This window comes from Lepus europaeus, chromosome 15 (genome assembly GCF_033115175.1).
Source record: "Lepus europaeus isolate LE1 chromosome 15, mLepTim1.pri, whole genome shotgun sequence".
NCBI classification, from domain to species: domain Eukaryota; kingdom Metazoa; phylum Chordata; class Mammalia; order Lagomorpha; family Leporidae; genus Lepus; species Lepus europaeus.
Window position 1 is genome coordinate 43,201,379 of NC_084841.1, and position 144,179 is coordinate 43,345,557.

Below are 144,179 nucleotides of genomic sequence, written 5' to 3' on the forward strand. Positions count from 1 at the left end.
GAGCTGCAGAGCAGGGGGCATCGGGCTGGTCTGCGGAGCGTGCCCTGGGTGGGGGACGTCGGCCTGGCTGAAAGCTCTCCGGAGAGTGCTCCAGACCCCGCATTTCCACATCGCGCACTAGGTCTTCGGCCGTAAACATTTAGGAAGGATTGTACGTTTTGTCTTTGAAATTATTTGGCTGTAGGTAACTTGTTTTGTGCTTTATCAACAAGCACCGTGCCATCTTTAAGGATTCTTGTGCATTGCAAAAAAAAAAAAAATCAATTCTAATCTGGTTTGCAAATTGTTTACAACTGCAATCACATTTTAGTAAATTCTAAAACAACGAAGCTGACCTTATGTTTTCTAACCCACTTAATTCAACATTCTGCAGTTTCGAGGTTGCAATTTTCTTTTCTCTGGCCGTTGCCAGTGACTGTTGTCTCCGGGTCAGCTGTATTTTGTAAGGCCCTGAAACACTCCCGGGCCTCGGCGCCTGCCTCCCAGGTGCCAGGTGCGTAGGCAGTCTCCGCCCCGCGGGCGTCTCCTAGGAAACCACTGTGGAGACCAACATCACGTAAAACAGTTCCCGGAGCAAAAGGAGGGGCGATGCTTCGCTGCGGTTTTCTTGGAGGCAGGCTGGGTCCAGTTCAGGGCGCGGGGCTCAGCTGTGTTTGGCTGGAGACGCAGGGAGGCACCTGCGGTGTGGACTGACCCAGCTGTTCCGTATTGCCAAGGGCAGCAGCCAGGAAACTGGACGTGAGATGCGATGCAGGATCAGGGGATCCCAAGAGGCCCTTTCGCAGGGTCTGGTGAGTCTGGCACTTTATTTCTGCCTTTGCCCGCTGCCTGGGACCCTCGTATGTGTACCTTGCCAGTCACCAGAGAGAAAACCCCACCGTATGGGCACAATTCTGAAGACTGTATTTATACAGGGGTGGGGTTGGGGAGGATGTCTTAGGCGAAGCTACCCAGAAGCAAAGCCCAAAGAGAAGTTCAGGTGGAGCTCATTTATTAAGGGCGCATGCCCGGGAGAAACTGATACGGGAGAAGCTTCATGGGAAGGAAGGAAGCCAGCCGAGGAAGGGTAGGCTTTCCCGGTGCGGCAGGCAAACCTGGGCGGCTCGGCGGCGCTGAGGACGCTGGAGGTGAGACCGAAGGTGTTCCCATTATCCTCGCGGGCCAGCTCTGCAGTCGATATTTAAAGTACAGCATTGGCGTTTGGAACAGGAGTGTGGGATTGGGCCTCGGCCTGAGCTCCGGCTTTGCTCCCTCCTCCTCTGTGGTCCGGCCTGAGTTCCTTCACCTCTCTCTACCTGTAGAATGTGGGTGGGGGGAGCAGTGTCACTGTTGATGACGAGAGGAGATTAAATGAAGCCATGTTAAGAAATGCTGCTGAAATAATACGTGATGCCTAGTAACCGCCCAGGGCATGACAGCCAGGCTTAATCATCATCACAGAGGTCCTTGGGCCTCCAAATCCCATCCTTCCGCCTGGGTGACTTTGCCTTGTCTGTCTCTGGAGGGGTCTCTGCAATGGGGACGGACCTGGGGGGTGTCCGGGCCTGAGGCCCTTGCTGTCCTGCCCCCTCCCCCCTGCCGCCCGCCTTGGTACCGGCCACAGGGGAGGAGGGATCTGTCCAGAACCTCATTTGAGGCGTGCAGTCGAGCGCAGGGTCCTGGGGAGGCCTGGCAGGTGGTGCTGGCCAAACGGAGAGAGGAGCAAGGGAGATCACTGGGCGGGGGGATTGTCCACAGTGAACCTAAAAGAGGAATTGGGCTGCTTCTCGGCGCTCTGCCCTCATTGCTTGCCCAGGGGGTGGCCTTGCTGGCTTCCCCTGGCCAGCGCAAGCCTGGGGCCCACAGCCCAAGGCGGTGCTCACTCTCCAGTCTTCGCTGCGGATTCTAGGTACCTCACTTGTCCCACCCTCGCCCCAGCTCTGCTCTGAACCCCTGTCTGTCTCACCCACTCTGCTTCTTCCTACCAACTGTCCCTAGCTTGTGGTGGTTTGGCTTACGTGATTTTCCAACGTTACGATGGTGTGGGAGGAAAATGCATGCAGAAGAATCCATGCTTCGAATCTGAGCTTGCCCTGCACTTGTGGTATTGGGAGGTGACCCCCTCTTGAGAGGCTGGGCAGTGGCAGCCGCTGTGGCTCCCAGCTGGCTCTGCCGTCACCAAGGGGAACAGGGTGCTCTGCAGGGCTGTGTTGCTAAGTTAGGATGTTGGGTAGATGAGCTGTGATGAATGCATTTCAAAGTTAGGATATGCCGGGATGGGGTCGTTGGTGACTTCAGGTTCATCTGCACCCCCTGTGTGCTGAGGGAGGGCCCAAGAAGATCCCTGACGTCACCAGATCTTGACCTTTGTTTATCAGAGAATCAGCAGAAGATCTGACACCTGTGTGTTGTTTGCACAAAGCCTCCTTGCTTGGGAACAGGGCTGGTTTGCTCTCCATGGTTTTATAGGAGAGAGAAACCTGCTCTTCAGGTTTCTTCAAATGTAGTACAAAGAAGTGGTTGATGACTCTTGAACTGCTTCAATTGAGACCAGAGGTCTATGATTGGGTATTCTTTTTGAAAGGGGAGGGAGAGAGGGGGAGAAGGGGAGAGGGAGGGAGGGAGGGGGAGGGGGAGGGGCATCTGCTGCCTCCCGGGGTGTGTATTGGCAGGAAGCTGGACACAGAAACAGAGCTGGGACTTGAACCTAGGCACTCTGGTATGGGATGTGGCATCCTAACCGAGATCTGTGATGATGTATCACCCTGGGCATCCTGTTTCTGCCCTGAAAGTAGAAAAAGTCTAGGGTTAACTGCCCAGTGACTGCAGACTGCAGGTAAATCCACCTTGTTTAGGCTGAGACTAGTAGACACGGGACCGTGGGCACATCCTGCATTACCTAAGGATATCACACCTTTGGCAAAGGCCTGGAAAACAAGTGGAATGGACTAGACCAGTTGTTTATAATCTTTAAGCACAGTACTTTTTTTTTTTTTTACAAATTTTTTCTATCATTTTTTTCTACTCATTCTTTGAAGTATTTTTATTAATAAGCCTATCTATAGTTAACATGCTCTTGTTTTTCTAATAAAAATTAACTATCAAATAGAAAAGGAAATAAATAAATAGGGATGGGCATTGTGTGTAATGGGTTAAAGCACCACTTGTGACTCTCATACTCTGTATCAGAATTCTGGTAGGAGTCCCAGGTACTTTGCCTCCAGCCCAGCTCCCTGCTAACTTGCCTGGGAAGGCAGCAGATGATGGCCCAAATACTTGGGCCTCCACTACTCTCTAGGGAGACTCATGTGGAGTTCCAGGCTCCTGGCTTTGAACTGGGGAAGCCTCAGCTGTTACAGGCTTTTAGGGAGTAAACCAGTGGGCCACAGTGCGCTCACTTCTTTTCCAAAAGAGGAGACTGAGGCTCAGAGATTTTGCTTGGCTCATCCAGTGTCCCACAGTGTGGTGGAATGAGAAGGCCATGCCAAGATGGCCGCTGGCAAGCGAGCATCAGTTACTCAGGAATGGCTTTGAATCCCACCTGGCAACGAAGCCTGCCTGGAAACAGGCTGTGATTGGATGGCTTTGGAAACCACATGGCAAACGGAGTATGCCTGGAAACAGGCTGTGATTCGTTAGGGCATAGACCGCCCCTTGACCGGATTGGCTGCCTTGGCTATTTAAGCCGCTGTACCAACTGAAATGAATGAGTCTGCGGGCTGCTCGCCTCTGGCCCGCTTTCACCCGACTCCCGGGGTCTGTGTGGTGACTCCGCGCCTCTTGCCCCCACCATGCTCCTCCTCTCAGCATGAATCTACCTCAACATAAAAGAAAAATATCAAAGATAACCACAGGGACTTTCTATAATAGGTTATATTTTAAAGAACTAATCATGCCATGTGACTTTGACTCCTTTCTGTGAGCCTGTATTGGGCCTTCTTTGTTGCCCATCTTGTATCTACTGCCTCCTTTCTCTTTGCCATGTAAAGTAGATTTTCATCTAAACATCTGCTCATTCTACAGAGTTCTTGTACATTCTTGAACGTGGAGTTGTCCCCATCTGCTGAGCTGGTTCTTTTTTTTTTTTTTTTTTTCCTTTTTCTTTTCAGGTAGGCATTTTATAAAATGCATTATACAATGGTTAGTTTTGAGGTAGGTTGTAGTCTAGGTAGTATATTTTTCCCCCCAAGAAACCTTTTTTTTTTTTTTTTTTTTTTTTTTTTTAAGGAATACAAACTTCATGCATTTCCTAAGTACAACTTTAGGGATATAGTGATTCTTCCCACCATACCCGCCCTCCCACCCACATTCTCACCTCTCCTCCTCCTCCCTCTCCCATTCCCAGTCCCATTCTCCACAAGGATACATTTTTTTTTTTTTTTGACAGGCAGAGTGGATAGTGAGAGAGAGAGAGAGAAAGGTCTTCCTTTGCCGTTGGTTCACCCTCCAGTGGCCGCTGCGGCCGGCTCATCACGCTGATCCAAAGCCAGGAGCCAGGTGCCTCTCCTGGTCTCCCATGTGGGCGCAGGGCCCAAGGACTTGGGCCATCCTCCACTGCCTTTCCAGGCCATAGCAGAGAGCTGGCCTGGAAGAGGGGCAACCAGGATAGAATCCAGCGCCCCAACCGGGACTAGAACCCGGTGTGCCAGTGCCGCAAGGCGGAGGATTAGCCTGTTAAGCCATGGCACCGGCCACAAGGATACATTTTTTTAATAATTTTATACACAGAAGACCAACTCTATACTAAATAAAGAGTTCAACAATTTGCATGGAAAAAAAAAATTGTGCCTCAATAGTTGAGACAAGGTCTGTTCAAAGTCATTGGATCTTGAAGTTAATTTCACTTTTTTTTTTTTTTAAGAAATTTAACTTTAAAGATGTACCCAAGAATGATACATCTTTTGTGGGCACTTGGACATAATTATAATACAACTGTTTGAGGACAGAAGTCCTGCATGGGAAGTTAGTGCACAATGATACCTGTTTAACACTCTATGTATGATGTCAGTGATCACCCAAGGCTCTTGACATGAGCTGCCTAGGCTATGGAAGCCTTTTGAATCCACAAATTCCATCAGTATTTAGACAAGGCCATAAGCAAAGTGGAAATTCTCTCCTCCCTTCAGAGAAAAGTACCTCCTTCTTTGATGATCACTTCTTTGTACTGGGGTCTCACCCATTGAGGTCCTTCCTGTAGAACATTTTTTTTTTTACCACAGTGTCTTGGCTTTCCATGCCTGAAATGTTCTGATGGGCTTTTCAGCCAGACTAGAATGCTTTAAGGGCTGATTCTGAGGTCAGAGTACTATTTAAAGCAATTGTAATTCTATGAGTCTGCTGTGTGGACTGCTTCCCATGTTGGAGCATTCACTCCTTTTTAATTCTATTATTATCACCAGAAACTTAATCCTATCCATATGATCACTTTAACACTTAAGATGGTATTTTTACCATCCAGCCTAAGGGGATTTGGGATCCAATGGCAAATTTTTAAACTGTACTATTAGAAGTAGGTCCATAGGAATGTATGCAGAACTATACAGCTTTACAAATTCAAAACTACAATTTTAGGAACATGGTGATTATTCTAACTGTTCCCACCCACATTCCCACTCCTTATCTTATTCCCATTCTTATTTTTCACTGAGATCTATTTTCAATTGACTTTATACACATATGTTAGGTAAGGAGTTCAACAAATACATGAAAAAGCTGTTCCTTAACAGTCAAAGGCTGTTCAAGTTATTGCTTCTCAAAGTGTCAATTTCACTTCTACAGATTTCCTTTTAAGGGCTCTATGAGTTATCACAGATCAGGGAGAACATATGGTATTTGTTCCTTTGGGACTGGCTTATTTCACTAAGTATGATGTTATCCAGATTCATCCGTTTTGTTGCAAATGATTGGATTTTATTTTTTATTGTTGTGTAGTATTCCATGGTGTACATATCCCATAATTTCTTCATTCAATCTTCAGTTGATGGGCATTTGGATTGATTCCATGTCTTAGCTATTGTGAATTGAACTGCAGTAAACATGGTGTGCAGATAAGTCTTTTATTTGCTGATTTCATTTCCCTAGGGTAAGTTCCCAAGAGTGGGATGGCTGAGTCATATGCTGGGTCTATATTCAGATTTCTGAGGTATCTCCAAACTTATTTTCATAGTGGTTTTAAGAGTTTTCCTTCCCACCAATGGTGGATTAGGGTACCTCTTCCCCTAAAACCTCTCCAGCATTTGTTTATTGAATTCTGTATGAAAGCCATTTTAACTGGGGTGAGGTGAAGCCTCATTGTGGTTTTGATTTGCATTTCTCTGATGGCTACTGATCCTGAGAATTTATTTTTTTTATGTGTGTGTAGGCCATTTGGATTTCCTCTTTTGAAAAATGTCTATTTAAATCCTTTGCCCATTTCTTCACTTTGTTTTGTTGTTGTGGAGTTTCTTGATCTATTTAGATATTCTGATTATTAATCCTTTATCAGTTGCATAGTTTGCAAATAATTTCTCCCATTCTGTTGATTGCCGCTTTAGTTTCCTGAGTGTTTTCTTTTGCATTACAGAAGCTTCTCAATTTGATAGAATCCCATTTGTGATTTTGGCTTTGTTAGTGCCCCTCGGGTCTTTTCCAAGAACTCTTTGCCTGTGCCAAAGTCATGCAGAGTTTTCCCAGTATTCTCTAATAATCTGATAGTATCGAGTGGCAGACTTAGGTCTTTAATCCATTTTGAGTGGACTTTTGTGTAAGGTGTAAGGGTAGGGATTTTGCTTCATACTTCTGCGTGTGGAGATCCAGTTTTCCCAGCACCATTTGTTGACGAGACTATCCTTGCTCCAGAGATTGGTTTTAGCTCCTTTGTCAAATACAAGTTGGTTATAGGTGCTTGGATTGATTCAGGTGATTCTATTTTGCTCCTTTGGTCTATCCATCTGTTTTTCTACCAGTACCAAGCTGTTTTGATGATAACTACCCTGTAGTATATCTCAAAATCTGGCATTGTGATGCCTCCGGCTTTGTTTATGTTGTATGAGATTGCTTTACCTATTCAAGGTCTCCGCTGTTTCCAAATGAATTTCAGCATGCTTTTTTTTCTAAGAATGTCCTTGGTATTTAGATTGGTATCACGTTGAATCTGTAGATTGCTTTTGGATGAATGGACATTTTGATGATATTGATTCTTCCAATCAATGAACATAGAAGATTTTTCCTTTTTTTGGTATCTTTTCCTTCCTTTAATGTTTTATAATTCTCATCATAGAGATCTTTGACATCCTTGGTTAAATTTATTCCAAGGTATTTGATTATTTGTAGTTATTGTGAATGGATTGATCTTAGAAGTTCTTTCTGAGCTGTGGCATTATCTGTGAATACAAAGGCTGTAGATGTTTGTGTATTGATTTTATATCCTGCTACTTTACCAAACTCTTCTATCAGTTCCAATGATCTCTTGGTGGAGTCTTTTGGATCCCTTATATGTAGAATCATCTCATTTGAAAATAGGGATAGTTTAGCTGGCGCCGTGGCTTAACAGGCTAATCCTCCACCTTGCGGTGCCGGCACACTGGGTTCTAGTCCCAGTTGGGGTGCCGGATTCTATCCCGGTTGTCCCTCTTCCAGGCCAGCTCTCTGCTATGGCCTGGGAAGGCAGTGGAGGATGGCCCAAGTCCTTGGGCCCTGCACCCGCATGGGAGACCAGGAGAAGCACCTGGCTCCTGGCTTCAGATCAGCGAGATGCACCGGCCGCAGTGGCCATTGGAGGGAGAACCAATGGCAAAAAGGAAGACCTTTCTCTCTGTCTCTCTCTCTCTCACTATCCACTCTGCCTGTCAAAAAAAAAGAAAGAAAATAGGGATAGTTTGACTTCCTCCTTCCCAATTTATATCCCTTGATTTCTTTTTCTTGCCTAATGGTTCTAGATAAAGCTTCCAGGACTATGTTGAATAGCAATGGTAAGTATGGGCATCCTTATATGGTGCCAGATCTCAGTTGGAAACCTTCCAACTATTCTCCACACAATAGGATGCTATCTATGGGTTTGTCATAGATTGCCTTGATTGTGTTGAGGAATGTTCCTTCTATACCCAATCTGCTTAGAGTTTTCATCATGAAAAGGTGTTGTATTTTATTAAATGTTTTATCTGTAACTATTGAGATATTCATATGGTTTCTGTTTTCAATTTGTTAATCTGATGTATCACATTGATTTATTTGTGAATTTTGAACCATACTTGCTTATGAGGGATAAATCTTACTTGGTCCAGGTGAATGATCTTTCTGATGTGTTGTTGGATTTGATTGGCTAGAATTTTGTTGAGGATTTTTTTGTCGATGTTTATGAAGGAAATTGGTCTGTAGTTCTCTTTCTCTATTTCATCTTTTTCAGGTTTAGCAATTAAGGTGATGCTGGCTTCATAGAAAGAATTTTGGAGGATTCCCTCCCTTTCAATTGTTTTGAATAACTTAAGAAGAATTGGAGTTAGTTCTTTAAACATCTGGTAGAATTCAGCAGTGAAGCCATCCAGTCCTGGACTTTACTGTGTTGGGAGGGTCTTTATAACTGATTCGATTTCCATCTTGGTAGTATGTCTGTTTATGTTTTCTATGTCTTCTTGGCTCAATTTAGATAGGTTGTATATGTCCATGAATCTATCCATTTCTTCTAGGTTTCCCAGTTTGTTGGCATGCAGGTCTTTGTAGCAATTTCTGATGATTCTTTTTATTTCTGTGGTGTCTGTTGTTACATTTCCTTTTTCATCTCTAATTTTATTAACTTGGGCCTTCTGTATCCTTTTTTTCAGTTGGGCCAATGGTATGTCAATTTTGCTTATTTTTTTAAAAAAACAGCTCTTCATTTTGCTGATAATTTGTATTCGTTTTTTTTTTTTTAATTCAATTTGCTATTTTTTTCTCTAATTATTTCTTTTCTCCTACTAGTTTTGGGTTTGGTTTGCTGTTTTCCTGGATCATTGAGATGCATCAATAGCTCATTTATTTGGTGCTTTTCCAGTTTCCTGATGTAGGCACCTATTGCTATAAACTTTCTTCTTTAACACTGCTTTTGCTGTATCCCATAAGTTTTGATATATTGTGTTGTCATCTTCATTTGTTTCCAAAAATTTTGTTATTTCTCTTTTGATTGCTTCTATGACCTACTGTTCATATGGGAGCATGTAGTTCAATTTCCATGTGTTTGCATATGTTCTAGGGATTCCTGAGTTGCTGATTTCCAGCTTCATTGCATTGTGGTCTGAGAAGATACATGTTATGGCTTTGATTTTTTTTTTTTTTTAATTTGCTGAGACTTGCCTGATGGCCTAGTATGTGTTCAATCCTAGAGAAAGTTCCATGCACTGTTGAGAAGAATATGTATTCTGCAACTGTAGGATGAAAAGTTCTTAGATATCTGTTAGGTCCATCTGGTCTATAACGGCAATTAACTCTGCTGTTTCCTTGCTGATTTTCTGTCTGGTTGATCTGTCCATTACTGAAAGTGGGGTATTGAAGTTCCTTATTACTATTGTATTGAAGTCTAAGTCTCCCTTTAAATCCCTTAACATTTCTTTTAAGTAGCAGCGTGTCCTGTAATTAGGGTCATATACATTTATAATAGTCACAGCTTCCTGTTGAATTGCATTGTGCCCTCCTTTTTCTCTCTGAACAGTTTTTGTGTTACAGTCAAGTTTGTCTGATATTAAGATGGCTACACATGCTCTTTTTTGGTTTCTGTTAGCACAGAATATCTTTTTCCATCCTTTCACTTTCAGTCTGCATGCATCATTGTTGGTGAGAAGTGTTTCTTGTAGGCAAAAAATAGAAGGGTTTTGTTTTTTAATCCATTCAGCCAGTCTGTGTCTTTTAACTGGGGAGTTGAGGCCATTTACATTCAAGGTGACTATTGATAAGTAATTGCTCTGCTATTTTTCCAAAAATATTCCTATTTTTATTTTGAATATCTTTTGAACTTTTACTGAGAGATTTTCTTCCTTTACCTTCTTTTGCAGTGATGACCATGTTTCTATGTTTCTGGGTGCAGCATATCCTTAGCATCTTTTGTAGGGCTGGATGGGTGGTGACAAATTCTTTCAATTTCTGTTTGTTATGAAAGGTCTTTTTTCACCTTCGGTCATAAATGAGAGCTTTTCAGGGTATAGTATTCTGAGTTGACAGTTTTTTTTCTCTTAAGTCTTGGAAAATATCTCACCATTCTGTCCTAGCCTGTAGGGTTTCTGATGAGAAGTCCGCTGTGAGTCTAATTGGAGAACTTCTGAAAGTAATCTGGTGTTTCTCTCATGCACATTTTAGAATCTTTTCTTTATGTTTCACTGTGGTGAGTATGATTACAGTGTGTTGTGAAAATCTTTTCTGGTCATCACTATTAGTTGTTCTATGTGCTTACTGTACTTGCATGTCCCTTTCTCTAAATTAGGAAGTTTGCTGTTATTATTTCACTAAAAAGGACTTCTAATCCTTTCTCTTTCCACACTTTTAGGAACTCCCAGAACCCGTATGTTGGGTCATTTGATAGTATCTTGTAGATTCCCAACAGTTTTAGTTTTCTAATTTCCTCTTTTCTATGGTTTGACTGTATAATTTCCTGTGCTTTTTCTTCTAACTCTGATATTCTTCCTTCTGCTTCACTGATTCTGTTGTTAAGGCTCTGCACTGCAGTTTTGATTTGTTCTATTGAATTCTTCATTTCTAAGTGTTCAATTTGATTTCTCTTTAAGATCTCAATTTCTTGGGAGAAATTTTCTTTCATGTCATGTATGGATTTCACTAGTTCTTGCATTTGCTTCTGGTTACTTCTAAGTAATCCCATGATCAGTTTTTTGAATTCCATTTTTGGCATTTCTTCAATCTCATCATCTTCATTATCTAGTATTGAGGTGCTGTGTTATTTTGGGGGGTATCATGTTGTGTTCCTTATTCTTGTTTCTTGAACTGGTGCACTTATTTGGCATTTTGGAGATACTCCTTGTTTTTTTTTTCTTTGTTTTTTGGCTGTTGCAGCTTTTATCTTTGGACTATGCCTCTGTAGATAAGTAGTGTCTGCTTTCAGGGAATAGCTAAAGGCATGTGGTAGGAGTGGCCAGGGAGCTCTGTTTAGTGCTACAGGGTGAAGGGCATGTTTGAGGTGACACACCCAGGTTTGATGTAGTAAATTTTTTTTTCTTTTTTAATCAGAAGAGAGGTTTCTTCTTGTCTGTTGGCAGACTCAGCTGGGCTCCTCTCCTCAAAGGAGACCAGTGCCTGTGCCCTAGCTCCAGTGGGTATATTATTTGTCTGCCCTGCCACAAGGGCCACCCAAAGGATCTGTTCAGTCCTCAGTGTAAGCTCAGATTCCCCAGCAATCTCTGGCCAGGTAACCAGGGAGCCCTGAGTGTGTGGCGCCTCCCACAGTGACTTCCCAATGTCCCAGCCACACCCTGTGTCCTCCCACACAACCTCAGTGTTTTCGCAGTCCTGGCACACAAGCCTCTCACAGTCATGAGCACCCAGCCCTGCTATTTTCTCCACCAGACTTGGGAGTCTCTGCTTTTTGGTTGCTGGGCACAGACATGAGCTGGTGCAGATGTTATGTATGTACAAAATGGTGCCTGCTCTCTGTCAGCTTGTTACAGGACACCTTTGCAGGATGATCAGGGAGAGAGAAAACATGCTACCCCCTTTGATTTTTTTTAATTCTCTAGTTTGGCAGGTACACTATTCCCCACAGGGCTCCAAACTGGATTCTCTCTAGGCTCTTCCTGCAGCTTTTTCACTAATGGCTTGGGCTGCTGCAGCCTGGTCTCACTTTGCTCTCCAATGCTGGTGCAGAGGTTCTGAGATGGTGGGGTCCTAAGTTTTGTGCATCTTCGACCTCCATGTAGGTTCACTGTGTTCCTCCAATTTAGATAGAGTTTCTTCTGCTGTTTTCTTCCCAACTCTTCCCTGAGACTCCCCTATTTATTTTTTATTATAACATGTAATACTCTTACGGGATTCAGTATAGTATTTCAACACATGTATACAGCATACACTGATAAAATCAGGTAACCAACCAGCTTTCCACTTACAAAGTTTCCCGTATTACCGGTTTTCTCTTTGAAAATGAAATTCTGTTTGGGAAAGACCCAGTCACCAAAATGACCCCCACTTAATGTTTAATTTGGGGAGGCATGTGGACCTCACGAGAAGAAATCAGAGCCAAAGGCGTTGAATGAGGATTTAGCAACTGGGGTCAGTGCTGTGACGCAGTGGGCTAAGCTGTCACTTGCAATACCAGATTCCCATATCAGAGCCTTTCTGATCCAGTTCCCACTAATGTGCCTGGGAAGGCAGTGGAAAATGGCCCAAGTGCTTGTGGGGAACCAGGAAAAAGTTCCTGGCTCCTGGCTTCAACTTGACCCAGACCTGATGATTGTGGCCATTTTGGGAGTGACCCAGCAGATAAAGGTGTCCTATCTATCCCTCATTCTCTCCTTTACTCCCTCCCTTCTTCTCTCCCTCCCTCCCCTCCCCCTTATCCTCTCATCCCTTTCTTCCCTTCCCCCCTCCCTCCTCCTTTCCCTTTCTCTCTGTAACTTTGGCTTTCAAATAAATAAGTCTTTAAAAAAAATTTCATAATTGCTCCTGGGGTATGAGCCCAGTATTAAAAGATATGAGATTCCAGTGTAAACAAGTGTTTTAAAGACATCTACGAAAGCAAAATGCTGAGCAGTTACACGAATGAGCTGAGAGGCAGAGGCGTTTGGAAGGCAACTGAGGGAAAGTATGTGCATGTGATGAAGTGGATGAATGGTGCGCAGATAACCGGGAAAAGCAATATTCCAAATGCCTGCATCATTCTGCAGCATGACTTAACATATGTCATATAGGTAGCTATTTAGTCAATGTCTCTAAAGCTTACACATGTAAGATGTCCAAAACGTTTTCTTTAGGTTCTTCTCATGGAGGAGTTAGGGAATTATTTTATTATTATTTTTTTTTATTAAACTTTTATTTAATGAATATAAATTTCCAAAGTATAGCTTATGGGTTACAATGGCTTCCCCCCTCCCATAACTTCCCTCCCGCCCGCAACCCTCCCCTTTCCCGCTCCCTTTCCCCTTCCATTCATGTAAAGATTCATTTTCAATTCTCTTTGTATACAGAAGATCAGTTTAGTGTATATTAGGTAAAGATTTCAACATTTTGCCCATATAGCAACATCAAGTGAAAAAACTACCATTGGATTACTAATTATAGCATTAAATAGCAATGTACAGCACATTAAAGACAGAGATCCTACATAATTTTTTTTCAAATGAATTAATTTTCTATGCCATTTCCATTTTAACACCAGGTTGTTGTTTTTTTTTTTCATTTCCAATTCTCTTTCTATACAAAAGATCACTTCAGTATATAATTAGCAAAGACCTCATCAGTCTGCGCCCACACAGAAATGCAAAGTATTAAAATACTGTTTCAGTACCAGTCATAGCATCACTTGGCTTTAGACGACACATTAGGGACAGATCCCACATGGGGTGTAAGTACACAGTGACTCCTGTTGCTGACTTAACAATTTGACACTCCTGTTCATGGCGTCAGTAATCTCCCTAGGCTCTAGTCATGAGTTGCCAGGGCTATGGAAGCCTTTAGAGTTCGCTGACTTTGATCTTATTCCGATAGGGTCATAGTCAAAGTGGAGGTTCTCTCCCCCCTTCAGAGAAGGGTACCTCCTTCTTTGATGGCCCCGTTCTTTCCACTGGGATCTCACTCACAGAGATCATTCATTTAGGTCTTTTTTTTTTTTTTCCATGATATCTTGGCTTTCCATGCCTGCTATACTCTCATGGGCTCTTCAGCCAGATCTGAATGCCTTGAGGGCTGATTCTGAGGCCAGAGTGTTGTTTAGGACATCTGCCATCCTATGAGTCTGCTGTGTATCCCACTTCCCATGTTGGATCTTTCTCTCCCTTTTTGATTCTATCAGTTAGTATTAGCAGATACTTGTCTTGTTTGTGTGATCTCTTTGACTCTTAGACCTATCAGAGCTATCAATTGTGAGCTGAAATTGATCACTTGGACTAGTGCGATGGAATTGGTACATGCCATCTTGATGGAATTGTGTTGGAATCCCCTGGCACATTTCCAACTCCACCATTTGCGGCCAGACCGATTGAGCATGTTCCAAATTGTTCATCTCCTCCCTCTCTTTTATTATTTTTAATTCATTTAAGGGGCAGAGAGAGAGTTCATGCAAGTTCATGCAAGTGCTCCCCCAGCTGCCGGGCCACTTCCCAAATGCCCTCAGCAGCCAGGATGGGGCCTCTGAGTTGATGCCAGGAACGCGATTCAGGTCTCCCATGTGGGTGGCAGCAACCTAGCCACCTGAGCAATCAACCCCGCCTCCCAGGGTCTGCATTAGCAGGGAGCTGGAGTCCGGAGCCACAGTTGGGGATTGAACCCAGGTACTCTGAGGGGACGGGAGCACCTGAGCTGTGAGGCAAACCCCAGCCCCAGGAATCACTCTGTACTTGGGCCTGCAGGGAACCTGCAGCCTTGTTTGTGTGGTCTGACCTGCCGGCCCTTTCTGAAGTGTTTTTTCACTGTTAAGCCTGATGCTAGCATTTGCTCATCTTCCTCTCCAGAAATACCCTCTGTGGGGCAGGGCTGCCTTCTTTCTGCTCTCATGAACCCCACATCAGTGTTTTCTCCTGAGCTGCTGGGGAGACCACAGGCTTGTCTTCTTCCCACCGCTCTCTTTGTCTCTGCAATGAGGGGTTTGGACCAAGTGATTTTTAAGTAGCCACACTGCCCTTGGTTTTCTCTACGTGTTTGCTGTTGCACTTGCTGAAAGTATGATTTCCATTTTTAAAATGAGATTTTTTGAGAGGCAGAGTTACAGACAGAGGGTGAGAGAAAGAGATCTTCCATCTGCTGGTTCACTCCCCAAATGGCTGTAATGACTAGAGTTGGGCTGATCTGAAGCCAGGAGTCAGGAACTTCATCCAGGTCTCCCAATGTGGGTGCAGGGGCTCAAGGACTTGGGCCACCTTCCACAGAAAAGATGGGGAGGGGAGATATTGTCCATCATGCTGGCTCACTCCCCTAATGGCCACACCAGCCAGGGCTGGGCCAGGCCGAAGCCAGGAGCTTCTTCTAGGTCTCCCACGTGCATGTAGGGGATCAAGCACTTCGATCATCTTCTGCTGCTTTTCCAGGCCATTAGCAGGGAGCTGGATTGGAAGTGGAGCAGCCAGGACTTGAACTGGCGCCCGTATGGGATGCCAGCACTGCAGGCAGTGGCTTAACCTTCTATATCACAGCAATGGCCCTGATTTTCGCTTTTTTTTCCCCTCGGTTTTTACCCTTGGGGTGAGGATCACAGTTTCATTTTGGAGGGGCAGGCAGCATACTTCTGACTGCCTCGGGCACGTGTGTGCCATTCTGGGTTCAAAGAGACCTGAGACAAAAACATTAAAAAAAATTTTAAAAATTTTTTAAAAATTAAAAACACACTAAAAAAAAATAAGGCAAACCTGGTCTATCTACTCATCCATTCGTCTCTTCATAAAAACAAGCTTTACCAAACACCTGTTACACACCAGCACAATGCCGGGTGCCGGGGACTCGGGGTGACCACCACCCTCCAGGTAGGGGTCACTGCTAGGTGAGAGGAGGACTAACTCCGGTCATCGGCCTGGTCTCAGGACACAGGGGATGCTAACTGGGGGCTGGGTCGGGGAAGAATGGAAGGGCTCCCTGACGGAGGATCTGTTTGAGTTGGTTCTTGGTGAACATATAAGAATTTTCTGGCTAAACAGGGGTTGGAACCTGCAGAACATGTTAGAGGAAATCCTGTGTACAGGCCAGGAGGGTAAAGATACTCGCTGTGTTAGGGACCTATCACATGTGGGTGGCTGGGGAGGAGGCTGGAAGGCGCCACAGCAGGCCCTACAGCGACAGAAAGCCAGTGTGGGAGTGTGGCCAGCGCAGCAGCCCACGGAGGCTCAGTGCTGCCACCCAGTGGAGCTGCAGGAGAGGACAAGAGTACTGAAAGCCAGGGAGGGCCCAGAGCCAGACAGGCCTGGGAAAGTTTGAACACTCAGGAAAGGTCTCTGCCCCCAGGTCCTTCTGTACTGGCTGAAATGAGCCGGATTCCACCAATGGAGGATCCTCTCTTTTGGCTGAAATCTGAGTCCCGTGGAAGTATGTCCATGAGAAAGAGATTTAACTCTTTCAGGTGCTGCCGCCCAGGGTAAGAATGTTTGTGCTAGCCAGGGAGGAAGATCTTTTGTTGGTTGAGATGGAGTGCCTGGGTTGGAGTCCGCCCTCTGCTTTGGATCCAGCTTCCTGCTAATCCATTCTCAGTGATGGCTCAAGTGCCAGGGCTCCTGCTACCCACATGGGAGACCCAGATGGAGATCCAGGCTCCAGCCTGGTCCAGCCCTGGCTGTTACAAGCATTTAGAGAGTGAACCAGTGAATGGAAAAATCTCATTATTCCTCTCTTGCTCTGCCTTTCAAGTAAAATAAAAGCCAAAGAGCAACTTGCTTGGTGCTCATGGGCTGGCCAGGGTACCCTGAAGCGGGCGTGAGGCTCCAGGTTTACAGTGGTGGTGGGCAAACTATGAAGTCAGGCCTGGGAAACCAGTGCATCCACAAGCTGGCCCTAGCCAGCAGGTCCTTAGGGTCTCTGCTGAAAGCAGGTAGGTTGTTTCGTGTGCCAAACAGCGTGGGCTTAGGGGTCAGGTTCCAGTTGGTATTGTACTCTGTCTGCCATGACCCTGGGCAAGCTAGCCAACGCCTCAGAGCCAGTCTGTAAGATGTTGCTGATGTTAACCTCACACACTTCTCAGGATCTGCTGACTCTAAGTGGTCTGTGTTGTTCAGTTTTAGAGAGCCTGCACTAGCATGCAGCTACCCCTCCCCAGCAGGTGAGTAGATGTGAGCTTGTCTGGGAGAGGAGCAGCCAACTGCCTTCAGCCCTGACTCCGCCCATGTGTTAGGAACCTGCTGAGAGCAGAGGGCTGGTGAGGAGGCTATAGGAGGTTGATGTACTAAGGAACCTCGGAGGTCCTCTCCTAGGCTCCAGCACTAGTTGTAACCCTGGCCAATGTCAGGACAGACTAAGCAAGTGGTAAACTCCATGTTGCGGCCCATAACAAAGAGCGGCTGCCTCTTTGTCCTTGGAATGCTTGTGTTGTCAGAATCTCAGGGCTTTTAAGTAGCTTTTCACTCACTGTCTTTCAGCTAACTCACTTAAGAACATGCTCTCCCCCCCAGTTCTTACAGAACCAGTTCCAGAGAAATTTACATTCATTCAAAAGCTGTCACTGGTCCACCTGCTTTTGCTGGCCATCCCAGAGCTGCAGGGGGAACAATTTCCTGCTGGCCAGGACTTGCATTTATTTATTTTTATAATTTTTTTGACAGGCAGAGTGGATAGTGAGAGAGAGAAAGGTCTTCCTTTTTGCCGTTGGTTCTCCCTCCAGTGGCTGCTGCGGCGGACACATCGCGCTGATCTGAAGCCAGGAGCCAGGAGCCAGGTGCTTCTCCTGGTCTCCCATGGAGTGCAGGGCCCAAGCACTTGGGCCATCGTCCACTGCCTTCCCGGGCCATAGCAGAGAGCTGGCCTGGAAGAGGGGCAACCGGGGTAGAACCCGGTGTGCTGGCGCCGCAAGGCGGAGGATTAGCCTAGTGAGCCGCGGCGCCGGCCAGGACTTGCATTTATACAAGTTGCCATTTACTCATGCCTATTGCGAAGAGGCCTTAGCAAAGCAGTTCGGACTGAAGTGTAAGACATCTGGTCCGCGAGCTGGTCTCAACCAACGCTGGCTCAGATTCTCGGGGTGGGGGGTGGGGTGAGCGGCTTCTGATGGCTTATTCTGGCTACTCTGCTTGCAACAGCTGTCTGCAGCCAACGGGCATTTACATGGCATGTGCGTGCGTAGCAGTCCCACTAACAAAGTTCCAAGATTGTAAATGACAACTCTAGTTGTCCTTTGCTGATGAGTAAATGGTATGACCATAGTCACAAGGAATAATGTACAAGCAGGTTTGAATGGCTGATTCTAGATGTACAAATTGACAACTGTGCCTCTGTTTAAAACCTTTAGCAGTTGGGAGGAAATAATTAAATGTTTAATTTGAAACTTGAATGGATTTTTCTGCCTCAATGGACAACTTGAAAGGCAGAGTGAAACAGAGAGAGCGAGAGAGGAGAGAGAGAGCGAGCCTCTTTCTGCTGCTTCATTTCCCCAGATGAAACAGCTGGGCCAGGCCAAACCCAGGACCTGGAAGTCCATGGTCTCTAAGGTGAGTGGCAGGGGCCCAAGCAGTTGGGCCACCATCTGCTGCCTTGCCAGGCGTTAGGAGGAGTGCTGGATCAGAAGCAGAGCGGCCGGGACTCCATGGTGCTCCGAAGTGAGACGCTGCCGTCTCAAGCAGTGCCTTCCTCTGCGCCACCACGCTGGCTCTGAGACAGGGCAATCTGAGCTGTTGAGAAACGAAGCAGCCCATCTAGGGTCTTCTGGCCAACCTAAATGAGCTGCCGCGGGAACCGGAGCCACTTACCGTGATGCGGGGTTCTCTGACTCCCATCTGCTTTACGACACCCTTCTTTCCCTCTTGTTCACTACATGAACTACAGAAAAGGGCAGTGTGTAGCAGCGATGCTATTATCTTAAAAAGAAAAGCTTACACGCAGAGAGAATCAGTGCTGAGTAAGGAAGTGTCTCCTGCTAGCCTAGGCAAACAGGCGAGTCTTAGGAGGCAGGACGGACAGGGTCCGTGCTCTGTAGACGCCAGGCGGGGCCTGTAAGAACTGCAGTCGCGTACATGATTGTAAAGAAAGGAGCACCTAGGCCAACGCCAGGGCGTTACTTCTCTGAACTCTGCTCTATGAAAGCAGTCTTCAGGAAATGTAAGGAAAATGTCTATGGAAGAACACAATGCCTGCATTTCAAAAACTTCCGCACAGTAACATGGAATGAGGATGGCAGATTCCCAGCTCTCCAGATTTACCCCGTGAGCTGGAATGCCGTGATAAGGATTCCATTTTGAGGCGTGCTCACACGTGAAGGGAGGACAGCCGCTAGTGCTGGCTCTGCGGACCACACTGAGGGCCCTCTCCAGGGGAGGGCACGCTGTGAGGACGTGTCATTCTCAGGTCAGATTCCCAACGACTGGGTCTCAGACACTCCTGCTCAGTGACTCCGAGTAGCAGAGGGATGTGACCCATCAGTCTGTGCCTCAGCCTCCCAGCAAGGGTGAAGACAGCAGAGTGCTGGCACAGACAGGCCACAAGGGGGCGCAACACCTCCACGCAGGGTCTCTTCGCAATTCAGTAAGAAAAACCACCTACTAGGAGGCAAGACGTGGGAAATCCAACTCATGGAGTAAATCTGGAAAACCGGTAATGAGTCTGCCATCTTCCTTCTATGATATTAACGCTAAGACAATGTATCAATTTCCTTCTAGATCCTACACCACTGTGGCAACTCAGCACCACATAAGCCCCAGGCCACTCACAGAATCCAAGACCTGTGTGTACCGACACCAGCAGCAACACTTCACATTATAGCCACCACAAGGGAAACAAACTGAACAGAAATTTATTTCTCACAGAATTAGACCTGATATATAGACAGTTTATGTAACACTTAGAGTCTTGTCAACAAAACAATAGCTGGTTACAATTAGCACATGCGATTCACTGCAAAGATAAAAGTACATAGGACAGACAGACAAGCTTTCCAAATGAAGTTAGATGAGGTGGGGTAAAAACAAAGGAACAAGAAAGGATTGTGTTTACACATAAATGGGAGCTAGTCAGGATATAAAAAGGAGACATAGATAATGCTTATCACTGCATTGTCATGCTAGCAAATTGCACTTATTTTTAGAGCATATTCAAAAAACATGTACATTAAGACTAAAGAATTTTCAAATATAACTTTTAAAATATCCCTTTGCTTAGACATCACAGTTTGGTGGTATTGTACCAACATTGGAAACCTGTAGTTACTGTGCAAAACCTATATTCAAGGGATAAAAAATCTGGAACATTTATCACCACTGGCCTTAACTGCACTTTCCATTATGATCCATTAACTTTAAAGCGCAGCCAGTTAATGAAATGAAACTACCACGTTGGAGGGAAATACTGACAGTAGCAGCAGAAAAAAAAAAAAAAAACCTTAGAATTTAGGAACAAATGACTATAATGTTAGTAGCACACCCTGAGTTGCCACCTTTTAATTTTAATACAACATTCACCAGAAGATCATGCTAATGCACTTGCTAGTAGCATTTATGATGGAAAAATAGACTAAATCCAAAGACATTTGGCTTTGGACAGTTCTGTCTGGACTTACATCTGAATCCCGTTTATAAGCAGTCTTAAAAGGAACTGCAGGCAAGGTCAGTCCCAAGAAGAATTAGGGTGTAGGTTTGTTAGCTTATATCTTTACTGTCATCTAGGACAATGCTTAATTTTAGGTTAACGCTAAATACCTGGCCATTTTATAGCTCATTTTAATTTACCAAAAAGTACAAAAATTTCTACAGTTATCCTACCTGGGCACTACAATCTAACATGGTACCTACACTGGAAAGCTATTCCAATAATTTTCTTGAACTTAAAGTTTTATGCAGCTTATTTTATTGACACAGAAGTACATGGTTTAGAAATTTGGTCTTAATGCCAAATGAACAAAACCAGGAGAATGTAATATTCTCCATTGTGAAATTACTTGGTCATTATATGCCAGTAAACAAATATTTTTGGGAATTACCTAAGAGCCTTATACTCCTATATTTTTGCCATGGTTTTAACTAGCTAATTGGATAGAAAAGACATCTTTAAAACTTTGATTTCTATTCCTAAAATTACATGTTCTCCTTAAGAGTTTTAATAAATTTTTATAAGCATATTTCAACTTTATTATCCTTTAACTTTGTAGTAAGAGCTAGGGTCACTGGCTAGTTTCATGCCCTTATCAAGGAATCAGGTTACTATTAAGTGAACAACTAGGTAGGAAAGAGACATGAATATTAAACACATGAATGATTTGGTTTTTTTCCTTCTGCTCAAATGTTGGGTGTTCTTGAGTGCTAACTCATCCAAGCTAAAAAAAGGATTAAAATTCTAGATCTTAAGGAGTATAAAGCTTTATGATTTATAGTTTTCTCAGTTAGCATTATGCCTTTGAGAGAGGAAAATGACGGACAGTCAAATTGCAATAGCAACACCTACTAACATACTGGGTCTTTATTTTTCTTAAAGGGGGCAGCAGCTGCATTAGAAGCAGTGAATTGCTTTTGTCTACAAAGAGGCTATTTTCTGAAGTACTGGCATTACCTTAAACATTTTTAGACATTAGAGATCTTAAACTATTAAATTCCCTAGCTTTCAGGCTGTTTTTTCCGTAATCAATTTCTTTCTCTGCCCATGTAAAATGCAATATACGTGCATCAGAACAGATTATTCTAGGACAAGTAATTCTAGGAAAGTAATTTCGTATTTAAAACATTTGGACTGCTTTTCTGAGGGCAGAGATGTACGTAACATATTAGTGCTCAGATGTATATTCGTTTCCTGAATGAACTTTTGACAGCAATCATAAATGCACTTAACATGTTAAAGTGCTCTTGAGGCGGGGGGCATTCTCTCACTGTCCCATGTTCTATACAGTTTTCAACATGCAAGTCTGTTTTATTCTCTTTTCTTTAGATCATGCGTTCCATTTTTGCCCTCCAAAAAACAACAACGTTCTTCAAAACACAGCTACTAGTACACGATTCCTATTTTGAAGACACATAAAACGTCCTAAGTCTAAATTTCCTCCCAGACACACAAACATAGCAAGGCAGATTCGGTCTCGATCAGGGGCAGCCTTTGAAGACCGACTAACACGGTGTCAATACCATTACCTGTGGCCTAAGTCAACCTCTATCCCTGTGGACCCCTCTCTCTCTTCATCTACTTCACTTCTGTTGGTTTTGTCTAAAGCAGGAAACTGGGTCTCTATCACAAGGCGGATCATGCATGTGAAAGAACTCGGCAAAGTATCAGACATTGTATAATTGCAAGAATACAAAGGATAAAATATACCGGAAAGGCTAATATGAACATATTTGTAAAAAGCAGAATTCTATTTCAATTATAGAGGTGTACCAATTTCTCTTAGCCTTTAGTCTCCTATAACCACTACAAACTATTTTAAGTCTGCCTGGTTTCTGAACCTCAAATACAACAGAAAAACAACCCCACTTCCTCCACCCTCACTTGATAGCAGTAATCTACCACAACCCTACATGGCGATTTCTTCCTACTCATTCAGCCCCTGTCTCTGTCACATGTGGTGGTTAGGGGAGGGCCCAAGTGTGTGAGAGGCTTTAGCACTAGACTCTGGAGGCCTGGCTGCCTTCTCCCCTGAAGAAGAGAACTGTCAGGAAGAGGTTTAAAATGTTCTTAAATCACAATGTAGAACTAGGTTTCATCCTCCCTCAGAACTGGCAGATATTAAATAAAATGCCATCTCTGTAAATGTCTGTACAATTAGGATTTTGCTATCAGCAATATTCACAGTTTTGGGGGTTCTCTTTTGTTTTGGCAAGTATTGCCCCAAGTCCTCCTAACTTAGTTCCTTCAAACACCTAGAAAAATTTTAAACCTCAGTATGCTTAGTTCAATTAAAACACATTTTAAGCTGAAGGCATTGTATAAAGTGCTTTGTCAACCAAATTCATTCCTAGCTTTTTCAAGGGTACTCACTGAGTTTGTGAACTGGACCTTTAAAAATAAAAAGGTTGTTAATGATAAAAAGCAAACAGATTATATATTAAAAATGAACTATTTTTAATCTGCCATGTTAAAGCTCAACTTCTTTCCTCTTGTAACAACTGGCAGTGTCGTTACCTATGAAAGAACTGACAAATATTTTCTATGTTGCTATGAATATAAATGCTGGACAACAAAAGCTGGGCTCATAGTTATGCTCCGTGGACCTCTGCTTAAATTACGCTGTCAGCTGCAGTAGAGCGCACACCTTGCTCCTCCTGTTTTTGGTATTAGCTATGCCCATGCCGCTTGGTTGACTACTCGCATCAAGATCAGTACAGCTGTGCGGAGTTTATCGCTGCTTACCATTCATACATTGACTTTATAAAGTTCAGATAAGCTGTGGTTTTCTTCAGTGCAACCATCCCACAGCAGTACAAAGTCACTCAGCTATTCAGAGGATGAAGTCAGTTTATGTAGTGCTTGAAGTTGAATTCCAGATATTCTGGAATGGAAATAGCCCCATGTAAGATTTGTCCTCAAGGGCAAAGGATCATCTTCAGGGAGCGAAGATTATTTTTTATCTGAAATCACAGATAAACGATCTTTACATGTACTTTACAGGTATGCTGAAGCTGTAATGGGCACGAGTCTCTCACTGAGGCACGTAGCCGCCTTGTCGTACAGTCTGTGGTAAGTAACTTTTAGGCATTCCTTCATCAATCACAGCTGCCACCCCAACGGTTTCAAATCTTTCTCCTTGTCCCTCAATACCTGGACCAAAAGCATCCACTGCAGAAACTTCCTGAAATCCTTTCAATTGCCCAGACCCACAGGACTGCACCATATCCGAAATCTGCTGTCTGTGTCTAATAAAATCTTCCTCACTGACTGCTGAAACAGGCTTTGACCTTTCAAACTGGGAAATATCTGGACTGGTTTCTTGGTGGCTGCAGTTCTGTTTGAAATACTGTTGCCTGGGCAAAATGTTCTCACCACTATCTACATTATCTATTAACTGTAGCTCTTCCGGCCGTTCTTCTGAATCCAGCAAGGGCTGGGTGGATTCGGATCTTGAGAAGACTTGGACGGACGGGACCTGGTGTCTGTAGCCACTGTGCACCACGGTGGAGTACTGGACAGTGCCGGAGGTATTCTGTGCACACTCATTGTCATCGCTGCTGGAAATGCTCGGCCTCGAAGACGACATGCATGAAGACCCCCCGATACCACTGCTGTGCCCTTCAGTGCTCATCTTCTCCTTCTTGAACAGGTCCAGGGACTTCAGATCGTCTGGGAGAGGCTTTTTGTCATTGGGTTCTATCTCCACAACACTTACATCAGTGAAATTGCCATCTGAATACATCTGATCTTTTGAATTAAAGTTGTGCTAAGAAAGAGAGAGAATGGATTATCTCTTTTGGCATCTGTTCATTGAGAAACTCTGAGCTACATCTGACAGGAGTTAGAAGACAGAATGTTCTCAACTTTCAGTGGTACAGAAATAGCCTACGTTATCTTAAAATATTGTTAACTGCCCAAATAGTGATATGTGAAATACTGATAAATGAGTCTGAGAAGTCTGAATTGTCTCAGAACTTCTGAATCAGTATTTTTGGTTTCAAAGTTTGTAGACCATTAATTTATCAAATAGTATTTAATAGTTCACGGCAATACTAGGCAGCATAGGAGTAACTGAATAGAAAAATTAAGCAAAATCAAATGTGAATGGGGTTTTGTGGAATATAAAAATATGCAACACAGTCTAATCTATGAATTAGATATTTAAGGATACATACTAATGACTTTGCCTCTAGGGTAAATTTAAATTCAGAGTTTAAAATGGTAAACTTGGTTGTAAGCCTCTAAGAGTTCCCCATCCAGAAGTTTTATCACTTCAGGGTTGTGTTTGCAAGGTCAAATAACTGTAATGTTTGCTAAATGAAATTAGGAATGTCAGAACAAATATGCCACGTGGATAACTCCTGGAATATGAAGGTATTTTAACTAAAATTCACTTATGAACTGTTTTACTTTCATTTACTCCTTGATTCGGCCTGCTGTCTTTTGGTTGAAGTCCAAGTATATCCCAATGCCTGTGTAAAAATATAAACAACTCAGAAGCATTTTATCTTACCCTTGGAGGTGTGGGAGGTGACCACTGGGCAATGTGACTCTTAGAAGGATCTGGAACATTAGGCCAGATGTGTTTTTTAATGCTGAAAAGAAAAGAAACATGGTAGATACAAACTTCTGTTTATTACAAGTGTTTTCAGTGAAGTTTTAAAATCATAAACAAAAAATACCTATATGATCCAGAACACAAATTTTTGTCTTATGACCAATAAATACTTATGATCTTAATGTATTTAGAGAAAAAACTCTTAAAAGGCAAAAGCTAATCATCAGTATTTAGTTAAAAAAAAATCTCTCTAATCAAATCCTGTAATAAAAATCACTTAGAAACTTTACCCAGGGCAAAACATGATGTGGTACAGTCTTACCAACAACACAAAAGCAAACTTTTTCAATTTCCAATTTAAAAAATCCAGATAACAAAAATAAATGTTCACAATAAGATGTTCACCAAGTAAGATGATAAACTTGATTTTTTTTTTACATAAAAAGGTTGGCATTTAAAATATCCACTTCATTCAAATGGTCCATTTAATCAGAATCCTACTTAAGTATAAAAATTGAAATTAAAAGAATGGCACTTTTGGTAAGACAGAAAGATCCTACCACCCTAACTCTCCTGCAGGAAGCACCTGTAAGCCCGGAGATAATATAAAAGCAGTAAAGCTGATCAATGAACCCATGGCCACATTACTCAAAAGATCAATTAAATGTTCATTAAAAACCTTCCCACAAGGAAAACTTAAGATCTATAGGGGTTTAATTGTGAATTTCAATAAAAAATTTGAAAAAAGAAAAACTCTGCCAGAAAACTCGGGAAGTAGTTAACACATTCCTTTTATTTTATGAGGCCATTATTAATCTGATTTCAAAACCAGACACAGGTATCTCCAGGAAAAAACTACCAATGTCTTTCAAGAACACTGAATCCAGCAAAATACAATTTGTTACTCACGGAGGAAAGGCAGAAAAAAGCCCTATGATCTTCTCAGTAATTCAGATATAGCATTTGATAAAATGATACCCATTCATGTTAAAAAACATGAAAAAGAAACATACAAATGTCCCTGACTTACAGTTAATACCACATCTAACGATTAAAGACTGAAGGCTTTCTCCTCTGAAATCAGGAACGATGCAAAATTTCAGCTCCTACCACTTCTAGTCAACACTGTACTGGAAGCCCTAGCCTGAGCATTACAACAACAAAAAGAACTAACAGCTTGAAGACATTTTGAAATAACCGTAACTACTAGCAGCCAAAATGACTGTGTATGGAGAAAATTCTAGATTCCAAATAGCTACTAATTATGAACTTAACAATTTCAGTATACACAATCAATATTTTTAAAAAGTCAGCAGGATTTCTATATACTAACAATTAAATAGAAATTTTAAAAATTTGATTTATGATTAAAAAACCTTCATCTAAGAAAAGATGTGTAGGTAGGATTTGTCCACTAAAAACTAACACACTCTAAAATCAAAACTCAGGTTCATGGAATGAAAGACTTAACACTGTTAACATTACAGCACTCAAACTGATCTATAGATATAACAAAATCCCAGTAAAAATCATAGCAGGGTTTCTTTGTTTTCAAAGGAAATTGACAAGTTGATGTTAAAATTAATATAAAAAAAGGAAAAGAAAAAACCCAAAGTAATTTTGAAAAAGAACATAATGGAGAAATTCTATTTTCAATACTTACTACATGAGAGTACTTCAAAAAGTTGTTGGTAAAGGGCTGGCACTGTGGCCTAGTGAGGCTAAGCCTCCACCTGTGGTGCCAGCCACCCACGTGGGCGCTAGTTTTGAGTCCCGGCTGTTCCTCTAGTGATCCAACTCTCTGCTAATGGCCTGGGAAAGCAGGGGAAAATAGCTCCTACACCCACATGGGAGACCCAGAGGCGGCTCCTGGCTCCTGGCTCCTGGCTTTGGAATGGCCCAGCTCTGGCCATTGCTTTCAGCAGATGGAAGATCTTTCTCTCTCCCCCTAATTCTGCCTATCTGATAAATAAAATCTTAAAAAAAAAAAAAGTTGTTGGAAAAATGGAATTGAAAGTTTAGGGATGGGTGTTTGGTCTAGCAGTTAATTTGTCAGTTAGGATGTCCCAACCCCAAATTGGAGTGCATAGGTTCAATTCCTAACTCCAGCAGTTGGATTCCTGCCACCCATGTAGGAGACCTGGATTGAGTTCCCAGCTCCTGGCTTTGCACCCCACCCTCTCCTCCTTGCTATGTTACTGGGGAGTGAACCAGTAGATGGAGATCCCACTGATTCTCAAATTTTTTTTTTTAAAGTTTTGGTGTAACAAAATTTTGAAATTGATGCAGTTTTTTCTTAATACACATTTTCCATGAACTCTTTGAAGACCCCTTTTACTAATTAAGACAGTGTACTGGCTTAAGTCTAAACATTACTGGAACAAAATCAAAGTCCCAAAATAAGTACAGACTAACAAAAAACTGATTTTTCATAAAGGTATCAAAGCTATCACAGAAAAAAACCAGTCTTTTCAAAATAAATGATATTGGAACTGGAAATCTTAGAGAAAAAAGTAAGTCTGACTCTGACCTCACTCCATACACAAATTAACTTGAAATGGATCACAGACACAAAGAGCTACAACTACTGGTTTTTAAGAGGAAAGCATTGGAGAAAATATCTGACAATGAGTTAGGCAGAGATTTTTTTTTCAACAGGACAAAAAACTCAGGAACTACAGTGCAGAAAAACTGGTAAGAGGATGGAATTCAACATTAACTTTCTTAACCTAAAGTCATAGTTCTGAAAGCAAAAATGCAATGCACAGACTGTGACAAAAGTTTGCAAAACATGGATTTGTTAAAAATTTTCTAACAGAACTCTTATAGCTCAAAACTAACCAAACCACTCAGTTGAAGATGGGCAACAGATTTCAATAGACACATCACAAAAGAAGGTATGTAACAAACATGAAGAGTTCCAACATTAGCAATCAGAGAAAAAAGTCAAAACCATTACGAAACAGTACTAAATGTCCACTAGAATCAATAAACCTCATTGTACTAAGTATTGGTAATGATATGGGGTATTTGCTAGTGGGAATGCAATATGGTATAGCTACTTTGAAAACTTCTGGCAATGGGGCCCATGTTGTGGCGTAGCAAGTAAAGCTGTCGGCATCCCATATGGGCGTCAGTTGGAGACCCCGGCTGCTCCACTTCTGATGCAGCTCCCTGCTAATGTGCTTGGGAAACAATGGAAGATGGCTCAAGTATTTGGGCCCCTGTACCCACAAAGTACACCTGTTCAGTGTAACATTATTCATAACAGGCAAAAATAAGAAACAAAGCTCCAAAAAAAATAAATTTTGAGACATACTGTAGAATACAGCAGTAAAAATGAGAAAAATGTCAGTATGGGCAACATGGATTAACCACTCAAAACTATTATGATAAGGCAAAAACTCTACCCCAAAACAAGCAAAACTACAGTTACAGAAAGCAGATGCAATGATTGCCTGAATTTGAGGGTTAAGATAGACTACAAATCAGAATAAGGGAACTCATCAGGGTGATGCAAATGTCTATATTTAATTGTGTAGAAGTTACACACAAAAGTTATCAAATGATAAAATGAATGAATTTTATGGTATGTAAGCTATGGTCACTAAAGCTAGAGAAAAATGCAAAAAATACAAATAATGGTACTTACAGGTCTCTTTTATTAAAGCAGAACAACACTCCCAGAAGAGTTGTCAAGAGGAACGCTAAGCAAACAGGCACAACTATGGCTTCGATTTCTCCTTGAGCTAAAAGAAAAAAAAAAAAAGGATGATGGGGAACAATTACTGACACATATACTAAGAAATACTAAAACTTTTCAACCAGATTATTAATGAAAAGATGAACTACAATCCTCTTTCCTTTACCCCTTTTCCTTGGCAAATCACACCTTAGCTATTTATACCTTAAATAGTAACCTGGTCACACAGAAATCATAATACATGTTGGCTAGGGGGATTACAATTAGTTTGGTACACTGGATAATCTATCTGGTAAACTAGAGATTTCAAATCCAACCACTTATTTATGATCTTATTCAGCGGAATCTTAGCAAAGCTTATCTTTGCATCCTAATACTCAAAGAAATTATATCTCAGCAAATACAAATGTTGGGCAGAATTGGAAAAGCTATAAAACAATCTCAATTGAAATATATTTATCTTCTGCAAGGAATAAAAATAGAATCTGCAGAAAAAATATTTAATGGCTTTTACCATTTTCCAAAAGCAGGTGTGACAGAGGGCTAAGAACATTAGGAGATAATCAGCAGGTACAAGGAGTAGCACAAGTACAAATAAATAAGGCAGACAAATCTATTTGCATTTAAAAGAGAAACTAATCAATCTGTAAGTGATTATATATATCCTATGAAGCCAGCAGAAATAAAGAAATCAGACTGGGGAGGGGTGTGTTGTGCAGCAGGTTAAGCTGCCACTTGGGGTGACTTGCATCCCATATCATAGCGCTTGGTTTAAGTCCCTGCTTCTCCACTTCATATCCAGCTTCCTGCTCCTGTGTCTGGGAGGCAGCAAATGAAGGCTCAATTACTTGAATCCTGCCTTCCACGAAGGAGACTGGAACAGATTTCCTGGCTCCTGGCTTTGGCCTGGCCTAGCTTTGGCTGTTGCAGGCATCCGGGGAATGAACCAGTGCATGGAAGCTCGCTCTCTCTCTTTCTGACTCTGCCTTTCAAATAAATAAATCTTTAAAAAACAAATAGGAAATTAAAAGCATAGACAAGTAATTCTGAAAGGGCTATTATGCAATAACACAAGTAAGTATGACAAATTTGGAGAGAAAAGTAGATTAGAGACTACAGGATAAACAATTGTTTTAAATTATTTCTGGGTGAAGGACTAGAACTAATTTTTCTTTTCTGTAATTTACTGTATAATCTAAATTCCCTATAAATTTCTGATTACAAACCTTTTGTAATCAGGAAAAGTATTTTAAATTTTTCTAAGGATAATGGCATAATTTCATTTGTTGTTTAGTAACACCACCACATGGGACAAGCCTTACCCCACAAACAGTTCCAACAGCAGAATTCAGGATATCTGATCTATGTTAGGTAGATTCAGTCTCTCATTCAACAGTTACTCAACCAACAAGAAACATAGAAGTTATTATCATATACTATGTTGACACTTGGGGCTGTGCATTACAATTACAATAAAATGATTAGAGTCATTCAAAATGTGTGTGAACAGAAGGAAGGAAGTGGGTCTGGTGCTGTGGCATATCAGGTAAGGCTGCTGCCGGCAGTGCCGGCATCCCATATGGGTGCCAATTTGAGTCCCGGCTGCTCCACTTCTGATCCAGCTCTCTGCTATGGCCTGGGAAAGCAGCAGAAAATGGCCCAAGTCCTTGGGCCACTGCACCTGCGTGGGAGACCTGAAAGAAACTCTAGGCTCCTGGCTTCAGATCAGCTCAGCTACAGCTGCTGTGGCTGTCTGGGGAGTGAATCAGTGGATGAAAGACCTCTTTCTTTCTGCCTTTGCCTCTCTGTAACTCTTTCAAATAAATAAAATAAATCTTAAAAAGAGAAAAAGAAAGAAGGAAGCCTAAGACTGCTTTAGAGAATCCAGGAGTGATCAAATAATAGGAGGACCTACACTAGGGCAATGTAGTAGGAAAAAGAAGATGGAACAAATTATGAGTTTACAAAGGAGGATATGATTATGAAAGAGTACTCACAAGAAGTACTGAGGTGTTATGAATAGGACTTGACTTTTGGTTTACATGAGGGAAAAATAAATGAAAAATGTATTGCAATCATTAAATTTCTGGCTTTGGCAAAGAGATGATATAGCATGTAAACAACAAAAGAAGAGACATGTTGTCTTTTTTTTTTTAGATTTCATTTATTTATTTGAGAGGAAGAGTTATAGAGAGGGAGATACAGAGAAAGGTCTCCCATCTGCTGGTTCACTCCCCAAATGGCCCCAACAGCTACAGCTGAGCTGCTCTAAAGCCAAGAGCCAGGAGCTTCTTCTACGTGAGTGCAGGTGCCCAAGCATTTGGGTCATCCTCCACTGCTTTCCCAAGCTATAAACAGAGGACATCGAATACGGTGCCCGTATGGGATGCCAGCACCACAAGCAGAGGCTTAACATATTGTGCCACAGTGCCAGCCCCAAGACATGTGTTTTGGCTGAAGTTATGGAAGAGGATTCTGAATAGGCAGATAAGAAAATAGGGCTAAGAGGGGGGCAGCGTTGTGGCATAGTGGGTTAAAGCTCTGGCCTGCAGCACTGGCATCCCATATGGGCGCTGGTTTGAGTCCCAGATACTCCACTTATGATCCAGCTTTCTGCTATGGCCTGGGAAAGCAGCAGAAGATAGCCCAAGTCCTTGGGCTCCTGCACCCATGTGGGAGTCCTGGAAGAGGCTCCTGGCTCCTGACTTCAGATTGGCTCAGCTCCGGCTGTTGCAGCCATCTGGAGAGTGAACCAGTGGATGGAAGACCTCTCTGTCTCTACCTCACTCAGTAACTCTTTCAAATAAATAAAATAAAGCTTTTTTAAAAAAAAATAACGCTGAGAGTAGCGCTCTTAGTAGAATAGGAGAAAAATCATTTAAAAGTACAGTAGAAAGGCCGGCGCCGCGGCTCACTAGGCTAATCCTCCGCCTTGCAGCGCCGGCACACCGGGTTCTAGTCCCGGTCGGGGCACCGATCCTGTCCCGGTTGCCCCTCTTCCAGGCCAGCTCTCTGCTGTGGCCAGGGAGTGCAATGGAGGATGGCCCAAGTGCTTGGGCCCTGCACCCCATGGGAGACCAGGATACGCACCTGGCTCCTGCCATCGGAACAGCGCGGTGCGCCGGCTGCAGCGCGCCTACCGCGGCGGCCATTGGAGGGTGAACCAACAGCAAAAAGGAAGACCTTTCTCTCTCTCTCTCTCTACTGTCCACTCTGCCTGTCAAAAAATAAATAAATAAATAAATTTTAAAAAGTACAGTAGAAGAGAACAAGGAAGGATCAGGAGAGAAGAGCCTCAAGGATGAGTATAGAGTGGAGGGAGTTTCAAGGATGTGAAAGCCAACAAGGTTAAATGTCAAAAAGGCCAGAGAAAAGATGAACACCACAAAGCACACACTAGTGATGACTAAGAGGTCTTCTATGAGTGACCCCAGAAGGGTTTCAGTGGGGTCGGAAGCCTTATTTCGGTAGGCTGGAGACTGAGCTGCAGATATGGGGCAAGTGAAGTCTGTAAGGGGGGAATACAGTAGCCTACCTATACAAGGAAGGAGTAAAAGTAGAAACGAAGGGAAGACACCACACAGGAGCCAGTGAAAAATGGAACCCACCTAGATCTTTATTGCTTTGGAATTCAAAGTTTAGCTGAATGCAGTCCGAAACAGCTTTAATAAAATACCAAAGTAAGGAATAGTACTTTCTATAGTTCAAAGAAGTAAAACAATATAAACATCATAATTTATGAGTACTTCCATGAATCCAAATTTGTACTTTTAAACAAAATTTTAGCACAAAAACCATTTTTATTCATTAAAGAAAAATCAACATTATTTCTTACCAAACTTTGGTGTAGTAAATGTGAATTCTGGACCATCCTTGCCGCCTTCATCTGTGTATGCTACCATTCGTACCATGTACAACGTGTCGCTAGTCAAAGAGGACAGTGTATATTCTGTGTGCGAAGAATCCACATTCACCGCTGCAAGAGATTAAAACCTGTGCTTTATTCTGCCACGCAACACCTCGACTCAGCTGGGCTCTATTTAGCGTTCTGAAAGCATTCAAGATGATGATTTTTGCCAGCAAACAGCTTTTGTAACTGATATACTTTTGTGAGTACAATATTTTAAAAATACAGTCATGAAAGCACCATAATCATATTCTAAGGTGTATTCTTTCTAGGAACACCATATATTTTAAACGTTTTATTTAAGGTGAGAAATGAGTATAAAAATTTAAGAACTTGATCTTTAATGATGGATACAGTTTTATTACCAGTCTCATTTCCGATGATGGTTTTATAAAATATAGTGTAATTTCTGATAAATCCATTCTGAACATCAACAGGAAGTTGGTCCCACTCTAGGACAGCTTCGTTTTTCCCCACTTTCTTTGTCCGAACCATAGGTCCTTGGGAAGGTGCTAAAACAAAAGAAATATATTTGCTAACTGAAAATTATTAGCATTTAGTGAATCATTAAAATTTATAAAATTTCCTTATAATAGAATTATTCTACTATAATGACACAAGTCCTTATTTAAAATAATGTGATAAAATCTTTGTTAAACTAAACTGTTAGGCTGGCGCCACAGCTCACTAGGCTAATCCTCCACCTATGGCACTGACATCTAGGGTTCTAGTCCCAGTCGGGGTGTTGGATTCTGTCCTACTTGCTCCTCTTCCAGTCCAGCTCTCTGCTGTGGCCCGGGAGTGCAGTGAAGGATAGCCCAAGTGCTTGGGCCCTGCACCCGCATGGGAGACCAGGAGGAAGCACCTGGCTCCTGGTTTCGGATCAGCACAGCGCACCGGCTGTGGTAGCCATTTGTGGGGGTGAACCAACAGAAGGAAGACCTTTCTCTCTGCCTGTCCAAAAAAAAAAAAAAAAAAAAAAAAAAAAAAAAGAACTGACTACACAGTTTTCAAAGAAAAGTAAGTTTGGACTTACGTGCTTGTTTAAGGTATGCCTTTATAGATTCTGGACTTCCTGGTCCATCTGCATATACTGGAGTGACTGTTATCAAATAACATTTGCTCTCTGCAAGGTTCCCTGAAGTAAGAACAGCAGATTAAACATTTTTTTCATACTCTATTTTTATTTAGAATTTCATGACTATTTAACTTTCTGTTAAAAATGTAGTTTTCTAAGTAAGCAATGTCTTTTTTGTAATGGATTCAAGCTCAATAGAATAAAATTGCTTATAAAAGTTTACTTTCTTTTCATACAGTAGATAAAAATTTGAAGTTTTAAACTAATGATAATATTTATATTCAGGATTTACAAAATACTGATCTCAAATAATTCTGAGTCTTCCTTAGGGTTTAATAAATTTTGTGTATCTTATCTAATTCTCTGAGATTTGCCTACTGAGCAAAATACCACTATTAAGACTGAAGGAAGGGGCCGGCGCTGTGGTGCAGGGGGTTAACACCCTGGCCTGAAGCGCCAGCATCCCATATGGGCACAGGTTTGAAACCTGGCTGCTCCACTTCCTGTCCAGCTCTCTGCTATGGCCTGGGAAAGCAGTAGAAGATGGCCCAAATCCTTGGGCTCCTGCACCCATGTGGGAGACCTGGAAGAAGCTCCTGGCCCCTGGCTTCAGATCGGCACAGCTCCGACTGCTGCAGCCAGTTGGGGAGTAAACCATTGGATGGAAGACCTCTCCGACTCTCCTCTCTGTGTAACTCTGACTTTCGAATAAATAAATAAATCTTTAAAAAAAAAAAAAAAAGCTGAAGGAAAAGCCCCAAAGGCTCTCATTTGTTAGACACTAAAGTTGAAAAAAGTGAAAGAATTAGTGATATTCCCACCGATTAAATAATTTTTTCACATACTTTTTACTTAAAATCATCCAAATTATCAACATATCTACTCTTTTAGCATATAACTATAAAATTTCTTTATGTAGCATAATCTACCCATAACAGAAAATTACATGTCTATATGGAATATATCCCTCCAATAAGAACTTATATTTTCCATAACTATTATTCATAAGGTTATATATTCCTTTGCTTTCTTAAACAGAGTAATTTTACCTTTTCTTGATGATTTAACATTACCAAGGAATGAACAATGTTTATATTCTGCTAAAACAGTGACGCTTTCAGGGCTGCCTGCCTGACTTTAATGTCTCCTGAGCCCCTGCTATGTTGTTCTGTAAAAACTTTCTATTGGGGCCAGTGCTGTTGCACAGCGAGTTGATCCTCCACTTGTGCCATCCCATATGGGTGCCAGTTCTAGTCCCAGCTGCTCCTCTTCCAATCCAACTCTTTGCGATGGCCTGGGAGGGCAGTAGAAGATGGCCCATGTGCTTGGGCTCCTGCACCCATGTGGGAGACACCGAAGAAACTCCTGGCTTCAGATTGGCACAGCTCCAGTCACTGCAGTTATTTGGGGAGTGAACCAGTGGAAGAAGACCTTTCTCTGTCTCTCCCCCTCACCGTCTATAACTTTACTTCTCAAATAAACAAAATCTTAAAAAAAAAAAGTTTCTATTATCCAATTATTCCTAATCTATTTCCTCCCTGGATCCACCATGTTTTAATGTAATAAGGTTAATATGCTAGCCAATCAAGCTCATTAAAACTGTACGTTACATAATGGTACATAATGGTTTAATGAGGGCCAGTCTATTTTATGAATAAACCCCAAAAACTTAAAGCTGGTATCCTTGTTATGGGTTTTCTTTGATTAGTCATATTATCCACAGCTAAATTCTAATAATTCTGTTTCTGATCACTATAAGCTCAGTGCCCGCGTCTGCTGAAAGTTGTTACAGCTCATTACAGGTTACCCTTTACAGCAGTACCTTAACAGAACAGTCCACCTTGGAACTTATTATATCTCATTTCTCCCTGTCCTTTATTAGAACATCCAACTGAAAGGCCTAAGGAAACCGGCACTCCAGTTTGGCTTCCCCTATGTCATGTCTGGAAGACATTAAACAAGTCATCCAGATGCTCTACCTGTTTTCTCATCTAAAGGATGAGGGAATTAAATCGGCTACAGAGAATACACCACCTCAGCAGCAATGGCTGTACTTTCTTACATTCTGCTACTTCTTTACAGTTTTGTTAATACAATATTAGGGTATAAAAAGATGGCAGTATTAACCTCACTCTGTCCAAAAAGAAACCCTATAGATTCAGAGGGGTTAAGTGCAACTTGCTGAGAGCCACACATCTTGTAATTAATGAGGCTATGATAAATTGGGAGTCTTTTTCAATGGCCTACGAAGTCTATAAAACAGCAAAGAATACGCAAAAGAAGAACTAAAGAGTTTGACACAGGTTATCGAATGCAATGTTTCTAGTCAGAGCTACCTCTTAAATATGTGAGATGCGTGGTACCATCTTCTTGTTGCCAGTCCAGGATACAGGGCAATTTATCGGATAACACACACCACTCAAGTATGTATTTCCTTACAGATTCATTTGGAGCAGTCCATTCTACCCAAAGCCTGTTATCTTTTGGGAATGCTTTAAGATCCACTACAGGACGAGTAGCTGTAAAACAAAAAGTTTGAATACTGATACAATAAATGAACATTCAAACTTCCAAAAGCTTGACATTTCCAAAATATGATTTATCAATGTATGATATAAACATGTATTTACATGAATTAAAGCACTCACATATTATGACTTACATGTAAGGCAGTTTATTTTTAAGCTTCAATTCTTGCTTTACCAAAATTCTTCAAATGTTTTGTCTAAGTCTGTAATTACAACTTTCTCTTCTTTGAAAACCACAAATAAACCAATATAAGGATACTTCAAAAAATTCATGGAAGATGGAATTAAAGCATGTTTGTTTTAGTGCACACATTTTTGAAATCCACACATACTTTTTAATATGCATTTCTTATGAACTTTTTGAAGACCCTTGCACACAGCAACCCCCATCCTTATCCATGGGGTTATGTCCCAAGACCCCCAGTGGATACCAGAAAGATAGTACCAAATTGCTTATATACTATGATTTTGCTACACGTAATATCTATTAGGTTTGATTTACAAATAAGGCAAAGTAAAAATTGCAATAATAAATAATAGAACTTTAACAATATACTGTAAAAAAGTTATATGATTGTCCTTTCTATTTCTCTCTCAAAACATTTGCTCATTCTTCTTGTGATGATGTGAGGTGAGGAAGCACTTTACGGCTTCTCTCTGACATAGCGAAATTGCCAGCATTACTAATCTTGTGTGTCGGAGCCATTATTAAACAACAGAGTGTGACCTGAACACAAGCACTGCAATGCTGTTGACAGTGGATCTGATAACCAAGACAACTAAGTGAGTAATAGGCAGGCAGGGCAGGCAGCACATAGAGTGTGCATATGCCAGAGGGAAGGGATGACGCACGTCCTGGTTAGGGGATGGTGGGGGCCAGGTAATGAGATTTAACCTGGCTACTCAGAATGGCATTTAAGTCATATGCAAATTAAGTAAAACTTTCAAAACCTTTAATATTTTAAAAAACAATTAAACAAACAGAAAATGCTCAAATGCATTAAATAGCTGACTGTAAGGTTTATGTGAGCCACGCAGTGATAGAAGTATTTCATCCATTCTGATGAAATTTGCCTGCTGACTAATCTCTAAAACTATGATCAGCTCTGATACTAACAGTGTCTGCCAGCTCATTTCTGAAAATGAGCAGATACAGGCTTAGACTACCTGTGCATTCAAGAGCCCTGTCCATACCCAACCATTCTTTTGCAATCATAAGCCTGGTTCCGCCTCATAGACACAAACCTTGAAAGTCACAGGCGGGGATAGTTAAAACAGATGGATCTGACTTGCCAACCAGATTTCTTGCTGTTAGAGTAGCTATATAACGATCATTTGTAAGATTTACTGTCAGTTTTGTGTCATTAACTGTGTAATTTTGTAAACGTGATTTCCATCTCGTGAGGGTCACTTCATAATCCAATATCCTTCCGTTGGCTTCAAAAGGAGGTAATGTCTGTAACAAAATAATTTTTATTTAAAAATTTTTATTTCATAAAAATAGTCAGTAGAATTGAATAATCAGTTTCTTTAGATTCAGAAATTTTGCCATTAGTCAAACCTCTAAATATTAAACTAGAAAGGGCTGACAACCTCGTTTTCAACTCACAACTAAAGTAAAATTACTACATTCTTAATGAAGAGTAAAAGCATTAACCGAACTAAGAGGGTAAAACGGCATCATTCTGTTTTTAAGCTCTGTATGCAATTCTCCACTACAGCGATATGGGCCTAAATTAATTTATGTTATGCTTGATTTTCTATTTTTTAAAACATGATAGACTCATACACTTGTATCAATTTATCAACATTTTTGACTATCCCAAATTATGAATTCTCTGGAAAATTCAATCAAGTACAAGACAGGGTCCCTTTTCTTATAGAACTTGTAACTTATAAAGCTGTGATAAAATATTTATAAAGTACTTAATATCTGCAGTTTCTGAACCTGACCCTACATCACACATAAAGCTGTTTCTATTTATTAAAAATATTTATCAAATGCTTTGCTGCTACTATGATGAATGAAAATTTAAGTGTTAAAAACCTCCATTTATGGGCCTGAGCGGTGGTATAGTGGGTAAAGCCGCCACCTGCAGTGCTGGCATCCTATATGGGCACCGATTTGAATCCCGGTAGTTCTACTTCCAATCTCTGCTATGGCCTGGGAAATCAGAAGATGCCCCAAGTCCTTGGGCTCCTGCACTGGCATGGGAGACCCAGAAGAAGCTCCTGGTTCTTGGCTTCAGATCAGCACAGCTTCAGCCATTGTGGCCAATTGGGGACTGAACCAGTTCACTCGTGCTCACTCTCCCCACCTCCCGACCTCTCCCCAGCTCTCCTCCTCTCTCTGTGTAACTCTTTCAAATAAATAAATCTTTAATAAAAAAAAAAAAAAAAAACCTCCATTCATACCACAGAAAGCATATTTATGCAAGAAATAAAGAATATAATTTGTTTTACCTTCCATATGAGTTGTACAGATCGATAGCCATGAGTATGGGATGGATCTACCTTATACCAGAAACTTGGTGCTTTGGATGGTCCTAAAGAAAACACATAAACATCTGAAAATAAAAAGCTTAAATTTTTTTTTTTTTGACAGGCAGAGTGGACAGTGAGAGAAAGACAGAGAGAAAGGTCTCCCTTTGCCATTGGTTCACCCCCCAATGGCCGCTGAGGCCAGCGCGCTGCAGCCGGCGCACCGTGCTGATCTGAAGCCAGGAGCCAGGTGTTTCTCCTGGTCTCTCATGCGGGTGCAGGGCCCAAGCACTTGGGCCATCCTCCACTGCACTCCCGGGCCACAGCAGAGAGCTGGCCTGGAAGAGGGGCAACTGGAACACAATCCGGCACCCTGATCGGGACTAGAACCTGGGGTGCCGGTGCCGCAGGTAGAGGATTAGCTTATTGAGCCACGGCGCTGGCCAAAAAGCTTAAACTTTAACAGTAAAATAAAATCCTCTCTTACCTTGCTGTTAGTATCCTCACCCTTCAATTACATAGTGTAATTTGTACCAGTGTTTTCTCATCCCAGAACAATACAGCTCTGGGTCCTCCTTTAGTCACAGTGATGCGTGATGACTTAGATTATAACGGAGGTTTTTTAACCTTAAAATTTCACATAAAGGTACAAATGTACCCAAGCACTAGCATCTCAACCAGTAGCCAAGAAGCACGGCTATTTATTATTTTTTCAGTATCTTGTAACTGCACGTTCTGTTTTGGGTGCTGCTCTGTACTCATGCATGTACCTAAGTTTCCTCCTGTATGGGCTGCAGTCTTCCTAGCTTTCCTGTCCTCTTACGTGTTTTGTCATCTATAATTGCCTTTTAATGATCAACATTTCACCTAGATTTTATTCAAATCCATTTTAATTTTGTTGAGTACCAAATAATGCAAATCATCTTATATTCTGAAAAATCACTTAATACTACTTAATTTTTTTAAGACAAATGTTTTCATTTGTGATAAAATAAAAATGGGTACTACTTATTGCTAAAAATAACATTTTAGTAATATTTAAATATAAGCTTAAACTCTCCAAACACATATAAATAATATATTGCGGGTAAGTGTTGTGGTGGTATAGCAGGTAACCTGTGTTGATGGCATCCTACTTCCAATCTGCGTCCCTGCTAATGTACCTGGGAAAGCAGTATAAGATGGTCCAAGTGCTTGGGCCCCTGCACCCATGTGGGAGACCCAGAAGAAGCTCCTGGCTTCGGTCTAGCCCAGCCCTGGTTGCTGTGGTCATTTGGGGAGTGAACCAGTGGATGGGAGCTCTCTATAATTCAGCCTTTCAAATAAATAAAAAGAAATCTTTAAAAAAATATATATAGTGGCTGGTGCTGTGGCATAGTGGGTAAAACTGCTGCCTACAGTGCTGGCATCTCATATGGGTAGCCAGTTCAAGACCCAGCTGCTCCACTTCCCATCGATCTCTCTGCTCTAGTCTAGTAGAAGATGGCCCAACTGTTTGGGTTCCTACACCTGCATGGGAGACCCAGAAAAAGCTCCAGTCTTTGGAATAGCCTAGCCATTGTGGCCATTTGGGGAGTAAACCATTTGATGGAAGATCTCTCTGCCTCTAACTCTGCCTTTCAAATAAGTAAATCTTTATATAAATACATAACTATAAATATACACACACACACACACACACATATATATATATGGGGGGGGGGGGCTGGCATTATGGTGCAGTGGAGAAAGCCTTTGCCTATGACAATGGTATCCCACACTGGAGCAATGGCTCAAGTCCTGGCTGCTCTGCTTCTGATCCACCTCCCTACTAATATGCCTGGGAAAGTAGTAGAAGATAGCCGAAGTACTTGAACCCCTGCACCCACATGGGAGATGCAGATGGAGTTCTTTTATATTTTAAAGATTTATTTATTTACCTGAAAGGCAGAGTTACATGAGGCAGAAGCAGAGACAATGATGTCTTGCATCTACTGGTTCACTCCCTAGATGGTCACAACAGCTGGAGCTGTGTGATCTGAAGCCAGAGCCAGAAGCTTCTTCTGGGTCTCCCACATGGGTGCAGGGGCCCTAGGATTTAGGCCATCTTCCACTGCTTTCCCAGGTACATTAACAGGGAGCTGGATCAGAAGTAGAGCAGGGGCCGGTGCAGTGGGTCAAGGCTGTGGCCTGCAGTGTAGGCAACCCATATGGTTTGAGTCCTGGCTACTCCACTTGCAATGCAGCTCTCTGCTGTGGCCTGGGAAAGCAGCAGAAGATGGTCCAAGTCCTTGGGCCCCTGCGCCTGCTTGGGAGACCCAGAAGAAGTTCCTGGCTCTTGGCTTTGGATCAGCTCAGCTCTGGCCATTGTGGTTATTTGGGGAGTGAACCAGCAGATGAAAGACCTCTCTCTCTCTGGTTCTACCTCTCCCTGTAACTCTTTCAAATCAATAAATCTTAAAAAAAAAAAAAAAAAAAGTGGAGCAGCCAGGAGTTGAACCGTCACCCATATGGGATGTCAGCACTGCAGGCAGTGGCTTTACCCACTAAGCCACAGCTTCAGCCCCAAGATGGAGTTCTTGGCTCCTGGCTTTGGCATAGCCCAGCCTGGGCCATTACAGCCATTTGGGGAGTGCACTAGTGGATGGAAGCTCTCTGTCTTTGCTTCCTTCTCTGTTGATCTAACTTTTCAAAAAAGGAATATAAAACAAATTTGGGGAGCCAGTGTCATGGTGTAGTGGGTAAAGCCACCACCTGCAGTGCTGGCATCCCATATAGGCACCGGTTCAGTCTTGGTTCTCTGCTATGGCCTGGGAAAGCAGTGGAAGATGGCCCAAATCCTTGGGCCCCTGCACCCATGTGGGAGACCAGGAGGAAGCTCCCAGCTTCAGATCAGACCAGCTGTGGCTGTTGTGGCCATTTGGGGAGTGAACCAGCAGATGGAGGATCTCTCTCTCTCTGCTTTTGCCTCTCTGTAACTCTCCCTTTTGAATAAACAAATCTTTAAAAAAAATTGGTAAACAAAGTTTATTATTTTATGTTGGAATGACTCAGATTGATAGGACATAATATATGTCAAATATCAGTAAATAGGTTTTTAAAATCCCTACATTGGGGCTGGCACTTTGGCACAGTGGGTTAATGCCCTAGCCTGAAGCACCAACATTCCATATGGGCGCCGGTTCAAGACTCGGTTGCTCCACTTCCGATCCAGCTTTCTGCTATGGGCTGGGAAAGCAGTAGATGATGGCCCAAGTCCTTGGGCCTCTGCACCCGCGTGGGAAACCTGGAAGAAGCTCCAGGCTTCGGATCAGCACAGCTTTGGCCGTTGCAGCCAACTGGGGAGTGAACCATAGGATAGAAGACCTCTCTCGCTCTATCTGCCTCTTCTCAATCTGGTAACTGACTTTCAAATAAATAAATCTTTAAAATAAAATAAAATAAAATCTCTACATTATTGGATCTTTCAAAATTCTTCTAAGTGTAATTACAGGCATGGTATTCAACAGAATAAGAAAAAATCTGAATAAAATCTCAGGAATGATGCATTGATTGTGAGAAGGCAAGTGCAGAGCAAAGAGGACAAGCAAACCGGGAAGGCTGAGGAAGAAGCTGCTGGTACACGAGCACCAAGTAGTACCTAACTAAAGGATACAAGTTATATACAAAATTTTAAAAGCCAGAAATACTTCCTACCATAAATAGAACGTAGAAGCCTCATTCACTAAGTTGAAGAAATGAAAAAGAAAAGAGATTTCCTTTGATAATGACTAAGAACTCTTTCCCTAGAAAAACACACACTGGCATTAACTACATTTTACCCACATCTGAAAGTATTTCATGAGTTTTCCCAAACCCAAAAGGAATCTAGTAGAGGGCCCCAAACTAGCAACAGCAGGACGGCTTTTCTCCCTGGCATTTTTGAGACAATTTATAGAAGAGAACAGTACTTTTCTTTTATACTCTCAACTCACATGACTGAAACCTCTAGTAGAACTGGAATTGAAGGGATGTAAGTGATAGGGGAAGAGTTTAAAGCCACAGCTGCTATCATTGACACTGCAAGGTAAGACTGTGATAGGAAAATATTCAAAATGAAAAATTCATATGCTACAGGACTATGTCTTGATGGCTAAACAAGAAATTAGTAACATTAGTTGCTTTGGGGAGGGAATGTTAGACTTATACCCTTTTCTTTTATATTCTACACTGTATGCTTTATGTCATCTCTTTGGGAAAAAGGATAATGAAAACAAATCAACTAACCAAAATTCTACTATCAATTCTTTTCCAGTGTTTATCAAGGCCTTTTTGATATAATACAAGTTATCTTTTTGCTAATGATAGACTAAGTCATATTTTGCTAGGTTGTGTGATATTTAATGATTTAAGAGATGACTTTCTAGTTGGGGCTACCATTGGATCGCTCCCCTTGAATAAAATGCCCTAGTCTTATTAACAGTTAGGTCAATGGATTTCTCATGGTATCTAAGACACCATTCTATGATAATTTAGTTATCCAGTAGACTTCCACTATATACAATGAGTCTCAAATTTTACATCTTTTCTGCTTTCATTTTATTTGAAAGGTAGAGATAAAGAGACTAGCCACAAATGCCCATCAAGAGTGGGCCAGGATAAAGGTATGAGCCCAGAAATCAATCTGGGTCTCCCACATGACGGCAGGGATTCTAAGTACTTGAGCTAACACCTGCAAGCCACCAATTTTGCACATCAGCAGGAAGCTAGAATAAGAAGTTGGACTTGAATCCAAGCACTCTTACAGGGAATGCTGATGTCCCAAGCAGCATCTGACAGCTGTGCCCAACGACTACCCCAAATTTTATATCCTGATGTCCTTAAAAATCGAGTGTAAATACTAGTTCGAATAAAATGACCACCAAATAAGAAACAATAAAGTTTCTCTATTCTTTCTTTTAAAGATTTAGTTATTTATTTGAAAGTCAGAGTTACAGAGAGGTAGACAGAGAGAGATCTTCTATCTCCTGGTTCACTCCTCAGATGGCTGCAACAGCCAGGGCTGGGCCACATCGGAGCCAGGAGCCAGGAGCTTCTTCCAGGTCTCCCGTGTGGTTTGCAGGGGCCCAAGCACTTGCAACATCTTTCACTGCTTTTCCCAGGAGCATTAGCAGGCAACTGGATCAGAAGAGGAGCAGCTGGGAAATGAATCTGTGCCCAAATGGGAAGCCGGCACTGCAAGCAGCGGCTTTACCCACTACGTCACAACACTGGCAGCAAGGTCTATATACTTAAACCAGACACAACTGACAGGAGGAGTTTCAAAATAATTTCTTTGTATTTATTCACTTACTATCTTCATACGTGATCCCACTTGCTTCTTCACTCCAGTCACTCCAGAATCCTTTACCATCTTCCTTCATACAGCGCATCCTAAATACATACTCTGTAAAAGGCTGAAGGTCCTGGACAGTGAATGAGGATCTGGTAGTTGATGTATCTTCAGGGGGAATCTGAAAATAGAGTAAATCAACTAGACCAAAAAGCCCAGTAAATAAGGGCTTCTGTATTATGTAAGATTTTAGAAAACAACTTAATGAAACAATACTAGTAAATTAAACTCAACCTCTGGAGAATAAATACAATTCAGAAAAGCAGTCAAAACCACTAATGTTACAAAGACTGAGAAGTACAAAAACATCTATTATTCTTCCTTTCAAATTTTATTTTATTTCTTCCACTGGGCCTGTCACACTCAACAAATCAGCGGGAAACAGATGGCACACTCCACCTAGAAATTGGGAGAACTTAATAAAGGGACTATAGGCAGGGTAGGGAATCCTTGGATAGGTTAGTCAGTACTCTGGGGCTTGTAGCTGTTACCACCCCTAAGCCCAAAGGGATGAGAGGAGGTACTGGAACCTGAATGAAGAGGGTCTGACAGAGAGGGCTGCTGGGATAGGAGCACTGACCCTAGACTGAGACACAGAACCAGCCCTACAAAGGAAGCTGGGGAAATAAACATGCTGATCTCACTTTTATTCCTTCTCTGTCTTGACAAGCCCCCTCTGCCCATTAACCAAACTCATTAGGAAACAGAGTAGCGGAGGAATCCACATGTAAATGCCATGACATGAGTACAATGGAGTGTAGATCCTATCCTGACAGTCAAAAGGAAGAAATCCAGCTCAATTAAGAAAAAGAAAAGCTATCATAGTAGATAAATCTGGGTTTCAGGAAAAAAAGAGATTAAATACAAACAATAATAAAACTCTGGTTATATCTATTGAGAATTGAGATCAGTAGAATTTGAGATATGAGATCAGTGAGATTTTAATATTGGGTACAAAACAAATTTCCAGGATTGATACCTCTAAATTAAGATATTAAAAATATTTTAATGAACTTCATGTATATTTCCTCTCTGTACAACATGAAGCATTAATCTAATTTTATCATTTCTTCTGATTATATTCTGAGCCTTTTAGATAAGTGGACTGGAGAACAGAGGCAGTAATGTTATAGGCTCAACGCACATACAAACTCACTATGGCTAAAAGAGCAACAACAATGAAAGCAAAACATACTGTTGGTGACAAATGGAATCACAACAAAGGACAATATGAGTAGCTCAACGCTATGGTGATGGTCTTTTCAAAAGCTCCAAGTACTTCTTTTGCTGACATCACCACCGTTGGGTATACTATCCTTTTTTCTTTCCAGTCTTAGAAGTTAATCCCCATCAATCTCCACTACCCAAGGGTTGGCAAACTTTCTATAAAGGGCAGGATGGTAAATAATTTAGGCTTTTGGGCCACAAGGTCTCTGTTATAACTACTCAACTTTTTCACTGTAGGACAAAAACAGAAATATGTAAGCAAAGACTGGCTGTCCTCCAATAAAACAATTTACAAAAACAGGTGGCAGGCTGAATTTGGCCTGCAGACTAAGCATGCTTTGCCTTTTTTTTTTTTAATCTTTTTTTGACAGGCAGAGTGGACAGTGAAAGAGAGAGACAGAGAGAAAGGTCTTCCTTTACTGTTGGTTCAACCCCCAATGGCTGCGCTGATCCGAAGCCAGGAGCCAGGTGCTTCTGGTCTCCCATACGGGTGCAGGGCCCAAGGACTTGGGCCATTCTCCACTGCACTCCCGGGCCACAGCAGAGAGCTGGACTTGGAGAGGGGCAACCGGGACAGAATCCGGTGCCCTGATGGGGACTAGAACCCGGTGTGCAGGCGCCGCAGGCGGAGGATTAGCCTGTTGCGCCAAGGAGCCGACCTTGCCTTATTCTTATGTTTTTATTTCTACTCCTCTGCTTACTTAATTTGCTTATTACTTGTATTCCTTTCACCTCCCATCAAAATGTTGTTCTATAAACCTAGATCACTTCCATGGTTTACTTTAAAAGGGTCTGAATATGGTAAAGCTGTTATGTTTCATCCAGATGTCCTCTTGTTTGCCCTCGCTTGACCCAAAGACCCAAAAAGAGATGTCAAGCAAAATATTTCACACAATCAAAAGCATGACAGAGGGCTGCAAGGAAGGTCTGAATAAACAGTAACCTTCAACTTACCTGGTTCCAAGTTGAGGCATCTTTGATCCGATACTGAATGTTATATTTCAGCCTTATTACACTCTTAATATTTGGATTGATCCATGATAACTTTAAGATACTGGACAATTCCTCTGAATTGCTCACTGATAAATTGCGTGGTGGACTGGGCTTCACTGAAGAATAAGATAAATCCTAATGTTTATCATGTTTCACTTTTACAACTTCATATACATTTTTCTTTACTTATCCTTACCAAATGAACTACATTCTCTCAAAGTGATGTTGTGCTGCACTATGTAATGGAAAGGTAAGGTTTCTGAAGAAACTTCAGTATTTTTGAGAGCAGTACACATTTGTTAACCTTTTCAGGTTCAGGTTTCAAACAGCAATAAATATTCAGGCTATATCAAAAACTATAACAAAGAATGAACACATAACAGGTATACTGTGACTGCAATGGTATAAAATGTTTGAGAACTTGGCAAGTATCAGAAGGTAACAAAGTGAAAACAGCTATGAGTGTATTTGGATTATGGATATTTTTCTAAGTTATATTTAGTATTGTTAACACACTGGTATTGTAAATATCACTAAGATAATTAAATGCTTGTTTCTAAATAATTATAATCTGAAAACTAATTTATAAACCACTGTATAACCTAATAAACCCCCAAGTTTATAATTACCTTTATCTACAGGATCAAAATTAATATGATTTGATGAAACCTTCCCAAGGGCATTCTCAGCTTCTACCCAGACTTCAATGTTGACAAAATACACAGGAGAATAATCAACAATGCATGTGGTAGGCGTGGCACGCTTTGTTTTGCAATCAGCAAACTTCTCTGTTGCCCTAAATACAAAAATGGGAGAATTAGTCATTAAAAACAGATGTAAAAAAATTAAAGTGAAAAACTTACTTAAAAGTGTTTGGTGAGACAATGTTGTAGCAAAGTCTACAACAAATTATTGATCACTAAAAGCAAAATTTCTTATAAATCAACCTGCCATTCTTTAAAACTGAGTTTGATATATCTGAAGACAGAAAATTATGTCCAAATTTCAACTCTAAGAATATTGTACTTCAGAATTTTACTGAACTCTTTAAAAATTACCTACTTTCTTATGATCCCCCTTTATCTGTACTGGATATGCTCCAAGACTCCCCATGGGAGCCCTGAACCCTATATGTACTACAGTTTTTCCTACAGACATACTTATAAGACAGTTTAATAATTAGGCACAGTAAGAAATGAACTTGTAAAACAATATCTATACTGTAATAAGTTATGTGCATATACACGAAACAAGAAATTTGTTTACCTTAAATAAAAAATACTTATGTAAATGTGGTCTCTCAAAATATCTTATCGTACTGTGCTTGCTTTTCTTGTGATGATGTGAGATGATATACTACCTACACAATGGAACCAGCTTTGTGGCATAGCGAGTAAAGCTGCCACCTGAAATACCAACATCCCATAGGGCAGAGGTTTGAGTCCTGGCTGCTCTACTTCCGATCCAGCTCCCTGCTAATGGACCTGAAAAAGCAGAAGATGGCCCCAATGCTTTGGCGCCTGCACCCAAGATGAAGCTCCTAGCTCTTGGCTTTGGCAAGGCCCAGCCCCGGCTGTTGGGGCCATCTGGGAAGTTTACCAGCAGAAGGAGGATCTCTCTTTCTCTAACTTTCCCTTTCAAATAAATAAAATAAATCTTTAAAAAAAAAAAAAAAGCCTACATAATAAGACTAACTGAGGTGTTCCGCCATGCTGTGGTGCAGCAGGTAATCTTGGTGAGCCTGTCCTGCTACATGAAAGCCTTTCCTAACCTCTCCCAAACCCTTTAAAATCATTTGAAACTTTACTCTTTAAGTTCCCCCAGCAGGCATTTACAGTTTAATTCCTCCATTTCAGCTAGGATCGGTGTTATTCTTTCAGCCATGGTGAAGGATTTCCAGCACTGTATTTCATGCAGATTAGAGTCTGCATCAATTGCTGACTGAATGTGATCAAGTGCCAGGCGGGTATGTTATGGCCTTAATAAACCAAGTAATGCTTCAGGCAAGGGGCTGGAGCAAAGAGGTTGTATTTGGAGGCAAAAATAAAACCTTGGCATTTTTATAGCAGAGATTCAGGATGGCCAGGTGCACTGTCTTATCATTAACAGGACTTTACATTCCAACCCTTCCTTTCCCAAGTATTTTCCACTTCTGGGATGAAGCACTGGTGGAGCCATTCCATAAAAACACAGCTATTATTTTTAATTATGCTGCCACAACTCAGGTAGATGATTTTTGTTTTTCAGAGTGCATGAGTCTGTCGCTCTGTACAATATACCTGACTTTCATAGCTCCTACAGCACACTTCTATGAATGCAGGTTCAATTGGGCATTTCTAGCAAAGCCTGGTTTTTATCCCAAATAAAAAACTTGCTTTGGACGGCATCCTTTCTCATTAATCAGCTTCAACTCTATCAGAATATAGCAGTAGCTTTCTCTTCAGCCTCTACAGTAATTTTTAAAGTTTTCATTCAAAAGCTATTCTTAAATCCTTGTAACTATCTAACTTCATGGGACACCTTGCTGAAGCCTTGAAAACTCCAACAATTCCTAGCACAACCCACTGCTATCAATTGGAACATGTTTTCTATTTATATCTTCTATCCACAAATTCAATGCATTTTCCATCCTAAGCACTTATGCACTGTGGATTTTTGTGGTTTGAGGTGTGACAGCAAAACTAGAGCAAGTTTCTTTTTCTTTAGTCACAATTTCCTAGATTTGTTCTTATTGTGGATTTTAGCAATCTTACCATGCAATTTTTTTCTTCCCTTATTGAGTACTTCACATAAAGCAGAGACAAAGAACCTTTTTTTTCTATGAAGGGACATTGAATATTTTTAACATCATTTGCGGGCCATACAAAATTATCAACTTAAAAAATTAGCCTGCTATAGATTTCAGTGAATTTTGAGTCCTGCCTGTGGTTGCATTGTTAGGGCCAAACCAAATGATTTCACAGACCTTATGACTGCACATGGGCTAGACATTCTCTCCTCTTGGAAAGGAAGCATTATACAGCTTCTTTTTGGCATTTCAAAATTACTAATATTGCTAGTCTGGTACTTCAGTTCCTTTATCAAAATAAGGATTACTAAATACAAATGTTAAGAAATTGCCAACAGTCAATCTAATAACTGAGACAGTTCCCAAGTGACTACCGAGCAGGCAATGTATACAGCATGGATACACAAAAGAATGATTCCTATCAGGAAGGAGCTGAAGGGCAAATAATTTCATAAACTATTCAGAAAGGCTTGGAATTTAAAACTTAAGAATTCTTTATATCAGAAAGTTTAGCCGGCGCTGCGGCTTACTAGGCTAATCCTCTGCCTGCAGCACCGGCACCCCAGGTTCTAGTCCCAGTAGGGGCGCCGGATTCTATCCCGGTTGCTCCTCTTCCAGTCTAGCTCTCTGTTGTGGCCCAGGAGTGCAGTGGAGGATGGCCCAAGTGCTTGGGCCCTGCACCCACATGGGAGACCAGGAGAAGCACTTGGCTCCTGGCTTCGGATCGGTGTAGCACCAGCTGCAGCGGCCATTGGGGGGGTGAACCAAAGGAAGACCTTTCTCTCTGTCTCTCTCACTGTCTAACTCTGCCTTTTTTTTTTTTTTTTTTTTTTTTTAACAAATAGAGTTAGCGAGAGAGAGAATCAGCAGTATCTTTCTTTAAGTATAATATGCTAGCTGGTGACAGATGGTTAGAGATAAGAATTTCTAGCATGCCAAAGAATTTCCTCAGCCACTTACTACAACCCAGCCAACCACTTTCTGATTTCTATCACCACAGAAAGTTTCAAGTAATATTACTATACTTACTCATATGTATATAAATTGTGTCTCAAGTTAAAATATTTACATACAAAACAGAAGGAAACATCAAACCTAAAGCCAAAGCAAAACAAAAATGGGTAACTGAGAGGCAAGGAATTCAGATAGTTGGTTTATTTTATAGATTATATAGGATGCAGGCATCCCAACAGTACTCTAACTCATAGGCCAAATACTGTACCAATCTTTTCTGTGAGATGAATTTTATCTCAAACTGAACATTTCTCAGCTCTTTCCACTGAAAAATCCTTGAAACAATCACAATCTGGTAACAATGACAATCTGGTAGCAAAGAGTTTCCTTAGCACCACATTGCAGTCTCTAAATATTATTTCACATGAAAAATAATTCATGTGAAAGAATTCATGAAAAGGAATCAATGCTCTTTCGGAAATGGCTGAGTTCATTACTAGATAAGGAAATACATGATAAGGAAATATATAGGAAGAACCTGGAAAATTATGTCATGCCAGAAATCAAGGAAGATATCAAGACCTAATGAAGTCATGTCAAAAGAATGTATGAGCCAACCTGAATAAACTCCACTGACTGAAGAGAGGACAATTTAAGCACCAGAAAGAACAGGAACCATAATGGGTTAAAACACACTAAATGTTTTAATAGGAATTCATAAAGAGAAAGAAAATTCCTCATTATCTACCTTTGAAGGTTGCTAGATAATCAATTTGATACACTTAGTGATAAAACGAAAATATTAACACATTTCCCCCTCATCTAAATTATACTTTAGAGTAACTCAGTTTATGAAAGGAAGTTTTTCTTGAAGTATTTCAACTTAAAAAAAAAAAAAAAAAAAAAAAAAGAGGGGCCGGCGCTGTGGCCTAGTGGGTAAAGCCGCCACCTGCAGTGCAGCATCCCATATGGGTGCTGGTTCAAGTCCCGGCTGCTGTACTTCCGATCCAGCTCTCTGCTATGTCCTGGGAAAGCAGTGGAAGATGGCCCAAATCCTTGGGCCCCTTAACCCATGTCAGAGACCCAGAAGAAGCTCCTGGCTCCAGATCAGCACAGCTCCGGCCGTTGTGGCCATCTGGGGAGTGAACCAGTGGATGGAAGACCTCTCTCTGTCTCTCCTTCTCTCTCTGTGTAACTCTTTTTTTTTTTTTTAAAGACTTATTTATTTGAAAAAAAAAAAAAAAAAAAACCAGAAAGAGGGACAGGCTATTTAGTTTAGTGGTTAAGATGCTGGTGAGGCCACCTATGTACCAAATCAGAGCACCTGGTTCAACTCCCAACTCTGGCTCCTGATTCCAGCTTCCTGCTAAGTAACTGGGTTCCTGCCACCCATTGGGAGACCTGGATTGAGTTCCAAGCTTCTGGCTCTGTGGCAAGCACGTGGCGAGTGAACTAGTAGTTGAGAGAGCATTCATGCACTCGCTCTTTCAAATAAGTAAAAATATTTAAAATGCTTAAGAATGCCACACTTCTGTAACATGGACAGAAATAACACTGATGACTGTTCAAATCTTTAGAGGAAAAAAAAAATCAATGGGAAGCAATCAAGGTTAAATATCAGAAAACATTCTTCTGAGTTATAAAAATCATCAAAACAGTACATATTGTAACAGCATTTATACAACATTCTGTAACAGGCAAAAATAATCTATGGTGAAGAAAATCAGACAAGTAATTGCCTCATCGATTGAATAGTGATTAGAATTGAATGAGGGCCGGCGCCGTGGCTTAACAGGCTAATCCTCCGCCTTGCACAACGGGTTCTAGTCCTGGTTGGGGTGCCGGATTCTATCCCGGTTGCCCCTCTTCCAGGCCAGCTCTCTGCTATGGCCCGGGAAGGCAGTGGAGGATGGCCCAAGTCCTTGGGCTCCGCACCCGCATGGGAGACTAGGAGAAGCACCTGGCTCCTGGCTTTGGATCAGCGAGATGCGCCGGCCACAGTGGCCATTGGAGGGTGAACCAACAGCAAAAAGGAAGACCTTTCTCTCTCTCTCTCTATCCACTCTGCCTGTCAAAAAAACAAAAAAAAAAAAAGAAGAATTGAATGAGAAGAAGCGTAATGATTTGATAGTCGTTGGAGTTACATGCGTATATGTACTTGTCAAAACTCATGGAAAGACACACTTAAAATCTGTTTTCACTATACATAAATTTTACCTAAAAACAAAAACAAATGCGCAAACCAATACTGAATTCTAGTTAGTTCTAGTCAATGATGTAAATACTTAAATGTGTAAGGGTACAGAACATACTGATTTATGCAACCACTTTGAAATGCATTTACAAAAGATGCACTGAGAAGAACATACAGATAAATAAATACATGATAGTGGATAGATCAAAATGTTAATTGTGGAATCTAGGCGATCGGTGTATAGGAATGCTTACTGTAAAATTCTTTTGACTTTTTTTGTTTGAAAAAAACGAATGGGGAATTTTATAACAAATGAATAAGCCTGACAACACCTGAAGCCATTCCTCAACCTCAGTATCAGAAAAAAGAAAAGCAAATATTATATATTGGTTCCTCGAAATATTTTTTGGGGAAAAAACAGCCAAAACCCAATCTGATCAAGTCTGCAGATCTAACAGCAATTTTCAGAAATAGGGGATAACTGATATGATGAACAATATATACTGGTTAACCAGACTGCAAGGATAATCAAAGGAAGCAGGCAGAATTTATGGTGTAAGAGAGAAACTTAATGACATTATCAATCTGGGGAGGGGACAAGATGGTGGTATAGCAACAGGATGTTATGAGTCATACAGGGCAAAATAGATAGTTAATAAGGAAAGAGGATACAAGCCAGCAACACGGCCATGAGAATTTTGTGCAGAGAAACCCAGGAGTCCAACAGAGACTGGGCAGGTCCACGCTGAGGGAGTAAAAAAAGAAAGGGAAGTGGTGGAGGTGTGTTGGAGGAGCTGAACCAGGAGACTGACACCACCATTCCCCTGGCAGCCCAGGTGAGACACAAGGTTGTGAATCCACAGAGCTGCAGGTAGCAGGGGGCAGGGGAGCCCAGAGAATTGCGTTTTAAGTTCCAAGTAGAAAGAACTGGGAAACAAACCAAGGGGTCGGGCACATCCTGTCCATCTAGGTCTACCCCCCCCCTTCCCCCAACTGGACTTGCAGCCAGCTGGGAGAAGCCATATTGTTTGTTTACATCCTTGATAGTAAACAAGGGGTTACCGCATCTGCCTCCCGAGCACATGCGCATCAACGCATCAACTGCAGGGGCCACTCCACAACACTTCCCACCCGGGAACGAAGATCACAACATTTCAGAGTAATTCCCCACCCCTACCAAGCTGTACAGTAAGGAGAAGTGCTAAATATCTAAATCTCCAGCTTGTTTCACGTACCAGTGAGAAGCGAGCCCAGTCTCAATAGGTAGGGCTTAGTGCAACAGAGCTCTCCCACATGGCCCCATTACGATCAAGATGTGAGCAGGGCTCCTGGGGTGGGGCTTCATGCTTCCAGTTGCAAGGCAACTGACAGATTGAGAGAAATTATTCGCAAACCATGCAACTGATAAACGATTAATAACCAGAATATATAAAATGGTCAATAAACTCAACAATAACAAAAGAAACCAGTCAAGAAATGGGCAAAGGGCTTAAAACAGACCTTTCTTAAAAGACGAAATCGAAATGGCCAACAGACACATAAAAAAAATGTTCAAGATTACTAGTTGTCAGGGAAATGCAAATCAAAGCCACAATGAGGTTTCACCTCACTCTGGTTAGAATTGGCTTTCATACAGGAATCAACAAACAACAAATGCTGGTGAGGATGTGGAGAAAAAGGTAACCTAATCCATTGTTGATGGGAATGCAAACTGGTAAAACCACTATGGATACGTTGGAGATACCTCTGAAATCTGAATAAAGTCCTACCATACAACCCAGCCATCCCACTCCTCAGAATTTACCCAAGGGAAATTAACTAGCAAATAAAAGTGCTATCTGCACCTCAATGTTTACTGCAGCTTAATTCACAAGAGCTAAGACCTAATCAACCTAAATACCCATCAACAGAGGACTGGATAAAGAAATTATGGGATATGTGCTCTATGGAATACTATATAGTGGTTAAAAAAAAAAAAAAACACAAAATCTGGTCATTTGCAACAAAATGGATGAATCTGGAAAACATTATACTTAGTGAAATAAGCCAGTCCCAAAGGGACAAATACCATATGTTCTCCCTGATCTGTGATAACTAACAGAGCAACTAAAAGGAAACCTGTAGAAGTGAAATAGATACTATGAGAAACAATGACTTGAACAACCCTTGTCTTGACTCTTGAGGAATAGTTTATTATTTTTTTCTACTTAATACCATTGGTTGAACTCTTTACTTAACACAGAATTAATCATAGGTTTATAAAGTCAATTGAACATAGATCCCAGTAAAAAACAGAGTGGGAATAAGAGAGAAAGGAGTTGTACAGTTCGGCACATATTCCCATGGATTTTTCCCTAAGGATAAAGCTAAAAACTTGTCATGGGACTCCAAATCCCATTAAGCTGGGTGGTACTAATGCCATTTTATGTGCTAAAGTGATCTTATTAAGTGTATAATTTATCATACAGGTAGGGTTAAACGTCAAGGTGATCACAAAGGCCCATGTCTGAACAACAGATAGAATTAAAAAGCAAAGAATGTTCCAACATGGGAAGCAGTCCACACTGCATACTCATAGAATGACCAACGCCCTAAACAGCACTGCATTCAGATCTGGCTGAAAAGCCATCAGAGCATTTCAGTCATGGAAAGCCAAGACACTGTGGAAGAAATGTTTTACATGAAGGACCTCTGTGAGACCTCAGTGGAAAGAAGGGGCCGTCAAAGAAGGAGGTACTTTTCTATAGAGGGAGAGAACTTCCACTTTTCTCAAAGGGCTTCCAAAGCCTTGGTAGCTCATGTCAAGAGACTCAGGTGATCAATGACATCATAAATAAGAGTGTTAATTGTTAAGTGGACAACAGGAGTCACTGTGCACATACTCCCCAGGTAGGACCTCTGTCCTTAATGAGTTGTACTATGAGAATTAACTGTAAAACTGGATTTCAAACAGAATTTTATACTTTGTGTATGTACAAACTGTTGAACTCTTAGTACGGAGTTGGTCTTCTGTATATAAAGCTAATTAAAAATGTATCTTAATGAAGAATGGGATGGCAGAGGAAGTGGAGGTGGGATGGGAGTGGGGTGAGGGAGGGTGGGTATGGAAGGAAGAACCACTATTCCATAAGCTGTCCCTATGAAATTTGTATTCATTAAATAAAAGCTTTCTTAAAAAAAGATGTCAATCTTCAACATGTGGAGCTTATTTGGATCTTGATTAAAACTAATGTAAAATTAAATCCTCCGCCTTGTGGTGCCGGCACACCGGGTTCTAGTCCCGGTTGCCCCTCTTCCAGGCCAGCTCTCTGCTATGGCCCAAGTGCTTGGGCCCTGCACCCGCATGGGAGACCAGGAGAAGTACCTGGCTCCTGGCTTCGGATCAGCGCGATGCGCTGTCCGCAGCGGCCATTGGAGGGTGAACCAACAGCAAAAAGGAAGACCTTTCTCTCTGTCTCTCTCACTATCCGCTCTGCCTGTCAAAATTTAAAAAAAAACAAAAACAAAAACAAAAAACTAATGTAAAATTAGATAAATGGGGAAATTAACACTAACTGAAAATTTTACATTATTTTTAATTATTTGGGTGTAGCAAAGGTATGTGGCTATGTTTTCTAAAAAGTGTCCTTATCTGTTAGTCATATATACAGAAATACTTATGAATGAAATGATTTCTGAGATTTTTTTTTTTAATATGAGGTAGAGGATAAACACATATAAAGTGAGATCAGTACTGAGCTGATCATGACTGAAGCTGAGTGACAGGTATGTGGGTTTTTTTTTTTTTTTTTTTTTTTGGATAGGCAGAGTAGACAGTGAGAGAGAGAGACAGAGAGAAAGGTCTTCCTTTACCGTTGGTTCAACCCCCAATGGCCGCTGTGGCCAGCACACCGTGCTGATCCGAAGCCAGGAGCCAGGAGCCTCTCCTGGTCTCCCATGCAGGTGCAGGGCCCAAGGACTTGGGCCATCCTTCACTGCACTCCTGGGCCACAGCAGAGAGCTGGCCTGGAAGAGGGGCAACCGGGACAGAATCCAGTGCCCCGACCAGGACTAGAACCCGGTGTGCCGCAGTTGGAGGATTAGCCTATTGATCCGTGACACCGGCCCAGGTATGTGAGATTTTTAAGTATTTTCTATTTTCATATGTATTTGAAATTCATATTTAATATCCCTTGACAAATAAAAATTCCAACAAAAATGACTGAGTAAAGCCAACACAGAACAAACTTAAACTTACCATTCAGATTTTAAAGTGAAGTTTGTTTCTAGGTATGTTTCCCTGCCAGGATCCCACTGACACATCATTTTCTTACCCTCATACACAATGCAATTCAAGTTTTTTGGTTTTTCTGGAGGCACTAAAAGGAAATAATTAGCATTTTAAAAAAGTTCTATATCCACAAATATGCAATTTATATACCATCTAAAACACAACCTAAATTAGAAAAAAACAAACCAAGGCTAGAAAAGTATGGACATAATGAAAGAGGGGTGACTACAAAGCTAATTTCTTTTCTACTCTAACTCTTGAACTCCATTTTAAGTAGTAATAGTTTCTATTGTCATTAGCTGGTTTCACACTAATTTTCTATATAAAACCAACTTTCATTTATAACTGAATAAAAATATCCATTTGTAACTGAATAAAAATATCCATTGATTTCTCTAGTAGGTGCATTTTTAAAATAATATTTACATATATTAAGAAGCAGCTAGTAGAAGAAATATTCATTTATATTTCTCTTCTTATTGCTTTCCCAAACTCTACTAAAAGAACTTTCCCAAACTCTACTAAAAGAAAAGTTTGGGTGGTCCCCATAACTGATAGCCCACTTTTGGACTACTCAAAGTTTACTGTCTCTACTTTGACCTTTAAGAAGAACTTTCTCCATTATTTATTCTCTGTCTTCAGATAGCTGCTTTGCTAGTGCATTTTCTCAGCAATTAAGGGATACTGAAAGTTTGTATGGATACATTCGGATTTCAATTCAACAATACTGTTGAAAGGAATTTCATGTCAAAATATTTTGCTAGAAAACTGGTAACTGACTTTCAGGAAACAGAAGAAATTCATTCTTTAGGTTTTTCTGTATTTGAACAATGCAAATGCAGTTCCTACTTCTAAGCTTTTTGAAATAAATGCATCCAAAAGTCAGAGTCCTCAAAGTTATTATATTTCATAGAGATTAACAGACAACATTAAAAATACATAACAGTCATGACAAAATTTAAAACAAAGACAAAAACAAAACTTACATCCTGAAATTACTGTGATTCCATAAACATTCTGTTCAATCTGTCCGAATGTAAGAATGTTGCAAGTCAGCTGAACACTTAATGCAGTTACATTTGTAAAGGTGACACTGGATGCTGTCCTGTTTAAGATGGTATACTGTTCCTTAGGAACAGTAAAATGGTTTATTTTCCAGACAATGTAATTAGCATTTACATGAAAATTATCCATACATTTTTCCTTTAGCACACAGACTGCTGTGAAATTAGAACCAAGCTGTATAACTGGAGACTCGGGGGAGATATGGCCACATGGATCTAGAAGTTTACCTGCAAGGAAATAATAGAAATTATATAAATGGATTCTGGTATAACTATCTGGCTAGCAGCTCTAATATTGAGTCCTTCAATCTTCACCAAAATATGTCTAAAGATACAACTGAAAGTTAAAATTGCCAAAATTTAATATGGTCAGAATTTATACAGACATAAACAAATGATAGGGCAAATTAAAGCTGGATTAAGCAGAACCTATTCAAGCTTTAGCCCATGGTATAATATTCTAAATTTTCTTTAGGAAGCACAGATTGTTTGCAGCATGATTCATACTTGCCTACCAGCCATCCTGTCTCTTGATTCAGACACAGAGTCTAAACTGCTCTCCAGAAAAAGGACAGTGGTAGTCTCCTCTCCTCTCTAGTCCTAAATGCTGCTGTGGGCAGGGACATAAGTGGAAGCAGACAGAAGATACATCAGCCTAGTGGTTAACATGCTTGTGTCCCTTATCAGAGGGCTTAGGTTCAATTCCTGACTCCATTTCCGGGCTCCAGCTTTCCAGTCAATAGTCCAGGGAGGCAGCAAAGATGGTTCAGCTATCTCTATTACTGCCACCCACCTCGAAGACCTAGATTGCATTCCTGGCTCCTGTTTCTTTTCTTGGTCCAGCCATGGTCATTGTGGATATTCAGGGGAGTGAATTAGTAGATGGGAGCTCTCTCATTCTCTCTCTCTGCTTCTCAAATAAATAAAAATACTTTAAAAAAATTCAGACAGCAAAGAAAATTGCAGGAGGCAGCAAGAAAACAAAGAATACAAAAGGTTAAATTGATTCTAACATGGGGCTGGCGCTGTGGCATAGCAGGTAAAGCTGCTGCCTGCAGTGCTTGCATCCCACATAGGCGCTGGTTTGAGTCCTGGCTGCTCCACTTTTGATCCAGCTCTCTGCTATGACCTGGGAAAGCAGTGGAAGATGGCCCAAGTCCTTGGTCCTCTGCACCTGCGCGGGAGCCTGGGAAGAAGCTCCTGGCTCTTGACTTTGGATCGGCCCAGCTCTGGCCATTGCTGCCATTTGGGGAATGAACCAGCAGATGGAAGACCTCCCTCTCGCTGCCTCCTTCTCTCTCTGTGTAACTCTTTTTTAAATAAATAAATCTTTATAAAAATTAATGCTAACAACTAATGTACAGAACAAGATCCCCTACTAAAAATGAAGACATCAAAATAGGTGAAAACGTAATGTACACCACGTAAATAAAATATGCTTTACCTATCACCTACTCCATGTTGATGACATGTATATCCCTATCTCCAGCCTCAAGCTTCCTGTACTTTCAATGGCATCTTAGACACATTCATAAGCTTCTGAGATTTAAGTTTAACATGTCTAAAACTATATGCATCACAATTCCTTTTTTTTTTTTTTTAAGATTTATTTATTTGAAAGTCTGAGTTACACTGAGAGAGAAAGAAAGGCAGAGGCAGAGGCAGAGGCAGAGAGTGAGGTCTTTCATCCACTGTTTCACTCCCCAGTTGGCCACAACTGGCTGGAGCTATGCCTATCTGAAGCCAAGAGCCAGGAGATTCCTCCGGGTCCCCCATGTGCGTGCAGGGGCCCAAGCACTTGGGCCAGCCTCTACTGCTTTCCCAGGCCATAGCAGAGAGCTGGATTGGAAGTAGAGCAGCCGGGACCCAAACCAGCGCCCAAATGGGATGCCGGCACTGCAGGCAGCGGCTTTACCCACTAAGCTACAGCGCCAGCCCCAGTTCCTTCCAAACTTATTATTTCTTATTCCTATTTCTTGACCTTGGCTAACTTGACTAAGCAGCACATTCACCCAGTCATCTAGGTGAGACACCCTCAACATCTCTTTCCAGTTAGCCTCATCTGACTTTCAACTTAACACTGCACTCAGTCTCACTGGTTCTATTTTCTTAAGGTGTCTATCAACCTTTTCTCACCAATGCTACTTTGACTGCTGAAGTTCGGACCACCATAACCACTGATCTCTTTCTAGTTCATCCTACATACTGCTGCCACAGTGGGAGAACTAGGATGGTATTATAATTAAAATGTGGTATGGGAACAGAGAGAATCAGGAGGGCAATCAGAATGTAAAGGGTTGGAAGTTATGCTCTATAAAGAATGATTAGAATAGGGGTTGGCACTGTGGCACAGTGGGTTAAAGCCCCAGCCTCTAGTGCCAGCATCCTATATGGGGTCAGTTTGAGTCCTGGCTGCTTCACTTCCAATCCAGCTCTCTGCTATGGCCTGGGAAAGCAGTGGAAGATGGCTCAAGTTCATGGGGCCCCTATACCCAAGTGGGAGGCCTGAAAGAAACTCCCGGCTTCGGATAGCACAGCTCCAGCCATAGTGGCCCTCTGGGGAGTGAACCAGCGGATAAAAGACCTTTCTCTCTGGCTCTACCTCTCTCTGTAACTATTTCAAATAAATAAAATAAATGTTAAAAAAATGATTAGGATAAATAGGTAAGTTTAGTGTGGGGAAGAGGGCTTGGAAATACAGGAAAGCAGCCCTTCAATACAGTAGAGACAAAGCTGGCTCCCTTTAAAAACTAGAAAAGGGCAAAGTCTTAAGAAGAAAATTTGGGTTCAAGAACATGAGAAGTCTTTCTAAGTATTAAAGATTTTCCACGTAACACTTTCTGTCACTTGAAGTATGCAAAAAGAAGTTGATATCTGCATTTGGAGAACAGCTGATTTAAAGATGTGCTGCTCGGGGCTGGCACAATAGCATACTACTGGGTAAAGTCGCTACCTGCAGTGCTGGCTTTCCATATGGGCAGTGGTTTGAGTCCCAGCTGCTCTACTTCTGATCCAGCTCCCTGCTAATGTACCTGGGAAAGCAGAAGATGGCCCAAGACTGTGGGTCCCTGCACAGAGACCTAGAAGAAGTTCCAAATTCCTAACTTCAGAACAGTCCAGCTCCAGCTGTTGCAGCCATTTGGGGAGTGAACCAGTGGATGGAAGACCTCTCTATATGCCCCTAACTCTGCCTTTCAAATAAATAAATAAATCTTTTAAAAAAGGAAAAAAAAAAGTGCTGCTCAGGGGCCGGTGCTGTGGCACAGTAGGTTAGTCCTCTGCCTGTGGCACTGGCATCCCATATGGGCACCAGTTCTAGTCCCGGCTGATCCTCTTCAGACACAGCCCTTGGCTGTGGTCTGGGAAAGCGGTGGAAGACGACCCAAGCAGCACTTGGGCCCCTGCACCTGCCTGAGACCCGGAGGAAGCTCCTGGCTCTGGATCAGCCCAGTTCTGGCTGTTGTTGCCATTTGGGGAGTGAACCAGTGCATGCAAAACATTTCTCTCCATCTCTCCCTCTCACTGTCTATAACTCTACCTCTCAAATACATAAAATCTTAAAAAAAAAAAAAAAAAAGTGTTGCTCAACAGATTGGTTTTTTCCTGAACTCTATCACTCTATCATAGACTGCTACTTTTATTCTGTATTGTAGATAGAATTCATGAGATAAATACACTAATTATGTGCTTGGATGTCATAGATTAAGTCAAATTGTTAGTTTCTGAACATTTATTCTTGTTTTTTTAACTTTTATTTAATGAATATAAATTTCCAAAGTACAGCTTATGGATTACAATGGCTTCCCCCCCATAACTTCCTTCCCACCCACAAACCTCCCCTTTCCTGCTCCCTCTCCCCTTCCATTCACATCAAGATTCATTTTCAATTCGCTTTATATACAGAAGATCAGTTTAGTATATATTAATTTATTAATTTATTCTTAATTTCTGTAGTTACCTCGTTGTGACCCAATAACAACCATATCCCAGAGGACTACCAGGGTATGGACTACCAATGAAGGGTACCACTGGACATACTTCTCCATTCTGGTATCATAATCACACTGCTCAGTGATAACTGTTGGTAATGAAGGAGTGAAGTACTAAGAGTTTAGACTTTTCTCCTACTCCTTTATTTAAAAAAAAAAAAAAAACACTTCTTATCTCTTCCTTATCTTCAACTTTTTGTTAGTATAGCTAAATAGCATTTAGGAATACTGGTGACTGTTGCAATTCAAGTTATACAAAGCAGATTATCATATTTTTACCTATTATAATGATTTTAAGACAATATAGTGATCCTAGAAATATAATTAAGTACTTTATTAAACATAAGCTTAATTTATATAAAAGTATATAAACTCAATTTATAGAGTTGGAAGGTAGATTTCATGAACCTTACCTATGGATTCAGTGGTGATAAAAATAAAGGTGGCTTGCACTAACCATGTCTTCAACATCCACATCTTGCATAGATATTTCTACAACAGACATATGCAATATTATTTTTAATTTTTCTTATACACAAAAAAATTTAAGATACATTATATCATTTTCTAAAAGGTGATAAAAGTATTATGAAAATGCAGAAAACAAAGTTTTAAGTCCTCAGAATATTTTTATTAATATAATATATTATGATATATAATATAATATATTATATATAATATAACATATTAATATATTATATATTTATTATTTATCTAGCATAAAGTATTGCTAGAAAATACAATTCATATTTTAAGGTTAATTAAAAGAACAATCCTGGGCCAACACTGTGATGCAGCACCTTAAGTCGCTGTCTGCAGCACCAGCAACCCTTATGTTCACTGGTTAGTGTCCTGGTTGCTCCACTTTTGATGCAGCTCCCTGCTAATGTACCTGAGAAAGCAACAAATGGCCCAAGTACTTGGACCCCTTACCAACCTGGGAAACCAGGAAGAAGCTCCTTGCTCCTGGCTCCGGCCTGACCAAGCCCTAGCTGATGTGGCCATTTTGTAACTCTGCCTTTCAAATAAATGGAAAAAAAAAAAAGCAAACCTGTATCTATATTATGTGAAGGATTATACTATTAGGAAGTAACTCTGCCAGATTGAGAACTTCAGAGACAAATTACTACATGGCAAAACCCACCATAATTAAACACAAAAGATACCTGACAGGGCTGGTGCTGTGGTGTAGCAGGTTAAGCAGAGCTGCCTGCAATGCTAAAGTCCCATATGGGTACTGGCACAAGTCCCATCTGCTCTACTTCCTATCCAGCTTCCTACTAATGCGCCTGGGAAGGCAACAGAAGATGGCCCAATCCCTGGGCCCATTCACCCACATGGGAGACATGGATGAAGCTCCTGGCCCCTGGCTTAGGCCTGGTACAGCCTTGACTGCTGTGGCAATCTTGGGAGTGAGCCAGCGGATGGAATCTCTTTCTATCTCACTCCCTCTCTCTCTGTAACTCTGCCTTTCAAATGAATAGAATAAATTTTAAACAAAAAAGATAACTGACAAATGAGTAAGTTTATAAATCATAGCATGACCTCAGCTTTCCCTAATATATGAAACATGTCCATAATTCACTAATATGTAGTTTATATGAAAACAAAATTTCAATCTCACTCAGAATGATATATAAATTAAAACTACTCAGATAGGAATACAAAATGATACAGAAACTCTAGAAAACATTTACTGAATGAAAAAGCATATCATAAGATTCAGTATTTTCACTACTAAGAAAGTACAAGAAAAATAAAATACATGTTCACACGATGACTTACATATAAGTGTTCATGGCAGCTTTACTCCTAACAGTTCCAAAGTGTAAACAATCCAAATGACAACTGCTGAACGAGTGACTAGCCAATGATATTTCTATGCAATGGACTACTACTTAGGAGTGAAATAGTATTAACTAGTGATATATGCAATAATATATGGCATTGTGCTGAATGAAAGAAGTCAGACAATAGGCCATATACTTCATTCTGTTTATAGGAAATCCTAGAAATGGCAAAACTAGGTTGACACAAAGCAGATCAGGGCTTGCCTGTGTCTGAGTGAGAAGAGGGGAATACATGTAAAGAGACAAAAACTTTTTGGGATGATGGAAATATTCTATAACCTAATTGTATTGGTAATCACCAGACTCTGCATTTGCTAAGATTCACTGAATTATATCAGGAGTATTAAAGGCTTTGAGATTTTACTATACTTTCAAGCTAATAAGTTGGCCTGTCAGTTTCATGGATGCTAGCAGAAGACATGAAGACTTTATTACTCATAACACAGTAATAGAGTATCAGCATTTTCTTGAGCCACTTGCCTCAGTCCCAATTCCCATAGGGTCTTTTGAAAAGTCAGGTGATACTTGCACAGATAGCGGAAAGACAGAGCTTAAGGAACCCAATTTTTGGGGGGACCAGCACTATGGCATAGCCGGTAAAGCCGCCACCTGCAGTGCCAGCATCCCACATGGGTGCCAGTTTCAGTCCCCGCTGCTCCACTTCTGATCCAGCTCTCTGCTAATGCATCTGGGAAAGCAATGGAAGATGGCCCAGGTCCTTGGGCCTCTGCGCCCGTATGGGAGACCCAGAGGAAGCTCCTGGCTTCAGATCAGCACAGCTCTGGCCGTTGAGGAATGAACCAGTGGATAGAAGACTTCTCTCTCTCTCTCTTTGCCTCTCCTTCTCTCTCTGTATAACTCTGACTTTCAAATAAATAAATAAATAAATCTTTAAAAAAAAAAAAATCCTGACATGCCAGCCTTAAAGGCTGCTGGCATTTAAAAAAAAAAAGAAAAAGAAAAAAGAAACCCACTTTTTAAAATGGGCAGGAAGCATGTCTGCCCTATACTATGGAAGGAGACATTATCGCCCAAGGCTGTAATCAAACCTGCCCTTTGTACTATGAGGAGATACTACTTCTGTCTTCCAATATCCTTGAAAAGACAGAAAAAAAGGTAGTTGGTAAAAAACTAAACAGACAGGCCGGCGCCGCGGCTCACTAGGCTAATCCTCCGCCTTGCGGCGCTGGCACACCGGGTTCTAGTCCCAGTTGGGGCACTGGATTCTGTCCCGGTCGCCCCTCTTCCAGGCCAGCTCTCTGCTGTGGCCAGGGAGTGCAGTGGAGGATGGCCCAAGTGCTTGGGCCCTGCACCCCATGGGAGACCAGGAGAAGCACCTGGCTCCTGCCATCGGATTAGCGCGGTGCGCTGGTCGCAGCGCGCCAACCGCGGCGGCCATTGGAGGGTGAACCAACGGCAAAGGAAGACCTTTCTCTCTGTCTCTCTCACTGTCCACTCTGCCTGTCAAAAACAAAACAAAACAAAACAAAACAAAACACCTAAACAGACAAGCAAAAACTATCTGAAGACAATTCTTACCTATCAAGTTGCCAAAATAAATAAATAAATAAATCAGCTATCAAAATGGTGCTATAGGACTAGGGATAAAGGTACTATTATAGATTGCAGGATACATATAAACTGGCATAAGCTTCCTTATAAATTATATACTTAAAGCTGAATTTTATTGTATGTAAATTATTTTAATTGAAAACAAAACCACAAAAACCTACACAGATGACTAAGTCAGTTTTGCAATATGAATCAAAATTAAAACATACACGTTTGAATATGATGATTCTACCTCTAGTTATTTTATCATATATATGAGCAAAATAATACATGTGCAGAGTTATTTACTTCAGCATTACCTTTAACAGAAAAAGGCTGAAGCAATCTAAATTATGGTATACTCAAACATAATATGTATGTAGCTAATTAGCAAAAAAGAATAAGCTCTATACATGTAGATACATAATGTTACCTAAAATACATTAAGGGGCTGGCACTGTGGTGTAGCAGGTAAAGCCGCTGCCTGCAGTGCCGGCATCCCATTTGGGCGCTGGTTTGGGTCCCGGCTGCTCCACTTCCAATCCAGCTCTCTGTTATGGCCTGGGCATCAGTTTGAGTCCCAGCTATTCTACTTCTAATCCAGCTCTCTCCTATGGCCTGGGAAAGCAGTGGAAGATGGCCCAAGTCCTTGGGCCCCTGTACCCATGTGGAGACCTGGAAGAAGCTCCTGGCTTCTGATCAGCCCAGCTTTGGTCATCTGCAGCCATTTGGGGATTGAATTAGTGGATGGAAGACTTCTCTTTCTGAGCTTCTGCCTCTCTAACTCTGCCTTTCAAATAAATATATAAATCTTTAAAAAAGGTCAACTCTAACTTTAAAATGAAATAAAATACATTAAGGTACATAACAGTGTGTTTTCTATTAATTTTGGACAAAAAATAAAGAAATAAAACATTTCCTTAATACGCATAAGACCTCTCTAGAAGGATAAAAGTTCCAATACTAGGGGCCGGTGCTGTGGCGCAGCAGGTTAACACTGTGGCCTGAAGCACTGACATCCTATATGGGGGCCGGTTCTCAAACCGGCTGCTCTATTTCCAATCTAGCACTCTGCTATGGCCTGGGAAAGCAGTAGAAGATGGCCCAAGTCCTAGGGCCCCTGCACCCACGTGGGAGACCCAGAAGAAGCTCCTGGCTCCTGATTGGTGCAGTTCTGGCCATTGCAGTCATCTGGGGAGTGAACCATCAGATGGAAGACCTGTCTCTCTCTCTGTGTAACTCTTTCAAATAAATAAATATTTTTTTAAAAAAGTTTACTTAAAAAAAAAACAGTTCAAATACTAGGCTGCCAGTCTATGTTTGAGGTAGGAGGGAGGCAGGCTGCCTATGTTTCATAGTAGGAGGGAGACACCATATATACTCTGTATTGTTCTGATGTTGTAGTACTAATTGTAGTGTTTATGCAAAAAGTAAATATAATTTAAATTTTAAAATACTGGGGCCAGCACTGTGGCATAGTGAGTAAAGCCACCTGTAGTGCTGGCATCCCACATGGATGCCAGTTCAAGTTCTGGCTGCTCCAATTCCGATCCAGCTCTCTGCTATGGCCTGGGAAAACGGTAGAAGATGGCCCAAGTCCTTGGACCGTTGTATTCACATGGGAGACCGGGAAGAAGCTCCTGGCTTCAGATTGGCCTAGCTCTAGCCATTGTTGCCTCTGCCTCTGCCTCTCTGTTAACTTTGTCTTTTAAATTAGTAAATAAATCTTTAAAAAATGCTTTAAGTGTTTACTATTTTTTCCTATATAGTACTTTTAACATTGCCCTCTCTCCATACCTCAGAGTACATATTCTAACCTTATATTGTATATACTAATTTTGAAATCTGCATATTAGCTTGGAAACTTCTATGAAGTTAAAATAAAACTAGCAACCAAATATACAGGAGAGGTTTATTCCAAGAACTCAGAGGTTCTCCTACAGCAATAATTCCTCACCTATAGTGTTCTAACACAGTACTGTTTTGAAAAGAGCTGTAAGATATGTCATTAAGTAGTTTGTTACTAATAATGGTAGTAACAAAATTTATGAATGATTTACTTAAATTGGAACAAATTCAACATTACCTCTATAGTTATTGATTCTCATTTACTTTGATCCCCATGACTTTTCTTAAGCAAGACAAAAGCTATGGGGTTATAATTTGTTAATATTTAATAGCTGTGCTCCTTATAAATTATTTTTGTTACCTGTAGATTTTGATTTTTTTTTAAAAAAAGATTTATTTGAAAGAGTTACAGAGAGGAGAGAGATCTTCCATCCATTGGTTCACTCCCCAAATGGCTACAATCATCGGGGCTGGGCCAGGCCAGAGTCAGGAGCCAGGAACTTCTTCTGGGTCTTCCACATGGGTGGCAGGGCCCCGGGTAACTGGTCCATCTTCTGCTGCTTTCCCAGGCATATTAGCAGGGAGGTAGATTGGAAGTGGAGCTGCACAAATTGAACCGGCACCCATATGGGATGCTGGCACTTACAGGCAGCTTAATCCTCTTATGCCACAGTCTGGCCTCTAGATTGTGATTTTTGTGGTGGTTTTTTCTATTTTAAATTTAATCCAAAGACAGAATGAAAAAGCATGAATAATATATTCATATTTACTTTGCATGTGAAGAATGTCAATATAAAGCTGTCACTATGGTAACATTACTACTGCAATTGTAGAATAGTATATGTACTAGAATTGCCAAATGAAAGGCAAACCAGTGATTAACAAATATAGTACATGCCTACTTTCAACAGATTAGCAAAAAGTTAGTCATCACTGCATTAAATGAATCAATTATTACTTTAAAAATCATCCATATTCAGCTCTCTTCCATCAGTAAAAATTTTGCAGTCATATTAACACTTGGATACTATTTTATGTTATACAAAACGATTTCACATAACTTATTTTACTTATTTTCCTGATATATTTGAGAAGCAAGAATGTACTGATTATTTATTACAAAACAAAAAACTAAAATCCAGACATGATAAATTACTTACCCAAATCACAAAATTAGTAAGTGAAGGAGCAGGGGTTTGATACTAAGTCTTCTGCCTACAAATGTCATTCTCTTTCACATTGGTGTCACTGTAAAGAGAGGAGAATCTTGTTCACAAGGCTGGCTTTGATGATATTTATTATATGTGTACTTTAAAAACCCTGTGATAGGTTTCTGGTTTACATTAAGTGTCCTATTTTTAGATATCATCTGAGCTTCAGAATAAAATAATCCCATAAACATTTGTGAAAAGAGTATTCAAATACTCTAAGGTTATGTTTTGATACAAACTTACAAGTATTATTGGCTCACCAATGTTTAATCTGAACTTCCTTGATGTGTGCTTGTAATGCCACAGAAATGAGAATGGGATATTTTGCTGAATTTGACAAAAGCAACTAAAACAGTTATTTAACAGAATCATACCCTTTATCTTCTACCAGTGCTAACTTAAGTCTGCTGACTCTGCACAAAGTAAAAAAAAAAAAAAAAAAAATCAGTTTAAGATTTGCTTAGTACTATACTAACACCTAACATTAGTGTAGTGGCTCCATTTTGACATAACTCCAGACTTTAAGCAAAGAGTTGAAGCCTCCATTATTGTTTCATACACATTAAACCCTTGATGACTTTATAAGAAATTAAGTATTATAAATATTTTTTTGAACATTTCAAACCAAAAAACTCTGCAAATATATCAAGTGAAAAGTCCCCTATAATCCTACCAAGAGATAGCTACTACAAACATTTTGGCAGATATTCTTGCAGTTTTCTGAGTTTGTAACAACTTTATACTATATAAATGTACACTCTCCTATTTTACAAAGATGCTTTTTCACTCAACACTACATAGTGGACATCTTTCTAAAGTAATACACAGAGAGTAACTCCTAGACTCTGACCAAATTCATCTTCCCTCAGATATCTTCCCCAACCACCAGTGTTGCTTTTTCCTCCTCTCCTGTCTTTTCTCCACAGTCGTTACCACCTTCTAAGACAAGCTGGCAAACATTCTCTACAAACAACCAGAAAATAATTTAGTCTCTGTGGGCCTTATGTTACAACTAGTCAATTCTGCTTTTGGAGTACAAAAAAGTAGAGAGGCGTGACTGTGTTCCAATGAAACTTTATTCACAAAGAGAGACCATAAGCTGCATTTGCTTTGTGGAGTCTGCATAACCTGCCAATCCCTCTTCTAAAATACCACATTATTCATTTTGCTTTTTGTTTGTTATGGGCTGAATTATGCATCTCCAGACCCCAAACATATGTTGACATCCTAACTCTATCACCTTAAAATGTGACCTTACTTGGAAGTGGGGCCATTGCAGATGTAATTAATTTTCATACTAGACTAGGGTGGGTCCTTAATGACTGGTGTTCTTCAAAGAATCAGAGGCCTAGAAAGAATGCCATATGACAACACAGGCAGAGAATGGAGTGACACAGCTGTAAGCTAGGAAATGCCAAGGACTGGGACTGGCACTGTGGTGTAGTGCGGGTTAGGTCGCCACCTGCAGTGCAGGCATCCCATATGGGCGCTGGTTCGAGTTCCAGCTGCTCCACTTCTGATCCAGCTCTCCGCTATGGCCTGGGAATGCAGTGAAGGATGACCCAAGTCCACGGGCTCCCGCACCTGGAAGAAGCTCCTGGCTTCAGATCAGCTCAGCTCCAGCTGTTGCGGCCATTTGGGGAGTGAACTAGCGGATAAAGACCTCTCTCTCTCTGCCTCTCCTTCTCTCTGTGTAACTCTTTCAAATAAACAAATCTTAAAAAAAAAAAAAAGAAAAAGAAAAAGAAATGCCAAGGACTGATGTAAGGAGGAGGAAAGGATTCAAAGTTTCAGAAGGACTCCAAGCTTCTAGAACCTTAAGATAATTAACATCTTTTAACTAACACAATTTTGGTATTTTGTTAGAGTAGCTCTAAGAAACTAAAATATGGTCTGTGTCACCAAAACAGAATAAGCCAATGATGCAGGAAATTCTGTCACTGTTTCCTGCAATACTTCTAAAATCTAAAATCATACCCAGAATAGTAAGCACTTACTCATTTGTCAAATGAGTAATTTATTTTGAATATGTACATAACACATCAGAGTACTAGGAGTATTATGGTGGAGTAGATTAACCTGCCGTTTACGATGCCCGTATCCCATACTGGAGAGCCAGCTGAGTCCCAGCTGCTCTGCTTCCTATTCAGCTCCTGAGAAAGCAGGGCCCCTGCAACACATGTGGGAGACAGACCTGGGAATCCTGGGGTCCTGGCTTCAACCAGGTCCAGCCCTGACTGTGGGAGCCTTTTCGGGAGTGAAGCAGCAGATGGAAGATCTGTGTGTGTTACTCTGCTTTTCAAATAAATATATCTTTAAATATGTATCATAGTAACTTTTAACCAACCCTGAGTCTTTCTATATACATATGCTTTTCTTTTGGGAGGCAGTGAATACCTAGCAGGAATGGAGAGGCCATATGGTTGGTCTATGTTTAACTTTAGATCTTCTCTGGTGATGTGTCTGTTCAAATACTTTTTTAATAATTTTTAATCAAGTTTCTTGTTTTGTCATTTATTGAATTTTTCATTGTTTTAAAACACATTCTGGATATAAAGCTGTTATAAAAAAAAATTTGTACATCTTCCCTTCCTTTTGAAGAACAGAAACTTTAATTTTAATGACATCCAATTTATCAAGTCATGTGTTCGGTATGGTACTTAAGAAACTTTTGGAGCTGGTGTTGTGGTAGGTATAGTGGGTAAAGCGCTGCCTACAATGCTAGCATCTCATATGGGCACTAGTTTGATTTCTGGCTGCTCCCTGTTAATGAGCCTGGGAAAAACAGCAGAAGATGACCCAAGTGTTTGGGCTCCTGCCACCCTATTTGGGAGGTTCAGATGAATCTCCTGGCTTCAGCCTGGCCCAGCCATCACCAAAGCGGCCATCTGGAGAGTGAACCAATGGATGGAAAATCCATTTCTCCCTCTATTTTTATAACTCTTCCAAATAAGTAAATAAATCTTTTTTAAAAAAAACCTTTAATCTGGGGCCGGCACTGTGACATAGTGGGTAAAGCCACCGTCTGCAGTGTCAGTATCCCATATGGGCGCTGGTTCAAGTCCTGGCTGCTCCACTTCAGATCCAGCTCTCTGCTATGGCCTGGGAAAGCAGAAGACGGCCCAAGGCCTTGTGCCCCTGTACCCATGTGGGAGACCTGGAAGAAGCTCCTGGCTCCAGACAGGCATAGCTCCGGCCGTTGCAGCCACCTGGGGAGTGAACCAGCAGATGGAATACCTCTCTCTCTGTCACTCTCTCTCTTTCTGCCTCTCCTTCTCTGTGTGTACCACTGACTTTCAAATAAATAAAATAAATTCTTTAAAAAAAAAAACTAAAATCTAAAGTAAAAAGGGTTTTCTAGAAGCTTTATAGTTTCAGTTTTACATTAGATCTCTAAATTATTTCAATTGATATATACCAGTTTATTCATAAAAACAGGAGGTGGGCTACACTTTGCCAATTCCTGCTCTATTTGTTCACTGAACTATGAGCATATCTTTTTTAAAAAAAAAAAAATTACTTATTTGAAAGGCAAAGTTACAGACAGACAGAGGCAGAGAAAGAGAGATAGAGAGGTCTTCTATGCACTGGTTTACTCCCCAAATGGCTGCAACGGTGAGAGATGACCCAGTCCAAAGCCAGGAGCTGCTTCTGCTTTTCCCACATAGGTATAAGTGCCCAAGGACTTGGGCCATCTTCCACTGCATTCCCAAGTGCGTTAGCAGAGAACTGGATTGGAAGTGGAGTAGCTAGGCCTCAAACTGGCACCCATATGGGATGCCAGCATCACAGGCAGCAGCTTTACCCACTATTCCACAATGACAACCCTATCTGCCTTTCAATAAAATAAAGCCTTAAAAACAAAAGAAGCTGAAGTAGATTTGAAAACAAAATCAAAATACAAATACTATCAAGTATGCAGCCTAAAATACAAGCATGTTCAATATGAGAAATTAATGTCACACACTACATGAATATTTAAAAGACATTTTCATTTCAACAGAAGCTTGAAAAGTATTCAGTAATACTCAACAACTGTTCATTTTAAATTTTAAAACAATGTATCAGAACAAGATAGGAGCAGGCACTTAGACTAGACTGCCACTATTCAAATTCCAACTCCTTTTTCTCTGTAGAACATCTTAGGCCAGTTATGTAATGTCATTCAATTTAATTTTCTTTGTTAAAATGGAGATAACACCACCACCTACCTATCTACCTAACACACAGGAGTGCTGTGAAGATTAAATAAGTCAGTAAACATAAAGTGCTTAAGACCTATCTGGTTCATAGTAAATACTGAATAAAAGGTAACAGCAATTGCTATTATGGCAGTTTTGTTATACCATTCTTGCTGTTGCTACCACAAGTACTACTATTAGGAATCTATAGTAGGCTCCTACAGGCCCAAAGGTAAAAATCAGTAGTGTTCTTATTAAAGTAGGATTCAGATAAGATGCTTGGAGTTATCACTTATTCAACATTCTGCTAGAGAGTTTAACTAAAAATTTAATATATAAGATATAAAAATTTAAAAAATGTAGATGATATAATCATCTATCAAGAAAAAGAATGAAAATAAAATGACAAACTATTAGGACTACTGAGAGCTTCACACAGTATTTGAGCAAATGATCAAAAAACAGCTCTTCCACACATCAGTAATAATCAATTGAAAATATAACAGAAAAAAAAATAGAAGAGTACCAAAAACTATAAAATGAGTCTTCAAAATGTTTACAGAAAATAAAATTAAAAGTTTATTTTGATGCAGAAACTTTTGAAATCTATGCTTAGTTTTTTCTTTTTTAAAGATTTATTTATTTGAGAGGTAGAGTTACAGACAGTGAGAAGGAGAGAAAGGTCTTCCATCTGTTGGTTCACTTCCCAAATGGCCACAATATCTGGGGCTGCACAGATCCAAAGCCAGGAGCTTCTTCCAGGTCTCCCAAGTGGTTGCAGGGGTCCAAACACTTGGTCCGTCCTCTGCCTCCCTCACAGGCACACCAACAGAGAGCTAGATTGGAAGTGGAGCAGCCAAGACTCGAACCAGTACCCATACTGGATGACAGAGCTGCAGGCAGCAGCCTAACCTGCCAAGCCATGCCACAGCACAGGCCCCCATAGTTTTTTCATAGTACATGCTTTCCAGAAACTTCCAGAGGACCCCTTATATATACTATTCAAAATCTTTTTTTGGGGGGGAGGGGGGGGACAAAAAAAAACCATAAACATCTTTTAATTCTATTTTTCCACAAATTATTTGAAGGACTATCATATCTAATCAGAACTATTATAGAATTTTATGGAGAAAATTATAAAATCTAAATGAAAGGAACATGAATAAGATCTAAATGTCATGCAATGAAAAAACAGATGTCAAACTGTAAAATCTTAATCCAAATAATAAATTTTAATAGTAAATTTAGAATTTTAATATAACTAGAAAAGTGATTTATTATGGAAACTTTCAAACCAATTTCCCAAAAGAAGAATAAAGAGAATATTTGCTATAGCATCTGTTAAGATACACTGTAAATATGTTATAATTAAAATATGACACTGGCCCAGGAGTAGAAAAATCAATGGAACAAACAAAACAAACACCAGTATATATAAGCAGTTAACATCTGATTTTGAAAAAAAATCTCATTTCACTGAGGAAATACTTATCCAGTAAACAAAACTGGGAAAACTGATTCCATAAGCAAAAAACTCAAGCAGAAACCCTATTTCAGACATTTTCTCTCTTCCATGATTGTCTGAGGACCTACATGCAAAAGCAGTTATAAGCATAAATTGGAAAAAAATATAGGATAACTGTAGACCTTTTTATAAATTATCATTGTCTATTTTAGCCAAATGAAAAGGTTTGAAGAATACTCTGATGAGCACCCATGCTCTCACCATCACTTAAGCATAACTGAATGAAAGGTATATGAAAAAGATCTAAGTATAATATATTATGAGCCTAAGTGAAGTCAAATAGTTCTAGCCCTTAAGAAAATCAAAGTTTAGAGAGGCAGAATATGTACAAAGCGCTACAAGTGCACAGAGAACACCAAATTCAGAGGGTCCAGAATACCTAATCATGAAATAAGAGTAAGGGTTTTCTAGACAGAGAAAACAGCGCACACACGCACTATATGTCATCTTTGACTCTGTCAAGATTGCCAATTGCAATCCCAGAGCATGCCCGTCTACCAACCAGAGTCATGTTATCTGAAACAGCTCTGATGAGTTTATTTTGCATTAGGGAATGAGGAGTGGGGCAGGAATATATAAAACAGAATGTTGAAATAAAGAGAGATTGTGCAGAAGACACTGTAAGAAATGCACCCTTAAAAAGGAACAAGGGGTTGGCACTGTGGCATAGTGGGCTAAGCTTCCGCCTGTGGCACCAGAATCCCTTGTGGACGCCAGTTTAGTCCTGGCTGCTCCTTTTCCTATTCAGCTCTCTGCTATGACCTGGGAAAGCAGTAGAAGATGGCCCAAGTGCTTGGGTCCCTGCACCCACGTGGGAGACCTGGAAGAAGCTCCTGGCTTCAGATGGGCTCAGTTCTGGCCACTGTGGCCATCTGGGGAGTGAACCAGTGGATGGAAGATTTTCTCTCTCTACCTCTGCCTCCCTCTGTAACTCTACCCCTCAAATAAATAAAATCTAAAAAAAAAAAAAAAAAAGGAATGAGTAAGCCAATCTATAGCAAAAATCTATACTATGGCCATATTTCAACAGATAAAACTCACTTACTCATGATCAATCTGTTAACATTTCTCATTAAATCTAAGATATATTAGAAAGCCACAGATTAAAAAAGGAGACTAGACATTGTGACAATTTCACAAGTGTATCTGATGCCTTTTACATGTTAACCATCTTGTTTCCTGAGTTTTTCATATCCCTGGTTTTAGTGTAACCATACCATATAGTTTCATTCTTTATCCACTCACCTGTCTCCTTTACCAAAATCTTTTTTTCTCTCCTGGCTATCAATGTAATCAAATATAAAGTATATGGCATCTACCAATTTCTTTAAAAACATGACTTCCACTATTAGCTTCAGGCAAAATAACTTCAAGAATTCTGACTTGGATCTTTAATCAAATACATATCATCTTGAGTATTCTGCCACTTAAATCCATTTGAAGTCTACAAACATGTAGGTGTGTACACGTTTATATGAACTTATACACATAAATACACTTTTTTCAATTACAGCATTTATATTTTTCTCCTGCAAAAAACTCACTCTCTTCAGTTATCCAAGTCAATGGAGTCCATTGTTGTTTGTCTTAACTATCGATTACATTTTAGCTTTTCTAAGCTACAAATTGTATCCATTCTTCTTTTAAAATATCTTCCCCACAAATCTTATCCATTCTTTTAAAATGTTTTCCCCACTTGCCTGTTCTTACCCTTTACCATGACCAATTTAATTTGGGCACTAATTATCTCAATACTTAAAATAGCCTTTCTGCTTCCAGTCTCTTTCCTTCCTCCAAATGTTCTGAACATTATTGGTGGATGAATCTTGCTAAAACGCTACATTAAACTCATCACTCTTTCCCTCATAGTCTGTTAAAAGGTGAATAACAATGCAAAACATTTTAGCTATTTCAGATTCTAAAAACGTGGCTTTAGTATGCTTGTCCAATCTATCTTTTCCAATAGTGAATTTTCCCTATTCCAAAAACAATCCTTTCCTTGGACTCCTCCCTAAAGCTAACCTACCACTAAACTTGTGGAGTACTGCAAGCAATCTGGCCTTTATGCCAATCATGCTAAAATTATTTTTGTCATTTTCCAATTGCAAAGCAAACATGTAAGGTCCTCATTTTGCCTGACTTCACCATTCCATTCACAATTTGTTGGTTACCTTTCACCATTACCTACCCCATCCCTACTGACTCTTCAAGTCACAGCAAACTTCTCTACACTTTGTTCAGAGTCTCTGTGCTCCACACAGGCTTTTACAATACCTTTTCTACCTCTGCTTTGCAGTACTGTTTATAATCCAGATGAAACATCATTTCTTCTGTGGAATTTTCCCCTACTCTCACAAGCATTTTTGTTTCCAGTGTACTCTTACACAGTTCCCAAACAGGATTCATGGCACTGCACCATAATTATTTAACATGTCTTTTTTTTTTTTTTTTTTTTTTGACAGGCAGAGTGGATAGTGAGAGAGAGAGACAGAGAGGAAGGTCTTCCTTTTTGCCGTTGGTTCACCCTCCAATGGCTGCTGCGGAGGGCGTATCTTGCTGATCCGAAGCCAGGAGCCAGGTGCTTCTCCTGGTCTCCCTTGCGGGTGCAGGGCCCAAGCACTTGGGCCATCCTCCACTGCCTTCCCGGGCCATAGCAGAGAGCTGGCCTAGAAGAGGGGCAACCGGGACTAGAACCCGGTGTGCCGGCGCCGCAAGGTGGAGGATTAGCCTGTTAAGCCACGGCGCCGGCCTTAACATGTCTTAATATAGTCAGCTAACACTTTCAAGCACCTAGTGGACCATTAAGAGTAGGCTTTAAAAGATCTTCTAGCATGGCCTTCTCATTCTACTCATTATGACTCAAACATTTTATATAAAGGGACAATATGTGATCTATTACTTGTTAGCTGGACAAGTTAATTAACCTTTCACTGCCTGAGTTCCCTATGTTGAAGAGGGGATAGGGTAGGCATTTGGCTTTGCTGTTAAGAACTATCAGAATACCTGAGTTTGAATCCTGGCTCAGGTTCTCAATTGTAGCTTCCTGCTAATGCAGACCCTGGGAGGTGATGGTGATGGCTCAAATAATTGGGTCCCTCCCAATTAGATGGGAGACCTGGATTGAGTTCTTTCTCCTGGCTTCCTCCTGGTCCAGTCCTGGCCATTTATTTGTTTTTTTAAGATTTATTTATTTATTTGAAAGTCAGAGTTACACACAGTGAGAAGAAGAGAGAGACAGAGAGAGAGAAAGGCTTTCCATTCTCTGGTTCATGCCCCAACTGGCCACAATGGCCAGAGCTGTGCCTATCTGAGGCCAGGAACTTCTTGCAGGTCTCCCACATGGGTGCAGGGGCCCAAGCACTTGGGCCATCTTCCACTGCTTTCCCAGGCCATAGCAGAGAGCTGGATCGGAAGTGGAGCAGCCAGGACTCGAATCATCCCCATATGGGATGCTAGCACTGCAGGCAGCAGCTTTACAGCGCCGGCCCTCATCTTGGCCATTTAGATAGAACCACCAGATGGGCACTCTCTTAAATAAAAATTTTAAAAATGCATTAGGGGCTGGTGCTGTGGTACAGTGGGTTAAAGCCCTGACCTGAAGCGCCAGCATCCCATATGGGCACTGGTTCAAGTACTGGCTGCTCCACTTCTGATCCACCTCTCTGCTATGGCGTGGGAAAGCAGTGGAAGATGACCCACTGCATCTGTGTGAGAAACCTGGAGGAAGCTCCTGGCTTCGGATCGGCGCAGCTCCGGCCGTTGCGGCCATCTGGGGAGTGAACCAGCAGATGGAAGACCTCTCTCTGTCTCTATCTCTCTCTGTAACTCTTTCAAATACATAAGTCTTTAAAAAAAAAAAAAAGCATTAAAAAAAAAGACAGCAAGAGCCACATTAAAAGGCTATATGAATTAAATGTATTAATATGGGCAAAGTGTTCAAAATAGTGACTGACACAAAACAAGCATTAAATATGTTCTGGCTATATAATTAACATTTCTTGGTTACTACTGACCCTTTCCACCGGCTGGTTCTCTACCATGTTCTATATCTTCTGCTATATTATACCCTTTATTCTATATTATGGACTCTTTCTTTCATTTTTCCCTTTATCCAAATCTCACCCAGATTTCAAAGCTGACCTCTAGTACATCCTTAGATCATTTCAATCCATCAACAATCACTCTCTAAATACCTTTAGCATTGTATCACTCAGCATCTAATTAAAACTGTTTTATAACTGATTTTTCATTTTTAAGTCAATCCAATGTTGTGCAAATTATGTTTAGATCTGATGACATCTCATGTATCTTTGTGAGTTCTTAAAGTAGTAAGTGCTCAGCATTGATCGTATAAAGTAATAAAGCCCAACAGAAACATCAACTCTGATCATACTGCCGTGGCAATCACAGGAACGGCGAAGCCTATGAGAACATTCCATGCTTCTCCAGGAGCCAAGCTGTAAATGTACTAAGGCCAGGCGATTCTGACTCCCATTAAAATGAGAAGCTCTGAAATAGCTTGGGGGATGGGAACCCTTCCTGCCATAGAAGAGGGATTATGGATAGCTCTTAAATTTCCAAACCAAATGTTGCACTGGAATCTCTATGAGAAATGTGTCAGTATGACAAAATGATTAAGAACATACGATACAGAGTCACATAGGCATTTACTTTCCTGTTGTCAATCAATTTAACCTGTTGTCAGTCCTACTTCACAGGTATATAATAATCAACATTCACTCTAATATTTAACTGCTATGCAAATTCTATTGGGAAAAAAACCTAAAAACAACAATTTGTGAGAACAACACTATTAGTTGTGTAAGAATATACTCTAATAAATTAGCTGGCAGCAGTATAATGCTCCAAATTACCAATGAGAAGATTAAACTACTGTTGTCAATAATACAGACTTGAAAGAAAATTTTCACTACAATTTTTGACACTCCCTTCTAATCTTTCCCTTTCACCTGTAATTAAAACCAAATGTTCAAAATTATTGCTAAAGAGAAACAGCTGGAACTCCCAATTTACCTTCCTATCAAGCTGGTTCTTGTAATATTCTCGTCTGTACTTCCCAATAGGCATTAACATCAATTTAAGAAATGAAGATAATGGTGAATAACTTGCAGGATTATCCGAGTCAATAATTTCAAATCCAGAGTTGCTCCAACTTGAAGCTGGCAGTCACACACAGTCTAAAGGGTTTGTTTACAGCACTGACTAAACCAAATGCCCCAATCTTTTAGATTTGTCCTGGAACTCTACCAATAAATTATTTTAACGCGGTATAACTGCCCAAAACTACACAAATTAAATCACAATCGGCTTCCTTCTTTAGGCCAAAAAAAAAAAAAAAAAAAACAGTAAAACGGCAAGTCTCATTTCCAATCTGTGAATTTTGGGGGTGGGTTGAGGTTACGAATAAAATGCAGTTCACCCACTGACGAGCAGAACCTTGCTACTTGGAATAACCTTTAAGCCTAGGGGAGCAGGAGACATGTTAAAAGATCTTGGTATATGGGATTTGTCGGGAAGGGTGGATAAAAGACCTCAAAAGCAGACAAGCCACGTTCGTTAACGTGTTTACAAGCGCTGCGAACTTTCAACGGCGTTGAAACATTACAGTTTGAGGATGAAAAGACGGCCACGAGGAAGGGGACTCAACCTCCGGGCTGAGATTCGGAGTCAAGCGCGGGGCTCGTGCAATTTAAAGGGCGGTGGAGAGGGGGCTGGAAGAAACGTGGTCGGGGCGCCAACCAGGGGTCCCGTCGAGAAGGGAGCTTGAGCAGGGTGTGCGCAGGGCAGGCGGAAGGTCTGCACTTGGGATTCGGGAATCGAGGTGGGTGACAAAGTTGTGGAAGTCCAATCAGGAGGGGAAGCAGAGAGGGGAAGGAATGTGGGGATTTCCAGGCTGGGACTGACAAAATCGGGGTGCGCGCGCGCTCGGGCGCTCCTCTCCCGGGGAAGGAAGAGGCCCGCTCCAGCGCAGCTCGCCGGTCCGCGCCGCCCGAGCCCGCTACTCGGCCCCGGCCCCGGCCCCGGCCCTGGCCCTGGCCCCTCCTCACCTCAGGCCGCGGCGCCTCGCTCCTCTGCGACTCCACGGCTCACTCTCCGTCGGCGCCAGGCCGGACCAGACCCAAGACGTCAGGTGGGCGAGCCTAGTTGCACCCCCCTACTCAGCCGGCCGCGAGACGACTGCCCGGGCCTCTGGGCTGTCGGCCCCGGCGCCGGACAGCTCGCAGCTCCCTTCTCCGCAGACGCGACGCGCGGATCTTCTACCGCGACGGGGCGCTGCGTCCCCCTAACCCCGCCCCGCGGCGCTCCCTCCATGCCCCGCCCCCAGAGTCGGAGCCCGGGTTCTGATTGGGCCTTACGAGTCCGGGGACCCCCCAGGCATTGGCCCAGCGGCTGCTCAACCACGAGGGGGCGGGACTCCGGGCGGCTGCGATTCCCGTAACGCTGCTCCCGGCGTCCCGGATTCTGGCGGCGGCGCTCGCGTCGCCTCTCCCAGACGAGATCGAAGGGTTCCCCCACCTCCCCTTTGCGGGCGGAAGGAGCGGAATGTTCCATTTTTCCGTGGAATAACGGGTCATGAACCGAAGCCCGGGTGCTGCCCGCGCCTGCCGCCCTCGCTTCTCACCAGGGCGCCTTCGGCTTCCCCTCGCGGCTCTCCGTCCCGGGCCTTCCCCGGGGAGCCCGGAGCCGCAAGGGACAGCGTGTCTCCCTGAGGGACCGGGGGAGCGCCCGAGTCCCGTGGGGAAAGTGAAGGACTCGGCGGCCGAGACTGTGGCGACCGTGGCGGCGGCGGCGGCTTCGGCCCAGGTTTTATGTAAATAAGTGTTGCCACGGTATAATTTTTTTTTTTAAGTTAGTGACTTTGGGTATGAGTGATAAGAGAATCCAGAGAGGGTGACCTACCAAGAAACTGATGTTTCTTTGCGTGTTATACTCCCCAATTAAGAAAAAAAAAAAAAGTAAAAATCAATTTCTTTATGATTGAACCTCCTACCCCCACCTGGAATACAGATCTAAAGGCTCACGTTGGTTAATGTGCATTTGCCAAAGCAAATGAGAAACTTCAAAGATGCTGTGTGTGTGTGCGCGCGCGTGCGTGTGTGTGTAAAGAAAAGACAATCAGGACGGGGTCTTTTGTGGAAGAATGGCAGCCTCTAGGAGGGCTGCAATGGCTTCGTGATAAATTATACCTACAAATTAATAGGTAATTAAGAGGTTCTTCATTATGTTGAGGATTCAGATGGAATAAAACAGATCAACTTATGATCTCATAGTTGCTGATCTGGGTGCTTTTATTAGGAAGACACAGGGAAACAGGAGTTTTTAGTAGAAAGGGCCTTCGAAAGCAGTCAAAACTTGGCATTGTTGCTACTCCTGATATCAGATTCTGTTGTTGCTGCTCCCTGTCATCTTACATCTAACCTACACAATGTGATCAGATTGATTTTACAGAGCTTTTATTTTAAAACAATTTAGGTAACTTCATTAAATTAAAAAAAAATTACATAGACCTGGCAAACAGTTAGGGGGAATGTATAGTGGCTAAGTGAGCCCTGTTTCCAGATTGCCAGGGTTCGAATACTGGTGCTGCTACTTCTAGTCTCTGACCTTGGGCAAGTCTTTTTCAGTATGCTCATTTGCAAAATGAGAATAATGGTAGCAACGGAATAGTATTGTTTCTAGGATTGAATGAGTTAAATACATAGTGGGTTTTCTCAATAAATACCAGCCATCATCATCATCATCATCATTATTGAATGTCTCCTGGGTCAGTGTTCCCCGCAACCATTTACATCACAGAATGTGTTGGAAATGAAGATACTTCCTCAAGTATAGTGAGGTGGGGAGGCAGGAGTACAAAGGGGATCAGCATCTCTCAGCACACTAGTCTGCTTTTGGCCCAGGATCCCATTTACTTCCTTGTCTGTGCTCTTTCTGAAACTCCATGTCCGTCTAGGTGCCATCCTCATGTTGTGCATCAATAACGATTTCAGCACCCATATTGACTCTACACCCTGACTGCATAACTTCCCCTCCTTTTCTTCCCCAGTTATCTTCAACTTCACTCAATCCAAGTAGCCCACAGGTGGAGCCACACCTTCCACCTAGTCATCAAGTGAAGCTACTCCACCTCCCAAATTTTGCATTGTGAGTGTCCCTCTCTGTCCCCAAGGCTCCTCACCCTACTCCCTCCATTGTGTACTCAATCCCATTAGCTCTGCAGTTTGTCCTGGGTGTGACCTCCAGTCTTTGTTTTCCTATTGTGTCAGTTATTTCCTACCTTTTTTTATCTTCCTCTGCAATGGGAGCCTTTGTATCGGCAAGCATCTTCAGTTCCTTTGACCTTCAGCCATGTTTATGTTGTCAATCTATTTCCAGTTTCCCTTTTCCTTGAACTACCAGCCCCATCTCCGCGTTGGTTCTTAGTACAGAACCTTGTTTCATTACTTCCTAGAAAAATACAACCTATCCTTAACTTTTCTCCAATTTAGGATTCAGCTGCTATATAGATTTAGCCCTCTCCACTTTTCCCTCTTGCTCAGAGGAAGAAAAGTCTGTTCTTTTAAAAGGCTAACTCTTCCTCCTACGTTCTTTTTTTTTGACAGGCAGAGATAGACAGTGAGAGAGAGAGAGAGAGAGAGAAAGGTCTTCCTTCCGTTGGTTCACCCCCAAATGGCTGCTACGCGATCTGAAGCCAGGAGCTTCCTCCTGGTCTCCCATGCGGGTGCAGGGCCCAAGGATTTGAGCCATCCTCCACTGCACTCCCGGGCCACAGCAGAGAGCTGGACTGGAAGAGGGGCAGCCGGGACAGAACCGGCGCCCCGACCGGGACTAGAACCAGGGTTGCCAGTGCTGCAGGCAGAGGATTAGCCTAGTGAGCTGTGGCGCCGGCCTCCTCCTATGTTCTTGATCCTACTCCTACTAAATTCAGTCTCCTGTCTAATGGTTTTCATTATTACCATTAAACATCTTAGAGATTTAACAATTAAATGTTAACTCAGTGCTGAATTGGGGACAGCTGCTCTATAGGTTAAAACCTTTGTAATTTAACAGCATCTAAATCACAACCAAATTTAAAGTCAGGAATTAAATATAAGTATCAAAATGAAGTGGGTTAAGCTATATTATAATCCAGGTAATAAAATTAATTTGGGATGAAACACGAATGTAAATCATGTAGTTCCTTAATTTCCAAGTTAGAAAAAAGGCAAAATTCACTGTGTAGCAACAAAACTAAGAAACAAAACTACCATTTCAAAAGTTTTACCAAAAATCATATAAAGAACCATGCGTATACTATAAGAGTACAACTTGCAAAAATTTCACAAACTGAACATACTCACATAACTAGAATCTTGATCAAAAACAAAACCCGAGCAGAACTTCAAAAGGTCCCTCCTGTACCCTTTCAGGTATGGATTATCTCTGCTCGGACTTTGAATACCATGGTTTGATGCCTATCATTTTAAAATCAAGGAGTTAGGAATTTTTTAATAGTAGTAGCATGTGCTTATTTTATTTCATTTAATGAGCAACTAGAGCAGAGCAAGAGAGTTTGGAATGAAACAAGTACTGTTCTGTACAAAGGCTAAACATAGATGCAGACTGAAGAGGAAGGGGTCTAGCTTCTTACTCCTGGAGACTCCAGGGAACCCCTCCAAATGGCCATAAGCTGGTCCATGATCTCGTGTTACCCTGTTTCATAAAGCTTGGCTTCAGCAAAGAGGCCAGTGTATAAGTGCCAGCAGCTGCCAGGTGCATCCTATTCCTAGAATCTCAGGCAGGAAAAGGAGGTCAGGTGTCAGGAGTGTAGCCTTAGAATGGCTTGTGCTTGCTTCAGAATACCATTCCAGCAAATTCGAGAAGCAAGGACATTCCTTTGTTAACTCTCCTTGCATCCATCTTCCTGGGAAGATTGTTCTGAATTACCAAAGAGACTCCTTGGCTCCAAGTCTGACACTTATGCTAATACCACATAGGTGAAAAGGCACCAGTAAGAGTCTTTCAAACAGTTATTTTGGGGGCCAGCTTGTGGCACAGTGAGTTAAGCCACCCCTTGTGATGTCAGCATCCCATATGAGTGCTGGTTCAAGTCCCAGCTACTCCACTTTCGATCCAGCTAACAATCTCTAGTCTGGCATATAGGATTTAGATAAAGATACAGCACTAACCATATTATATAATGGCTTAGGCAAATGTGCATCTGTTTTCTTAAGGGATTATGGCAGTGCCTCATGAAAAGGCAACACTTAAATGAAAGAACTTCCTAAAAGGTTGGAATTTTCTGAATATTGTCTCTGTGGATCTTAGGATTTTAGGGAATGATCACTTTCTGTAATCAACACATAATAAATGAAATTTAGTCAGAGTCAAATGAAACTGGAAACAAAGCTAACCTAACACATGTCCAGTTACAAGAATCATTATTTTGATGTACGGGTTCATGACAGACAGACTGTTAGGGTGAACTCCATGCCCTATTGCTTCCTTGTGGTGCTCATGGGATTTCTTCTCGACTGTGAAGGGATACCCGTGGTTGGGTGACAAAGGATTAGAGTGGTCATCTTGGTAGTATCTCTCACTCCCCTGTGCAATGCTGTGGGCTCTGTGTCACAGATTGTGATGCCTACCTCTCTCATGCTAGATTTGGTGATGTAACTACCATGTTTGAGCTTCCATTACAGAGAGTCATGTATTTAAAAGCTGAGAACAGGGGTGGAGGTTGTGGGGCAGCAGACTAAGCTGCAGCCTGAGATGCACACGTCCCATGTCAGAGTGTTGCTTGGAGTCCTGGTACCTCTGTTCCCATGCTACTGTGCATCTGGGAGGCAGAGGATGACGGCTCAAGTGCTTGGGCCCTTGGCAGTCGCAGTAGGAGACCTAGTTGTAGTTCTGGGCTCCTTCCTTCAACCTGGCCCAGCCCAGGTGTTAAGGACATTTGGGGAGTAAACTAGCAGATGTGAGATATCATTCTTTCTGCTCTCTCTTGTTCACTTTGCCTTTCAAGTGAAAATAAATAAAAGAATTAAGAAACTGAGGGCCACCTCTACCAACAGCTAGCAAGAAGCTAAAGTTCTGGGTTCTACAAGCCCAAAGAACCAAATTCTGCCACCAAAAACAGATCCTTCCCCAAAGTGAGACAGCATGCCCTGCTGAAAACTTGATCACAGCTTTGTGAGAAGCTGAGGGCAGAAAGCCTGGATGCGCCATCGACTCTGTGCTATGTTGGGACCTGGTCTTCAAGAGAGCTTCTCCTTAGTCTCTTGGCATCCTGAGCCACTGTGTAAAATGTCCAATTCACTTGTTAGACCACTTGGAGAGGCTAAGACTGCATGGTGAGAGAGAGTGGTCCATTTTGTTCCAGCCTGTCTATTGTCCCTATCTGGGCCCAGGTACATGAGTAAATCCATCTTAGAGCTTCCAGACCAGGTCAGCCACTTGGTGAAACTACTAAGCCATCTAACCACACAGAACAGAAAAATTGCCTAGCTGAACTCTGTCCATTTCCTGACTCAATATGTACAATTAAATGTTGTCCCTGTTTTGTTAGGAGCAATAAAGATAAAACAATAAAACCCTCAAAGTAATCACACACTATGCTGAAAATCTGACTATTGCACTCTCTTTGAAGCTAAGCCCCCTTTGTATATCATAAAAGTCCTTTATTGCCTGACCACTACCTTCTTCTCTGGTCCTATTTCCTAACATGACCTCCAACTCTAGGCTCTCATATTACCTATTTGCTAATGGTTCCTGGGCCAGCATCCAATGTACTGTTTCTTACTTCCATGCCAAAAAAAAATAGCTTATGCTGTTCCCTTAGCCTATCACTGGCTCCTTCATCTTCTTCATCTAACTTGCTTATCTTTTCCAATATTCTTCTAAGTAGTTATTTCCTCCCGGAAGTCTACTCTAGGCCATGAGAAATTCACAACAACAAAAATGCAAATGATTACAGATGACCTTTCACTTTGGAAATTACATCAAAGAGGTTGGAGATTTCTGGAGTTTGGAGCAAAAAGGGAATGCAGGAGACCAGGAGCAGCGGTTTGGCTATGGTTTGATTTGTCCCTTGGAGCTTCATGCAGTGGAAGCTTGGTTGCCAGTGTGGCAATGTTGAGAGCTGGTGGAACCTTTAAGAGGAGGGGCCCAGTGGAGGGAAACTAGGTCATCAGGTTGGCAGGTTGTTAACAAGCAAGGCCAACTCTGGCTTGGCCTCTTCCATACAAGGCTGCTTCCCTTTCCACTTCTCCAGCGTGTGCTGCAGACAGGGGACCCTCACCAGTGGCAGGGCAGATGGGGCCATCCAATCTTGGCCTTTAAGCTTCCAAAACTATGAGCTAAATAAGCCAATTTTCTTCGTAAAGTACCCACTATCAGGTATTGTTATAGCAACACAAACAGGACTAATACAGCAGAAAAAGAGGCAGACTGGAAACATTCCTTGCTCCTTGAGTGAGTCTTTCCCAACCTGCACGATGCCACGAGTGCTGTATTCACCATATGACCAAAGTGCTGTGGTGGCTCAGAAGAGGGAGCAGTTACTTTTTGCTGCAGACATTGGAAGACGCTTTTTAGCAGCGAGGTGGCATTGAAGCAGGTTCTTGAAGATGAATGTGAGCTCACGTTGTGAGAAAGTGGAGAGAGGTGGCTCTAGGCAGAGGCAACAGCAAGAGGAAGTGAACGTGAAAGGACAAGGCAGGATGGAGAAGTCTGGAGAGAGAGAAGAGCAATGGCACAGCGGTGAGAAATAACACAGGACAAGAAGGTGGGGACCTTTCTTAGATACTGTGCTACATGGGGCACATGGGCTTCCCTTTGTGGGGAGGTACCGAAGTGTTTTAGGCAGGAAATTGTAGTGAACAGGTTTGTGGTACAGAAAGCAAAGCTGTTAATGCTCTGGAGGTCAGCTGGAAGAACAAGAAACTGGAAGTGCTGAATTGAGTTCACAGGTTACTTCAGAAGTCTACATTCGGGGGCTGTGTTGTGGGGTAGTGAGTTATGGAGCCGCCTGCAGGGCAGGCACCCCATATGGGCCCTGGCTTGAGTGCCAGCTGCTTTACTTCCCATCCAGCTCTCTGCTAATGTGCCTGGAGAGCAGTTGGCCCAACTGCTTGGGCCCCTGAAACCACACGGGAGACCCAGAAGAAGCTCCTGGCTCCTGGCTTTGTCCCAGCCCATCCCTGGCCGTTGTGGTCATCTGGGGAGTGAACCAGTAGATGGAAGACCTCTCTCTTCCTCTCTTTCTCCCTCTGTAACTTTGACTTTCAAATAAGCAAAATATTTTTTAAAAATATAATAACATCAGAAAAATGAAGTCTGTGTTTTACCCAATGAGGACTTGAACTAGAGCAGTTGATCCTTCTGGAAGGAAAGGAAGAGGCTGTTCTGAATGATGCCAGGGAGATGGGCAGGACTTGACAGGGGTATATGAGGGGCAATGAATGAACAGATCTGTGAACATAGAGCTCTGGTGTCATCACCTCACATGTGGCATCTGCAGAGATGGCCTTGGCCTTGGCCCCAGCTCTGGATGTGCATTCCACACCACTTTCCACTTTTGGGCCTCATGGTCACGAGACTATGAGACCTCCTAGCCCTTCGTCAGCTACATGCAGTGCCCTTCATTGGAGCTCTGGGAAATGTATGTCTTCTTCTGTGCCTCTCGTGCTGCTAGAGATTCAGAGGAGCTCCACCAGGTTTTCCCACTGGCCATCCTTGCTCTATGGTTGTTGCAATTCTGTGTCTAGGAAATACCTGCTAGGCTGCGGCCTCTTAGAATCTTGAGATGTTAATAGATCCCTGACATGATTATGAGCCTCCATTTTCTCACTCCACTTTGGAGCTCACCCCAAGGGGCATGGTTCAGGACACTTTTCTTAGATTATCTCTAGCTGTTGCTCTCTTGCTTCTACCCCCCCCCCCCCCAACCTGGAAAATCTTTATGTAGCCTGGAGGTAGGAGTGGGAATAAGGTGGGAGGTTGATGTTAATGGGAAGGACAATTAAGACAGTCAGCAAACACACATCTGGACTGATATTTTTAAAGATTTTATTTATTTCTTTGAGAGGTAGAGTTACAGACAGAAAGAGGGAGAGACAGAGAGAAAAGTCTTCCATCTGCTTGTTTCACTTCCTAAATGGCTGTAACGGCGGGAGCTGGGCCGATCTGAGGCCAGGAATTCTTCCGGGTACACAACGTGGGCACAGGGGCACAAGCACTTAGGCCATCTTCTACTTCTTTCCCAGGCCATAGCAGAGAGCTGGATCAGAAGTAGAGCGACCGGGACATGAACTGGCACCCCTATGGGATGCCGGTGCTGCAGGTAGAGCCTTAACCTATTACACAACAGAGCTGGCCCCTGGACCAGTGCTTTTGAACTTGAAAGTTAAGAGTTTGGGAACTTTCTTTACTTGTCACGTGTCTGTTTTTTTCTAAAGCCGTGGGTGTATGTGGAGAGTTAGTAAGTGAAGAGTACAGATTAAAAAAAAAATTCTAAAACAGATACTTTACTGGAATAGATGTTTTATCTCTCCCAAATCTATGCAACCTTTTCTTATATCCGCCAAGATAGTCATAGATAAGAAAACACAAGCTAGAATAAAGAGTAACTGCTTGCTTCACATGATGACTGCTGGGTGTGGGGATAATATGAAGAGCAAGAGGATCAGCCAAGTTCTGAAAACTTGCTTTCAAATACCTGGGACCAGAGCATAAATTAGACATTTTCCCAATGGACAGACTAGGGAACTCAGCCTCAGAGGTCATGTAGAAAATTTCCCAGTGACATTCATGGCAGCCTTTACTGTCCATTATGTAAATAAAGGGAAAAACTGAAAAAGCTACTGGGCACTGAACCTTTCTCTGTGTCCAGCTGTGGGTTTGCCTCGTGGATCAGTAGGAGAGGGTCCCCAGCGCCTGGATGTGCCATTGCACCCCTCCATCCTTTTGGTCTTCATGTATTCCTTTCTCTTTCACCTTCTTACCTCTTCACATTGTTATCATAAGTGTTTTTTCATATATACATATACACCCTACTTCTGCATATACAAAGGTAAAAATGGAAGAAAAAATAATAGCTCTTGAGTGTTCATATGTAGTGATATATGGAAAAGGGGATCAGTGTCTAGCTCAGAGAGAGGAGATGGTTCAACCCCAATGCAGAAACAGATTACTTTTCTAAAAAAAATTATTTATTTGAAAGTCAGTACACACACACACACAGAGAGACAGACAGACAGACAAACAGACAGAGAGAGAGATCTTCTATCTGGTGTTCTTTCATGCACCCCAATTGGCCACAGTGGAGCCAGGAACCAGGAGCCAGGAGCCAGGAGCTTTCTCCAGATCTCCCATGTGGGTGCAGGGACCCAAGCACTTAGGCCGTCTTCCACTGATTTCCTAGGCCATAGCAGAGAGCTGGATTGGAAGTGGAGCAGCCAGAATTCAAACTGGCACTCATATGGGATGCTGGAGTTGCAGGCGATGGCTTAACCTGCTGTCCCACAACACCGGCTCCTAGAGACAAATTTTCAATGCCTGAATTTCAAGAATAATAACTTCCTCTCTCTCTCTTGTGTGTCAGCTATGTGATAGGAATTCACTGTGCTAGGTGCTTTATATCCCAGGTCATCTTTGCTACAAAACATGCGGGTGTGTCATCATCTCTATTTTACACCTGGGAGAGCTAAAGCGCTGAGACCTTCGACAACTTGCCCAAGGCCACACATCTCAGAATGTTTTCATGGGGACTGCGCTCCAAACCAGGTTAATCTCACTCAAGCCTCAGAAATGCCTTCTAATGATTTTCATCACATCACATTGTCAGAAATGTAACGGGATGGAGATTCAGGGAAGAAAACATTCAACTAATAGGAGTCACCCTCTTTTCCACCCACAGTCTTTGCCAGGCTGCTCTCTCTGGATCAGCAACATCATGGCAGAAATTTCTATGAGTACCAATCACCAGCTATGACAATAACAAACGGAGAGGTTACTATGTGCCAGGCATTTTCCTGTGCTTTACATCTTAATTACCAATTCTTACAGCAATCCTGTGAAGTAGCTTTATTAGTGTCCCTCAGTGGGAAAGCAAGTTTCCCTTCTATTAAATGGAGACTCCAGGATTTGAACCCTGAGTGGTGCACAAAAACATTATGGAACTGGCTATGAATGGATTACAGAATAAGAATTACCTTTAGGGGCTGGCATGTAGGTAAAAGCTGCCACCTGTGATGCCAGCATCCCATATGGGCACTGGTTTGTGTCCCAGCTGCTCAACTGCTGATCCAGCTCCCTGCTGATGGGCTGGGAAAAGCAGTGGAAGATGGCCCAAGTGTTTGGGGCCCTGCCATCCATGTGGGAGACCCTGATGAAGTTCCTGGCCTTGGCCTTGGCCTGGCCCAGCTCTGGCTGTTGTGGCCATCTGGGGAGTAAGCCAGCAGATGGAAGATTCTCTCTCTCTCTCTCTCTCTCTCTCTCTCTCTCTCTCCCCCCCTGACTTTTAAATAACAAGTTATATTTATAATTTAAAATACAGCCTTGGAATGGATTTCTCTTTCAGGGCTCCTCGTACTGCGAGTGGCAAAACAACCCTATACGACTTTGGCAAGGCTAGCGGTTTAAGGCAAGCTGTGGTACAATGACTCCAAGGACTGATGCCACCAAGGACTTGGTTTCTCTCTTTATCTCCATAAGGGTTCAACTTTGTGGCTGGAGCCTTGGGCTCCATGCAGTGGTTGCCTGGGTCATTTCTCTGCATTCACTCTGTGGCCATTGGATGCCTGCGGCCGTTGAGTCTAACATCACCACACCATTCTCATAGAAGAGTAAAAACTTGGCTTTTCCCATTCTAGCAAGCATCTCTTTAGATCCCATTACCTTCTTTTTTTTTTTTTTTTTTTTTTTTTTTTGACAGGCAGAGTGGACAGTGAGAGAGAGAGAGACAGAGAGAAAGGTCTGAGAAAGGTCTTCCTTTTGCCGTTGGTTCACCCTCCAATGTCCGCCGCGGTAGCGCGCTGCGGCCGGCGCACCACGCTGATCCGATGGCAGGAGCCAGGTGCTTCTCCTGGTCTCCCATGGGGTGCAGAGCCCAAACACTTGGGCCATCCTCCACTGCACTCCCTGGCCACAGCAGAGAGCTGGCCTGGAAGAGGGGCAACCGGGACAGGATCGGTGCCCCGACCGGGACTAGAACCCGGTGTGCCGGCGCCGCAAGGCGGAGGATTAGCCTGTTGAGCCACGGCGCCGGCCAGATCCCATTACCTTCTATTAACTTACATTTACATGTCCACGCATGGACCATGGAAAATGATGATTACTTCCAGTTCATTGCATTCTACTTTTTAAAATTTTAATGTAAGATTTATTTATTTATTTGAAAGGCAGAGTAACAGAGAGATAGAGAGAGGGAAGGAGGAGGGAGAGAGAGAGAGAAAGAGAGAGCGAGAGATTGATTTTCCATCCTCTGTTCTACTCCACAAATGCCCACAATAGCTGGGGCTGGGCCAAGCAAAAACCAGAAGCCAGAGTCATCTGGGTCTCATATGTGAGTGACAGGAAACCCAAGCTCTTGGCCTTCATGCATTGCCTCCCAGGCACATTAGCAGGAAGCTGGATCAGAAGCACTAGGTATCCAGGGCTTGAATGGGCACTCTGAAATGGAATGCAGTTGTCCCAAGTGGCTCCTTAACCCATGATGCCATAGCACCCACCCCTAGGTTCTACTTCTATAGCTAATCCAGGCCACATGCTTGGGAATGAGAGGGAGATATTTCCCCCAAAGTAAAATATAGGGTTTATTTCCTGGAAAGGGAATGCATACTAAGCAGGAAATGACACTGAACTCACATGATTATGACTTCAAAGTGTTAATATTTTGATGCATTTCCTTTAAATATTTTCTATGACTATTTTTACATGCATGTACTTTTTGCAACCTCTCATGTTGTTGAAAGCTGATTTTACTGATTACACGCAGGAAGCACTCATTAGCTTCCAGTAGATTTTTAAGATAGTAGATAATTATAGACATCAGCAGTAGCTAGAAGGTATGGTAATTTCAGTTTAGCCTAGATAATGTCCTGCAGCCAAGCTTCAGGCGCTTTCTCTCTCTCTCTCCCTCTCCCTCTTCTTCTCTCTTTCTCTCTTGGCTTCTGGGATTTGGTTTGTGAGAGGAGAAGATAAGGAGAAGGTCAACTCAGGCTTCACAGAAGCTTTGTGCCCACTTTGCCCATCGCCAGCATTCCCTGTTAGAAAAACTTGAGACAGCAACACATGCTCCCTTACAGCCTGAGAAACTTTCCAGCTTATGTAAATACGAGACCAAAAAGTGGGAAAAATTAATTTTAATTATGGGTGGGTGATGCTGGAAGGAGCTACCATTGCATGACCCTGAAAACCCACAGCATGCACTGGCATCAGTCGCAGAGGAAATAACAGTATTCCCTCTGTGCAAGGTGTTTTTCACTTTGAGTTTGAATTTTCACTGGTAAGAAAGCCAATTTCTTTAGACTTTGGCCAGAATGTTTCAGATCCTGAATTGGTGGGTCCAAATGCATTTATGCTTATTCTAAGTAGAACAGTCAGGCTGAACCTTTGGATTAACAGTTGACAGTGTGCCAACCAAAATATTTCACTTCATTGAGGCAGCTAATGTGTTCCCAGATTGTCCAAAAGCCTTCTCACATAAGGAGGCAGGGCACAGCTCTTAAAGTGCCAGGGAATGTTTGTGGAACCAACATTCTAGAAGGCAAGGGACTGCGCTGATACAGAGAGTTATTGATCACTGTTTTGTGCCTTCAGATGGCTTTAGGTTGTGTGTATGTGTGAAGTTCTCAGTGATCACATTGTGTGCAAGGGGACAAGACTCTGATTTCCATTCTGCTGCACCCTGATGAAAGCAACCAGTTAAGCAAATAGGCACAGTATCATTTATATCATGGACAGTCGGCAAGGCTTGTTGTCTCTGATGTTGGGTCTGAGACAAATCTCTGGATGTGGAGGTAAGAGATCAAGTAGCTCTACCACTTACTAGCTCTGTAACTTCACAAAAATTTCTTGTCTTACCTGAACCTGAACTTTTATTTGTTTCTCTGCAAAATGGGGATACACTCATAAGTTATTACAAAATCTAAATAATATACGTGGTGGTAAAGCTGACACTTGCAACACTAGCATCCCATATAGGTGTCAGTTCGAGTCCCGGCTGCTCCTCTTCTGATCTAGCTACCTGCTAATGGCCTGGGAAAGCAACAGAAAATGCCCCAAGTGCTTGGGTCCCTGCCACCCATGTGGGAGACCCAGAAGAAGCTCCTGGCTCCTGGCTTTGGACTGGCCCAGCCCCAGCTGTTGTGGCCATTTGGGGAGTGAACTAGCATCTGGAAGATTTCTCTCTGTAACTCTGCCTCTCAAACAAATAAACAAATCATTAAAAAATACATGTGGAAGTTCTTTATAGTGGAAACCATTTGATAACTCTAAGGTATATTATTGTTCTTCATAAGGTTATTATTACTGTTAAGTTTAATCTGGAAAATTTGCAGAATGACTAGTAATCTGTGATGGCTTTGTGAGGATCCAAGGTGCAGTATCTCAAAATGACAGGGAAGGGGCCAGTGTGGTGGCCCAGCAGCTGAAGCCACAGCTTGCCTTGCTGGTATGCCATATTATAGTGCTGGTTCAAGTCCTGGCTGCCCTGTTTCCTTTCCAGTTTCCTGCTGGGAAGGCAGTGGAAGGTGACCCAAGTACTTAGGTTCCTGCTAGCCATGTAGGAGACCAAAATGAGGCTTTTGCCGGGGCCCAGACTTGAAAGTGTGGCCATTTGGGAATGAATGAATCAGTGGACAGAGATAGAGAGAGAAAAAGAGAGATAGAAAGAAAGAGATCTGCTGGTTTACTCCCCAAATGGTGGGGTTGAGCCAGGCTGAAGCCAAGAGCTGGGAACTCCATCCAGGTCTCCCATGTGGGTAGCAGGGACCCAAGCACTTGGGGCATCTTCTTCTGCTTCCTCAGGTGTATTAAAAGAGTGCTAGATCAGAAGAGGCGCAGCCGGGACTCGAACCAGTATTCTGATATGGGAAGCCAGTGTTGTAGGTGGCAGCTTGGGTCACTGTGCCATGACAGTAGCTCCAATTGTTAGGCTGGCTCTCATTCAGAAATCAACAAGCAACAAATGCTGGTGAGGACTGGGGGAAAAGTAACCCTGATTCACTGTTTGTGGGAATGTAAACTGGTGCAGCCACTGCGGAAGACAGTATAGAGATACCTCAGAAATCTGAATATAGACTTACCATATGATCCAGCCATCCCACTCCTGGGAATTTACCTAAACCAAAAGAAGTCAGCATATGGAAGAGTTACCTGTACCCCCATGTTCATTGCAGCACAATTCACAGTAGTTAAGATATGGAATCAACCCAAATGTCCATCAACTGTTGATTGGATAAAGAAATTATATGTATACATAACATACTATGGAGCACTACTCAGCTGCAAAAAAAAAAAAAAGAAAGAAAGAAAGAAATCCTGCTTTTGCAGCAAGAAATCATTATAGTTAGTAAAATAAGCCAGTCCCCAAAGGACAGATATCATGTGTTTTTCCCTGATCGGGGGTAACTAATAGAGTATCTAAAATGGAATGTATTGCAGTGAAATGGAGATTTCGGGATTCAATGATTGTTTACAGCCCTTGTCTCTTCTGTATGGAACAGTGTTTTTCTTTCTTCATAGTGTTTGTTGAACTATTTTTCTTTGTAAAAATTAAGAGTGGAAATGGGACCGGAAGAAGGGTTAGAGTGTGGGCGGTTAGGAGAGTATGGTGGGGAGCATCACTTTGTTCCTGAATCTGTGTATATGAAATACATGAAACTTGTATAACTTAAATAAAAATTTTTTAAAAAGCAAAAAAAAAATGACAATGCAAATATAAATGTTAGATCGTGGTTTCTCTCTCTTTGCTGCTGCTGCGGTTTGTTAATTTGTTTAGGTAATGCCATTAGTGATGGTACGGAGGGTATTTTTCACCTTTCTTGTTCGTGCTTCCTATTTCCAAGTACTCAGGGTGGAATTCTTTCCTGATTCCAGAATCATCATGAGTTCTTGAGAATTGGTAGAGACAATAGTAAGTTGACTGTGAGTCTGACCTTTTATTTTACTCATGTGGAAATTGGGACTTGCCCCAGTTCCAATTATTTGCTGGTTGAAATCATCAGTTAATTGTAATGACAACGCATGGATCCAAGTCAGTGTGATACAGGACTAAGTGACTTAGAATAGCCTGCATGTGATATCAAATCCTAACGGGATCCTATCACGAGGAGAAACAGGTCTGTAAGAGCTGGGAACCCCGCCACCACTTACCCTGAGTGTGGGTGTTGCAGATACTGATTGTTTCATTGATGGCCACATCTTTTGTTCTCAGCCAATTTGAAAAAGAAACATCTGTACAAAGATGTCTGTCTCCAACCAGAGCTGTTTGCTCAGTCAATCCACATTGTTGAGATTCTCTTCTTTTTTGGGGCTGGCACTGTGGCCTAATGGGTTAAGCCAGAACCTGTGAAGCCAGCATCCAATATTGGTGCTGGTTTGTGTTCCAGCTGCTCCGCTTCCCATTCAGCTTCCAGCTAACGTGCCTGGGAAAGCAGTGTGGGATGACCCAAGTGGTTGGGCTCTGCCCTCATATGGGAGACCCAGAAGAAGCTCCTGCCTCCTGGTTCCAGGCTCCAGCCTGATGCAACCCTGGCTGTTGTAGCCAACTGGGGAGTGAACCAGCAGATGGAAGATTTCTCTCTCCATCTCATCCTCTCCCTCTGTAGTGCTGCCTTTCAAATAAATAAATAAATAAATAAATCTTTTTTAAAAAAAGTTTCTCTTCGGGGACAGAGCTGTGGTGCAGTGAGTTAACGCCCTGGCCTGAAGCGCTGGCATCCCATATGGGTGCTGGTTCAAGACCCAGCTACTCCACATCCAAACCAGCTCTCTGCTATGGCCTGGGAAAGCAGTAGAAGATGGTGCAAGTCCTTGGACCCCTGTACGTGTGTGGGAGACCCGGAAAGAGCTCCTGGCTCCTGGCTTCAGATTGATGCAGCTCCGGCCATTGGGGCCAATTGGGGAGTGAACCATCGGATGGAAGACCTCTCTCTCTCTCTGCCTCTCCTCTCTCTGTGTAACTCTGACTTTCAAATAAATAAATAAATCTTAAAAAAAAAAGTTTCTCTTCTCCCAAGATTTATACTCCTTAACTTTTCCAGAAAATCCATACTCAGTTCTGACCCTAACTCTCCAAATCTTTACATCTTATTTTATATTTTTCCCCCAGAATTTTTGCAAGCACTTTAGGTCACTTCTTTGAATGTGAAGTGGAGGAAAGGAAAAGAATCAGTATATATTATGAAATATGAAAGGTGTGGTTTGAATAAATGTAAGAGCAGAGGTTAGGGCAAACTCTCAGGGCAGCTAGGATTTCATTCCTGCTTTGCTTAAGGCACAGTAATAAATACTTTTTTAAAGACAGGCCTGCCCCCTCTTTGTCTCAGGAAGCATATTCATTCTTGAACACTCAGCAAAGGTGCTAGAAGAGGGGGGTGAGGAGTTTTTCACAGCCTGGCAATTTGGCTGAAATAATCTCATATGTAGAATGGACATACACATAATACTTTCTTTAGACCACCTCATTCCCTGTAGAGGCCTAAGGGCTGTGAGAGAGGGGTGGGGGGTGGGGATGACCAAATTGGAGTCTGTGCAAATCTGTTTGAATCCTGGCTCTGAAACTTCCTGACTGTGCAGTCTTTGGCAAATCCCATAATCACTCTGAATTTCACTTTTTCTAATTAGTAATTAGAAATTTTCTAATAATAATTTCACTTTTTCTTAGTTAGTAAGATGGGTCCAACAAACACTGTCCCTGGCTACTGTACAAAGAAGGTGCGATGGCCAAATTAGAGAAGAGGTGAGAAAGGGCATCCCAAACTGTAAATACTAGGCTTTGTGTGTCACCATCCATGAGAGGGGGGTGGGTTGAGGAGGTTGGGGGTGGGGGAGCTGTGCTAAGGAGGACCCTGGCAATTTTTATATTCAGCGCTAAGCCTCAGCTGCTGAGCAAGCAGCAAGCCAGGGCCAAGCCTGCTCTCTCAAGCTGCACTTGGGACCCCAGCTTCCTCCCCTCGCTAATCACTGGTTGCTCTGCCTACGAGCAAGAAAGTTGAAGCCCTTCACCTCCCACAGTCACAAGCAGAAGGCAAACCAGGACTGAGCCGCAGAGAGGATAGGTCACTAACAGCAGCTGCTGTTTATTGAAAGCTTACTCTGAGTGACTGGCGTGATGCCGCGTGTTTTACATACATGCTATTTTACACACATTTATTGATTTCTCATGTTGAAAATGAGGTTGCTATGATGACTAGCCCCACATCACAAATGTGGAAACTGAGGGTTAGAGAAGCCAAATAACTTGCCCAAGATGATAATCAGAAAGTTGTCTCCGCCAGGCGTCAGATCCAGGTGATCAGTTTGTCAAATGCACATGCATTAAACATCTTTCTGCTATTCTGCAATGGCTGGCTCACGGGCTTCCCACACCCCTGACACTGGATACATCCCCAGTGGGTTGTGAAGAATTTTCAGGAGAGAGAAGTGGCTGGAGCCTTGCTGCTGCCCTGGCAGCTCTATTTCCTAATCACCACACAGAACTCTCTGGCACAGTTGTTAGGTAGGGAGCTAGAAATTAGCCTATGTGTGTGAGAGGGGCCTGAGGAAACCAGAATCCGCAAAAGCTCACTTTGGAAGCAGCCCAGCATCTATACTTCTGATTCCTGCCCAGACCCTGATCACCTTCCAGGTAGGCCCAGCCCTTCCCTCCATGGGAATGCTCTCTCCCCAGGACCACATGGGTCACCTGGCCTGCAAACACTGAGCAATCAAACCTTTACACTCTCCTCCAAGGCAGCCACCCTAGGGGGAAACCCCTCTGCCTGCACCAGCAACCGGGGGTGGGGGTGGGGGGTGGGGGTGGGGGGGGTGGGGGGAGGATTCCCTAATTGACACTCAGCAAACCCTTTGTCCTGGAGGAGGAAGGGGTGGAGGGGAAGGAGAAACCTGGACCCCTTTTCCCTTATAAGCCCTCTTCTAAACGAAGACTGAGCGCTCAGTTCTGTTCGCTGAGCCGCCCGCCTGGCCTGCCTGGTGTATTCTCTCCATTCAACCAGGTAACCTTGCTTTCCCCCAATCTGAGGGACTGCGCACTCTCTCTGTGTCCCTTCCATTCTGAGGGATGCCTTGTCCCCAGTGAAACCTTGCTACTTTGCTCTCTGTCTCACGCCTGAATTCTTCCTTGTTTGAAGACAAGAACCCAGGTGACACAGTCGTGTTCTGTTTTATGTGCATGTACCTGGCACCTTATCTCTTTGTTATTTTTTTTTTTTTTTTTTTGTGGAAAGAGAAAGAGAACAGAAAATTCTTGCTCCTGAAGATTCTGGCTAACAGTTGTCATAAATCTATCTGACTCTAGTTAAGCCATAATAGGATGAGAGTTGTAATGAAGGCTGAATTTGGTGAGGAGGACATAGCCAAAGAATATCTGTGACCTGGGGATGGAGCAGTTGCTAACAGTAGCAGCAATTGCTATCCCAGAGGCCGGTGGAATTAGCTTCTGTAGAAAACTTTTGGTTAGCATCTGTGGAGAACCATGCTCAACGCCAGGTGCCAGGCACATATACAGCATAAGGCACTTAGACGTGAGAGAAATCAGAAGAAGGCATTAGTTGAGGAAAGCGGATCTGTGCTTTAGAAAGTGAGGGAAACTGAATTCTGAACAGGGAGGGAAAATTTAGGGTGGAGTAGTCAGCATGATTTTTGTGAAGGAGGGACTTTGAAGGTTGGGTGGGATTTGACTAAATGAAAAGGGTGGTGGGGGCAGCACTGTGGCACAGCGGGTCAAGTTGCTGCCTGTGGCACTGGTATCCTATTTTGGAGTGCGGGTTGGAGTCTGGCTGCTCTGCTTCCTATCCAACTCCCTGCTAATGCTCCTGGGAAGACAGCAGAAGATGGCTCATCTACTTGGACCCCTGCCACCCATGGGGAAGACCCAGATGGAGCCCTAGGCTTCTGGCTTCAGCCTGGCTTAGTGCTGGTCCTTAGGATCATTTGGGGACTGAAGCAGCAGATGGAAGTTCTCTCTCTTTCTCCTTTCCCTGCTCTCTCTGTCACCCTGCCTTTCAAATAAATAAACAATTTTTTTTTTTTTTTAAAGAACAGGGGTGTTGATTATTGAAGGGAGAAACTTAAAGAGGAGATGATGCAAATAGATGTTTAAAACACTGACACTGGAATGTCAGAATGCTTTCATCTACTTGAAACAGAAATGGCCTAAATTTATTTTTCACGTAGTCTGGAGGTATGATGGATTTTACGACTGCTTGATTCTGCAAGCAAACTGTACCATTAAAGATCAGTCCTTTCTATCTGTCTGTTTTGCCGTCCATAGTGTCATCTTCAACAGTCGGGCAATGTGATTCCTAGTTCATAATCCACAAGACAGAGCTTGACTTATCTTTCCCAGAAGTCACAAAGTAGCCTTTCTTTGTCTTTTCTTAGCTCAAGCTGGCTTCAGGTCTGCCTGTTCTTAAGCCCATCAGTAATAAAGGATATGGGATATTATTGCCTTCTATCAATAGATCTAAAAGTTTAGCCTACACGGGAATCACCTGGAAAACTTGGGACAATACTACTACTGCCCCAGTGGTGTTTGTTTGTTTGTTTGTTTGTTTGAAAGGCAGAGCAATAGAGATAGCCAGAGACAGACACTGTTGGTTCATTCCCCCAAATGCCTGCAACAACAGATCAAACTCAGGAAACTGGAACCCCATCCAGGACTCTACCATGGGCAGCAGGGTCCCAAGTATTTGAGCCATCACATACTTCTTACCAAGGTATCATTAGCAGGAAGCTGGAGACTAAGTGGAGCCAGGACTTAAACCCAGGTACCCCAATGTGGGATACAGCCAAATGTCCTGGTTTGCCTGGCACAGGTCCCATTTATGCCTGTTAACCCAGTGTAATTGTGTTCTCCTTTATCCTCAAAAGTGTCCCTAGCATTTTCCCATATCAATTATATGATCACTTTACTATAAGGTGGTTTGAGTTCAAGTTGAGGACTCAACCATACATGTGAACACAGGTAGTTGAGCAAGGATTCACCAATAAAATGTGCAGTTGCCACTGGAGCATCTCTTCTTGGTTTTGTGTCCATGGATCAGATTGGGGGGAGGGCGGATGGCAAGCATGAGTAAGTGCCATCAGAATCACCCATATTTTACATAGTTGTATTCCGACTGATTGATGTATATTAAGAACATCACTCTTAATTTATGTGAAAACCATTCTCCATTCATCATAGATACAGTCATATACTGTGTAACAATTCTTTGGACCACAACAGACCACATACATGATGGTGGTTGCTGGTGCTGCTCTCTTGGTTTGGATAAGTACACACTATGGTATCTATACAATGATGAAATTGGCCAATGCTGCATTTCTCCAAATGTGAGCCTGTCACATCTAAGCTTTTGATAAACATTTGGCTTAACATTCTTAATGATGCGATTCATTTTACTAATTCTAAGGCATTGATTGCCTTAAAACTTTGGTTATAGTGCAGCTCGCAGTGAAACAGAGCTTAGAATTAATAAATAGTGTTGCCTGCCAAGTATTTCTGTTTCATCCAGAACTAAAAGTTTTTGTTGAAAATTAACTACATCTGGCAGTCTCAGTAGGAGGTCATGCAATTTCTTAAAGAAAAATAGTGAAAGAATATTTCTGTTTTTCTTTCTTATTCTAGTCTTTTTCTTGGCCTTTTCTACCTAAAAATTACCAAAGACTAATTTTGAAATGATCCTACATACCAGACACCGCCAATCTTATTCATGGAATCAGTTTTAATCTCATTGAAGGTCTTTCTTAAGAAACTGGTAGTTGGGGGCGGCACTGTGGCACATCGGGTTAATGCCCTGGCCCAAAGTGCCAGCATTCTAAATGGGCACCAGTTCGAGACCTGGCTGCTCCACTTCCAATCCAGAAAAGCAGTAGAAGATGGGCAAAGTCCTTGGGCCCCTGCACCCATGTGGGAGACCCGGAAGAAGCTCCTGGCTCCTGGCTTCAGATGGGTGCAGCTCTGGCCATTGCGGCCATCTGGTGAGTGAACCATCTGATGGAAGACCTCTCTCTCTCTCTCTCTCTGCTTCTCCTATGTGTAACTCTGACTTTCAAATAAATAAATAAATCTTTTTTTTTTTTTTTTAAAAGAAACTGGTAGCAAACAGTGCTTGGGATGCTGTTTAAGAATTTACTTAATGGGACTGGTGCTGTGGCATAGTGGGTAAAGCCGCCGCCTGCAGTGCCAGCATCCCATATGGGTGCTGGTTTGAGTCCCGGCTGCTCCACTTCTAATCCAGTTCTCTACTATGGCCTGGGAAAGCAGTAGAAGATGGTGCAAGTCCTTGAACCTCTGCACCCACGTGGGAAACCTGGAAGAAGCTCCTGGCTCCTGGCTCCTGGCTTCAGATTGACGCAGCTCCAGCCATTGCAGCCAATTGGGGAGTGAAACAGCGGATGGAAGATCTCTCTCTCTCTCTCTCTCTGCCTCTGTCTCTCCATCTCTCTCTGTGTAACTCTGACTTTCAAATAAATAAATAAATCTTAAAAAAAAAATCACTTAAACCACTTCCTCTCAACTCTACACAGAGTCACAAACGTAAGCACCACACAGATGAGAATCAGACATCTCAGGGTTCTTTGTAAAATCAAGAATTGTGAAATTTTAATCAAAAATGGTTTGAACTTTGTGGTTCTAAGTCTTTTGCTAGACTTTCTTCTCATGCCAAAATAAGCACACACGGTTCCAATTGTTCAGGATAAGGACAATCTGGGGCAAGTCTAGTAACATGGTGATACTAGAAAAAGTCAAATTCAGAGAAGTTTTGAGTTGGAGAGATCCCATCAATCTTTTGTTCTAAACTTCCATTCTTTGCAGGAATCTCCTCAAGGATTCTGAGAGGTGACTCTTTAAACTGATTTACTAATCGCAGGAATGATGAAGCCACAGCCTCAGGGGTTGGGCAATTGATTTCCTGGTTGAACAACTTTAGCTAAATGTTTTCTTACAATGAGTCACGATGTGTGTCTCTCAGTGTGTTACAGAACTACAGACTGTGCTATGGACTGAATTCTGTCTTACCCAAATTCATGTGTTGAAGTCCTGAACCCCAATGTCAATGGATTTGGAGACAGGGCTTTCTTTCTTTCTTTTCTTTTCTTTTTTTTTTAAAGATTTGTTTATTTATTTGAAAGTCAGAGTTACACATAGAGAGGAGAGGCAGAGAAAAAGAGAGAGGTGGATTGGAAATGGAGTAGGCAGGTCTTGAACTGGCACCCATATGGGATGCCGGCACTGCAGGCCAGGGTGTTAACCTGATATGCTGCAGGGTTGGTGCTGTGGTGCAATAGGTTAATCCTCCATCTGCAGTGCCAGCATCCCATGTGGGCGCCGGTTCTAGTCCCGGCCGCTCCTCTTCCAGTCCCGCTCTCTGCTGTGGAGAGAGTACTTGGGCCCCTGCACCCACATGGGAGACTGGGAAGAAGCACCTAGCTCCTGGCTTTGGATCGGTGCAGCTCTCGCCGCTCCAGCCTTTTGGGGAGTGAACCAGCAGACAGAAGACTTTTCTGTGTCTCCTTCTCAGTTTCTCCTTCTCACTGTCTGTAACTCTGCATCTCAAATAAATAAATAAAATCTTTACAAAAAAAATGCAATTAAGGGGGGCCGGCACTGTGGCATAGCAGGTAAAACTGCTGCCTGCAGTGCTGGCATCCCATATGGGTGCTGGTTTGAGTCCTGGCTGCTCCACTTCTGATCCAGCTCTCTGCTATGGCCTGGGAAAGCAGTAGAAGACAGTGCAAGTCCTTGGGCCCCTGCACCTGCGTGGGAGACCTGTAAGAAGCTCCTGGCTCCTGGCTTCGGTTCAGCGCAGCTCTGGCCATTGCAGTCATTTGAGGTGTAAACCAGGGGATGGAAGACCTCTCTCTCTGCCTCTCCTTCTTTCTGTGTAACTCTGACTTTCAAGTAAATAAATAAATCTTGTTTTTTTAAAAAAGAAAGAAATTTAGGGGTTGATGCTGTTGCACAGTGGATTAAAGCCCTGGTCTGCAGCACCAGCATCCCGAATAGGCGCTGGTTCAAGTCTTAGCTGCTCCACTTACAATCCAGCTCCCTGCTAATGCACCTGGGAAAGCAGTGGAAGATGGCCCAAGTTCTCTGCACCCACGTGGGAGACTGGAAAAAGCTCCTGGCTCCTGGTTTTGGATTGGCTCAGCTCCAGTCATTGTGGCCATTAGTGGAGTGAGCCAGTGGATGGAAGACCTCTTTCTGTCTCTATCTCTGTAACTCTTTCTTTCAAATAAATGAAATAAATCTTTTTAAAAAAGAAAAAATATAGAAGTTTAAAAAACTAATATTTTACTACAAAGGTATGAACTACAGAAGAGTTAGTTGGTTTAGAGGTAAAATGAATTTTTGCATTAAAAGCTGACCCAGTGCAAAGAACTTCCTAGTCAAGAGCTTATGCTATATAAAGAACTTTGTAACAGGTGTTAGAACAGCTGAATATAAATCCCAGCTTTCCAGTGGTGACCTAGGGGGCTCTTGGCAAGTCACAACACTTTCTAAGCCCGAGTTTCCTTACTTGTATTACCTTGGATTCAATCAGTGTTTCTCTACGTCTGAGATTTCATAGACCACACAATTAAAAACCAAAAAATGAAAAATTATAGTTGGATGCTATGCAGCTTACTTGGAAATTACGTTCTATTTTTGCTAAGTCAGAACAACAGATCTCTTTACCATCACATTCCTCCTAACACATGTGCAACACACACACACACAATTACCATCTACTCTCACCAACATTTTAGAAAATAAAGGGAAAAAATGTCAATACTGAAAATGGAAGAACAACATAATTTCAGAATGACAGTTGGCAAAAGTATATGCAACTTTTCTCTAAGGACAGGTGAAAACGCTGTCATTTACTGAAAGACCTTTTGGGAACCATTGATCTAGATAATCGCTAAGGTCTGGTCTAGACTCTCAAGTCAGGTGGGGGTTTTATAAAATTGGATAGCAGTGCTATGCTACATGAGGGAGGCTAGTCAGTCATGAACCCATTCATTTCTTATTTCAATAAATACATGTTGAGCACTTCTCAACTGCCAGATGTTCAAAAGCTGGGCTGTAACAAAAGAAACAAAAATCCTTTCCACAGGGCACTTCTGTACTAATGGGAGGAGATAGAATGTTTACTAAACATGATGCAGGAATCAATGATATACTCTTTTGGAGGATGCTAACTGCTATTGAATACAAGAAAAAGTAGAGCGAAAGAGGGAGTTGGAGGGCTACATTCTTTTGGTCATGGCAGAGTGAAGCATGCTGGATTTTATCAACATGACTCAACTTTTGCTGCTTCCCCTTACTGCCTCAAACCCAGCCATGAGTGAATTGATTAATTTAGAAATTTATTACTTATTTCACACATTTAATATCTCTAATGCAGGCTTGCCACAGATTAGGGTAATCAATTCAGCTTGTGAAATGGTCGCTGAGTTATTTATTTAGAATAACAGCTTGTGATTTTATTTATTAGCGTTGTATCTGACTTTGAAAATACCTTCATTCAATTGATTGATTAATCATTCATCATTTAGTCAGCAAATATTTATGAACTGCTTGTTAAGCAGAAGGCTGAATTATGTACATACATTAAAATGATAGAGAATTATGAACTCTAGAATTCCTGGGTGCTTATAAAGGGGGAATTAGGTGCCGAGAAATATTATGATGTTAAAAACAGCAGTAATTTCGAATACAAAGCATACAACTGTCCTTGGGCCTTAGTTTGTTGCTTTGCTTTATCATCATGTTAGCTGGGCTCACATTACCTCTCAGGTAGATAGGTTAGCATATTTTCCTTGGATATGCAGGGAAACTTGAGATTCCAGAAAGTTACATGCCTTAGCCATGGTCACCTAGCACTGCTAATACTGCAGTTGAGAACCCACGTCACTGTCTAGCAACATCTAATCTTGAACCAATTTGTATAAAGATGTCACACGCCTTTGGCTCCAGATCTCCCTGGGAGCTGAGAGACTCTGAGTGACCTACCCAGACCCCTTCCCAGAGCACCCTCCGGTCTCTGGGCTCTTGGTGTCAAAAGACCTCAGACATTAAGAGGTTGTAGGGGCTCCAGCTACTCTTTCTTAGCCAATGGAGGTCAGTCCTACCTCTGGTCCAGATATCAGCAAGTACAGAAGGAGAGTGGATGGGTAAGAGAGGGGCCACAGAGCTGGCCGAAGAGGGAGCCATCTATGTTTATTCCAGCTCCTCTAACTTGCTGCTCCCAGCTTGCTACTTAGCCTTCTCCTATCCAATTACAGAAAGAAAGCTATGACAATCACAAAGCAATTCTAGATATGTAACCCAACCATTCAACTTTTGGGACGGTCCATTTAGGCCTTAACCTGTGGACATTCTTGGCTGGTGATGGTCAATCTGGTTATGAAGTGGGCAGGAGTATTACCTCTTGGAAGAGATGGATTAAACACCTGGGAGGCCTTTAGGGCAGCCCCATCTGGGACATCCGCATCCCATATTGAAGTAGCTTGGTTTGAGTCTGGCTCTGTTTCTGATTCCAGCTTCTTGCCCAGAAGGCAGCAGGTGATGGTTCCAATACCTGAGTCCCTGCCACCCCCATGGGAGAACTGACTCCAGTCTACACCTGGCCCAGCCCTAGCTGCCATGGCATTTGGGGAGTGATCAAGCAGGAAGAAGATCTCTCTGGGTGTCTCAAATGAAATTTAAATTGCCTAATTAATGAATGAAAAATGTTTGAAAAGTGCCTGGGGGAAAGTTGTCAAAATAAAAATGCTCTCCTTTCTCCCCAGAATCTCATGCTAGCAAAAATTCTCAGCCCTGGCTACACATTAAAATCACCTGAGGAAAATTTCACAAATACCCAGGTCTAGGGCTCACCTTCGGGCCCTTTGTGTTCATTGATCTAGGGCACAAACCTGGCTGATATTTTGTTAAAATTTTAGGGACTGTTAAGGTGCAGGCAGGATCCCCCAGTGATCTGTGTTCCTGACATGTGTCTCACCCACAGGTACGTCAGAGTGGAGAAAACAAATTGACAAATGTAAATCCCGTGCTTCTCAGAGTGTGGGCCTCAGGTTTAACCCCAGCCCTGCTAAATCAGAAACTCTGAGTGTGACCCTGCAATCTATGTTTTAAAAAGCCTGCCAAAAATGGCAGCTTCCTCCTGTGTGGTGGGGTGGCGTGTGGTGCCGCGGTCCCTCCCGCCTGCGGTGTCCTTGGAGCTTGCCCAGAGCATCGTTCTGAAAAACAGCAGTGAGAGAAAGGCGGCAGCCACCTAGCATCAAGGAGTTGTGATGTGAGTGAGTTGTGATGTAGTTGTGATGTGAGTGAGCGGCATCTCAGTGCTCCAGGAAAACAAACTCAAGAGTGTGGTCGAAAGAAAGAAGAGCCAAGGTGACTGGGCGAGTCCTTTTTTTCTTACCTGATGGTGCGATGGAAGGTGGGGCCCAGGGGCGGCTGGTGAGGTCATTCGGGGAGTGGGAGCGAACCAGCGCATGGGAGAGACTCTCCGCTCTTCTGTTCTCCACTCCCTCCCTCCCTCAATAAATTAAGAAAAAAAAAAAAAAAAGCCTGCCAAGGGGGCCAGGAGTTGTGGTGCAGTGGGTTAAGCTACTGCTTGAGGTGCCAGCATCCCTTATTGGAGTGCTGGTTCCAGTTCTAGCTGCTTGGTCTCCTGTCCAGCTCCCTGCTAATGCACCTGGGACAGTAGTGGATGTCAGCCCAAGTCTCTCCTGCCACCCACCTGGGAGGCTTGGATGGAGTTCCAGGCTTCTGGCTTTGGCCTAGCCCAGTTGTGGCCATCTGGGGAGTGAACCAGCAGATAGAAGAACTCTCTTCTATTTCTCTTTTTCTGTCACTCTTTCAAATCAGTCAATCAATCAATCAATCGATCTAAAAAACCTCTAGGTGGTTCTGATGCTTGCTAAATTTAAGAGCCAGTATCTTAACCTAACCTCCAGTGTCTCTGAACTGGTAATTTTAATATAATTGAATTAGATGTCACTTTTTATGATAAAGAGAGCACTGTAGTTATCATTAGAAGAACAGGGCTTTGCTTAAAGGAATATAAATATGGTGATAAGAATGTCAAACATTAACTTGGGAGGAGTCTGGCAATAGGTAGAGTGTGTGTATGTGTGTTTTGACATATAGGATCCTTCCCAGGAAATCACATCATGTGGGCAAACATCTCTCTTTGAGCCAAACTCTTTTTTTTTTTTTAAGATTTATTTATTTATTTGAAAGGCAGAGAGAGGGGAGACAGAGATCTTCCATCTGCTGGTTCAGTCCCCAAATAGCTACAAGGCTGGAGCTGTGCCAATTCAAAGCCAGGAGCTTCTTTTGGGTCTCCCACATGGGTACAGGGGTCCAAGGACTTGGGCTATCTTCTACTGCTTTTCCAGGTGTATTAACAGGGAGCTGGATCAGAAGTGGAGCAGCCGGGACACGAACTGGTGTCCATATGGGAGGCTGGCATTGCAGGCAGTAGCTTTACCCACTACTCCATAGCATCTGCCCCCGAGTCAAACTCTTACAATAATTATTTAGGGGGCTGATGCTGTGGTGTAGTAGGCTAAGCCTCCACCATAAGCCTGGGGAAGCAGTGGAAGATGGCCCAAGTGCTTGGGCCGCTGCACCCACATGGGAGACCCAGAAGAAGCTCCTGGCTCCTGGCTTTGGATCCATCTAGCTGTGGCCACTGCAGTCAATTGGGGGTGAACCAAAAGATGGAAAACCTTTCTCTGTCTCTCCCTCCCTGACTGTAACTCTGCCTCTCAAATAAATAAAAGTATTTTAAAAATTACTTATTCATTTGAAAGGCAGAGTTACAGAGAAAGGGGGGAAAATAGATCTTCCATCTACTGGTTCACTCCCCAAAAGAGTGAACGGGCAGGGCTGGGCCAGTTCAAAGCCAGGAGCTTCATCCTGGTCTCCTATGTGGGTGCCAGGGGCCCAGGTACTTGGGCCACCCTCTGCTGCTTTTGCAGCTGCATTAGCAGGGAGTTGGATGAGAAATGAAGCAGCTGGGTCTGGCTGAGCCAAACTCTTTTTGTGTCGATTGTGAGTTTCTGTTTTAACTTATTCTAGGCAGACTGTCCCATCATCAGCAATATTTTCAAAAACAGTGAAGATCAGCAAACAAAATCCTGCCCTAGGCGACGGGATTGGAAAACACCCAAAACAACCCTGAGCCACAGATGCCTGGTGAGACGCCAGGGAATCCCTTATCACACCATCTTGCCACCACAGCTGTCAGCGATTGCTCAAGGTCCCCATCTCCCCTCAGGTGATCCCTTTAGCTCTGAGGGAGCCTTTACATTTCAGTCCTCTTAGGTGAGAGGATGTATTGCCACATACCCTGTATGTATAGCCTCATAATTCCAGCTTTCTGCCCTATTGATGACAATTTGAGCACTGCAGGGGACCTTGGTTAACAAGGGAAACAATTCCAGTCGACACGCTTCTGTGGGAGTCACATATCTTTCTCATGGCAGAATCTATTACATTATCAGGTTGGGATTCGCTTGAAACAGATCCAAGGGATTTGGTGGCTTCAGAGCTCCTCTGCTTCCAATAGCTCATGGATTCCGGAGGAGTAAATCACTCTTACCGGGGTTGAGAACATGCTTCAAGTCAGAGTGTGATGGTAGTGATTCACTCTGGGATTTCATTGTAAGCCACAGGAACTAAAAATGCAAGTACAGTTCCCAATGTGAAACACAACCTATAATCTGAATCCATTTACTTCCTCAAATTGCCATATTACTCAAAACAGCCGATTTCTTCGTTGAGCACAGATGAATTTCCTTTGTGGTAAATGTCACCAACTGACCAATCGCACGTCCAGGCTCTCCTCCCCTGCTGTGTGCGCTCCTTCAAGGAAAGGCCTTCTAGCAAGTTGCTTCGGTCTGCTTCAGAGTGTCTGCTTGGGAATTAATGACCTGTGTTGGAATCTACCCACATGGTCTGTTAGGAGGTTTCTTTGGGTGGATTATTAGACAAAGTACAGGGCTTTCTATGTAAAGAATGTCCAATAAATATTAGCTGTTATTTAAAGAGGCATTAGCATCATGGCTAAGAGCTGAATTTTAAAGCCAAACTGGTTTGAATACCCAGTCTGCCACTTATTAGCAGAGAAACATTGGACAAGCTGTATACTTTCTCCTTGGTCCTGTTTCCTCAGCTATAAAGTGAAGATGGTGACCAAGTCATTTCTTAGGTCACTGAAAAGCTCAAAAGAGTTAATCCATGTAAAGGATTTAGAATAGTGATTGGCACCTAGCAGCCCTGGACTAAGTATTAGGGAAGAGTTATGTATGGGGCTCATGACATAGGATTTTTGTTAGGATCTAGTGATGGGTCAAGAATGCAATTTTAGGTAGAATCAATTTAACATGAAGGTTACTTTAAAAAGTTGATGAAAAACTTAAAAGAAGTTTATTTTGCAGCAGGCATTCGGCAAAGCAGTTAAGATGCCACACGGGATGCCTGTATCCCATATCATAGTGCTTGGGTTTGAGTCCCAGACCCATTTTCAATTGCAGCTTCCTGCTAATGTGCACCTCGGGAGGCAGTGGTGTTGGCTTAAGTAGTTGGGTCCTTGACATCTACAAAGGAATCTGGATTGGGTTCCTGGCTCCCAGTTTGGGCCTGGCCCAGCCCTAGCTGTTGCAGGTATTTAGACAGTAACCAGCAGAACAAATTAAAAGTTAAAAATAATTTATTTTGGTGCAAAAAATTCTGAAATCTATATAATTTTTAACAGTATGCATTTCCCATGAAATTTTTTTTGTTCTTTTTTTAAAAAAAATTATTTTATTTATTTGAAAGATAGAGTTATAGAGATAAAGGGAGAAATAGAGAGAAAGAGGTCTTCCATCCACTGGTTCACTTCCCAAATGGCCACAATGACCAGGGCTGGGCCAGGCTGAAGCCAGAAGCCAGGAGCTTCTTCCAAGTCTCCCACATATGTGCAGGGGCCCAAGCACTTGGACCGCCTTCTACTTCTTACCTAGGCACATTGGCAGAGAGCTGTGTGGGAAGCAGAAGAGGTAGGACACCAACTGGTATCCATATGGGATGCCGGCGTCGCAGGTGGAGGTGTAACCTGCTATGCCACAGTGCCAGCCCCTGTGCGCATGTTCTGAGCAAAGACCATATGAGGACATAGTGAGAAGGGGCCATCTGCAAGTCAGGAAGAGAGGCCTCACCAAAACTGCCCACACTGGCACCCTGCTGTTGGACTTCCAGTCTCCAGAATTGCGTGAAAATACACTTCCCCTGGTAAAGCCATCCAGTCTGTGGTGTTCTGCTATGGCAGCCCAAGCTGACGGTGTGGGGAGTCTGGGCCTGGCTCCTGGTCGGCACACCCCATGGGTCTGCAGACTCCTTGGTCTGTGTGGAGAAAAGGCAAAAAGTCTTCTCGATAGAGTGGGCCTCAGGGTAGGGACCCCTTGGAGCTCCAAGGAAGGCAGCCCTCCCCAAAGGTACTCAGGGAGAAGCGGAGAAACTTGGAAATGCCTTTGAACTTGGTCTAGGCAAAGGACCCAGGGTGGGAATTTAAGCCAAGAACTAAATAGACCTTGATGGTTATGGTCCTGAACCATTCATCTAGAAATTATCTTGGGCGTCATGGAGCCTTCCTTCTATAGTTGAAGAAACCTAGGTCCAGGAACATTCCAAAGCTTGCACCGAACCTTGGCTCTCTAAAATCTTAGGCATGTACCTGTTTATTTGTTAGATTATAAAAGTTTTCCCAGTTTGTAGTGTAACTTTCAGAGGCCTACTGAGTTTACCAGGAGAACTTTGGAGAATGCCTTAAAAATTCTTGCCTCGCTGAAAGCGAGACCTTCTGTGTTTGCCCTGCCCGAGGTTGATGAAGCAAAAGCATTTGGTTAAAAAATCACACATAGCCGCCAGTGTAATTATTTGTGTTTCTCCTAACACTTATTAACTAAAGAAAAAGTGCATAATAACATTTTGCAGGGGTGAGGTTTTGGATATTCACAGACTGTTATTCACCCCAACCAGAAAAACATATGACTAACGGGGCAAATATAGCCCTCTGAGGTTCAGATGCAGTGTTTGCTTGCATTGAAAGTCCACTCAAGTCACGTGAAGGAAGCAGCTTTTGAAACTGGGAAGAGGTGGCCAAGCGGTAGCTCAGTAATGGAGCTCATGTCCCCTCACATTCCTGAGGGCCTAGGGGGTGTGGAGGGAGCCACCAGGACTTCCCAGGTTGTAGCTCCATGGGGCCTCTTAGGCCTAACTTTGATGATAGGCAACATTTCCGCTGATGGAAATGACAGTATTAAAGGCAGGGAAAAAGTCAAATTATAAGAATTGTTTTCATTTATCTAGGGTCTTTTCAAATGACACCTACACATCTGAATCCATTTCATTGTTTCCTTTAATTTATTTTAAAGGAGGAGAGAGAGAGAGAGAGAGAGAGAGAGAGAGAGAGAGAGAGAGATTGATTTTCATCTGTTGGTTCACTCCCTAAATGACCTACAACAGTAGGGCATGGCTGCGTTGCTCCAGGACAAAGCCAGGAGTATGGATCTCAGTCTGGGTCTCCCATGTGGGTGGCAGAGCCCTGAGCCATGACCTGCAGCCTCCCAGGGTGTGCATTAGCAAGAAACTGGAATTAGTACTGGGGCTGGGGCTGGAACCCAGACACTCCAATATGCAGAGGGGACATCCCAAGCGACATCTTAACCACTGTGCCCAAAGCCCACCCCTGAACAATTTGAGTTCATTGGCGAAGAACTTTTATTATTCCTATTTGAGAAGTGACAACATTACTTTGGAGAGATTAAATGATAAAGTCATAAATTAGAAGTTGAGCACATGTCTTCTGGCTTCAACTCCCCTGTATCATGCCATAAAAATAAAGTCACCAGAGAGCACGGGCGTATCTTATTCAGACCATGGCTGTGCTTAGCAAAATGGAATTATTTTAAGAAGGAAAGCAGATGTATTTCATCGCTCCCAGTAGGGCTCCAAGCCTGTGGATGTCCTTTGCTCACCGCCCGAGCAGTTCTGGTGCTTTCCCAACCCGCCGTGGTGACCTCTTTTCCTTCGCAGCTGTGCTTTGACAGAAATGAACCAGCACCCTGCCACAGCTCTTGGGCTTCAGGGGGTGACATTTGGGGGGTAGCCAGTTTATCTCCTTGAAGAAGGAAGAGTCACTCCCAACAGTCTTCCAAATCGTCCTCTTAAACCATAATCTAGTGTTCTTTGATTTTTTCCTGATTTTGACTTTTTTCCAGTGAAAGACATTTGACTCCCCAGATGGCTGTAATTGCTAGGGCTAAGCCAGCTGAAGCTAGGAACCAGGAGTTTTATCTAGGTCACCCAGGTGGGTGGCAGGAGCCTAAACATTTGGGCCACTTTCCACTGCTTTTCTGAGGCCATTAGCGGGGAACTGGATGGGAAGTGGAGCATCCAGGACGTGAACTAGCACCCATATGGGATGCTGGTGTCACGGGTGGCAGCTCTACCCACTATGCCACAATGCTGGCCCCATCTGTTGACTCTTAATTGGAGTTGATGTCTTCTTGTTATATATTCATTGGAGTACTTTAAGAATACTAACCTTGGGGCTGGTGTTGTGGATCAGCAGGTTAAGCCACCTCCTGGAGCGCCGGGACTCATATGGACACTGGTTTGATTCCCAGCTACTCCACTTCGGACCCAGCTTCCTCCTAATGTGCCTAGGAAAGCAGCGGAAGATGGCCCAAGTCCCTGGGCCCCTGCACCCACGGGGGAGACCAGGAAGAAGCTCCTGGCTTCAGCTTGGCCCAGCTCCAATCATCGCAGCCATCTGGGGAGTGAACCAGAGGATGGAAGATTTCTCTGTCTGTGTGTGTCTCGCCTTCTCTTCTGTGATTTTGAAATTAATTAATTAAAAAAGAACATTAACTTTGTAGTTATCAAAATCATGCAAATATTTTCCGTTTTTCTTTTTAATCTTTATGATTTTTTGTCATATAAACACTTACATTTCTGTGTGATCACATATGAAGCCAGATATGATGTTTTCTTTGACCTTTTTCCCTATTGCTTTTTTGCTTAGAAACCCAGCCTTTCTCCCACCTTAGCTATTAACATATAATTTATCATTCATAATTTTTATGTATACCAAGATCTGTTTTATGGTTACCTGAAAGATTCCAATTTTGTACCAAGATAATACTGTTTTAATTCTGACAACCTTTCAATCATGTCTTAGAAATCCTTGAATGCTTATTCTTTCAGCTTATTTTGACATGTTGTAGTTTCCACACATAAAAAAAAAAACATATTTATCAGAGATCGAGATCGAGATCGAGATTGAGAGAGAGAGAGAGAGAGAGAATGCTCTCTTCTACTCTTTTACTCCCCAAATACACGCAATGGCCAGAGCTGAGCTGAGGCTGGAGTTGGGAGCCAGGCATGGAATGCGGATTTCCCTTATGGATGACGGGAGCCATGCTGACTGATTCCTCACAACTACCTCCCAGGGTCTGCATTAGCAGGAAACCGGAGTCAGGAGCTGGAGCTGGGTTTGCAGGTCCTTGGGTACAGGAGGTGGGCATGTTAACTGCTAGGGTAGACACCAGCTCTCATAAAATTTGAATTTAGCTTCCAAATTAATTTTGGTTTAGAAACCTGGAATATTTCTTCTTCGTTTGTTACAATTTTATTCTTCATGTTTTCCAAGTTTGCTGTGGTTGTTCCTGTGGTTGTTTTCACACAGCCTACTCATTTCTTGCTAGGATTATTTCTACATTTTTTAGTATTTTTGCATTGTAATGTTGTTTCTCCCATTATACTGCGTAACTTATTGTTCGCCTGTGAAATATTTACAGTTTCCGGCTATTATACATTCAACAACTTTGAAGGAACTTCTTAGGAATTCTAGAACGTTAGTCGTTGAGTCAGCTGGGTTTTCTAAATGCATAATCAGACAATCAGCAGATAACGTTCGTGTTTTTTGAAGCCACTTTCCTGCTCTCTCTGCCCCTACAACAGAAAGAGCTGAGGGTGAGGCTGGGGGCTGTGGTGATCTGGAACCGCACAAGATGCCTCCAGTGTGTATGTCATGGTGTCTGCTGCCTTCGGTGCCGGTCCTGGGCTTGCCCAAGGCGGCTGCAGACTGCTGTCCTAACAGGCTGTGACCAGTGATCTGCCACTTCTCTTCTCCTTGTTTCCTTGCCTCTGCCTCAGCCCTGTGCCTCTCTTTCCCTCCTCCCTGGCCGGGGACATGCTCTGCACCAAGGTGAGAAGTAGCCAACATGCTTAGGGCCCCAGCTTAGGCCCCTAATGCCTTGCCCTGACACGATTTCTTCCACACTTCTCTGCTCCCTCCGCCCTGGGAGCCACTAACAACTCTCACGGCGACTCCTGCATAGCTTCCTAAATCATTCCCTTCCAATCTATTTTCTTCCCAGGGTAGTATTTTTAAGAATCTGAATCAGAATGTGCCCCTAATTAAAAGCCTTTCAGTAGTTTCTCATAGCACTTAAAGTAAAATATAAACTCCTTAACGTGGTCCCAGGTGACTGGTCCCTACCTATTTCCAGTAGCATCTTGTTCTCTGGGCTCCCACCACTCTTTTCTTTCTTTTTTAAAAATATATTCATTTATTTGAGAGTCAGATAGAGTGAGACAGCTGCCATCAGCTGGTCCACTCCCTAAATGCTCACTCTAGCTGGGGCTGGGCCAAAGTTAAAACCAAGAACCAGGAACTCCGTCTAGGAGCCCAACCCCTTAAGCCATCACCACTGCCTCCCCGGAGTTCGATCCGCAGGAAGCTAGAGTCGGGAGCACTCTGATGTGGAATTGGGACGTCTCCATCACTGGGCCATAGGCCTGTTAGCTGCTTTCCTTTCTGTCCCCAGGTTTTTGGACCTGCAACTTCTTCTTTCCCCAGCCCCAGGGTGTGCTTGCCTCCCCATGGTTCAAGTCTCCTGTTTAATGTTCATATCCCCGCCCTTCCTGCTCTCGGAACACCCTGTTTGTGCTCTTCATGGCATTGAACACAATCGGTTAATGATCTTATTAATTTGTTCGGTTGTTTTCTTTATCTTTGTCACCTGTAATATAAAACCTGTGATGCAAGACATTTTGGCTTGCTTGTTTCTGAGTCCCTGGAATGCAGAACTGGGACTTAGAGAGGTACGAGAAAGATACTGTTTTAGCCTGGGTTTCCTTTAGAAAATGAAGTCTGCTCCCAGGGTGTGCAGGCATTTTGAGAAGTGATCCCTCGCAAGAGGAGTGAAGATGGGAAGTAAAATGGTGTGAGGAGAAGTCAATACATAGATCTATTCTCAAGTGGTCACTGCAGTAGACCATTCAAGACTAGGCGTTATGTTATCCTGCTTTCTGTTGCTATAACAAAGCGGCTGAGCTGGGTCATGGATAAAGGAGTCGATTTTCCTCACAGTCTTGGGGGTTCACGGCTGTGGCGCCAGCACCAGTTGGGCTCTGGTGAGGAACTCATGGCAGATGGTATCACACAGCAGGAGGGCATATGGAAAGGAGAAAGTCAAGTACGGCATGTGGCGATACAGGAAGTCAGAGCCAGGGAGGGGCAGTCCTACTGTTTTCATAATAGTTCACTCTCTCGGGCACCAACTCGGGATCACCGGAGAGTTACCTTAATCCCTGCCAAGGCAGCGTGCCCAGCAAGCCCAACCACATCCCACTAGGCTCCAGCTCTTAAAGGACCCACACTAATGTTCAACACTACCACACTGGGAACAATCTTCCAGCGCACGAACCCTTGGGGACAAACCACATCCAAACCAGAGGAGGCATGTCCCCTGGAGCTGTGTGTCTCAGGACTGTCCGATGGACAGAAGGAGGAGTATCTACCAGTAGGTTCTGTTTCAGCTTTGGGAGAAGGCTCCTGTTCCCATGGGTGCATTCAGGGCCAGCCACAAAATGTGTGAGGCCCAGTGCAGAATGATATTATAGGTCCTTATTTACAAGGTGTTAGGGAGTTCAGGCTGGAAATAGCAGAAGCTCAACCCAAGAATGAGGTCTGCTCTGGCACAGAGCCCTGTGCCAAGGTACTGTTCGCATGCCCTTGTCCTAACGTTCTAGGTGTATGTGTGGGTGCCGGGCAGGTTCCTGCAGGCATCCCGCTGAGCGTGAGCAGTCTTAGAGCACAGGAGCGAGGGTGAGGACATGCAGCTGGAGCGAGGAGCTGCTTACACTTGCAGGAAGCACATGGCTCAGCAGTGGCCGGAGCAAACAGTGAGCCAAGAGCAAGTCAGGCCAGGCCACTGGAAGTGTCAGATAGCCTGAGGCGCAGATGAGCTCAGAGCTGCTGTTGCTCCTTGAAATTTGCCTGAAATTCCAGAAAACATAAATGGTAATTTTAAAGTGATCATTCTTGTATTTTTGATGAGGTTAATGGATATAACTGTTTGTGCTTTATTATTATGATTACAGGACTGTTTCACATGGGATGGTATTTCATAATTGAGGAAGTGCCCTATTGGTAGTATTCTATACGACTGATGAGCAGAATATGAAATAATAGAATAATTCTGTTTTCTTCTGTTCTGGTCATGTATTGCTGTATTACAAAGTATCCCAAAACTTATTGGCTTAAAGCAACTGCCTTTCATCATATCTCATGATTTTGGGTCAGGCACTTGAGTAGCGGTTGACTTAAGTATTTCTCCTCCTCCCTGGAGTGTCAACCATGTCACTTGGTGATCTGGAGAATCCAGGGTGGCCTTGCCTGCAGGTCTGGTGCTTTTTTTTTTTTTTTTTTTTTTGATAGGTAGAGTTATAGACAGTGAGAGAGAGAGACAGAGAGAAAGGTCTTCCCTCCTTTGGTTCAACCCCCAAATGGCTGCTACAGCAGGCGCTGCACCAATCTGAAGCCAGGATCCAGGTGCTTCCTCCTGGTCTCCCATGCGGGTGCAGGGCCCAAGCACTTGGGCCAACCTCCACTGCCTTCCTGGGCCACAGCAGAGAGTTGGACTGGAAGAGGAGCAACGAGTACTAGAACCCGGCACCCATATGGGATGCCGGTGCTGCAGGCGGAGGATTAACCAAGTGAGCCACGGTGCCGGCCCCTGGTGTTTTGACAGGGTGATTAGAAGCCTGGGCTCAGCTGGGACTGTCAGTCATGGCATATCCTCGTGTTCTGTCTAGCCTGGTGGTCTCAGGGTAGTCCCATTCTTCCATGGTAGCTTGGGCTTCTAGAGAGTTCTAAGAGACTCCAGTGGCAGCTGCAAGGTTTCTTGCGACCTAGCCTCAGCAGTCTCAATGTCACTTTTGCCACATTTCTATTTGTCCAGCAAGTCCCTAAGGCCAGCCTAGGAAAAGAATAAACTGATCTCAGGAGGAGGAACTGCCAATAATCTGTGGCCGGATTTAATTGACCATATTCCTGTTAGAGTTTTGTACTAAGTCACATGGCAGGACAATGGGCCTTTCTGGTATGGAACTAGTGTTGCCAGATAAAATACAAATATTTCACGAGATTTATTTATCTTAAAAATTGTTTGTTGGGATGGCGCCGTGGCTCACTTGGCTAATCCTTTGCCTGTGGTGCCGGCACCCTGGGTTCTAGTCCTGGTTGGGGCGCCGGATTCTGTCCCGGTTGCTCCTCTTGCAGTCCAGCTCTCTGCTGTGGCCTGGGAGTGCAGTGGAGGATGGCCCAAGTGCTTGGGCCATGCACCCCATGGGAGACCAGGAGAAGCACCTGGCTCCTGGCTTTGGATCGGCGCAGCGCGCTGGCAGCAACACACCAGCCACAACGTGCCGGTTGTAGTGGCCACTTGGGGAGTGAACCAACGGAAAAAGGAAGACCTTTCTCTCTGTCTCTCTCTCTCACTGTCTAACTCTGCCTATCAAAAAAATTAAAAAATAAATTAAAAAAATTGTTTGTTGTTTATCTGGAGTTGGTAACTGAACATTTTTTTGTTTTCTTTCTAAATCTGGAAAGCCAGCTGGGTTGTAGTAAACATGCCAGGGTACTTCCGGTCTGAATGTCTCCCCGTAAAGTTCGTGGGTTGGAGATTTAATCTCCAATGCAGCAGTGTTGTGAGGTGGCACCTTTAACAGGCTGTGCCCTCATGAATGGGTTAATATCATGATAATGGAAATGGATTCCTTAGTGTAAGAGTGGGTTTGTTCCACAGGGACTTTGGCTCTCTCTGTCTGTCTCTCACCGTCTCACCTTCCACCATGCAGTGACACAACAAGGAGGCCCTTGCCAGACGCCGGCTCCTTGACGTTGGACTTCCCAGCCCCTAAAGCCCTGAGAAAGAAACGTCTTCCCTTTATAAACTCCCCCGTCTGTGCTGCTACAGCATCAGGAGACAGTGTAAGACAAGCATTCCAGGCACAGCCAAAGGAAGTGAGCTGGAGATCAAAGTGTGGGTGGCTCTGTAGTGGAAAGCAATCCTAAGGACCCACCTGCAAGGCAAGAGCAGTCCACTACATCACATCTGACAACCTGCATCACACTTGGCAGAGCATAGATACCCGCTAGCATGATTGCTCAAGCTTGGAAGCGGATGGGCTGCACTTGGGTCATTGATAAAAATGTAATTTATCTATGTCCTACAGATGATTTAAGCCAATACCTGGATTAATGTCAAGATTATAATTGAAATTGTTAAGATTGTAACTGGTGTTATAAAATTATAATTGATGTTAGTTTTGCATATGTTTTAGGTCAGCTTGACCCCGGTAACCATGTATTCCCCACCCTGATCCTAGCAACCCTTTCCAGTTTTGCAGTGTTTGCCTTTATAAACCCTGTTGCTTTAGGCTTTGGGGTTGAAAATTCTTTAGGGCATGAGCCCACTCTCTACCACCGGCAATAAAGGACCACCACATTTTATCAATGTGTGGTACTCCTTTGTTTGGACTCGCTCAGGTACAACAAAATACAACAAAACAGCAGATGGAAGATCTCTCTCTGCCTCCCTTCCACCCTCCCTGCCTCTGTAACTCTGCCTAAGTAAATAAATCTTAAAAAAAAAAAAAAAGCATTCAGCTTCATGGAATATAAAGTTAGTATAATGTGCCAGGCGTACAGAGAAGAGAGTGACTGAGGAGACAAGGAAGAGTGCCAAGAGAAGGTGGTCTTTGAACTTGGTGTTGACAGGTTAAAAAAAAGAGCTCACGAAGTAGGAGAGGAGAGGGGGTAACATTGTGCATAATAGGATGGGAGCTAACCCACGCCATGTGGAATATTTGAGCAATTGCAAGGGATTTACTGTAATTTACCATTACTACAAGTTCTGTTCTTGGGATGATGTGGAGCTGGCAAATTACTTTGCAATGTCATGACAAGTTCGGAGTAATGATTTGGTATAGAAATGGAGTTGTCGTAAGAAACTACCAACATATCATAACATGGAAGTAAAATCAGAGGCAAAGTGGCCTGCTGCTAACTGCTTGTCTGCTTTATGGCAAATAAGCTTCAATATTTAGGTTTCGGTAGCCTCACCTAGAAAATTATGTAGAATTTACTCTTTGGCCTTTGCATTATTTGAAAAACAACAATTACTCCAAAGGCTCATTCTTAAACTAAAGGGAAAAACAAGAGAGAGAATTAACAAATATTTCCTGAATCTGCCCCCCAGTAAGCTTACAAAGAAGCAAAGGAAAGGAGGTAAGAATATATTCACCATCAATTTTCACAAAACTATTAAAAACTGCTAAGTAATAGCTGAAGATGGAAGTTTGGATGTTGGGGTTCTAATAGCCAGGGAAGGGGAGAATAAGTATAATTATGAGTTGAGCTGAGCTGCTGGGGGAAGAACTGCCAGATTCATACAAAGCAGTCAGAAAAAAGACATCACTAGGCTCTTTCAATATCTTGTTCTTAAAAAACAAAAGTGATTGTTCCTGGAACTCTGATAAGAAAGGTTCCAGTAGGCAGGTCAGCTGAGGTTCAGCCAGGAAGGCTATTTCCTTAACATTGCTGCTGCCTGGTCCAAAGGGAACGAGGCAATTTTACTTTCAAACACAGTCTAAGATATAACACATGGAAAAGTGATTTGTGTGTTTTCTAGAAAGAAGCAGATGTTACCCATAAAAAAAAAAAAAAACACACACACACACACAAAAATCATCTTCCTCACTGTTGGTGTTCAAATGTTTGTAAGAACTCACATCACACTCCAATATGATCAATGCCATATTTTTTTGCCGAAAGAAAGATGCATTTTCAAATGATCAGGTAGTTTAAAAAATATTTGATTGGTCAAAACCATATGAGGAGGCAAATTCTCGGAGGCCAGAGAGTGACTGCCAGAGGCTCCCTCACTACAGATTTCGTTTCAACAAATACCCATGGGCTGTGCAGCAGGTATTGTGCCAAGTGCCAGGAAGACAGTGGAGGGTGACAGAGATAGAGCCTTGTCCTCACTGGCCTCAGAGTCTAGTAGGGCAAACACACCTCAAAAGTAAATGCCACAATAAATATTTCATTACTTCCGTAAAGGAAAAACAATCCAACTGGCACTCTATGAGATGAAGAAGTTGAGAATCTAATTTGGGGTAGGGAAGTTGCTAAAGTGAAGACTTTGGCTACTGTTTTCACTGCCAGTTAAAGAGACCCCCGCCAGCTGTCAATCAGTGATTTCTTAGTGCAACTTTTAGAGCGAAGCAATTCTTCAAGCATTCAAGTGATTTGCGATTTGGTGGTCCCAAGAGGTTTGAACTCTCCATCATTGGTATGTGAATCACAACTTCTCCACTCTTAGCGCTCTGAACCACATGGAATCCATATGTCATTTGCGGGGTTGCTGCCCCCTTGAGATCCAGTTAAGGTTTCCTGAGACCTCTCTCCTGCCCCCCTCTGTAGAAGTCAAAGCCCCTTCCAATATTTCTGCAAATGTCTCAGGAGGCCATGGTCTCCTCTGGCCCTGAACTCCCACTTTTGCAAATGGGTTTAGATTACAAAACATGCTGCTTTTCTGTAAGTGTGGTCCCATGCCATGCTAACTCAGATGTGAGTCTCAGCCTCCTTTGAGTTGTCACAGAGCATTATGAGCTATTTGCATACTTTGCAGACTTTTTTGAAGATTGGATAGGGGATAGGGATAGGGAGTGAAGAAGTTTCTATTAGGATAGGTTGACTGCTGTATCAAACCCTATTGTGATAACTTAGCAATAACAACAAGGATTGGTTCTTACTCATGACACAGTTCCATGAGAGTTGGAAAGGGCCTGAGCCATATAGATTTTCACAGACTGAAATTCCTTTCATCCAGTGGCTCCAGCATCTCCTGGGGTCATGGACTCCTCTACTCGATCCTCTGTAACCAGCCTGAGGGAGAAGGAAGCAGTGCAGAGGATAATATGGGAGATACATTGGCTAAGCCTGCTGGAGGAACACATCATTGCTGTGTGTATTTCATTGCCTAGAACTGGTCACATGACCATACCTGGATGCAAGGTAGGCTGGGAAACATAATCTAGTTTTGAGCCCAGAAAGAGAACAGGCTTTGTAATCTGTCTCTGCCATAGGATTTGTTTTGTAGCAACCCAATTCTGTAGCAACAACTTCAAAGCTAACATCACAAGGGTCTCTCCTAGTTTTTGGGCATTCCTTGGCCTTCTCACTTAGTAGGAATTTGAATATCCAGGCTCATGCCAACTCCTCTCCCTTTCTCCACTTTATTCCTTCCTTTGTCTCCTCTCTTCTCATATGTCAACATTCTCAATAATCTTCTCTAACAGAGGGTTTTTAGCTCTCTTGCATTGCCTTGTGTTGTACAGGATCCTGAGCTCCTGCTATCCATCTAAATGTCTCATCAGCGAACAAAGCCAATTCTTCACCCATAAATTCTCTCTTCCCAGGACATCAAATTTGAAGCCCTCTGGGGCCTATGTGTGACATATGATGTATGTCTGTGCTTCACAGGCTGACATAAATATGTTCTTGGAACTGTAAAGATTTATGCCTGGAAATGCACGAAGCCTTTATGCAAACATGCATCTGTTCTTCTCAGAATGGTATCCCCAGGGGCCACGTCTGTGCTCTTCCCCTCTTTGGGGAATTGTTCCTCTGTGCCTTCTGGCTCTAACACGAATCTTCTGAAGTCTGCAGCCTTAAGATTGTAAATGTGTTTGCAGGGTGTGTGCATATGCATGTGTGTTTTGCATGTTTTATCTTTTGATGGTGAAACTACTGGAAGGGTCCCTAAATCGCCCACTTGCAGAGAGAAGCAGAAGGAAGAGGCAGAGACAAAAAGCGTCCTAGGGGTCTCAAGCTTCAATCACCCTTGGCCCTGAACTTTATGATTATATGAACCAGTAGGTGCCCTGTTCCGCCTAAGCTAGTTCAAAAAATATAGTCTGCCATTGACAGCCAAAAGAATTCAGATTTTTATACCAAACATGGCAATGCTCCTGAAAAGTCATTTGTTCGCTATCAAATTTGTTCAAATCCCTCAGCATTATTTTTGTTTCAGATCAATAGAATGGCTGTGCTCTAGGGCCCTGGGGTGTGCCTGTTCCTCCCCCACCTCGAGGTGCTTTTGTGGGAAAGTCAGAGCACTGTTGTCACCATTCTAAGCTTGAGACAGGGTCAGATTACTTTTTTCCTTCTGGTGCGCTCCTCTGGAGGGTGGTGGGGCAGGGAGGACCTTGTTCCCGGGAGCCTGTGGAATGATGAGCTTCCCATGCACTTTCTAGCTTTGACATATTTCTGGGGTGAGGGGCAACGGCGACAGAAGCGGTGGCGTACAGTGGAGCAGCCACATCTCAGAAGGCTGCTGAGCCATCTGGCACGGCGAGAAGGCACCCAGTCTGCTCCCTGGAGTTTGGGATGTAAGTTGTAAATAATGTACCACACAAGAACGCAAAAACTGCAAGAGCAGCTTAGAGGGAAACCCAGTGCTATTTCAGACTGTTGGGAGAAAACTGCCAGCCCTCAGCTACCTCCTCTACTACAAAAAAAAAAAAGTGCCAGCTCTCAGTGGAAAGGAAACACTTGTAGCTCCATTTCCTCTCAGGCACCAGCAGCTCTAAAAAAAGATTGCAATGTGAACAGAAGGTCTCAGAGAAAGAGTCCTAGCGTTGCTTTGCAAAGTGATGAGAAGGCAGAGCAAGGGTGTCACCGGGTAGCTTCAGACCAAAGACGATCGCAAAGCTGAAAACAGGATACACACAAGTCAGACACAAACAGCACCTGGGAGCTGCCTCTGCTGCCTGGGGAGACCATGGTAGTTTGTCTTCTTTGTTCCTCGCTTGAAATCATCTTTAGCTTCCAATCCAAACGTTGCTGGCTTCATGTTTCTTTTCTTCTTAAATCTGGGGGATTCCTATTTGAATTTTAGCCACAGTGTTTTGAGTGGATGATCAGTCCTAGCATGGTTATGGCTTTGTTTTGTTTTGCTTAAATGAGATCGAGGACATGGTTAGATCCATCTTTGACAAGGGCTCTACACACAAGCATCTGCACATGACTTCCATGTTTTCCATAGTTGTCAATTTTTACAAATCAAGGGTGACGTGATTCTCAAGGAGCTTACTCTCAAATATTCTATTGACTCACTTTGGATCCTGGCCAAGTAAATGCTTTGCTTTCTCTTCTGTAAAATGCATATTGAAATTTAGGAAAAGAATCCAAATGACCGATACTGGAGTTGGTTAGAACCATTGAATTTATCACATTAAAAACTGCAGTGTTTTGGTATTTGATGTGGGGTTGATCTTAAAAATCAATCCTTAAGAACGGGCCATCAAAGAAGGAGGTACTTTTCTCTGAAGGGAGGAGAGAACTTCCACTTTGATTATGGCCTTGTCTTAACAAGGTCAGAGTTTGTGAACTCAAGAGGCTTCCATAGCCTTGGCAACTCATGACAAGAGCCTCGGGTGATAACTGACATCATAAATAAGAGTGTCAGTTGTTAAATCAACAATGGGGTCAGCGCCGCGGCTCAATAGGCTAATCCTCCGCCTTGCGGCACCGGCACACTGGGTTCTAGTCCCGGTCGGGGTGCCGGATTCTGTCCCGGTTGCCCCTCTTCCAGGCTAGCTCTCTGCTGTGGCCCAGGAGTGCAGTGGAGGATGGCCCAAGTGCTTGGGCCCTGCACCCCATGGGAGACCAGGAGAAGCACCTGGCTCCTGGCTTCAGATCAGCGCGGTGCACCAGCCGTAGTGGCCATTGGAGGGTGAACCAAGGGCAAAGGAAGACCTTTCTCTCTGTCTCTCTCTCTTTCACTGTCCACTCTGCCTGTCAAAAAATAAATAAATAAATAAATAAATCAACAATGGGAGTCACTGTATACTTGCTCCCCATGTAGGATCTCTGTCCTTAATGTGTTGTACCAAACGAATTAACGGTAAAACTACAACTCAAACAATACTTTATACTTTATGTATCTGTATGGGTGCAAACTATTGAAATCTTTACTTAGTATATACCAAGTTGATCTTCTGCATATAAAGATAATTGAAAATGAATCTTGATGTGAATGGGATGGGACAGGGAGCAGGAGATGGGAGGGTTGCAGGTGGGAGGGAGGTTATGGGGGAAAAGCCGCTATAATTCAAAAGTTGTACTTTCAAAGTTTATATTTATTAAATAAAAGTTTTAAAAAACATCAATAAAAACCAGTCCTTAGTATTAAGTTTTGTTAGACATGGTTTACCCCATCAGTCCCCACTGATGGAAATACTTTCTACGTCAAGCTGATTAACATTAACCTGGTGAAGAGATACAGTGCGACTCATGTTTAAGTCAGTTCTTACGTCACCATACTTGATGTAATGATTTCAGTTTGGCAAATAGTAAAAGACCCTGTGATCTATCACACACTCAAGTCTATACCGCACTTCATCCTAACAAATTATTTTTGTGCTTCTAGTAGTGGGAACTATCCAAATGCTGTGATGATAATCAGATAGGTAGTAATGGTAAATTGATGGGGCCCAAGTGTCTACATTATAACCTTACTGGGTTCTAGAATAACTAGGTTGTCCAATATTAGCCAAGCACAGGCTCTCCAAAGACTGCCCTTTCATAAACCCATGTAGAGGTTTATTTATTTATTTATTTTTTCATGGAGAGGTTTAAAATGTTTTAGGGGCCAGTACCGTGGCTCACTTGGTTAATCCTCCGCCTGTGGTGCTGGCATCCCCTATGGGCGCCAGGTTCTAGTCCTGGTTGCTCCTCTTCTGGTCCCATTCTCTGCTGTGGCCTGGGAGGGCAGTGGAGGATGGCCCAGGTGCTTGGGCCCCTGCACCCACATGGGAGACCAGGAGGAAGCACCTGGCCCCTGGATTCGGATCAGCGCAGTGTTGGCCATGAGGCCATTTGGGGAGTGAACCAACAGAAGGAAGACCTTGCTCTCTGTCTCTCTCTCTCACTGTCTATAACTCTACCTGTCAAATTAAAAAAAAGTTTTAAATTTTATTTTAAAATTTAAATTTAGTGAAATTCATGTTTTTTTGGTGTCAAGTTCCACGAGTTTTGACAAATGCATGTTACCAGCACCACAATCAATGTGTAGAATATTTCTGTCTTCCGGCTGGCACTGTGGCTTAACAAGCTAATCCTCCGCCTTGTGGCGCTGGCACACGGGGTTCTAGTCCCAGTTGGGGCGCCGGATTCTATCCTGGTTGCCCCTCTTCCAGGCCAGCTCTCTGCTATGGCCTGGGAGGGCAGTGGAGGATGGCCCAAGTCCTTGGGCCCTGCACCCGCAAGGGAGACCAGGAAGAGGCACCTGGCTCCTGGCTTCGGATCAGCAAGATGCGCCAGCCGCAGTGGCCATTGGAGGGTGAACCAACGGCAAAAGGAAGACCTTTCTCTCTGTCTCTCTCTCACTATCCACTCTGCCTGTCAAAAAAAAAAAAAAAAGAATATTTCTGTCTTCCTCCAAAAATGCCCTTGGGCTATCCCTTTATATCCAAAGCCATCCCCTACTCTTCTATCTTGGAAAGCACTGATCTGTTCTCCATCTTTATAGTTTTGCAGTTTTCAGAATATCATATAAAAGAAAAACGATGTGGTAGATGGATTCTGCCCCCTTGTATAATGCACTGGTTATTTATCCCAACTGTGTGTTTATACCTTTTAATTGCTGAATCCTATATCATGGTATGGCTTATTACAGTTTGCTTATTTATTACCTTATTGAGGGACATTTGGGTTAGTCCCAGATTGGGGGATAACAAAGTTGCTTTAACCATTCATGTGTAGCTTACTGAATGGACATTTCACCTCTCTTGGGTAAAAATCTAAGAGTGTGATATCAGGGAAGTTTTAAAAAAAAAAATGTTCCTTTGTACACAGGCTTACAGTCTCTTGGGCATGGAGCCTTGACCCATCTACTTTGTTTTTGAAAGACAGACAGACCTACCACCTGATGGCTTATTCTCCAAATGCTGCCATTGGCCAGAGCTGTGCCAGGCTGAAGATGGTGGCTAGGAACTCAACCCAGGTCTTCCACATGGGAGTCAGGATTTGCTGCTGCCTCCTTGGGTCCACTCTATCAGGAAGCTGGGGTCCAGAGCTGGGACTCCATCCCAGGCACTACCCTGTAGGACAAGGTACCCTGATTATGTCTTTACTGCGAGACGCAGTATGGAATGTGGACTGTTAAAGTGCTCCCCAGGTGTGATTTCTGAGTAAGGAATGTCCTTTGAAGTGATGAAATGTCTTAGAAACACAATGGTTGCACAACATTATGAATGTACTAAATGCCATTGAGTTGTGTACTTTAAAAATGGTTAATTATTAATTCTTAGTCATATGAATTTTACCTCAGTTTTAAAAAAATTTAAAAAATAATGCTCCCAGAAGGTTCTGATGTTTAGGATCTCCGGTCTTGGAAGACTATACCTGGGTGAGTTTCATGTTAAAAGGTGTTTGTACTGGTCTCAGCCTCTGGGTCTTGGCCTAGTCTTTGTGAATCTGTAACAAATTGATTTTTTTCTTAGAATCTTGAGGGGAATCTTGAGTTTCTGATAGGTAGCAGGTAAGCCTGTAGCTTATATGCCCTCTTGGTCATGACCCAGGATTCTGAGGCTGTGGTCTGCTCTGGTTTAACGGGAGCTCAGAGGGATCCATGTGGGCCAGTCCTAGTTTCTCCCGGCATGGAGGAGTGTGACAGACTCCTTCACGTCGGAGGACTGGCAAGGCCAGATCAGCCCCAGAGCCCACTGAGACAGTCCCTAGATTAATTTTGGATGCTCAGGATTGATTAGCGACCAATTCTCATCCCTCTGGGGTTTTTACTTTTGACCAGCAGAGATACAACCGCAGCAGTGGGATAGCTGAAACCTCACTCATTTGCACAAGATACACCACAGAAGGCCATACCTTCATAACCCTAACCATGGTAGAGCATGGATGAGGCCAACAGGTGAGAGAAAAACTAACCAGAAATTCATATGGGACTGGGCTGTGTGATAACAAGAGCACAGGGCAATGGTACGTGAGACACAAACTCTGGACTTTTCTTTATATTTAAAGACTGGAGCAGAGGCAAGAGAGAGAAGTCACTGGGCCTCCATAGACATCTATTCTCCATTAAAAGCTCTTTCCAGGCAATGCTTGAAATATTCCATATCCTTATGCATGTTCTGTTTTTTTTTTTCTATATCATTTGAACTTCTAAAAGAAATATTTATTTACTTATTTGAGGGGTTGGGGGGGGGAGAGAGAGGGAGGGAGGGAGAGAGAGAGAAAAAAACACTCCCATCTACTGGTTCACTCCCCAAATGCCTGTGATATCTGATATCTGTATCTGGGGGCATGCTGGGGCCAAAGCTGAGAGCCAGGAACTCAATCCAGATCTCCTACGTGTGTGGCAAGAACCCAATTACATAAGCTTTCACTGCTGGCCCCCAGGAGCTTCATCTGCAGGAAGCCAGAGGAGGGAGTCAGAAGCAGGCATTGAACCTAGGCATTCCAGGATGATATGGGGACACCTTAACTTCTAGGCTAAATGCTCTCCCCCATATCATTTGAACTTTTAACCAGCCATGAAATCAGAAGATCTTCATATATGAATGCCTCTTCTCCTGCGATGTGTGTGTTCCTCACTGCTTTGACAAGGGGGGAATAAGGCAAAGGAAGAGAGTAGCTGGGAGTTGGAGCTCAAAGTTGAGCTCTGTTGCTCTAGGGCTTCCTAAGCCACTATTGCAGTGGGGCGTGAGGAGTCCTCCCAGGGGACAGGAGCAGCCCAGCGCCTACCCATCTCAGGTAGGCTAGAGGATGAAGACAACTTGTCTGGCACTTCTTATTCATTTAGGCTTCTTATTAAGGCCAAAGAAACCTGGACTAGGATCCCAGTCGAGCTTTCTCCCTTTTTGCCCCCTTGCTTCCTGGAACAAAAGCCTCCTCAGCCAACAGCCTCAGTGTTGCACAGTTCTAGACATTTGTCGTCTCCACTTGCTTGGCCATCTGTGCCTTTCTCCCATTAGGTTTCCTGAGTTGAATCATGAAAGGGCAAGAAGGCAGACTTGGATTGCACTTAAAAAGGAGCAGAGGTGGAGGGCATCCCCGGAGGAAGGGTACTGTGCATGCCGTGTTATAGTACTTGTGATGTCATCGTGCATGGTGCACAGGAGAGGAAAGGGAGGGGCAGGAACCGGAAGCTGGACCAGAGGGAGGTTCCGGCTTCCAGCTACACCTGTGAGGAAGAGAACACTGACTGAACAGCCATCATCTACCAAGAGAGCATCTGAACGCAAGCTAGAAGAGGATGTTGGAGTCCGTGACATACACCTGTCTTCCCACCTTCTCCTTCTCCTTCTTCCTTAGACTGACTCAGGGCTAGGAGAACTTTCTAAGGACTTGGCCATGGGAATGAGTTACAACCAGGCAAACGTGTAGGGCAGATACTTGTTCTGGTCCTCCTTATTGCCCTTGTTGGAACTCTTCCCCTGGAACTTGATGCCGATCCAGCCTTCCACAGTGGGAAGAACGATGGCTGGCTACCTTAGTAGGACTTGGTGAACTAACCCATTTCTGACCACTCGCCTTGATATCTTTCTTTTTCTGTCCCCTAGCCTCTCATCAGAGCTAGTGGGGAGCTGGACCAATGGTGCAGTAAACAGCAGGGTCTTAATAAAGTTGGCCTTCTCTCTGCCTTCAGGTGCCATTTTATTCTGTCCTGACGATTCTCTAAAGAAATACGCAAGGAAGGAACGTGAAGAAACACAGTAGGATTGGTGGGGACATTTTTTGAAAGGGTGAACATTTAAATTTATATTAGGTTAGAAATTGACATGAATGTATTGACCTGTGTATATAAAAAAGACAAAATTCCAGAATATTATTTAGAAGCAGGACTCATGGCATCAACATGCCCATCCATCCATCCAATAGTTATGTTAGGTAGGAAGTCAGTTATGAGCTTATGTGTGTGTAACAGGCCTAAAGAGAAGACATCTATGTCCAGCATATGCTGCATCTCAAGGTCATCCCGATGGTGTATTCACATCCTGCCCTGCCCTTCCTCCTTCTACCTGATAACCTGCCAGGTGGAGGTCCCCACCCCTTCTGCCTGACAATCTTCCACAATCTCCCAGGTGCAGCCCAGTATCTGCATCTCAAACACCCTGCTCCCTTCCTCCTGTCTGATAACATTTGCATCCATAAAGTCCTTTGTTTCAGACCAACAAGAGAGAAGTTTTTCTATTTACATCCAAAAAGCCCTTTGTTCCAAGAAGAGCAGAGGTGGGGAAGCAAGACCCATCTCCTTAAAAACCCCCAGCCTCAGCTGGACTGCACGCTCAGCCCTCTGTCTCTCTGCTGAGCCACCTGCCTGGCCTGGTCAGGTGTAATCTCCCCACTCAACATGTAACCTCGCTCCTTCCCCCCCCCCCCCCCCTCCATTCTCTCAGGCTCTGTCTGGAGAGGTGCCCATCCGTCCTTACGAATGTCCTTTCCCTAATAAACCTTGCTATTTTACCTCCCACTACTCTCTGTCTCACGCCTGAATTCTTTCTTGTACAAAGACAAGAACCCTGCAATTTCTCCGGTAACAGTTACAGAGCCTGTACTAGAGGATATTGGGTTATACTTTGAGAAAGTGGAGAAGAGACAGAGAGGACAAATGACCCAAAGCAGTTATCGTCTGAGATTTATCCACAGAGAGAAAGAACTTAAACCTGGCTGGCACACACATGGAAAATCCTTAAGGCAAACAATACCATAGCTTCATAGGCTGGAAGGGATACCAAGAAAGCACGTAATGTCATCTTGGCAAACTGTACCTCAGGGCACAATTCCCACAAAGCTGTGGTTCTCCGAGCCCGCACCCTCTCTGGCTGTAGTAGTGGCTGGTAGGCCATGTTCTGTCATTAGCAACATCTCCCTTTGTGGCAAGAGTGGTGTAGTTGTGGACAGAAGCCCATGCCAACTTCTATTTATAGCTTCTGGTGACTCACTAACAGGTTACCTTAGCAAAGGCTAGCTCGAGCCTCTGACTGCTCTGTGAGAAGCATTCTCACTGAAGTGTTCTGATGAAATAGAAAGCAAACCATAAGACTCTCCTGGAGATTTGGTGTCAATCTTTCAATTAGTCAGATAGCAGCACTGTCACTCAACATTGCGAACTATGCTTGTTAAAGGTACCCGCAGCCCCTGGTGTTTGCCAACATGTAGGTTTTGTGTTAAGGGAAAACCCCAAAACCAATTCACTGGTAGTCTTCTGAAGGGTTTGATTAGCAGTTGATCTGGAAAATGTTAACCAAGCTTCAGAACTGTTTCCGTTCCCGGAAGTCTTTGTATCCTCTGTGACTAGGCCCTTTGTGATATTTCCACTCATGTGACCTTGACAATCATCACTCTGATTCCAACGGAGAAGCCGTGGTCAGGGGTAAAACCGAGCTTGGTGGGGATGGTAAGGGAAGACTTTGAAGCCACTGTACTTTTATCAGTTCGGTCTGAAAAACAATCTGTGTGGTTAAGCACCTTAAATCCCCTGTGCTGTCACAACAGCTTGGCTCAAGGTTTTTCTCTGAAGGCTGGGGAGTGAGTGGGAGACAGCGGGGCAGCGCTCTCTGCTCTCTCGTCGAGTTCAAAAAGCACTTACTCATCTGCTGTGCCTTTTGACAGAATCAGATAGCGCTCTGATTCTGAGTAAGATTTGTTAAAGACACAGCATGCAACAAAGCTACCCATACCAAGAGCTAGCAAGGAATTGAAGCAGTTGGAACATTGGTGGGAATGCAAAATGGTACGCTTACTTTGAAGAACAATGGTTTCTTATCAAGCTAAACATATACTTCACAAGTAACGAGACAGTCTCCTAGGTATTGAGCCAAGGGAAGTGGGAACCTCAGTGCCCTGGCGGTGGCACACACAGGGCATCAGGCAGTCGGACAAGTCTGGGGCACTGAGGCTGGGTAGCACGGACGTGCAGGGTTACGGCGGAGGCTGCAGATGGGGCCAGGGCTGGGCGATGAGACCCCCGGCTAGGATTTCAGCTTCTATTCTGAGAATGATACGAGACCATGACAATGTTTTAAGCTGGAAGGTGACAAAATCAGAAACACATTTCCTAAACATCAGGCTGGGTGCTGAGTGGAGAACGAACTGGGGGGTTGCACTGAGATCACATCTTGAGCAAGGAAGCAGAGAGGAGGAGGTCCCCGGCTCCTTTTACAGCACCTCTGTCTGCTGGGAGAGCCAGACTCCTCTTGACGCGTCCCTGGAGACACAGGACTCAGCGTTTTTGAAACACGTGCCTGTCTAACGCTTGAGCAAACTGGGGTTTGTTTGTCAAGAAATCCAGAGAAGAATGAGTGATGGGAGGCCACAGTGTACGTCACGCTTACAATTTGAGGTGGGCTGCGCGGCTTGTGAGGCTCACCGTTTTCAGCAAGCGCGGGGGTATCACAGCGATGTGCACACCTCCTGCAACGAGGAAGCTCAAATGGCCGGACTCACTTTCTGCCTACCTCCTCCTTGCCTCTAAAAATTGCAAACCAGCTTGCCTGCTTGGTTCATCTGCTGATATTCTAACCCTCAAGAGGACAGTACTAGGAGGTAGCACACTTTGGGAGAGGATGGGGCTCTGGAGAGCTAACTTTGCTGCCCCTGGTACACATGGGGAAGGACACTGAAGGTGCTGGGGCCTTAATCTTGGATGTCTCAGCTTACAGAAGGTGAGGAATAAATCTCGGGCGCTTTTTTTTTTTTTTGACAGGCAGAGTGGATAGTGAGAGAGGGAGAGACAGAGAGAAAGGTCTTCCTTTGCCCTTGGTTCACCCTCCAATGGCCGCCGCGGCCGGCGCACCGTGCTGATCCGATGGCAGGAGCCAGGTGCTTATCCTGGTCTCCCATGGGGTGCAGGGCCCAAGCACTTGGGCCATCCTCCACTGCCTTCCCGGGCCACAGCAGAGAGCTGGCCTGGAAGAGGAGCAACCGGGACAGAATCCGGCGCCCCGACCGGGACTAGAACCTAGTGTGCCGGCACTGCAAGGCGGAGGATTAGCCTATTGAGCCACGGCGCCAGCCAAATCTCGGGCTTTTATGAACTACCTGATCTATGGTATTTTGTTAGAGCAGCTTGAGTAGTACTAAGTGTTTAGAGTAGCACTAAGACATTCAGTTTAAACCATGCATACCAATACATTGTACCAACAAGTAATCCACATAGCAACAAACTTTTCTTAAGCTCCTACTATGTGCCAGGTTCTGGGGACATAGCAGTTAATAACATGGAAGGAAACTCAGCCCCCATGGAACGTGCATATCAATCCAGAGTTGCCCATTCAGTATTTCCCTCTACCAAGGTCTCCTTTTTAGGTGATGGAACTCATGGGTAGTCCTCTCAACCTGTGGGTGGAGATAAAATACTTAGGTCAATCTGGTTCATGCAGAATCCCAAATCTGCTCATGGCCAGCCCACTCTTCGGAGAGAAAGTAGCCCCCTACCAAGGAAACAGCTTCTAGAGGATTCTCTAGGAGGGCAGTCTAGGGGCCCTCAGGGTCAAAGGACACGAGGACTAGAAATTCTGGAATAATGGGAAGACTGCTCTTACTCTGACCTGAATCTGAAGTCTTGAGTCATGAGAAGTTACACACAGGGGCTGCTATACCAGCTGCGTCTAGAGGAAGACTGGCCTGGCCAGAGTTCATCCCTGAGATCTCTCTCCCCTCTAGGCAGCTGCTGACCCCACTTCAGGCCACCACGGCACATCAGTCTTTACCTACTTCTTCTAGGAGTTCTAGTGCATCTACAAGGCTAGCTTAAGTCTTGCAGAGGGTCCAGCGAGGCTGGGCCTCCCCTCTTACAGCCATTTCTCTTGCCCGTGGGAATTAATTATCCAGGATGTCAGACTGCTCCACACTCTTGCGCAGACTTTAGAAAACCTTCCCTGAAATTTCCTTTGCAACCATCTGTCCTAGGCACAGGGGTTGACATCCTGGCTACAACTTGGATCTTGGTGAGGGCTCCAAGAGCATCATAGCCTTGTGAGGAATGGAGTGGGGGAGAATTGGGATCAGGGTAAGTGCTGGGGATGCCAAAGATGGGTTAGAAGCGCTTAAGGTCCCTGATGTTTCCTAAGGGTAAGGGGCAGGGTGCTGGGGCGGCATGACTGGCACACTTGAGCAGCCAGCATTGTGGTGCAGAGGGTTAGGCAATGCTTGCAATGCTGGCAGCCTATATGGAAGCACCTGTTCCAGTCTTGACTTCTCTGCTTCTGATCCAGCTCCAAGCTAATGTGCCTGGGAGGCTGTCCATGTGAGAGGAGACATGGATAGAGTTCTAGGCTTCTGGCTTCAGCCTGGCTCAGCCCTGGCCACTGTGGCCATGTAGGGAGTCAATCGTCACATAGAAAACCTCTCTATTTTCTTCTCTCTGTCACTCTGCCTATCAAGTAAATAAATAAATAGAGAGAGAGAGAGAGGGAGAGAGAGAGAGGAGGAGGAGGAGGAGGAGGAGGTGGAGGAGGAGGTGGAGGAGGAGAGAGAGAGAGAGAGAGAGAGAGAGAGAGAGAGAGAGAGAGACACTTGATGCCCTGGGAAATGAGCAGGTATATGAGTACCAAGAATGGAAATAGGAGGTACCCAGAGGAATGCTTCGGTCATAACACCATTCCCTCAAAAATCTTAATTTTTTTTTTTGGTATGGGAAAACTAAATTCAGAATGCTTTTGAAAAAGTGTTTTATTAACTCATATTCCCTCTGTCTCTCAAGAAAGTATATATGTGTGTATACACATGTTTATAAAATATAAAAGCATAGCATGAATAATAATTAGCAATAAAGGAAGGGGCGGGCTTTGTCTGGCTGGTGGTTAGGACACGGCCTGAGTTGCAGTGCCCAGATTTGGTTCAGCAGCTCCGGCTCCTGTTCCAGTTTTCTGCTGATACAAACCCCAGGAAGCAGCAGTGATGACTTGAGTCACTGAGTTCCTGCCACCCCCCTAGGAACCTGGATTGGATTCCTGGTTTCCAGCTCAGCACCCTGGCTGTTGTGGGCACTTGGGAAATGAGCCGACTAATGGATACTTCGTCTCTCTGCCTCTTAAGAAGACAAAAAAAGAAAGAAAAATGAAAAGAAAGAAAAGGAGGAAGAAACAAAAACATAAAGCAAAGTCAGAAATGTGACTGAAAAAAAATACGCTAATTAAAACTGGTGCGACCCAGCTGCAGATTTAATATTGGGCTCACCAGCTAGCAATGCAAAGTGGGAATGATGGCTCGGTTACACAGTTCATGTAGTTGATCAGAGTAAAAGGCCAGTGGCCCAACAGAAATACGAGCATTCCTGGAACTAAGGCCAGAAAAAAATTTTTTTGGAGAGTCCCCTAGAAAAAGATAGAGTGACATGCTGAAAATGTGCTCACTGATACCCTCGCGGGCGATCTAATGATAACCTCCTTCTCCCAGCCTCCTCCAATACGGTAAGTGCCAGCCACAAAGGGTGGGTGGTGGTGGTAGTGACAGCTGCTTATTTAAAATATCAGTGTGTTCATAACTTTGAAGAAGCACAAGCCTGTTGCCCATTAGGACATTCCAATGTTTCAGTGATGACAAAAAATATAAGCCTGTTTTTTCTAGAAATTTACAAAATATTTATTTTTGGGGCTGGTGCTGTGGCGTAGTAGGTTAAGCCTCCGCCTGTGGTGCCAGAATCCCATATGGGAGTCGTGGCTGCTCCACTTCCGATCCAGCTCTCTGCTATGGCCTGGGAAAGCAGTAGAAGATGGCCCAAGTCCTTGGGCCCCTGCACCCACATTGGAGACCCTGAAGAAGCTCCTGGCTCCTGGCTTTGGATCAACACAGCTCTGACTGTGGTGGCCATCTGGGGAGTGAACCAACGGAAGGAAGACCTCTCTCTCTCTCTCTCTCTCTCTCTGTCCCTCCCTATGACTCTGCCTCTCAACTAAATAACTAAATCTTTTTTTTTTAATTTTTTAAAAAAATTTTTTGGACAGGCAGAGCGGACAGTGAGAGAGAGAGACAGAGAGAAAGGTCTTCCTTTGCCGTTGGTTCTCCCTCCAATGGCCGCTGCGCTGGCGCGCTGCGGCCAGCGCACCACACTGATCCGATGGCAGGAGCCAGGTGCTTCTCCTGGTCTCCCATGGGGTGCAGGGCCCAAGCTCTTGGGCCATCCTCCACTGCACTCCCAGGCCACAGCAGAGAGCTGGCCTGGAAGAGGGGCAACCGGGACAGGATCGGTGCCCCGACCGGGACTAGAACCCGGTGTGCCGGCACCGCAAGGCGGAGGATTAGCCTAGTGAGCCGCGGCGCCGGCTTAACTAAATCTTTTTTAAAAATGCATTGAGATACAGAGAAAGAGAGAGAGAGAGAGAGACTCATGCAAGCTCTCCATCTGCCAACTTACTTCCCAAATCCCCACAGATTTGGTGGGGTGGGGCACCGGGGAGCAGGCCCAGGACCCGAGAACTCAATCTGAGTGTCCCCTATGGATAGAAGGAATCAAACTACTTGAGTCATCACCATTGTTTCTGGGGTCTGTGTTAGCAGAAAGCTGCAATCAGGAGCCAGAGCCAGGAACGAGTGTGGGTATCTTAACCAGTAGGCCTAATGCCCACCCCTTTTCTCTGAATTTTCATTTCATAGCAAGATGAAATAAAGTTAAGCTTATATTTTATCTATTTTTAAACTGAAAAAGGAGCCACTAATTAAGGAAATGAGGGACTGAGACTGAGCAATACATGTAATTAGAAATCACTCGGGGCTGGCGTTGTGGCATAGTAGGTAAAGCCACTGCCTGCAGTGCCGGCATCCTATATGGGCGCCTGTTTGAGTCCCAGCTGTTCTACTTCTGATCCAGCTCTCGGCTAATGCACCTGGGAAAGCAGTAGAAGATGGACCAAGTGCTTGGGCCAATCTTTGGATTGGATCTGGCTTTGGATTGGTGCAGCTCTGGCCATTGCGGCCAATTGGGGAGTGAGCCAGCAGATGGAAGACCTGTCTCTGCCTCTCCTTCTCTCTGAGTAACTCTGACTTTGAAATAAATAAATCTTTAAAAACAAAACAAAAAAAGAAATTGTACATTTTTGTATGAGCCTTACATATTACATATTAATCAAAAACATGAATACAAAAATATTCATTCTTCCACAATGGTGGAGCCAGATTTTGTGTGGATCCTGAACCTTATCCAATCTTGGACACCCTCTTTAAGGAAAAGAATATAAAATTTAGGGGCTTGTGCTGTGGCCTAGCAGATAAGGCAACTACTTGTGGTGTTGGTATGCCATAAGGGTTCCAATTCGAGTCCTGGCTGTCCCACTTCTGATCCAGCTTCCTGCTAATGTGCCTGGGAAAACAGTGGAAGATGGCCCAAGTCCTTGCGCCCCTGCAGCCACGTGCGAGACCCAGAAGAAGCTCCTGGTTCCTGGCTCTGGCCTGGCCTAGTTCCGGCTATTGTAGCTCTCTGTGTAGCGAATCAGCAGATGGAAGATCTCTCTTGTCTCTTTGTCTCTCCCTCTCTATCTCTGTAACTCTTTCAAATTTAAAAAAAACATCCTCCAAATCTTTAAAAAATATATATAAAATTCTGAATACAAGGATTGGTGTAAAAGTGAATACACGGGAAGAGAAAATAAATCACAACAAGTGATTAGAGCTTGGAAGATCCACATACTTTTCTTCCGAGATTAAGCAGTTTCCCAGAAATGCTTCCACAGGAACACTTCCTGATGGCAAGCTGCCCTTCCTCTCCCCCAGCAGCTAACCCTCCCGCACTCACAGGGCTTGACCAAGCGAGGGGCCCCCAAGCTTTGCAGGAAAAGCATCTCGGTTCCCATCATTAAGTCCAACAGTTTTCCTCGAAGACTAAGCTTCTTCCTTCTGCCACTTGTGCCTATCTTGAACTGCTATTGACAAGACCCCAAGGACATCCATGCCTTCACTTGTTTGAACATGACTTCATAGCCATCTGGGAGAAATTACAGCCGTCAGCCTCGTTCTCCCGACTGCAGGGATGACGTGCCCTCACGTGGTACATGGGGCTCTAAGTATGGGGATCCTCAGTTATGATGCAAGCGAATTTCTGCAGAAGTGTTTGCTCACAGCAAGATGGAATACGAGATTGGCTGTGTTCTATGAAGCAAACAGCAGGAAGTTGAGAAAGCCTGATATCTTTGAATGCATTTTCTAAATCATCGTATCCTCTATTCAAAGCAATCTTATAAGGCCGGTACTGTGGGGTAGGGGGTTAAGCTGTCGCCTGCAATGCCAGCATCTCCTATGGGAGCCAGGTTGAGTCCTAGTTGCTCCAATTCAGATCCAATTCCCTGCTAATGACCTGGGAAAGCAATGGGAGATAGCCCAAGCGCTTGGGCCGCATGGGAGACCCAGATGAAGCTCCTGGCTCTTGCTTCAACTTGGCCCAGCCCTGGCTGTTGCTACCATTTGGAGAGTAAACCAGTGGATGGAAGCTCTCTCTCTTTTCTCTTTCTTGCCCTCTGTAACTGTGCCTTTCAAATAAAATAACATTTTTAGAAAAGATTTGTTGATTTATTTGAAAGACAGAGTTAGAAAGAGAGAGAGAGAGAGAGAGAGAGAGTGTATATCCACTAGTTCACTCTCCAAATGGCTGCAATGGCCCAGGCTGGGCCACTCCAAAAGCCAGGGGCCAAGAACTTCATGCAAGTCTTCCATGTGTGTAGCAGGGGCCCAAGCACTTGGGCCATCCTTCACTGTTTTTCCCAGGCCATTAGCAAGGAGCTGGATTGGAAGTGGAGAAGCCAGGACAAAAACTGGCATCACAGGCAGCAACTTTACCTGCTGTGCCACAGTGCCAGCCCCAAATAAGTAAATCTTAATTTTTTTTTTTAACTTTTATTTCTTGGATGAAGAGTTATAATTAGGTTGTTGTGACAAGCTGTAAAAATTTCGACTTTGGTTTTGTAAGTAATGCGTTGAAAGTGGAAAATCCAGATGGAAAAAGAATCTCCAACCTTAAAAGTCAAACATAAAATTAATTCTAGAGAATTACTGCATATGACTTGGAGAAAAATTAGCATAATATCTGCCTATTTTTAAAGGAAGTCTCAAGCACAGGCATTTTGCTTCGAGTGTTTCCTCTTTGTTTCTTGTAACTGTACTCTGGAATTAAAGCAGAGTTAGCATATTGGAAACACAATAGGTTTGAGAAGAACAGTCATAGGGCGAGTTCATCGGAGCAAGGTCAGGCTCTCTGATGACTGCTTATCACAGAGCAGAAAGTGATCAGATTTTTAGAAGTAAGAAACCAGCTGAACCAAGGAATGTAGCCTGCGTGCCATGGCGCCCGTGCTCGCTGAGCTGTGGCCTGTGGCTCCACAGCTGTGACTGCCCCTCAGGTCCCTGGAGGTGATAGTGTGCTGGGGAGCCAGGTCAGGGAGGGCCCAGGGGCACAGGGCTCTGAGCCAAGGTGAGAAAGCACAACTTGGGATCCTCAGGCCTGAGGATTTCACCCACTGACCCCTGGGTTTCTAGAAAATCGACATCTTCACTTAGGAGAGCAAAGACTTGCCAGTGAGAACCCATCAGGCAGATCCGCAAGTGTGTTGTTGTAGGAAATCCCATGTGGGAAAGGAATGGGGACCACTGCCCAGGGAGGCAAAACAGGAAAAGAGAGGAGAGGAGAGCGGTGGAGAGGGCAGGGGAGGAGAGGGGGGGGGGGGGAGAGGAGCGAAAGGGAGGGGAGGAAAATTGTTTTATATATTTCAAAGGCAGAGAGGCAGAGATGGATAGACAGGGAGAGATAAAGAGAGATCTACCATCTTCTGTTTCCCTCCCCAATGCCCAGAGCAGCCAGGGCTGGGCCAGACTGAAGTCAGGAGTTGGGAACTTGACCTGTCTCTCCCATGTGATGGCAGGGACGCAAGTACTGGCTACATTCCCTGCTGCCTCCCAGGGTACACACTGGGCAGGAAGCTGGACTTAGGCAGAGCTGGGACTCCAACCCAGGCACTCCAATAGAGAACATGGACATCCCAAGCAAACACTCATGCCTATAGTCTTTTAAAATAAGCAAATTAGTTGTTTTAAGACATATTCATTAACAGTTCAATAACAGAGGAAACAAGTAGAAATCCTCCTGGGATTGCTTAAATACCTATAGGGGTGGGGCCAGCACTGTGGTGTAGTGGGCTAAGCCTCTGCCTGCAGCACTGGCATCCCATATGGGTGCTGGTTTGGGTCCCCGCTGTTCCTCTTCTGATCCAGCTCTCTGCTATGACCTGGGAAAGCAGTAAAAGATGGCCCAAGTCCTTGGGCCCTGCACATGTGTGGGAGACCCAGAAGAACCTCTTGACTGCTGGCTTCAGATCAACCAGCTTTGGCCATTTCAGCCATTTGGGGAATGAACCAGCAGATGGAAGATCCTTCTCTCTGTCTTTCCCTCTCCCTGTCTGTAACTCTACTTCTCAAATAAATAAATAAAATCTTAAAAAAAAAAAAAAACCCTATGGCAGAAAAAATGGTAATCGAGTCAGTTATTTTTTTCTTATCTAAATACACTGGTAAAAGCTGCTAAGTTACTATAAGCACTTGAACACAGTTTGCTTCCATAAGAAACCTAAACATGATTTTAGCATCACGTTTGAAAATCCGCTTCAGCAGACTCTGGCTTCTGACATTAGTGTGTGCTCTTTTTAGCAGAGGGTGAGAGACTGTGTGGTGTTACTCCACGTGGGAGAGTTTCCTGGAGTGACACAGGTTAAGCATCCCTAATCAGAAAAGCTAAAATCCAACATGCTCGAAAATCTGGAATGTTTGAGCACTAGCATTGTGCTCAAAACATTTTAGATTTTACAGCATTCAGGATTTCAGATTTTGGATTAAGGATGCTCAACTGATAAAATCTATGCAGCTATTCCAAAACTCCATATTCTAAAATCTGAAACATTTCTGGTCCCAAGCATTTTTATTAACTGTATACCAGGTGCCATACTGATATCTATTTTAAAAAAGCTAAATAAAAGACTTAGTTGATTTTATTTGAAAGGCAGAGTGACACAGAGAGAGGGAGAGACAACGATCTTCCAACCACTGGTTCACTCTCCATATGGCTGAAACAGCTGGCGCTGGGCCAAGCTGAAGCCAGGAGCCCGGAGCTCCATCTTGGTCCCCCATGTGGGCAGCAGAGGCACCAGCACTTGGGCCATCTTCTGAGGCTTTCCCAGGTGCATCAGTAGGGTGCCAGATTGGAAATGGAGCAGCTGGGACAAATTATTACAGTCAGTGGCTTAACACACTGTGCCACATGCCAACCCCTGTACTGATCTCTTTTTGCACACGGGTCTTTGAAATGAAATTTTTTTGAGTTGTCCATCTCCACCCAGTTAAACAGTTAGAAGAAACCAAAGGAGCAGAGCGGGATACACGAACAGTAAGACTTCCTCTCATTCCTGTTCCCTGTTTCTGCAAGGTCACCACAACTTAGCAGTTTCTTTTGTGTGTCTTCCAGTAGACAGGGCTGAGCATTTACAATGACCATCTCACTCGATCCATTGACCGTGGTCATTACTATTACTCATTTTTATTTAATAGGTGAGGACACTGGAGCTCAGTTAGCCTGAGCTGAGTTAGCCTTCTGTTAGCAAACAGAAGTACCAGGGTCAGAACCCGCGTCAGCCAAAAAACAAACAAACAAACAAACTGACAGTGATGCCAGTTGACAGGGAACAGGAGGAGAAGTTTCTTAAATGCATTTGGAGGGGCCAGCACCATGGTACAGTAGGTTAATCCTCCGTCTGTAGCTCCAGCATCCCATATGGGCACTGGATCTAGTCTCAGCTGCTCGTCTTCCAATCCAGCTCTCTGCTGTGGCCTGGGAAAGCAGTAGAAGATGGCCCAAGTCCTTGGGCCCCTGCACCCGTGAGGGAGACCTGGAAGAAGCTCCTGGCTCCTGGCTTTGGATTGGCGCAGCTCCGGCCGTTGTGGCCATCTGGGAAGTGAACCAAGGGAAGGAAGACATTTATCTTTGTCTTTCCCTCTCACTGTCTGTAACTCTCTCAAATAAATGATTTAAAATCTTTAAAACATGCATTTGGATTCCCATGCAATTGCATGAACATTAAGGAAAATGCAAGTTATTAACCAGGGTGTGGGAACGGGTTCAAGGGGAGGAGGCAAAGGCGGCCCCAGGATGCCCGATCTTCACTGTGGTCAGAGCCTTCCACTGCACCAGTTTCTGACAGGGTCTGCCCAGGCATCTTGGATGAACAACTCCTCAGTACATGGCAGTGCAGCCCTCAGCAATGCCAAGATTCTCCCAGTTCCTGGGAAGAGTATCTCCCTGCCCACACAGCCAGACGTCCTGACCCGCTGAGAACCACCGTCTTAGAGAAACTCGGCTTCTTGGAGTTATAAGAACCTGCCCACTCCTCACCTGCTCCTCAATGATCTCTCCACCCCCTACACCCCCCACCCCCGCCAGGGCACACTCGATGAGGTCTTGCGACCTGCCTTAACTCACCTCTGGTCTTAACAGAACTGCCACATCAAAATCACCTTCCTACCTTCCTTTCTTTCTTTTTAGAGTTTACAGACAGTGAGAGAGAGACAGAGAGAAAGATCTTCCTTCCGTTGGTTCACCCCCCAGATGACTGCAATGGCTGGAGCTATGCCAATCTGAAGCCAGGAGCCAGGTGCTTCTTCCTGTTCTCCCATGCAGGTGCAGGGGTCCAAGGACTTGGGCCATCCTCCACTGCTATCTCAGGCTACAGCAGAGAGCTGGATTGGAAGAGGAGCAACCGGGACTAGAACCCTGCACCCAAATAGGATGCCGGCGCTGCAGGTGGAGGACTAACCAAGTGAACTATGGCGCTGGCCCCTCAAATTCACCTTTTAACTTGCACATTTGTGGTCTATCTAATCATTGGAAAAGTTACACAGGAGGGGTTGGTGTTGTGGCTCAATGGGTTCAGTTGCCACTTGCAATTCCAGCATTCCTATGAATGCTGGGAAAGCAGCAGAGGATGGACTGAGTGCTTGGGCCCCTGCACCCGCGTGGCAGACCTGGAGAAGTTCCAGGCTCCTGGCCCATCCCCAGCCATGGCAGCAATTTGGGGAATGAATCAGTGCATGCAAGATTGATCTCTCTAACTTTACCTTTCAGAAAAGATAAATCTTTGGAAAAAAAAAAAAAAAAAAGGAGGAGAACCAAGCAGTTTCATCACTGCTTTCCTTCCTCTCCATCATCTTCACTCCAGATGGCCTCAAAGCCTGGAACCTACTGCCCCCGTCTCTTTCCCCTCTGCTTGTCTAAATCTCACCCACCCCCCATTCTTAAAGGCCCAGCTCAGAATAATAACAGTAGCATTTATTGAGAACTTACCCTGTGCCAGGCGCTGTTAGGATCATGTGATTATTTAAGCCTCTAAGTGGTCTCAGGAGTTATGTTCTGTTACTACCCCCCATTTGACAGATATGAAACTGAGACTTGGAAAGTCACATAGCTAGTTCGTGACATAAGAAGACAGCCGTGTCTGTCTGATCCGAAGCCTGACTCCAGCTCAGCCTCGCCACAAAGGCCTCCCTGATTCCAGCGGCTCGCAGTGACTGCACTCCTAGGAGCAGCTTTCGTACTTCTATTCACAAACCAACATGGTTTCTGCTTGCAATGTTTTCTGACCATTCTAGATTCTTCTCTTTCAACTTTGCTATCTGCTCCTGAAAACAAAGGACCTAGTTTTCAAGCTCTGATATCATGCAGTTGGACATCCTAATGAGACCTTACAAAACGGAGCAAGAAAACGGACTAGTGAAAACTGACCTCTTGAAACTTCTGTCTGGAATTACTTCATCTGCATATTTGATATTAGAAAAATCAGATTATGCACAGTAGGAAAAGCGAGAGAGCAAAGAGATAATATATATGGTAGACTGATTCTATACTATTCTCCTAGGACTTGTCTCCTAGTCTCCAGGCAACTGTGGGAGTGCACCAAGGCTAGGAACTGCCTTAGCTGGGTGGTCTCAAGTCCATGGCTGCTTAGGGTGCCAACGTACTTGTCTCTGAGTGTGACACCACTGCTTTAAGATACAGATCCCTCCCTGCCTTCCTTTTTCATCTTTTAAAAAATATAATGTAGGGGCCTGCACTGTAGCTAGCAAGATAAGACACTGTTGCATGTGAGCCCCTGGTGCTCCACTTTCAATCCAGCTCCCTGCTAATGCACTTGGGAAAGCAGCAGAAGATGGTCCAAGTGCTTGGGCCCTTGCACCTATGTGGGAGACCTGGAGGAAGCTCCTGGCTCCTGACTTCAGACCAGCTCAGCTCTGACTATTGCAGTCATTTGGGGAGTGAGCTAGCAGGTGAAAGACCTCATATTCTCTCTCTCTCTCTCTCTCAACTTTGCCTTTCAAATAAGTAAATACATCTTTAAATACACACACACACATATATATACATATATATATATATATGTATATATATATATATATAAATGCAAGCCACCTGTTTTATTTAGTGCCCAGCTAAGGACATAGAACTAAGTTCAAATGCTGGAAGAAAGTTTGACTATACATCCTAATTTTAGGGAAACTAAAGGTATTTTAAAATTGAGCATGCAATTTCTAGCTTTGGAACTTAACCCTAATCCAAGATAATGTCACTATGAGGGGAATTCAAATAGTTCACAGAAAATTGAATTAAAAGATACATTTAGGGAATGGCCTTGTAGCGCATTGAGCTAAGTCTCCACCTGTGGCAACAGCATCCCACATCAGTTCAGTGATTGGAGTTCTGCCTGTTCCATTTTTAAAAAGATTATTTATTTATTTGAAAGGCAGAGTTACATAGAGGCAGAGAGAGAGAGAGAGAGAGAGAGAGAGAGAGAGAGAGAGAGAGAAAGGAGAGAGTGAGTTCTTTCATCCACAGGTTCGCTCCCCAAATGGTTACAATGGCTGGAGCTGTGCTGGTCCGAAGCCCAGAGCCAGCAGCCACCC

The 144,179-nt window shown here is 43.2% G+C and overlaps 1 protein-coding gene across 2 annotated transcripts; it reads right to left on the reverse strand.

The window, feature by feature from the left end:
- Window positions 1-19,543: 19,543 nt before the first annotated feature.
- IL6ST (interleukin 6 cytokine family signal transducer) lies at window positions 19,544-79,889 on the reverse strand. 2 transcript variants are annotated; one of them, XM_062211984.1, is made up of 17 exons: window positions 79,674-79,889; window positions 67,849-67,936; window positions 61,853-61,931; window positions 57,373-57,678; window positions 56,354-56,474; window positions 46,810-46,976; window positions 46,142-46,296; window positions 43,922-44,081; window positions 38,593-38,675; window positions 37,375-37,585; window positions 35,938-36,120; window positions 33,560-33,661; window positions 32,889-33,035; window positions 32,452-32,592; window positions 28,566-28,662; window positions 24,869-24,950; window positions 19,544-24,121 (listed from the first exon to the last, which is right to left on the reverse strand). In XM_062211984.1, exons 3-17 carry the CDS (start codon window positions 61,914-61,916, stop codon window positions 23,387-23,389), a joined length of 2,754 nt encoding a protein of 917 aa, XP_062067968.1. In that variant the 5' UTR covers window positions 61,917-61,931; window positions 67,849-67,936; window positions 79,674-79,889; the 3' UTR covers window positions 19,544-23,386. The 2 variants fall into 2 exon arrangements, with proteins under 2 accessions (XP_062067968.1, XP_062067969.1); XM_062211985.1 differs by lacking the exons at window positions 38,593-38,675; window positions 46,142-46,296; window positions 46,810-46,976; ... (3 more) ...; window positions 67,849-67,936; window positions 79,674-79,889 and having other exon boundaries at window positions 43,922-43,981.
- Between the last annotated feature and the right edge of the window lie 64,290 nt (window positions 79,890-144,179).

Bases quoted from the DNA above. Each gene is read 5' to 3' on its own strand.
- IL6ST (XM_062211984.1), bottom strand. From the start codon at position 61,916: ATGTGGATGTTGAAGACATGGTTAGTGCAAGCCACCTTTATTTTTATC. The intron at 44,082-46,141 runs GTAAGTTGAAGG...CTCTATTTTCAG, and splicing joins ATGCCTCAACTTGGAACCAG to ATTCCCCCTGAAGATACATC. The intron at 38,676-43,921 runs GTAAGTGAATAA...TGTTTTCTTTAG, and splicing joins TGGGATCACGTATGAAGATA to GACCATCCAAAGCACCAAGT.